Source organism: the organism of the source record quoted next, unplaced genomic scaffold, assembly GCF_019419815.1.
Source record: "Pyrus x bretschneideri cultivar Hongxiangsu unplaced genomic scaffold, Pyrus_bretschneideri_v1 Contig85, whole genome shotgun sequence".
NCBI classification, from domain to species: domain Eukaryota; kingdom Viridiplantae; phylum Streptophyta; class Magnoliopsida; order Rosales; family Rosaceae; genus Pyrus; species Pyrus x bretschneideri.
This window is the reverse complement of record NW_025999826.1, coordinates 244,988-386,736: the sequence shown is the minus strand read 5'-3', so window position 1 is coordinate 386,736 and position 141,749 is coordinate 244,988. Positions and strand designations below refer to the sequence as shown.

Genomic DNA, 141,749 nt, shown 5'->3' with positions numbered 1-141,749 from the left:
AGCCTATTCATTTTTAACACGTGTTTGGGCGGTTCAGTTTAAGATCGTCGGTTATGTCAAAATATTAAAAGCAGCCAACTCAAACATTTTGTCAGAAGAAAAAAACGTGGGAGAAAGATCCTAGCTGACGGAATGTTTCAGCTTTCGTCGAGTAAATCCAAAATTTGGAGGGACGTTTGATTTTCCTGAGAAAAAAATGAGGGGAGTTTTTAAATGTTTACCCAACGAACCAAAGAGTTTGAACGAGGAACAATATTAGGTTTGGTCGACGATAGGACCTTCCATCGGATAAAACATTTGAATTAGGATATCCAATTTTTGTAAATTAAGATAATCAATTTTCAAGATTAGGGGTAACGGAAGTGTTTTTCAACCCTCAAATAGCATAATTTGTAAAAATAACTTAAATCATGAGTAATATAGCCGTTCAATCGTGATGCTAAGTTCGTAACCGTCCAACATTTTCAACCGATCCCTAGTCCATCCAAGTGTATTTGTCATGATTGTTGATGTATACGATCTCGTGCTATGTTCAAACAAGTTTGACGGTTGGATCGTCGAAAACATGTTTGCGGAGTTTGACTCCCGACAATGCAAGTGATTCAACCAACACTTAGTGTTTCCATCCATAACACTATTAGGTGAAACTATGATTGGGCCTGTTCACAACACTTAGTGATTCAACCAACACTTTGTGTTTCCATCCATAACACTTAGTGTTTCTAATCCCTATTGTAAGTATTTTTATTTCATGATTGGGGCCGTTCATTGTATTATTCTGGAGTCAGTTATTGTTTTGGTAAAAAATGGGAAGGTTTAGAGATAAAGTGACCGTTGAAAATTACATTTAAGTTTGTAACCGTTGAATAATTTTGTCATGTTATCTAACTTCAAAATATTTTTTGTGTAATTTTTGGTGTATACGATCTCATAGTTTATATGAATAATACTGACGGTTGGATTGTCAAAATAATTATATAGAGTCCAACAATCGTATATGGATTTGGATATGTGCAATAAGGCCATGAACTTAAAAGACGGAGCCTCCGTCGGGTAAACGTAAAATATGTGCCTGAAAAACACCTTAAACCCTAATTTATGCTTGGAAAAGACCTTAATAAATTACTCGACAAACTGTCTATCGTGTAATATATAGCGTAATGTTACTTAAGGGACGGAGATTCGTCGCATAAGAGTGCACATGAATTTCCAATTTTCATTTTATCCTTTGATTTTCCCTCGATAGGTAGAGTCTAAAGAGACACATCATCCCCAGTCAACTCAGATCCAAGTCATCAGTACAGTCAGCAATTACTTAGTGTAGAAGTTTTGTTTGTTATAACTGCATTGTAACTAATCATAATTTAAGGTTAATTAGTTACATAGTTAATATCGAATCTTTATTAGCTGACTTGTATAAATACCATCATGTAAAATCAGTTTTAATCAATGAGAAACATATTTCCAAATAGAGCCGTACCCAACACATTGTCACATACATTCTTCTCAATATGCATGAGATCCGTAATGTGTCTAATTTTCAATTTTGACCAATATTCTAAGTCAAAGAATATACTTTTTTGGTCCAATTAAGATGTTCCATTGCTCTCGAACCTTCATCAAATTGGAGCGTATTCAACTTGGCGAATATTTCATCTCCAGATAATTCTCGTGGTCTAGTTCGATACTCTATTTTCCCATCAAAAGCTTATGGCTTCGCACACCACTCATGATTCCAGTGAAGCCACCTACGGTGATCCAAGTAGCATACCCTTTCATCGTGCCAAAAGAACGATGTGTCATCGCCGCATGTTGGGCATGCCATATACCCTTCAGTAATGAAGCCGGACAACATACCATAAGCAAAGAAATCATTAATTGTCCACATTACTGCAACTCACAAAGTGAACATTTCCCTTGTTGACTTGTCATACATTCGTACACCATTTTCCCATAATTTTATCAACTTATCTATCAATGGCTGCAAATATACATCAATGGAATCGCTCAGAGATTTTGGCCCTCGTATTAAAAGACCCATGATCGTAAATTCTTTCTTCATGCATCTCCAAGAGGGAAAATTATAAGAAAGAATGACCACCGGCCAATTGCTATGCTCAGTGAAAATTTTTCCAAACGAATTGAAATCGTAAAAAACAAGTCCTGGTCTTACATTCCTTGGCTTTACAACAAAATTAGGGTGGATTTTATCAAATTCTTTCCACGCATCACCGCCAGCTGAATGCCGCCACACTTCATCGTCAACCCGTTCCTCCTTATGCCACCTCATACCACATGCAGTATGGTTCGACATGTACATTCTCTGTAATCTTGGTGTGAGGGAAAAATAACGCACCTTATTTGGAATCTTGTTAATTTGATATTGAGGCTCATTTCACTTGGGAATTTGTCTAAATTCTCAAAGACGGTAGAAAAATATACAATTGTTCTTCCATGCATGGATCTTGTCATATCCTAAAACCGAGATCTTTCAAGATCTTTTTCGACCTAGAATGATTTAAAGGTGCATTTGGTTTTGGAAGCATATGTTTGAGAATATCCATCATCATATCGAAGTTTCAATTGGTAATAATACATTGGACTTTCATGTGCATCAACTCTACAACAGCTATGAGGACAGAAAAATATTCATAACCATGGTACAATTCTTGCTTAGCTTCCTTCAACAATTTATCGTACTTATCAAGGTCAGTGACAGCACCTCCTCTTCCATATTCAGTGCAACATTTGGAAAAGCATCCTTCAAAATGTCCATCACTTGGTCATCATCAACATGACCAGATATAGAAAGTTCATGAAAAATTATCCCACTACCGAGACGCAGGCATTGTAATGGGCGATTCCCCATGATAAGTCTAGTTGCTTTAATTGTGTATCATCCCATTCAAATACAAATGATATTGGGCTTCATCCATTATCATCCACACACAATTATTACATTTCACACATAGACGCCAAATACGGTTCTGAGCACTAACTTGGTTCCTTGCAAATTTAATAAAATCGTCAATCCCATTCATATATTGCACAAAACTTCGATTTTGTAAATTAATCCACTCCTTGTCCATCGCTCTTGTAGAAAATTTGTATGCCTTCTTGCAGTAATTACATCTCCATTGTTTTGTCTTACCCGATGTCTCAAAAATGACTTCACTTACTAATAGGGGTTTCACCCTTGCTTTAGCATTTTCGGGTAGTGAAGTTCGTTGCGGAGTCCGCCTTGATGATTGAGGTTGATTCGGTATATTCCTTGATTGTTCAATTTCTGTGCAATGATCTTCTTCATTCTCGTTGGATGAGAATGAGTTGATATCATGTTGGGGTATTTCTGGTTCCTCTATTCTTCTCTTGCCGAAAACCTCTAAACAACAATTGTGCATAAATTTATACTCATATTTGTTTATTAGGTTAAATGTATTTTGTAAGACATATACCCAAGGACCTTAACCATTCGATGCATGTACCATATTTATTTTCAATGCATTTATGCAGTCATGTTCTTTGTTTTTATTTTGATGCATGTACAAACCTTGTTTGTTTTTATTGCGATCCATGTACCCAACCATGTTCTTTGTTTTTATTTTGAGGCATGTACCAATCATGTTTGTTTTTATTGCGATTCATGTATCCAACCATGTTACAAATCATTCCTTACAAATAATTGCTTACAAATCATCAATGCTACAAAGTAAAAATGATTGCTCATAATAAGTAATACTATAAAATATAATTATAAAAGTATTATTATCAATATTTTTATACACAAACTAATGAATTTAAAAGGAATCGAACTGAAAACCGTACTATCTATGTGTGCTCTCTGGCGAATTATACCTTAAGTTCACTAACCGAATCGAACTGCGAACTCAAACCGTACTCTATATCTGGCAACTATGATTTAGATCATGGATTATTTATTTATTTATAGCATTCAAACTTTCTAAGATTTCAGTCTATATTTGGTGGTTTTGTGATTCATGGTTGTATTTCGATTTTTGAATTTTTCTTCTTTCTCTCTTTAATACTTTTCATGTGTATTCACTTGGGAAAATTAATTAAGTCTTAATGATTTTAATGCTGCAGGATATATTTTCTTCTGGAGTCATAAAATCTGCAACAATTTTCCAAGTATACAAGGAGATTGCTTGCCTTTCAGGGCTTGACCTTGCTTACAAAGACAACACTGCAGCATACAAAGGTTTTTTATTTCCCATTTCCCCCTTTTTTTTTATATACTGTTACCTTTATGTTTTTGTTCTCTTGACAAGTGCACAAAAAATGCAATATTTAATGAAAAGACGTATGAATAAGGTACATGTATAACAAAGGTGGGCATAATGGATTGTACAGTACATTGCATAGCTTTAACATGTGTTTGCATTTTCATGATGTAGTTTAGATTTCTGTTCCATATTAATTTCATATTTCATATTAAAGAATGTAGAGTTAATTAAAATAGAGAAAATCATTTGGTGCTCTAGCGGTTCTGATGATGGTGTTCTGGATGTTTGAGGAGATTTGATTCAAATTTATGGATTTGGGTAAGAAACTAAGAACCCCTAATCTTTTCTTTCAGTTTTAAGAGCTGAAATTGACATGCCTGTGCTTCTCTTTGTGAGATATAAGAGATTGAGAAATTTTTTGTTTACTGTTCTGTGGTGGGAGGGTACTGTCAGGTACAACGGATTGAGGAATTTTAATCAATTTGATAAATTAAAAATTGACAGTTGGCAATCTACACCAAAAATTGGTAACTAAATTGGCTAATTGGTTTTCAATTCCATGTTATTATTTTCTATGATGATTTTTTCTTTTGCCTTTTTTTGGACATTTTTTTTGTTTCTGTGTATGGTTTAAGAAAATTGTACGTGGTTTCTTAGTCGTTTGACATACTACTGTTTTTATTTTTATTTTTTAGTTTTTCCTGTAGCGAAAGGATTGTTTTGTTGCAAAGAGCAATGCAGTTCTCCAATATGTTTGGGGCTTGGAGCTAGTTCTTTCAAGTTTGGGTGCTGCGAGTTTTAATTCCATAAGCAAAAGTACCCTTAACTGGCTGCGTTTGGACTCTCAAGCTGTATATTGCCCTGTTATTGTTCACGAATATTCGGATAAGCGTTCTAATTTCATAGGGACAGCTGTTAGGCAGCATCTTCAATGTTTGTGGTGGAAAATGGAATCTGCAACCGATAAGGCCAGGTATAGACACTGGTACCATGTTTGGTTGGTTTATTCTGCTTTTTTGTTCTTCTGAATTCTTCTCTTCTCTGAACTTATGAAAGAATTCCTGATGATGTAACAATGTTTTACACATCATTAAACTCGGAATGCCAATAAAGACCACCGTACAGCTACTGTCTTGGAGGAGGCACTAAATGGCGTGGTCACTACCCGTCCACTTCCGTTGGGGCAGAAAAAGGAAAGTTTTATTCTTTTAATTATAGTATTCTATATATTCATTTATTTCCTGTCTTTTAACAGGTTGAAAAGCAATGTGGTCACTTCTATTCCGTCACAATAACCGAAGCGGAAGCAAGAGCTGAATTTGTCTGCCAAGGGCTGTTGTGTAAATTACTTGACACACAAAATTAACCCTATTTGTGACAATTGTAGTAATGAAGTAAGTAGGGATCGTTCTAACCGGGGATTAACTAGGGGTGCTAAAACCTCTAAACTGACTTAGAAACACAAAAAATAAACTTAAAAACGTTTGAAAAGACTCAAGGGACTCAAAACAGATTCACAAGACTCAAAACAAGCTAAAAACTCTCAAAACTATCTAAAAACACAAACTGGGCAGTTTTGACACTAAACTCAACTTTGGACGAAAATTAGGTTTGAGCTTGACTCAAAATACTTCAAAACACAAGATAAGACATATTCTAAGCCTAAGACTTAACAAAATAGGGGGGGGGATTTGTGTTTGGACGAAATTCAATTAAATGGACAGATTGTAAAGAAAACAGATTGTAAAGCAAATTGATGTAAACCAATGGATAATGGAATGGCTAAGGGATTCTTCTCCACACATGAAATATATGCAACTTAAATCAACTTCCAGTTATCGATTCGACAAGTTATGAACCTCGACACTCCAAGTTAATTAGGTCCGCTTAAATTAACCTTAAGATTTCCCTAAGATCATTGAATTGAATGAATATGCATTGCAACCAAATTATTCCTAACAAGTTCTCTATATGAACAGCATGATAAAGATACAAGTTAGAATCATTACGTTCATTGGAAATCATAAGCATCGACAAGGCAATTGTAACTATGAAAAGCATGATACTTTCGCCAGGAATGTACTTAACACGATCATGACTAGTGACCTTCACTACTTGTGGATATAAACTCATAACGATTAGGTGAAACAAATTCATATCCTAGCACCAGATTCAAGCATGCAAATTAAGTGTGCACTCTCAATCAACATACAAGAATAAGTTCTAAATCACATAGTTAAACAGATTGTATTCATGACTTATGCAATGATAACTGGAGTAATCAACTTATTTCACATATATATCCATGGTTTCGAATACACCCTTAGCCAAAAACGAATTTAGCCAATCATACTCAGAGCAAAACAGAGATTACATGAATTAGACATTGAAATATAAGAGAGAATACACCTAAAATCGTTCAACAGCTCAGAATGGAGAACCAAACAATTTTGCGCATCTGTCTCCTTCCTCTTGCTTGCGGCAGATTGGATGGGGATGAATTCTGGGACGTTTTGATGATGTAGAACGGTTTGTGGGATGTTTAGAGACACGGCAAGGGATGTAGGATGGGTGTGGATGAGTGTTTGATGGTTGGGAAGTGGTGGAATGGCTGATTGTATCTCTAGGTTGAAGAATGGTGTTTTGGGGTCAATGGATGCGGCTGGAATAGAATGGACGAATTTTGATGATGAATGAGTGATGTGAAGGGTTTGTGAATTTCTGAATGCCTTTGTGATGCTTGCAGCTGCCTTATTTATAGGGCTAGGAAGGGTTTAGAACTTAGTTGAAACCAAAAGGTTTTGTACTAGAAATTCTATACATGAAACACTTAAAGGATATATGTGTGTAGCTTGGACAAGGTAGGAGACAAGGTAGGACGGCTAGGAGGCAAGCTAGGACGGCTAGGAGACAAGGTAGGACGGCTAATGACAAGCTAGGACGGCTAGGAGACAAGGTAGGACGGCTAGTGACAAGCTAGGACGGCTAGGAGACAAGGTAGGACGGCTAGTGACAAGCTAGGACGGCTAGGAGACAAGGTAGGACGGCTAATGACAAGGTAGGACGGCTAGGAGACAAGGTAGGACGGCTAATGACAAGCTAGAAATTAGGCACCATGTGTGAATAGATAAAGCCTTAAGGTTTTTAGGCCCCCTTGCAGCTCCCTAACTGAATTCAAGCCTTCAAATTCGTCCATCCTCATGCCTCCATGCTTGCACTATCCAATCTTGGCCCAAAAATGCTCTAGAATGCTCCAAATTGCTTCTTTTTGCATACTTTGACACTAAAACCTGAAATTGCACGAAAATGACTTTAAACACTAAACTAACTGTTGTTTAAGCTAATTAAATGCAAGAAAACAAGCTAACTAAGTAGCATAAATATGCTCCTATCAAATTCCCCCACACTTAGCTTTTGCTAGTCCTCAAGCAAAACAAAGATATAAACATAACCTAACCTTCCAACATTTGCTTCAGGGATTTCCAATGATACATAACATGCCAAAGATCATTATTCCCACAGATTTTAGTCATCCCTACTCTTAAGCATATACTTAATCATAGTTACCATTCACTAGCTCACATTTAATCGTTTAAAATAACATTATGGACGTAGTAACATGCCTTAGAGAATCCACTCAATTCCTTACTGGATACACTCTTATTTTTACACAGATTTTCTAACTACACTCCCTATACTAAGCATATGTGAGAAGATTGATGTAAATATGAAAACGAACACTCACACATGTTATAACAAAAGAAGCACTTTCTAGAATGATTAAGCATTTATAGATATGATCTCATGAATGGAATGCTACTACTTAGATGCGAGAACCAGGGACATCATATACTCAAACCAATCCCAAACTCCACATATTGAAATACATAACACTCAAGATAGATGTTAAGGATTGTAACGGGGCTAAGGGGTATTGGCTAACAAAGAAAGGTTAAGGATAAACAAAAGTTCTTAAAGCGATAGCAAACAAGTAATGAACTTGGCACTTAGAATTCACTTTTGCATGCAGAAAATCACTTAGACACACAAGGGGATGAAATACACAATACTTAGGGTCTAATTTAACTTTTTGGACCCTTTCTTCAACAACCAACACTTGTGAGTTCTTTCTCACTTATTTTGACCTCTTGTTCATTCTTTTCACATTTTTTTTTTTTTTCGTGCCCAATTCTTGTTTTTGGCACAAATTCTCACACATAAATCCCTTCCCCAACACTTGTTTTTCTGCACAAGAATAATCAAAAGGAATTCATTCTAAGTCATGTTCACTATGCTTTAAGAACAAAGGCATGGATGGTCCTATTCTAAGCTAGGTAAGGATAACGTGGTTTAACAAAGAACATAGGCTAAACAAGGCTCAACGGGGCTTAAACCTACAAAACAAATGAACATGGGGTACAGCTATTTGGCTCTTGGTTCACAAACAACTTCATCTTGTTATGTGTTATGCTAATCAATTTTATGCTTTGAATGAAACTGGCATGAGTTCTAGTATTTGGAACTAAATGATGAAACGCCTTCTAAGTAGTAACCAAGCAAAGAATAATGAGATCATGCAACGACTTTAGAAGACAACAAATGCACAGATTATTAACTCTCCAAAGAACGTTAAAAGCTCAAGTCTCTCAGGGTTGTAGCGTTAGTTTGAGTTTCTTCCTTCAAGCATGTTACAAAAACTAATTTTTCTTTTGATTACAAGTGAATTCATGAACTATAATTACAACTAAGCATAAACCAAAGAGCATATCAAACTTTCATCCATGTTTGTAACTTACTTCAACAGTTATGCAATTAAAAACCAAATCCTCATCATTGTGTTGGAAGGTACCCTAAGACACAAAATGACTCAAAAACAACTCTTTTTGGTATTTTCAAAACAATTTTTCAAATTTTTATGTGATTTTCGGATTTTTAAGTTAAAACATATTAAAAAGCACCAAAACAGCTTAAAAACACCTTAAAACAGCAAGGAACAAGTCTATAAGTAATGGGTGATAAAATCCCACGAATTTGCATCAAAAACACTTAGTTACCCCCCCCCCCCCCACACTTCAATCAAACATTGTCCTCAATGTTTCAAGCATAAAATCACACAAAACACAAAGAAACGCACAAACAGCAAGTAAAACAACTAAATAGGCAGATTCTAAATAAACAACAAAGGGAAGGGTTTAGGAACGCAAATCTGGAATTGGAGTGAGTCCGAGAGCTTCCTTTGTTGAATTGCATGGGTTGCCTCCCAAGTAGCGCTTTCTTTTACGTCTTGCAGCCGGACGTTGCCACGGTGATCAACCTTCATGGAAACCCACGGCATAGTGGGTTGTCTTCTCAACATCATGTTCTACAAAGCCCTCGTAGTAAGGCTTCAATCTGTGCCCATTCACTTTGAACTCTTGACCTGTTTTGAAGCTACGAACTTGGACTGCACCATGAGGAAAAACGTTAGTAATAACAAAGGGTCCAATCCAACGTGAACGTAACTTACCCGGAAATAGACGAAGACGAGAATTAAACAACAACACTTTCTGTCCAACAGAGAAGGACTTGGTGCGAATCATCTTATCATGAAAGGCCTTCGTCTTTTCCTTGTAAAGGCGAGCATTCTCATAAGCTTCATTCCGTATCTCCTCAAGTTCATTCAATTGAAGCTTACGATGAATTCCCGCTGCATCCACATTCATGTTGAACTTCCTCACGGCCCAATGAGCCTTGTGCTCCAACTCCACAGGTAAGTGACATGGCTTGCCATAAACAAGCCGAAAGGGGGACATTCCTATGGGTGTTTTGTAGGCGGTCCTATAAGCCCACAATGCATCTTCTAGCCTTAAGCTCCAATCTTTTCTTGTTGGACCCACTGTCTTCTCAAGAATCTGTTTTATCTCCCGATTCGACACCTCGGCTTGCCCGCTTGTTTGAGGATGATAGGGTGTGGACACCCTATGTGTAACGTTGTACTTCTTGAGCAAGGCCTCAATTGTACGATTACAGAAATGTGAGCCTCCATCACTTATAAGAACTCGAGGCATTCCGAACCTAGCAAAAATGTTAGACTTCACAAAATCTGCAACTACCTTGGAATCGTTAGTACGGGTGGCTTTTGCTTCCACCCATTTGGAAACATAATCCACCGCCAACAAGATATAGAGAAAACCATGTGATGAAGGAAAAGGACCCATAAAATCAATGCCCCACACATCAAATATTTCAACAGAAAGTATAGGGGTTTGTGGCATTTGATCCTTAGCACTTATATTACCCATTCTTTGACACCGATCACATGTAAGGCAAAACGTCCTAGCATCCCTAAAGATGGTTGGCCAATAAAACCCACATTCTAAGACTTTAAGGGCAGTGCGTTGGATGCCAAAATGTCCCCCACATGCATATGAATGACAAAATGTTAAAATAGATTGAAACTCAGATTCATTCACACAACGTCGGACAATCTGATCGGGACAAAATTTCCAAAGGTATGGGTCATCCCAAACATAAAACCTAGCATCCTTTCTAAGCTTATCACATTGATTCCTATTAAGTGTGCTAGGGGTATGTTTAGACACCAAAAAGTTCACCAAATCTGCGTACCAAGGCTCACTTACCTGGATAGACATTAATTGTTCATCGGGAAAGGTTTCAGAAATTGGCATTGCTTCCTCATGCACCATTCGGCTTAGGTGGTCAGCCACCACATTCTCCACGCCCTTCTTATCCCGAATCTCAATGTCAAACTCTTGTAGAAGCAACATCCATCGAATCAATCTAGGCTTGGCCTCCTTTTTCGTGAGCAAATATTTGAGAGCTGCATGATCAGTAAAAATAACAACTTTAGTACCAAGTAAGTAAGATCGGAACTTATCTAATGCAAAAACCACAGCAAGTAATTCTTTTTCAGAGGTTGAATAATTTAATTGAGCATCATTTAGTGTCCTAGAAGCATAATAGATAACGTGGGGTTGCTTGTTCTTTCGCTGTCCCAAAACAGCACCAATGGCATAGTCAGACGCATCACACATTAACTCGAATGGAAGGCTCCAATCTGGAGGTGTGATAATAGGAGCCGAAGTGAGAGCTTCCTTCAAGTGCTTGAATGCCGTGGAGCATGTTTCATCAAACTCGAAAACCACCTCTTTTTGAAGCAACCGGCATAGTGGCTGTGCAATCTTGGAGAAATCCTTAATGAAACGCCTATAAAAACCTGCGTGGCCAAGAAACGAACGAACCTCTCTAACCGAAGTTGGAGAGGGTAAGTGGCGAACAAGGTCTACCTTAGATTTATCTACTTCAATGCCTTTTTCAGAAATGATATGGCCTAGAACAATACCTTGCTTAACCATGAAGTGGCATTTTTCCCAATTAAGTACAAGATTCGTTTCAACACAACGTTTCAAGATTAAAGTCAGATTATTCAAGCAATGATCAAATGAATTGCCAAACACGCTAAAATCATCCATGAATATCTCAATAATCTTCTCCACATAATCAGAGAATATACTCACCATGCATCGTTGAAACGTCGCCGGAGCATTGCACAAGCCAAATGGCATGCGTCTATATGCAAAAGTGCCAAAGGGGCAAGTAAATGTTGTCTTCTCTTGGTCCTCCGGAGCGATCACAATCTGGTTATATCCGGAATATCCATCAAGAAAGCAATAAAATTCATAACCGGCTAACCTTTCCAACATTTGGTCGAGGAATGGTAATGGAAAGTGATCCTTCCTTGTCATGGCATTTAACTTCCTGTAATCAATACAAACACGCCAACCAGTCACAACACGAGTGGGGACAAGCTCTTGTTCTTCATTCTTCACCACTGTGACGCCAGACTTCTTTGGAACAACCTGCACAGGTGACACCCAACGACTATCAGAAATAGGATATATAACACCACAATCAAGTAATTTTATAACCTCCTTTTTCACTACTTCCAACATAGGTGGATTAAGGCGACGTTGAGCTTCACGAGATGGCTTGGCTTCCTCCTCCAAAAGGATGCGATGCATGCACGTGGTGGGACTAATGCCTTTGATATCCGCCAAAGTCCATCCAATGGCAGATTTGTGCTCTTTTAACACCCTTATCAACTTGTCTTCTTCTTGAGCCGTGAGTAAGCTTGAAATGATGACGGGTAGCGTTTGATCTTGGCCCAAGAACACATACTTCAAGTGACTAGGTAATGACTTTAACTCAAGTATAGGTGGCTGCACAGTTGATGGAAGTAACTTGTTAGTCAAAACCGAATCTAAAAGTGAGATTGGAGACTTACCAGAGTGGGAGGGCAATGACTCGAGGGCAGCGACCATTTCAAGTACTTCATCACAAGAGGGCACGGCAATATGGTCAGATTGCATGCCATGGGTTGCCAAGACTCCCTCACACTTATTTCTTGTTCCTATGTCGTGGACTAAGGCTACCTCAAGTGCATCTTCGTTCATTTGATCTAAATGCACCTGTGCCAAAGAATCAACAATGTCAATAGCAAAACAAGAATGGTCCTCAATTGGATGTTTAATGGTTTCAGAAAGATTAAAATGAATAATGTCCCCATCAAACTCCATGGTCAATGTTCCCGTATACACATCAATCTTTGTTCTTGCTGTTTTCATGAAGGGACGGCCTAGCAAGATTGGCAATGATGGAGCATGGCTTGAATCCTCCATGTCTAAAACATAGAAATCTGCGGGGAAAATAAGGTGATTGACCTGCACTAAAACATCCTCAAGGACTCCCTTGGGATAAGCGTTAGAACGATCGGCCAATTGAATTATAACGCCATCTTGTTTTAACTCACCAAGGTTCATTGATGCATAAATGGAATATGGCATTACATTGATGGATGCACCTAAATCTAACATGCATTGTTCAAATCTAGTGTTTCCAATTATACATGGGATAGTAAAACTCCCTGGATCCTTACACTTTGGAGGTAACTTGCGTTGCAAGACCGCAGACACATTTTCACTTACTTTCACAACTTCTTTGTTTGAAATTCTTTTCCTAGTTGTGCATAACTCTTTTAAAAACTTTGCATACCTGGGCACTTGCTTAATAGCATCAAGTAAAGGAATGTTTACTTGAACTTTGCGAAATGTCTCCAAAATGTCCTTTTCGCCTTCTTCCTTCTTTGATTGTGCAAATCTGCGAGGAAAAGGAACATTGGGCAGATTAGTGTTTGAAATCACAACATTTGGAACAACATTACCTGAGGTGGACGGTTTGGAAGGTGTAGATTGCTGCGGCATGGTTGGTGCCATCTTTGCCGTGGGGTGGGATTGCTACCTCTTCTTCCAATTGTAACTTCTCATCTTCCTTGTTTGGGGCAGATGCATGTGCTTTGCTTCCCACTTCTTTTCCACTTCGTAAAATGATGGCTTTTGCAGATTCAAAACCACCCTTTGGATTGATCTCCGTAGTGCTTGGTAACTTACCACTCTCACGAAATTGTCCCAAAAATTCGGCCATTTGGCCCATTTGCTTCTTGAGCTCATTCACCTCCTTTGCTTGATTCTGCATTCCCTGCGCCATTGTGGTTAATAATTGATACGTTTTATCATCATTCATGGACATACTTGAGTTGGTTTGGGATGCTTGTGCTTGAGGAGGTGGTTGTGGTGCCATTGGCCTCGGGAATAAACCCGGGGGTTGTCGGAATCCACTTTGTTGGGCAGGTTGTTGTGCATCCCTCCATCTGAAATTGGGGTGGTCACGCCATCCCGGATTGTATGTGTTAGAGAAAGGATCACCCCTTGGTTGGTTTGGATTCTCATAACCCACGGCATGGGCAGATTCCCACCCTCCATTTTCAATTAATTGAGGGCATTGATCAGATTGGTGTCCTTGAATGGAACATACACCACAGATTGTAGTTCCTTGCGGTTTGGGGCCTTCAACAAACTGTGACAACATGGACGTAAGGTTAGCCATTTGGGATTGTAATTCAGAAATAGAACTTACCTCATTGACATGATGTGGCCGTGGGGTATCTCTTTGCCCAACTCCTTCATATTGTTGTGCGTTGAGTGCGCGATTAGCAATGAGAATTTTGGCATCCATGGGTGTCTTATCCACTAGAGCTCCTCCCGCGGATGCATCCAACATTTGACGTTCAATTGGTAAGAGCCCTTCGTAGAAATATTGAAGAAGAAGCTCCTCCTTCAATTGGTGCTGTGGACATGAAGCAACAAGGGTTTTAAAACGTTCATAATAAGTTGGGAAAGATTCACCTTGGTTTTGCTGAATTCCACTAATCTTCTTGCGAAGAAGAATGATTCGTGATGTTGGAAAGAACTTCTCTAAGAAAGCTCGCTTCATACTTTCCCATGATGTGACAGTGCCAGGAGCCAACTCGTACAACCAATCCTTGGCCTTTTCCAACAAAGAAAAAGGAAAAGCCTTCATCTTCAATATGTTGCTATCCACGTTCACCGGTGTCATACTTGAGCATACGACTTCAAACTCCTTCAAATGCTTATTAGGGTCCTCCATTGATAACCCATGGAACTTGGGTATATGATGTAGCAAACTGGACTTCAATTCAAATTCATCGGTCTTCTCAGGGGCTGCCCTAGGGTATTGGATGCAAAGAGGGGCTGCATTGTCCAAACCCGAGGCGGAAAGCTCCTTGATGGTTCGGTTGTCTACTGCCATGGTTGGTACTTCTTCTTCACACCTTGCCGTGGGCTCTTCTTTAACCTCCACTTCTTGCTCTTTGATTTCAGGTTCGGAACTAGAAGGATTAGATGCTTGTAGTTTCCTTTCTCTCCTCAAAGTCCTCTCAAAATCGTCGTTAAAGTCGAATATATTCTCACGAACAGGTTGTGAGCTACGAGTCATAAACTAGTACCTGCACACAAGAGCAAACAAGATAAGTAACACACTTAAAAGACTCGGCACAAGTAAGAAAACAATAGGCCTATACACGGCACAAAAACAAACACACACACACGGTGCAAAAATATAAAACAAAACAGAAACTAAACAAATTAAACAAGACTCAAGACAAGGGATTAGCAACTTTGCTAATCCCCGGCAACGGCGCCAAAATTTGTTGTGTAAATTACTTGACACACAAAATTAACCCTATTTGTGACAATTGTAGTAATGAAGTAAGTAGGGATCGTTCTAACCGGGGATTAACTAGGGGTGCTAAAACCTCTAAACTGACTTAGAAACACAAAAAATAAACTTAAAAACGTTTGAAAAGACTCAAGGGACTCAAAACAGATTCACAAGACTCAAAACAAGCTAAAAACTCTCAAAACTGTCTAAAAACACAAACTAGGCAGTTTTGACACTAAACTCAACTTTGGACGAAAATTAGGTTTGAGCTTGACTCAAAATGCTTCAAAACACAAGATAAGACAGATTCTAAGCCTAAGACTTAACAAAATAGGGGGGGGGATTTGTGTTTGGACGAAATTCAATTAAATGGACAGATTGTAAAGAAAACAGATTGTAAAGCAAATTGATGTAAACCAATGGATAATGGAATGGCTAAGGGATTCTTCTCCACACATGAAATATATGCAACTTAAATCAACTTCCAGTTATCGATTCGACAAGTTATGAACCTCGACACTCCAAGTTAATTAGGTCCGCTTAAATTAACCTTAAGATTTCCCTAAGATCATTGAATTGAATGAATATGCATTGCAACCAAATTATTCCTAACAAGTTCTCTATATGAACAGCATGATAAAGATACAAGTTAGAATCATTACGTTCATTGGAAATCATAAGCATCGACAAGGCAATTGTAACTATGAAAAGCATGATACTTTCGTCAGGAATCTACTTAACACGATCATGACTAGTGACCTTCACTACTTGTGGATATAAACTCATAACGATTAGGTGAAACAAATTCATATCCTAGCACCAGATTCAAGCATGCAAATTAAGTGTGCACTCTCAATCAACATACAAGAATAAGTTCTAAATCACATAGTTAAACAGATTGTATTCATGACTTATGCAATGATAACTGGAGTAATCAACTTATTTCACATATATATCCATGGTTTCGAATACACCCTTAGCCAAAAACGAATTTAGCCAATCATACTCAGAGCAAAACAGAGATTACATGAATTAGACATTGAAATATAAGAGAGAATACACCTAAAATCGTTCAACAGCTCAGAATGGAGAACCAAACAATTTTGCGCATCTGTCTCCTTCCTCTTGCTTGCGGCAGATTGGATGGGGATGAATTCTGGGACGTTTTGATGATGTAGAACGGTTTGTGGGATGTTTAGAGACACAGCAAGGGATGTAGGATGGGTGTGGATGAGTGTTTGATGGTTGGGAAGTGGTGGAATGGCTGATTGTATCTCTAGGTTGAAGAATGGTGTTTTGGGGTCAATGGATGCGGCTGGAATAGAATGGACGAATTTTGATGATGAATGAGTGATGTGAAGGGTTTGTGAATTTCTGAATGCCTTTGTGATGCTTGCAGCTGCCTTATTTATAGGGCTAGGAAGGGTTTAGAACTTAGTTGAAACCAAAAGGTTTTGTACTAGAAATTCTATACATGAAACACTTAAAGGATATATGTGTGTAGCTTGGACAAGGTAGGAGACAAGGTAGGACGGCTAGGAGACAAGGTAGGACGGCTAGGAGACAAGCTAGGACGGCTAATGACAAGCTAGGACGGCTAGGAGACAAGGTAGGACGGCTAGTGACAAGCTAGGACGGCTAGGAGACAAGGTAGGACGACTAATGACAAGGTAGGACGGCTAGGAGACAAGGTAGGACGGCTAATGACAAGCTAGAAATTAGGCACCATGTGTGAATAGATAAAGCCTTAAGGTTTTTAGGCCCCCTTGCAGCTCCCTAACTGAATTCAAGCCTTCAAATTCGTCCATCCTCATGCCTCCATGCTTGCACTATCCAATCTTGGCCCAAAAATGCTCTAGAATGCTCCAAATTGCTTCTTTTTGCATACTTTGACACTAAAACCTGAAATTGCACGAAAATGACTTTAAACACTAAACTAACTGTTGTTTAAGCTAATTAAATGCAAGAAAACAAGCTAACTAAGTAGCATAAATATGCTCCTATCAAGGGCAATCGCTTGCAAAGGCAAGTTCAAGGTTAAATCTTATTAGCTCTCTTCGTACACGGTTTAACTGGAAAGTTGTTAGTTTATAAGTGTATATGCTGAAATGTTATAAGAACTTAGAGTAGAACTCAGTTTAAATGTCAGCTCTTGAATCATAGTCCAAATGTGCAACTAAGATGTGATCTTAGAGTAAGTGATAGTTTATATCATGTCTCATTACCTTATAGGGTAAATGAATGAAGAATTAGATTTGAATGATGTAATGAAGGAATATTCTATTGGCTTTCACCACAATTAGGATTAGAAAAAGGGATTTGCTAGCCACACTAGTGAGTTGAGTTCACACCTCGCTAACCACGTCTGTTTTTTTTTAAACGATAGCACTAATGCTTCTTGTGGGTCTGAAAAATCAAAATTCTGTTAGGTCTAATATTACCTTTTCTCCATTTTTATTTTTAGTTTTATTTTTAAAAAATATTATAGATAGATTAAAATCTTCTAATTTCATGCATCTTCTAATTCTAAGAAATATACTTAATTTATTCTAACAAAAAAAAAATACACTAAGACAAACTCATATGCAAAATATATGATCGAACTCAAGTAACAAATACATGAATGTACATTATACCTATAGATATGAAACCTAAATAAAAGGTACAAATTAAAACATAATATATCTACAAGTAAAACACATTAATCTGTGATACGGGTTAATCATAAAAAATAATCTGTCATATAAGTAGATAAATACAATTAACTTGTTGTGGATTATAAAAATTAAAAATAAATTTATGAATGAGGTTTAAAGCAGGAAGAAGAAGAACAAGAAATAACAAAAGGAAAAAAAATAAGAACAAATAATTAAAGAGATAATGAGAAAAAAAAAATTTATAACAAATTTTGTCATTAAATAGAGAATTCTTGATAATAAAATAATCATAAAATGAAGGGATTGAACTAATTTTAATAAAATGAACTATTTCTAATATTAACTTAAAAAAAATTAAACTTATATCAAGTTTTTGGTAATATCCACTTGATTTGGTGACTTTATTTTCTCAGAAAGAAACATATTTTATTTAATTACTTGCAAAAAAAGATTTATAAGATTCATGTAAAGTTAAAACTTAATGAATGGCATCATGGAAATCGTTCAAACAATATCATGAAGGAGCACTCAAGCTGTCCTTAGAATTTCTTCCAAATCATACTTACAAAAGCAAAATATGAAACTAGACAAAACAAGAACAAAACAACCAGTGGTGTGACCTTTTTGTTTTCGTAACCTTCGGCCGCTACAGTAACGTTTCGGGATGTCTACTCTGTCACTTATCACTTAATCTCCGTGCAATTATAATAAAGAGATGGTGGCATAACCGTGCAGCTACAAATGGAGGGTGTGTGTGGACTGTGGACTATTAAGGGGAAAGGGAAGCAAAAGACACGCAGAGAAAGAGAGAGAGATGGGTTTTAAATCCGAGGGTAGAGTACGGAGAGGAAGCAAAAGCAAGAGTGATAATCAATGGTAGTGGAGAGAAAAATGTCATTGCTGGGGTCAAATACACTCACCCATTTTCTCTTAATTCTACTGGAGGAAAAGTAATAATGTCTATGTATTATGGTGCGGGTCTCATCCCCACTGATCACTTTCTCCTTCTAACATTTAACAATTTAACTCACTAACGCTATCTTATGTCTCAAATACTTTTTTAATACTAACAATATATTTACACACTAAAAGGAAGAGAATACATTGATTATGAACTCATCACACTCAAAATTCGAACCTAAAACTGCTTGTAAGAGAAATATTACTAAACAATATCACTAATAAGTGGCAAACATTTGTTCCTTACCGCCATGTCTTATATTTAAGAAATCAGACCAACATAGTCCACAACTTATGAAGTCTAGAGTGATTATTAGTGGAGGTAAAATTGACATTGTTTGGTACTACTACACTAATTGCACTCACTTTTTCTCCGCTACTACTTCTAGTCCTTTTAAAATACAAAATCATTCTTTTCAGTTTACCTTAAGAGTTATATATGTGTGTATTATATATGTTTGTACCATACTTGATCAATCCTAAAACTACTAAACACCAGTCAACAGTATACCGTCAAGGACCCACAAGACTTTTCCTCCAACTAGGAGGCCAATCACAACGCGACATGTGTCGGTATCAGAGACCAATCACAACACAACATGTGTCAATGTCAGAACAAAGCTAGAAACTCTCTCCTATACAAGGGGATCATTCTCCCACAATAATCCCTAATGTCATTTGTACAAAACTATTCACTAGAACTCACTAAAAGAGAGCTTGAACCTATGTATTTGTGTAAACCTTTCACAACTAATGAGAACTCCTCTACTACGTGGACGTAGCCAATCTAGGTGAACCACGTACATCCTGTGTTGTTTGCTTCCCTATCTCTATTCATTTACATACTTATCCATACTAATGACCAGAGCAATCTAGTGAAGGTCACAAACTTAACACTTTCTACTGTACCAAAATCCTCGCCGATTTTGTACATCAACAATATATATATATATATATATATGTAGAAAAATGGCACATAGTTAAAGTCTTAAAGTCCACTAACTATCCATTAAATTCATGTTGGAGTTTTTTTTTTTTTTCTCTGGCCAAACTATTGTAATACTTTAGGTAGGGGCAAGTGGAAAACTCGTGGCATTTGAGATAAGGTAACACCTTAGAATTATGAGATTGGTTTATTGATTGACTTGTTGACTAGAAGTCTTCCCTGCACAATGTGGAAGTAAGCAGGTGACAACGGGTCACATTCAAAGCCCACTAGAGTTTGGAATTTGAAAAATAAGAAAAGGAATAAGAGTCCTGCCTGCCAAAGAGAAGCACTTAAATTTGGAATAGAAAATGTCACTATGTATATTATCTAAAATAATAAGATTTTTTTTTTTTAAATGTCACACAAATTTATACACCTTTTTTAAATTTGTCATATGAACTAAAATTTCAAATGATTTGTCATGTTAAGTTTTGAAAATCATTAATTTGTCATCTCATCCTAACTTCGTAAGGTTTTCCATCCAAGGTTACTTTGGATATTTCAAAGTTATTTCAGATATTTCAACTACCCACGCGATCACCTTCAAGATTATTTTGGACATTTTAAGGTTATTTTTGACATTTTAACACTTTGTTTTAATGGACATTATTTATCCACACTAGGACGTACAATAAATAATAATTTTGTGTATTTTAATTTTAGGTAAATTTTTTCTTGTGGATTGTGGATTTGCAAACCGTCACCAATTTTTAGATCTGTTTCGAGGTGTTCAATATCGTCTCCAAGATTTTACTGGTAACGATCGTGACCCCATAAATGCCAATGAGTTGTTCAACCTTCGACATGCTTCCTTGAGAAACGTAGTGGAGATGATATTTGGTGTATTTAAATCTCGATTCACAATTTTTAAGTCTGAGCCTCCTTTTCCAATTAAAACACATGCAGAGTTAGTGTTAGCTTGTGTAGGGTTGCACAACTTTCTTCGCAAGGAGTGTCGTTTTGATGAATTTCCAATTGAACAAGAAGATGATGAAACTAAAGATGAAGAAAATGATGATGAACTGGGTAATCAAAACTCAAGATCAACAACGTCAGATTTCTAATGCATGGAGAGCTAGTATTGTGGATGCAAATTTCTTCCTCCTTGATCTTGGACAAAATTGTACCTACAAAACAAATAACACCTTAGGTTAAAGCCAAGAGCCTCACGCGCCCACGATGAATTTGGGGGAGGGGGGCTTTGGACCAAGAACCTCTGATACCAAAGTGAAGGCCACGGAAGCAGGCTGGGTTGCTCAGCGAGAGCAGGTTGGGCCACGGGAGTGGGCTGCTCGGCTCGACAACGCATTGGGGTTGTGTTGGATTTGGGCAGCATAGGCTAATTTGCCTTAAGCTTGGAGTGACACGGTTTGGATCGTGGCCTTGGCGCCGTGGGCTTTAGATGGCATGGCAAGCTTGGATGACACGACTTAGGCTGTGGTGGTGGTGCCATGGACCTCGCCGTGGGTGGTTACCGTGGTGGCCACCAAGATGGTATTGCCATGGTGGTGCCGCACCACTTATTGTCACGTTTAGCCTCGTGGATCGCCGTGGTCCCATCTCCTGAATATTGGAATTTTCTTTTGTTGAAGTTTCCAAATTTCTAACCATTTTACTTTTCTTTTACGTTTTACCAAAGAATTTTTGCAAATAAAAAATTCTAAAAATAAGAACGTACGAAAAATCTACAAATGGACAAGAAAATAGAAAACCTTGGATGTGAGAGTCTTCTTCGAGTGTGGGACTCAACTCTCAATGAAAGCACCAATTTGTGGATGTAAATTTCTTCCTCCTTGATCTTGGACAAAATTGCACCTACAAAACAAATAACACCTTAAGTCAAGGCTAAGAACTTCATGCCCCCACAATGATCTTAACACCTTGATCTTGACATTTTATGCTTTTGGCTGGCCAAAAAATATCTATCTTTGCTGGAATATGCAAATAAAATGCAAATTGACAAAAACATTGAAAGAAGCAAAGCAAATTACAAAACCTTAAACCAAATGACAACTTGGAAATGGAAGCAAATGTGAACTGTTTTTAATCATTTAGGTTCAAATGATTGGCAGGAGAAAGGGCCATTCTTTGAATCAACATGATAAAAAACAGAACATGATTTAGGTGTTCAAATCACCGAAACTGAGAAAAACAAATTACGAAAAAATTTGAGAAAAACAATTAAATTGAAATGCACAGAACAAAACAAATTGAGAAAAACACTTATTAAATTGAGAAAAACACTTAAATTGAGAAAACACTTAAATTTCTTTATTCACAGAAGCAAAAGCCAAGCACAAAACCTTAAACCAAATCACAGCCTGGAAATGTCAGAGCTTCAAAGCATAGACATACTCTAAATCAAATATAATTAAAGCTAATCAAACGTAATTAAAGCTTATTAAAACAAATAAGAACTTGGAAATAGAAAAGCAGCATAACAAAAAAACGAAGAAGCAAAGATTGAAGATGGAAAAGGAACCTGCAATTAGGTTCTCGAGACGCAAAGAGACCAAGAGAGCGACAAAAAAATACAATGCAAGAAACCCTAATTTCTTAGCAAAAATCATGAACAGTTAAAACCTAGGTTTATTCGAACAGTAACTTAGGAATTGAAAGAAAGCTTACCCTTTGAATCGAAGGGAAACCAGCAACAAAAGGCTTCAATCACTACCTTTGCATGTTCGATTGATCAGTAAAATACACAGAATAAGAGTTACATCACATAGCAATAAATTAGAGAGAATTCGAAGACAAAAGGAGATTTGAAATGTGTAAACCTCACAAACGTCACAAACCCTAGAATTCTTGCCAACCAAAATCACAATTTCGAATCTGAAGCTGCATGATATGAATAGAGTCTGGAAACCTAATCCTAAAGCACAAAAGATTTGAAACAACCCTAGGTAGAGCTTTCGAAACCAACCCCTTTCTCTCCCTCGAATCGTACACCCCCTGTGACTGTCTGCCTGCAAGCCGCATGCCTTCCTCTCACCAAATCCCTATCTCTCTCCCTCCCTGTCTCTCTTCTCTCTCTGCTCGCTCGCTCGCTTGCTCTCTCTCTCCCGACGGCATGCTCTCACCTGAGTCCCACTGCAGCTCAGAAAGAAAGGAAATGAAAGTCTCTACACACCCAACCCGTTCGAAACCCTACATATTAAAATGACCATCGCACCCTTGCCTTTCCACGATCATCAACACGCTGCATGAAGATCAGCGGCAGAGACAGTCAGTGGCAGCCTCGTAAATAAAGTCAAATTCGAGTCGAACGACTGTTCGTTTGTACAGTGCAATTGAAAAGTCTTCTTTAGATTAAAGTAATATTTTAAGTCATGAAATTTAGGTCTTGAGTAACATTCACTGTTTATAGACTTAAATTTTGTTTTTTAGTAAACTTAAATATTTGAGTTTGGGGCCTCAGTACTATGATCTAATATTCCTTTTCACTTGAAAGTGAGAGGTCTTAAGTTCGAATTTCGTGGATGGTGAATTCGATACCAAATTAGGTTGCTCATTATGTGGCATAGCCGAACTCCCCCTCCCCCTAGTGTAAAATATCAATGTACTAAAAAAAATTTGAATTTGGATCCAAAAACTGAGGTTGGTCTTACGAAGAATTTACACGTGAAAAGCCGTAATAAATTATCTATACTAAAGCTCAATAAGGAAAATAAACACAGTTTCTAAGTACAGTGAAGGACAAAAAAGCCCCTGTTTCACTATCATTTTTCAGTGCTATTTTTTTTAGCTACATTGTAAGATGGCCAAAAAGGCCATGCCTCTTCAACTTGTCGAGAAATTTTCCGTTGTTCAGAACACAAGTAGTACAATAAATGTTATTATATAAGCGATGAAAATTTTATTTTTTATATTATTAATTTTTTAATACAAAAATCTTACTATTTATATAAAAACATATAACGACTCACATCGTGTGTTCTGGGCATGTTAAAAAATCTTTCCAATTTGTAAACCCACCGTTTCTCTAGATACTTCCTAGTTCCCACATTGTTTTTCTCACCGCTAAAACGCTCACCGCGCTGCTTGCCTCTACTCTCCCCGTTTTCCTCCTCGCCTCATCTGCTAAAATCTCTTCGATTCTACCAACCGCCGCAACCGTTCAGACTTTCCCAAAGGTAAATTCTTTTCTCATCCTTACAAAATTTGATATTGATTTTGAAAATAGTGAAAACCCCGTAAAACAAACTGACTTTCTCAACCGAAGATTATGATATATGTTTCGCATTTGATTATTTAGGATAATTACATGTGTGAGGATTATTAAATGATATATTTGATAAATACGTCTAATTTTAAGGTAGGAGCCTTTAGATTACAACTCACTTTATGGTTTTGCATTAGAAGACAGATCTGTACTCAACTTCTTAAGCAAGTCTGGAGGAAATCTGCTGTTAGTTGATGCTCTGTCTCCGTCTCTTTTTGCTTGCTTTAATATGCTTTCTTATGATCTCTAACTTTATAAAGTTTTTATTTTTGTTTTATTAATTTGATTCGGAAGATTTTAAGAGAATAGCTTCAATTGAGTTAGGTTTTGTTCAATTTATTCTCATTAGTTTCATTCCAATTCAATGATTTTGTGTAGCGCTGAGTTTTCTGTTGGAGAATAAATTGTCTTCATAGTTCATTCAATTTTGTTTTATTTTCTGATTTGGATTTTGAAATGTTACCAGGATGGGAAAGGGATCGCCAATTTGAAATCAGCTCTTCAGGTATGCATTCATTCCAGATTTAAAACATCACTTCTGTTTAGTATGTTGTTTATCATTTTTTATCATAAGACCGTCATGCAGTGTTACTGTCACTCCTTGTAGTTGTTAAAATCTGCTTTTCTGAGTTGTATATAGAACTCTTAACGTAGAATTAGTAAAATGCAGGTGCAGAATGAACGACTAATCAATGTGGGAAACTTTTGGAAATGTATATAACTGTAACTTAGAAATCTCCCATTTGGATTGCACTTATGCTTTGAATGCAAAGTAAATAAAATGTAATGTAACTTAAAGAGTTATTTTAGAAATGAATGGGTTGATTTGTGATTTTATGGAATTTTCAGAAGTATCTATTATGTGTATAGTGATGTATGTGATTATGAATGCAGTTAAGCTGTTGGTAGCTTTTGAGTATCAATTGCTTATTATGTACTTGTTATTCAAACTTTCTCTTTATTAGGGAAATGATTCATATTTGCTATAAACTACGAATTTAAAACCCACAGCAGAGCACGATACTTTTGCTAGTTTTGACCTAGAAGCAAATGGAAACAGGAAACGTAATTCCAACTACTTAGTTGATAACACTGAATTTGATCAAGTAGAAATATTATACAAAGCAAACTTATGGAACCCCATTATTGTACTATAACATAACAACATATGCTGAAGCACCAGAAATCATAAAAAACATGACATTGGCCTTGAAGGCCCAAACATTTCTCTAGTCGATAGACACATCAAGCTAAGGTCGGCATCTCCTCGTCGCCCTTGCGGTTGTTGGCTTTCTCCTCCTGCTGAATGTCTCCACAAACCATTCATGCTTCTTGTCTGCCAATGTGTTTCCAGTAACCACTCCCACTATTAGTCCGCTAACAACTCCTGGCAAGACTACATACCAGTCAAACTCAAATGGAAATCCAGCCTCTTCATCTTCTTCAAAGCTTGATCGTGGCGGTCGCCTCGAGCTCTCAGAAGGCTCGCATTTCTTGGACAAAAGCTCTCCACACAGACCTGAGTTTCCTTGGTATGAATCTTCTAGGAATGTACCAAATTGTTGGCCAAGTGGTATAGGCCCCCAAAGATGGTTATACGACACGTTGAAGTACCCAAGGAAAGTGAGTTGTGCCAAACTACCAGGGATCATTCCTGAGAGCTTGTTTTGAGAGAGATCCAACGATTCAAGAGCAGTCAAGCTCGCCAGAGATGAGGGGATTTGACCAGAGAGAGTGTTGTTGGAGAGGTTTAGCAACTGAAGTGCTCTTAAACTCCCAATGATACTTGCTGGAATCTCTCCTTCAAATCTATTACTTGAGAAATCTATGAGTCTCAGATCATAGGGGGTCTGATCATATGTCAACTTAACACCTTTTACATGAATTATCATCTCGTATGAAAATTGAAGGTAATATCCATATTTATTTGTGTTGTCGTTCGATGAGACTTCAAAGTACCGGCTTCCCTCGTTTGCAACAACATATTTCATGAAATTCCAGTTCTCCATGTACTTAGAAGGCAACATTCCTGAAAATAGATTGTTGGATAAATCAATGATGCATAAGTTTGGGAACTCATGACCAGTTGAAGGCTTCCCAATTATCCCATGAAATGCGTTCGACCCAAAAATGAGACCCCTCAATACTGGAAGTACCCCTAACCAAGAAGGGAAGATGTCACTGATCTGATTGTTGCCAATGTGAAGAAACTCTAACTGAATGCAATCGGCCATTGATCTTGGTAGCATCCCCTATAACTGATTGTAACCCAACCCAACAAATTTCAAACTATTTTTGTTAGCACAAAATGGAGGAATATCACCGTGGAAAGAATTAAACATCAAATGCAGTATTTCCAAGCTACTGGACTTCCCCAAACACTGTGGAAGCATGCCACTCAGGTTGTTGTTGCTCAAATCAAGAACTTGAAGATAATTTAAGTTGCAGAACAATGGTGAAACTTCTCCACTATAATTATTGTCGTTAACCAGGTAAATTGTGATAGATTGTGATGGAATTGGCAATGACCCTTGTAACTGATTATTAGAAAGATGAAACAGTTGTAGATTTTTCCATGGAAGAGTGATTGGATTCTCCTCAAAGCCTGTTAAGAAGTTAGAGCCGAGGTTGAGATTGACCAAAGTTTCTCTAGTTGCATTCCAAAGCCATTTTGGTATTTGGCCATGAATGTTGTTACTATAAAGGCTTAGGGCTCCCAATTCATATTGATTTTTCAAAAATTCTGGAAACTCTGTCAAGTTGTATTCAGCCAACTTTAGAATTTCGAACTTTGGAAGAGTAGCACTCGAACCAGATTTGACACGCACAGATAACCTGTTGCCTGATAAACCAAGTGCCTTCAACTTTTTGAGGTTGGAAAACTCATCAAACTCAACTACTCCACTCAAATTATTACCGGAAAGGCCAAGAAGTTCAAGATTTCTGAGGTGGAAAAGCGACTTAGGAAATTCTCCTTGCAAATCGTTGGAGGCGAGGTTCAGACGTTCAAGATTTCTGAGGTGGAAAAGCGATTTAGGGATTTCACCAGTTAATGAATTGTTAGACAAATATAGGAACGCGAGTTGGGTCAGGTTAGCCACAAAACGTGGGAAATTTCCCTGCAAGTTATTATCCGAAAGACCCAAGTAGTTGAGCTTGGTTAATTTTCCAAAACACGACAAGGAATCAGGGACTAAGAATTGGCCTGCGGAAACAGTCATGAAATGAAGTCATCTCAAGGAAACTAAGCTGGGTAAGGTTTTCAAAAGAAAATGGAACATGGGAATCAAAACCACAGTTTGAGATATCAAAGTAATTTAAGGAATGAAGGTTTCCGATAGAACTAGGAAGTTCACCGGAGAAATTTGTCCTTGAAACATCCAATGTTTTGAGGGAATTGGTTCTGTTAAAAGTGGGAAAATAACCATTTAGCTTTGTGTTCGAGTATAAACTAAGCTTCTCTAGGTTTGGTAGGTGGAAAATGCCTACTGGGAATTCCCCATACAACCCACAGTAGCTTAGATGGAGAGATGTGAGAGAAGATGCATTGACCCAGATATCAGGCACAGTGGAGTATATCCCTACATCACTAAGATGAAGTTGTTTTATGTTGGTCAAGTTTTGGACTAGGATTCTCATGTTGGACTTCCTAAGCTCCAAACCATTATTTTGAGATAGATCAAGGGTAGACAGTTTGGATAGCTTTGAAATTTCAGATGGAATTTGGCCAGAAAATGCAGACAGTGAAAGGTTGAGATAGGATAGACTCGAAAGGTCATGGCCCAATCTCGATGGTATTTCAGATGAATTGAAGTTGTTATCTGAGAGGTCAAGCATCTGCAAGTGAACAAGTCGGAAGAGGGTGCTGTTGGAATTGATAGAACCATAGAGACAGCTGCTCTTGAGGTCAAGGCCAATGACACGGCCAGACTCTGCATGGCACTTAACACCATCCCACGAACAACAGTTACTCTGATTTTGATCTCCTTCTCGAGCCCAAGATGCTACCTTCGGATAAGCAAAAGGAGATCCAGAAGCTGACTTGTCTATCGTAAAGCTTTCCTTGAATTGTAACAAGAAGGAATGCTCGTCAGAATGGCAAAGTGTCTGTGCCTGAGTCTGCACATATGAAAAACAGTGAGTAGCATTGAGTAATAGCAAAAGAAGACAATGCAAACAGGTAAATTTGGACAACAAAGATTCCATTTTCATGGTAGTGTGTTTCTGGTTATAGGAAATATAGTTTTATGGCTCTCATATAATTAAGAGTAGAGAAGTTAACTCCTTTTATAGACACAACTCATGCAAAGCATAAATAAATAAAAAAGCATGAGTCGATTCATTAGTGGGTGATGAATTGATGTCTCAATCAATTGAAGACTTGGAAGTCATGAATTGATTAGTCGATTGATTAGTGATGAATTGATGAATTGCAACGGCTCTAGCTAGCCTAGCTACTATAGGAAAGCTTTGCGTATTTATTAGGCAACCTCAATTGAAGTCAAGCGATTAAGGACAAGGGTATTAAAAATTCGACAAATTTATTTTCTAACTTTTGAAAATCGTTATAAGCGTTAAAAAAAGTATCATTTTGCACTCTTTTTTCTTTATTTTTCACTAAAGCCTCTTTGTCTAGGATCGAATTGGAACATGTAACTCTTGAAGGTAGAATATAGATTACTCATTAAAGAAACTTATCAAATGCAATCAATCCGCTCAAAAAATTGGAGAATTAGTGCCACGCCCTGATCTTGAGAATCCACTAGAAACATGCTAACATTTGGAACATCAAAACATGATGGGAAAATCAATAAACAAGACACCACAAAGTCCACATTAGATAATCAGCGGAAAGATAGTTTCTGATAAATACTAGTTCACTGTTGAAAGCTGAAAACAATTACCAATTAAATTTCCTTTATTCAGTCCTTCAAAAGAAATCTGAAAATTGAAAACTAAAAATCAAAGAGAATGTTGTAAACACTCTAGTTTTCTAACTGTACACACATCTGTTTAATCCTAGTTGTTGTTTTTGTTTCATCTGTTCAATGCACTGATTAGATATAATGACGTGTGTGTAATAGGAGAGACAAGTGTGTGCTTATTTCCCAAAAGGATAGGGCAATAAATTGGTATGAATTTGTTATTTACCAAATTCGAGTATAAAATCTCTCATTTACAATTAAAGAGTAATATCACTAAATCGCAGTACTAAATGACTTCATTTCTCAAAATTAAAAACTAAAAATTTAGGTCATCAAAAGGACTCTTATTTTTTCAGATTATGATGTATGTTTTTGTTTTTATTTATTTTTATGTCCGGATTAAATATGCTTAGGATCTCACATAATTAAAGGTGGAGAAATCGACGTCCCATTTTTTGTAGACAGTATATACAAAGTTGTTTCTTTCAATGAGCTACGGGAGCTATGGACTACAAAAGAATCCAAAAGAATAGTGATCCTAAACATACAAGAAGTCAAGACGGTGGAGAAATGGGTGGTGATCGTGAATATAACAATTTGCTCAGACCATCGCTTCAAGACTTGAAGTCAAGTCATCGTTTGATAAAATCAGCCCATCCCCATCACTTGAAGACTAGAAGTCATTCATCGTTTGCATGTAATAATTTACAAACTTGATCATTTAGTTTAATATGTATGTTTGTTTGATCTTAAAGAATGTGAACATAATACTTTGAGCAGATAAAATCACTTGAAGACTTGCAGTCAAGTCGTCGTTTGCATATGTGACTCATCTCAATGCTTATTTATCTTTTTAATACAGGTTCTAATTCTGTGTATATATACTCCATACCTCAATTTATTTATCGTTATACTTACTTATCTCATGTTAATTACATCAGTTGAAGTTCTTCCATGTAGTAGGATTTACAATATATACACACAATTTATTCAATAGTACGTGAATATTAATTAATTTAGCCTTCAATTTAGGTTTAGTATTTTATTTTCTCGAGCTTTGCACGCATAAGAATCAATTAATTGTCACTCCTACTAATAAAAATGTCACTGAGGCTCCTATCTCTTTCATAAACAAAGTAACTTTTGTTCCACTAATCACGGGATGAGGTCTCGTGAACCAGATTATAAGCCACTGATCATCAACATAAACGTTCTTGTCGAGCTAACCATGCATTCAAAGTGACAGGCCAACAAATCGATGGAAGTCTTTCGAAGTCAGCTAATATCCTATTCAGCACTTACACATATTTTTGGGTGCTCACAATATTAATTATATATTGCAGGATTTAACATGATTAATTTTATAGATAAAATTTTTAAAAAGGAACACTTTGGATGCGGTTCCTAGCAATATTTTTTGATTGAAACCTTGTGTGTTTTTAGTTTTTTATCGAAGTTCTTGACATTAATGTAATAGTGTAAGTTACTATATTTTTTTAATTAAAATTTTAAATTTGTATTTGTTTATATTAATGAGATTTTAAATAAAATTTATAATTTGTGGAATTAAAAATAATAAAATATAAATTATACTCTCTCTCTCTTATATATTGTGTGTGTGTGTGTGCGCGTGTGTGTATGGGTACATTTATCAAAATTAATAACAAAAAACTTATTGTACCAAAACATGAGTACATTCTTCAAAATATAGAAAGAAGAAGATATTAGGCTTAATAACATTAGTACATTTCTTCGATTAAACTTGACATGGATATATTCTCAAATCAACGAAAAAGAATGTACCCATATAAGTTTAAAAATGGATTAAAAAATTTTGAATAGATATTAAAAAATTGGGTACATTTTATATAAAAAATTTTGTACATTTTATATTAAAAAAGGGTGCATTTTACATATAACAAATTGGTATATTTAAGAATGGGTACATTTAAGATTAAAAAATTGTTGGCATAAGAGTCATCTCCAACGAAAATTTTAATTTTATAGCTTAGGGTCTAATGTTTTTATTTTTCTTTAAAGATCAACATTATTTGTAACCACTCACCTAGCTTTAAGCTTATCGAAAGAAAGCAATGAGGAGTTGTGCCTATGAATGGAGTTCAGTTCCTCTTCCTTTTATTACACGGGAGCGAAAAACAATTTAATCATCAAGAAAAAAAAAAGTCATGGAATCTTTGTGATTTAACTTGTTTTCTATACTTTGTATTGTTTGTTTTTTCCTCGACAACGTCATTCATTGTTCTTCATTTGCACATACACTTTTTCTCACGCCCCAATCTTAAGATACGTTCAAAATTAATACATATTTTTTGGTGCACACAATATTATATATGGTTGCAGAATTTAACATGATTAATTTTAATGTTGTAAGATTATTGATTACTATGTTGTAGTGCCGATAAGGAAATAGCATATCAAAGGGAAGAAGAGAATTTGTTTCACGTTGAATAATTTGTCTAGAGGAATGATTTCCTTTTATAGATTTCATCATACATTTTCGAAAGAGTTGTGAGACTTCTATGAATGGTCTTATCCATTCATGATAAGACATATAGAAGGGTATAACACTTATGATAAGCCATACCTCTTATCATACCCTTAGGTTTAAGTGTATATTAGTACTTCTCCATACGGCTTTTTGTACGTTTCCCACAAACGGTGCGAACTATTGGAGCGAAAAATTTCGTCTCCTCCAACAATAATATTGTAGCCTTGTTGAGAATCTTAGACACTATGGTATCGTTTGGAATGCAGACGGGACAGGACGGAACGGAACGGAGCGGGAGCAAAGATGTCCTCAGATGGAAACAAGGAGGAAGAAGACGGAAAGGTTATAATTTTGTGTTCCACGGATGTGGAACGAGTCGTTCCAGGGGGTGAGGTGGAACGAAAATTCACCCAAAACTCGTCCCGTGGAACAGCTCGTTCCACCGGTTTTAGGCGCACCAAACGTGGGGAGGAACGCCTTGTCCCACTCTGTTCCGTCCCGTCCCACGTACCAAATGGTACCTAGCTTCACTTGTCATCAATGAGAGTAGAGGGACTTGCAAGAAAACACTCCGAAACTCGAGTTGATGTTTGTTCAATATGTTTGTAAAACATAGAACGATCTCATACCTCCTTTTTTCCCTCATTCTAGTGGGATTCTAGGTCCTTTATAGGCATAAAATTCTTGGGCTCCAAGTCCCAGTTTCCTTGTATTTCTCCATGTTCCATGGAGTGGGTATTATACTGCTTGATTGTAACTCCACTCCTCATGTTTCGCATGCTAATGGCTTGTTTAGTGGAGAAGTAATTTTTGGTTCCCACAAGAATATAGGTAATTTCCCAACCTTAAAACAAGGCAAACAATATTTTTATTATAACTTTAATACGGGGCTTTGCACTTGGCTTTGCCCTTATACCAATATTCACCAAAGTGCAGTTTGTTGCAGGTTTTACAAGCCTCTTTTTGTGCCTTCCCTGTTACCATTGTGTTTCACAATTCACCAAATTGTCACTAGTCTTAAAACTACATTTCTTATCATAGTTCTTCCAAAACTTCATCTGCTTAGAATTACTAGCTTTTGAGCTTTCTCTAGACTGTAATTTTAGGATAGAAAATGCACTTTTGGTCATTCCTCCTTCAGCATGCTTAATCAGTCTTAGCCCAAAACCCTTGAGTGTTGCAACAACCTCAGGAGCTCATACAAATTTTTAGTCCACTCAAGCACAAACACTATATTATCATAGGTCCTAGTGAGATTGCCCTTCTTACTTTGAAAATCTTTCTTTCACTTAAAAAAGATTACATGTTCGACTAACATGAATGACGTTGATTTCTCTACAATTATGGGAGAGCCATAGACTTCCCTTTAATTATAAACCAAATTGCCTTGATAATGGAGTGGCGGTGATAGAAGTTTTTATTTATTTATTTGGCACATTATTTAATGGTTTATTTTTAGTTACAACTCTGGAACTCGATTTCATCTCACTTTGCTTCATATAATTCAAAAGCGGCAACTTTATTCCCTGAAATTCAAAAGTCACTCCACTTTGGCCCCCTCGAACTCGATTTTGATTCCATTTTACCTCCTGAAACTTGAAAGTCGTTTCCATAAAACTCAAAATTCGCTCCACGTTGTCTTGGATCTGTTAATTTCTTATGTGGTTGATTTGTGTGCACCAGGCTAATCAATTTCATTTTTATATTTTTCATCTCTTTAATTTCTTTTAAACATAATATTGTCTGATTGTTGAATATATGTTAACGTATAGTGGAAATTTATAATCAAATTTATTGCACATGTGGCATAGACTTATTGGGTGTTGGGTCCCACATATGTTTTAGAAGGCATCCTATAAGTTTAAAAGGAAGAAATAGTCCACAAGTCAAAGTGGAACAAATTCTGAGTTTCAAATAGTAAAGTGCAAGTTTTTAGTTACAATGGGCAAAACGAGATCAAAATAAAGTTTTAGGAGGCATAGTTAAAAATAAGCTTATTTAAATTTGCTATTTCTCGATGTTACTCAATTGTTTTTTCTTTGTATAGATACAGACACTTTGCCACGATGACGAAAAAAGTTATTATTTTTCAAATTTCATCATTCATCGAGTTGAGCAAAAAATGGTTCAAGAGTATAAGTCTTAATTAATAGTGAGACAAACACTAATCCTTTGACGAGAATGTTTGTGATGATAGTCAAAGGCGTGTAATTTGGTTCAAGCCTTAAAACTGGTGCAAAACAAAGGTAAATAATTATTAATGTTATTGAGGAGAATGTTTGTGGTGACAGTCAAAGACTCAAAGGTGTGTAATTTGGTTCCAACAAAGACTTTAAGCCTGAAAAGTGGGAGAAACCAAAGGTAGATGGATTAGCATTTTAGCGATATGAATTAATGGAACAGTATGAGTGGAACATGAGTTCAGCTTGATAAATACCAAAGAAATTAATGGAAGAGTCCATGCATTATGCATACGACTAGAAGGGAGATGCAAGAGGAGGGGAAATCAAATATACTTTCAACAAATTTTGTTCAATATAGATCGCCTATTTGGTTAATAAGATCCAAATGGTTTATACATCCCTTCCAAGGAGCACAGATCGATAGATTGCCTTTCTTACTTCAAAAATCTTTCTTCACTTGTAAAATATTTTAAGTTCGACTAACATGAATGACGTTGATTCTCCACAATTATGGGAGGAAAATGCTAAGGAGACTCTCTCAAAAATGGGACTTTTAATAAACTCTCTGTCACCTCACAGTTTAATCAATTCTCGTGCCAACATTATAAAACATTGTGCTAAAAATATAAGGTGGCAGACAGTTCATGAAGAGCCATCGACTTCCCTTAGCATTTCTCTTATGTGAGAGCCATAGACTTCCCTTTAAACATAAAACAAAATTGCCATGGTAATGGAGTGGCAGTGGTCAAAATTTACTTTTTGTATATTGTTTAATTTTCCTGTTACTCGATGCTACTCAATTATTTTTCCCTTGTATGGACTCAGAAACTTCCCCACGATGACGAAAAAAGTTGTCATTTTTCAAAATTTCATCATTCATCGAGAAAATATGATTCAAGACTATAAGACTTAATTAATCAGTAGGACTAACACTCTCAAGGGATTAGTGTTTGTCGTTATAGTCAAGGGCGTATAATTTGGTTCAAGACTTTACCAAAGGTAGGTAGATTAGCATTTTAGCAATATGAATTAGTGGAAAAGTATTAGTGGAACATGAGTTCAGCCTAGCGTCAGAAGGGAGATGGTATGGAAGAGGTGGGGAAAGGAACCGACTCCGATGAGAGCTCCAACTACCGTTTTCATTTTTTTTATTTTTATTTTTTTACAACTTTAAAATGGAAACTTCATCATTCATCAGAGTAACTGTTGTTCGTGTGATGGTGTTGAGTGCGATAAAGAGTCTGGCCATGTCATTGGCCTTGAACTCGGCAGTAGCTGTCTCTATGGTTTTATCAACTACAACGTAGCCTCTTCCGACTCGTGCACTTGCAGAGGCTTGATCTCTCAGATAACCACTTCAGTTTGTCTCAAATACCATCAAGATTAGGCCGTGACCTTACGAGCCTAACCTATCTCAACCTTTCACATTCCTTATTTTCTGGCCAAGTTCCATCTGAAATTTCGAAGCTATCAAAGCTATCTTCCCTTGATTTGTCATTCAATGATAAATTAAGAAGCCTAGTCCAAAACACGACCAACTTAAAACAACTTCATCTTGGTTGGGTAGAAATATTCTCCACTTTTCCTGATAACTTTGTCAATGCGTCATCCCTCACATCTCTCTTTCTTGCCAACTGTAGGTTCTATTGGGAGTTCCCTGTTGGTGTTTTCCACCTCCCAAACTTAGAGGTTCTTTATGTTTACAAGAACTTAGAGCTAACATGTTATTTTCCTAACTTTAACAGGACCAATTCCTTCAAGAAATTGGACATTGGGGAAACTAGTTTCTCCGGTCCAATGCCTATGTCCATCGGAAATCTTCGTTTCTTAACCATATTTGGCATCTACTATTGTAATTTTGATCCCAATATTTGGCATCGTTTCTTAACCATATTTGGCATCGGATATGCTGTTTTTTGAAATGACGTCCAACTTGTTACAAGGTTCACTGCCAATTCCACCCCAATCAATCATGACTTATGATGTTGCAAACAATGATTATAATGGAGAGATCTCACCACTATTCTGCAGCACGAATCTACAAGTTCTTGATTTGGCTAACAGCCACCTAAGTGGTATGCTTCCACAGTGTTTGGGGAACTCCAGTTCTTTGAAAGTACTCAACTTGCCGAACAATTCTTTTGACGGAGATACTCCTCAACTATGTCCAAATAAAAATAGTTTGAGGATGGTAGATTTTTGGCCCGTTGCACTCAGTTGGAGGAATTACCAGCGTTCAAGGCTCTCATTTTGGGTCATAATGAATTTCATGAAATAATTGGGAAGCTTGCAACTAACCATGAGTTCCCAAACTTGTGCATCATTGATCTATCTCACAATGCTTTTTCCGGTGTGTTGCCCTCTAACTACTTGGAGAACTGGAATTTCATGAAATTTGTTAATGAAACCAATCAAACTTATTTTGAAGTCTCTTCGACCAACGCAACTAATGCCACTTATATCTATCAATACAAGATCACAATTCTTGCCAAAGGGGTTGAGTTGAAATATTTGAAGACCCCTTATCTTCTGAGACTTATAGATCTATTATCACATCCTGATCCCGACATACGTCTAAGATTGACACATGACATCACCACATTCCTATTTATCTATCACGTCTCGCCTCCGAGACAAGACCACAACAAAATCAACGATTTAACCGCGCAATCATTTTCTTTTATTTTATGGCTGCATCTAACTTTAGCGTTAGACTGCCTACGTACCCTAAGAAGGGATCAAGCCATTCGTAGTTCACCAGTTCAATAAACTCCTATGACTACTGCAAGACATTACTACATACATGTAATCAGAATAACTATTAAAAACTATATGTTTTCTTTGTATAGCTTGTCTAGGCAAATGAGACATATATACATATAGCTTCAGAACGTGAATCATCAACTTGATTTTGGTTTCAGTATAGGCATGCGTATAGATATTTATGTTTAATGGGACATCATTCTACCATTTAAGCAAACAACATGATACGTGTAAAGGTGAAGAACTTAATCGAATAGTAATCACACCACATTGGATCTGTCGACTATTGATATCTATACCAGCCATGACATTACTAACCAATATACTTTAGATAAATTGTAATCAACTACTATAAGCATACCCCTTTCAAATTGTATACCAAAATACAAACCCAATAGTACATATAAAAGCAATAATATAACTATAATCTAATAATAACTAGCTGGACTAGTTATAGCAAATAAAATGGTTCGTTAGAACTAATCCAATTGGAGTATATAATGAAATTGAGTGAGGAAGATACGTATAATTTGATATATAGGCAGATAAAACTAGCTGCCTACATTTTCTCTGTATAAGTAGTTATGTATTTAGCATATAATAGTTTGAAAACAACCACCTCACATAGAATCCAGTATATTTATAACTTCACTAAATTTGATAACATTTATTTGCACTAGTTAATCAAATAAGCATGCCAAACAAACCACAAGAACTTGACCCGCCATATTAAATTGGTCTTGAATTCAGAACATAGTCATATTCAACTAGAGAATAGGTATAATGTTTGATATCAAGGAACTAGTTCTCAGCCCATAGAATAACATGCAATCCCTAAACGATAACATTTGAATAATTATTCGTAACTAGTACACCAGCCAAACCATATCAATGATTCTTAATAATTAACATAGAAAACCAAACTGTTTATCCAAGTGCCTCAAAATAAAATATAAATTCCTAGCAGTCTTAAGCTCTTCATCCGCTGAAAGAATGAAATAAAGAACCACCAATAAATCAATGACCAAAACCAAGAGTCATATACTGCTCTAGTAATAGCATTGTCCAATCAAGTATTTAGCATCAGCATCTGACAATGCCATGGAAAAATATAGAACCACTCAGTAGTTTTAGAACTCTAATTATCTACACAAACCTAGGCTACAACACATACAAATTCAGCAATGTTCTTCAAGGGTAGGACAAATAAGGCGCACAAAATATTCAAATAAATCTGGCCTCCATTGTGGAATAACATTAATACTTATAAAACAAACCCAACTCTTGCATTTCTAAAGAGAACCAAATTGAGGTTAGGATTTCAAGGTCTTCCCTAAATATGCAACCAATTCTTATTGCCCAGTTCCGATTCAACTCCAAAACAATACAACGAGTATCATCGCAAATATTCATACAGAATACCAAATTAAAATTCGAAATCAAGAACTGATCCCAAAACTGAAAGTTAACACCTTGGGAAAAACTTACGCTAGAGGAGAGCCCACGGGAAAGAATCATTATTTTCACTTGGGTCGAGGCCAGGTTCCAGCGGGGTTGGCCGAAATCGGAGGAAAGTTGCCGGAAAACGTCAATATGTTTGGGCCTCGTTTTCTTTGTACACCGGTTTTCAAAGGGTGGGTATGGTATCAGATTGAAGACAGCTTTGCTACGAAAGCATAGCTTCTGGCCTAGTGTGAATTCATTATCGTATGAGGAAGTTATGTTGAAAATAGTTTGCAAGGGGTGAAGTGAGTAAAGGAGGAAGAAGAAGAAAATGGCCTCTCCCTCTCTTTTTTCCCACGCCAAATTCCCCTTCTCCCTTTTTCCCTTCTTTCTTTTCTCGATGGTTCTCCACCCTTCCCTCTTTCTTATTTTATTATTATTTTATTCTATTATTAATATTTTATATCTAGTGATATTATCTTTTTCCTCACTTTGAATAAAATGATTGATACTCGTTTTGTAAAATTTTCCTGGTTCCAAGTTTCATTTTTGGCTATGTCTGTACTCAGTTGTTTGTAATGACGAGTACTATAAGAATATACTAATTAATATCTTGCACGTGTGCTGACTACTAAGTTAATGAAAGTTGACACATACCCTCTAAGGGCATATTGATCATTTAACATTTTTCAATAAATATATATATATATAGTAAAATTATAGATGGGTTGTAACATCTATCGAGCAATAGATTTGAAGGAGAGATTCTAGCAGATATCATTGGGAAACTAAGAGGCCTTGATTTGTTGAACCTCAACGACACTCTTAGTGGTCTCATATCCTCATCTCTTGGGAACTTGACAGCACTTGAATCATTGGATCTCTCTGGAAACCAGCTCTCAGATAGTATCCCCAATAATTTGGCGTACCTCAATTTCCTTGCGTATTTCAACGTATCCCATAACCATCTTTGGGGGTCTATACCACTTGGCTAGCAATTTAATAAGGGGTGTGATATTCACACACCCTATTTTACTTTTCACGCACTTTTGTAGTTTTTGGTTGTCAAATCGGATGAATTGAAGAAAATCAACGGATAGAAATTAACAAGGGATGTGTAAGAAGTAAAATGCGGTGTGTGGATAGCACACCCTTTAATAAATTTCAGAAGGATTCATACCAAGGAAACTCGGATTTGTGTGGAAAACCTTTGTCAAAGAAATGCAAGGATTCGGAGAGCTCAACACCGCCATCACCTTCGGTCTTTGAAGAAGATGAAGACCCTGAAATTGCATTTAAGTTTGATTGGTATGTGGTTCTTCCAGGAGTTTTTTGTGGTCTAATTGTTGGATTCGTTTGCAGACAAGAAGCATGAATGGTTTGTAGAGACATTTAGCAAGAGAATGAGGCAGTCAATAGCCAAAAGAGGGAGGAGGGGGCAGAGGACTTGGTCCTTATCGTAATTCATGTTGCAGTTGTTGGTAGTGTCTGCTGTACGATTATGTGTGGTCTAGTTCGTGCTGGTATTTTACATTAAGTGAGTTAGTATAAGTTTGTTTAACTTGCTTGGTTTAGACCTTTTTGGTTTGGTTTTGAAGGGATTAGGTTTCATGTCCCATCCTTTTTTACTTGTATCTTTTGTGTTTTTGTTTCTGGAAGGATAATGTTTATGTCCCCCCCCCTTCTTTTTCATGTTCTTTTTCTCATTTTCTTTGTATTATGAGGGGTAAGGTTTATGTCTTCCTGACTAGGTGTAAATTCTTTTTTCGTTGCAAATAGAATTTCTCTCGTACCATCAAGGTTTTTATTTTTTTTTTATTTTTTTTTAAACTTGCTTGGATTTTTAGAGTCTCCTAATTCTTTTTTTTTTTTTTTTTTTTTTTTTTTTGGAAATCAAAATGAACTTTTTAACAAATTTTGTTCAATACAGATCGCCTGTTTGGTTAAAGAGATCCAAATGGTTTATGCATATGTGACAGATTGATAGATGGCCCTTTTTTTTCTTGATAACATAGATGGCCCTTCCTACTTTGAAAATCTTTTTTCATTCATAAAATTAAACAATGTGTGAAATCCCGTTCCCGGATTTAACTGTTATAATCTACATATTTGTATTATTGAGATTTTATATTATTTTTCGAGAATTTATATTGATTTATTTGAAATTAGATTTCAATTTAACTAGTTACGAAGAGTGAAGTTTGGAAAATTATTATTTACTCAACCTTTCGAGGTCACAAGTAACGCTTTCGAATAGGTTTCTAAGCTACGAGCGTATAGGCGAAAGCCGTTTACTAGTCCAGATTATAACGGTATAATTATAGACGATTGAAGTTGTGAAACTTTAGATTGTGAAAATTATTTAATTTCCACTAGAGGGTAAAAGGCCCAATTATTTAGTGGGGTTAAGGAACCGGCTATTTTTGTGTTTTTGGGGGGAGGGGGGGGATTTTTTCCCTTCCATTTCGTCAACCGGTGCACCCACCAAACCCGATTTCAACCTGGCCGAATTCCGGCCAATCTCCACTATTTTTCAGGCCATTCTCACCCCTCCTTCACCTGCAACTTATTCCACAACCTCTCATATACCATATTTGCTCAAATTCAAGGGTTTTTAAGGCCAATTTCGAGAAGAACCATACCGGAGAACTCGGAGGTTCTCGACGGCAATTCGCCGTTCTGGTGAGTATCACCATGCACCATCACCCTTAATCAACTCCCCTTGGACCCAGGAACAAGACCCATCAGGTTGTAGGGGCGTTGAAACACCGAGGAAGTCGAATTGAAGAACACCCACCTTAGGGTTTCGGCAGTTCGTGGCCAGTTTGGGGTGTTTTCCTGCCAAATTGGCCTTGGCTGCAGATATAAAGTTTACTCTACTTGTTGAGATCTTCATTCTTGTGAAATTTGAGAATTTTTGGAAAAAGTCGAATTTTCCGATATGTAACATTTGATTTATGAAATGCTGTTGGTTGAGTATATTTTCGATAATGTCCATCACTTGAATATTCTAACAATTGACGATCTTACCATTGAATTGACACCAAATGTTAGTATACTATTGTAGTTATTGTTTACGGACCTTAGGGAATTACTAGTGAAAATCTAGTGGGCCTATATTGGTTTGTTAGCGACTTGAATATATGAAATATGATTATTATCTTAATTTCTTTTATTAGTAGCAATTGTGAATATGAATTGGTCTTATAAATATGATTTCTATTGAAATGTGATTTTTATATATTTAGCCATAGACCTATGCTTATTAAATAGGATTTGGCTTGTGTACTAATGATGTTTGTGATATATATGTGTTTAATTATCTTTTTAATAATGTGATTGATAATTATGATGAATGTTATGACAATTATGGGATCTAAATATTGTTTGATAATTATTTGGATATGCTTGCCAACTGAATACCTATTTGAACTTGGCACAACTACCTAGCATGAGATGGAGACAGAAGTCAGGAGATGAGTTAGGTACTTTATTAGATTTTTTTAGTAGAAATAGTAATTAAGGGAATTCCTTGTGTTGTGCTCCATATGACTAGATGCTGGTTGATATGTGGAATCGATAGAATGTATGCGTATAATTATGTTTAATGTGTGATGATGAGATTGCACCACGTAGTAGAGGTACATGGATGGTCCTGCTTGGTGTATCCGTGATGGGGGACCATACGCATTCTAGATGTGATGATAATTGGTTGTACTTGGTACATTTTATAGGCGATCATATTTGGTTTGGTTCCGTTGAATGGTTTGGAACCCGAGTTGTTGAATTTCGTGGAGTGGCCTAAAATCCCATTATTTGGAGAAGTAGACTTGGCCTAACTGTGTCACTCTAGCCTTAGTTATATATATATTTTTGGGTCAATGGTTTCGAGAGTCTTGTGATTTGAGTTAGAAAAGATGTTGGACGTCTGAATGACTCCTTCGGGATTTTCCATGATTCGATTATGATTTCATAAGGTATGAATTTAGAAGATATGGGAATGATTGTTATTACTTTGATCAAATTAATTAATTAATGCAGCTAGAGAATGGTTTTGTGTTTCGTCGGTTCTTAAATAAGATGTATGTTGTGAATTGCGACATCATGATGAGACATAATGATTTATATGTTGGATAGGAGAGAAATCATGTTTTCATGGGGGTTGGTTGTGTAGCCTGAGTCCAGGAATTACATGTCAGGTTATAATAAATGATTGAGGAATGCTTTGCTTTTCTGCTTGAACTTGGTGGAATAAACGTCTAATTTTGTGATAATTGAACTACTAATGGCTTGATCCCTATTTAGGGTACGTAGGCAGTCTAACGAAGATGTTAGATGCAGCCATAAAGTCTACGAAGAATTATTGCGCAGTTGGATCTTAAGTTATGTTTTGCCTTTTTCCGGAGGTGGGGTATGTTTGAGACGAGTATTTGGTGACGTCACGTGTCGATCCTGGACGTATGTCAGGATCGGGGCGTGACACAATGTACAAAAAATAAACTTCGACCACTGCCACTCTATTAGATTGCTTTAATCTAACGTAGTGTTCCAAAATGGCACTATTCATCTTGCTTATGAAAATGTGCTTTGATGTTGACTAAAGTGCTATTGTGTGTGTGCGCGCTGTGCTTCAGTAGGGTTGGAGCTTTATTTATTGGCTGACATAGTCCATTGAAAAGGTTCAAGCCCTGAAAGATCAAATGTTGTTCTTGCCCTCTTTACATTCCAAATCCAACGGATAGATTGGAAAATGACATCGGTCTTTGGTCATTCATGATTGGGGGTGTTTTGGTTCGATGGGATTGAAGGAGTGGGTGAGGATTGTGGTGGTGTTGTAGAGGGTGAGGACCTATTGATGGTATAGCCTTGCACAGGTTCAAGGACAAAACAACGAGAGAGAGAGAGAGAGAGAGAGCTTGTTGTTCGGGCTAGAATGTCGCTCGCATAACTCCCCTTGTCTCGCCTATCAAGCAAGGTTTGTTGCTTGTTTTTCTGCATCATGAGTTTGGAGTTAGTTTGAAAGGTGCCTTTGTAGGACTTTTAGTAGGCCTTCAGGATCACAATCAAAACTAAGGGAGATCTGAGCGTGCCATTGTTATCTTTGTTTAACATATTGTCTTTTTAGTCTTTAGATAAGTTGATTACTTGCACCACAATTTACTTAGATTTCTTAGTTCAAAAGGATTGTGTTACAGATGGGTTAAGTCCATAAAAAGTTTTTTCTATGCCTTGTAAACAAGGACTTTTGATCATGTATCATATACCAATTTATAGGAAGATTTTGTTCATTAAGATTGTCAACTTTCTCAAGACCAACTTTAATCAGCAATAAGGTAAGCAAAAGCATTTAGTTCCACACCATTAAGCATGTAAAGCTCTGAAATAAGCATTGAAAATTATCATAGAGATCAAAGAAAACACATAAAAGCCAGATCTACCACACATAAATGTAAATAATAGAGGTTCGGGCAATGTTTGTTGCCTGGTTGAGCACTTCTTCTTTTGTTTACAATGTAAGCACTTTCTTTAAGGGAAATGGTATTGAATATTTACAAAGGGAATCGATACTACACAAGAACATGTAGCAGAGCTTCTAAAAATTACAAAGAATAGCTTTGTTGCAAAAGGAATGTAAAGGAAATGATAGAAATAATAGAGCCTTTTGGGAAGTCTTGCTGTTTTGTTTAGTGTTGTTTTCACTTGCTTTTCTTGTTGCTTTTATAGACTTCTTAGCCTGAGTGTCCAAGTTTTCCCTTTCTAGCAAAATTTCAATCCTGCGTGATTGTCTTTAGCAAGGGGTGAATCACTTTAGATCCTTCATTATTTATCAATTTTTCCATTGAAAATGTGCCTTTCTGCTAAGGCCTTACTGCCCCATACCTCTTGTCAGCCTAAGTGTAGGGTTGCTGCCTATTAGCTGCCCCAACAGGATACTCTCCGGATCCTTTTGGTGAGGATTCTAGGGATTCGTGAATCGTGTCTGTTCATCGTACATTGTGCAGTTAGTTTTTGTCAGATACTATTTCTGTTTAATTTTAAATAAAAATATTTAAAATGATTTCTGATTGCACGATGTACAATAAACGGACACGATTAACGGATCCTCGAGATCAAAGAGGATCCGGATTCTTAGCTGCCCAAAACAAATGCTTTGCACAACTAGGCTTTCTTTGAAGTAAGCCCAAGATTAATTATCAACCCAAACACTTGCCAGAGAGAAGGACACAGAAGGAGAGGAAGAGAGAGAGAGAGAGAGCACGAAGATACAGGAAGGCCAGAAATTGAGAAAGAAGGCCATGCTTGCAAAGAGTGACTGAGATTTGAAACCCATGCCTGCCTCAGCTGATTAAAAAGGTGAGAAGTTGTTTTCAAATCTTTGTACTTTAGGGTTGTGTTTACAAACTATTTATTTCATAGAGCTTCAGATTCGAAATTGTAATTGTGGTCAGCAAGAATTTGAAAAATACTTGAGCGGTGCAGATGTCTAAGAAGTAGCCATGGATGCAGATGCATATGGCCTTTTCATAGCTGCTGCTGTAGGCTTCTCTCCAATTTTTTACAGAGCAATCAAACATGCAAGGGTAGTGATTGAAGGTTTAAGAAGTAAAGGTGTTTCAGGATTAGTGTTGTAGGCTTCTGTTGGGCGGTGAGTTCATTTTCCTATGTCAAGGACCATTGTTTTTTGTTGGGATTCCTCTGGTTGCAGAAAGTTGATGTTAGTTTTTCGCTGAATCTGTCTTCTTGCTCATTTTTTTTCCTGAATGATTGTTATTTTTTATTTCTATGTTTGCTTGAAAAGAGTCATAATCTAACCATATGTATTGTGTGTACATCAATCAATTAATGGATAATAATCTATCTTCTAAGTTTCTTAAACATTGCCTCGGAAATTTACATTCGCTTCCACGTTTAATGTGGTTATATGGGATACATTGGCTCCATCTACAACCTCACGAGCTTCTATTCTTTCTCGCTCCCTCTCTCATATGCCCGCCGTAGTTATTAACTTTCTTGCTTACAACTAAATTGTCAAATGCTCTGAAATCGTACTATATCTCAGAGCCTTAAACTCCATAGATCAAAATTCCAACATCAGAAAAAAAAATCACACATAAAGATGGAGGAAGGCAAAGAGAGGACAGACGGGGGTTTGGGCCACAAAATGGATCTTTATATTTCCGCAAAAATATTTTGTCCTTTTTAGCTATAGATTATGTGTTTTCATGAATGTTTATGCTTTAATATAGCTGTTATAGGAGGAGTTTTCGACTTACAAATTCGTCTCATCTTCTTGATATATGTTTTATTTTTCTTTTAGTTTTTGGTGTTTTGCAAGCTATTACCTATTACAGAATCTTTATTGTTTGGATAGGTTTGTGTTCCTCATTCTTTATTTGTACTTTTTTTCTCTTTTACGAGGAGTAAAGTTTATGTATATTCCGACTAAGTGATTTGGTATGTGCCTTACCCTACTATAATGTTGCATCTCTTTAGGAAATCATTCTTATCTTCAATAATGATTTTGGTATATGCCTTACCCTACTGTAACTTTTTATACATACTGCATACACTTACCTTTTTTGATGTGCACACACACACACACATTGCATACGCCCTTGTTTGCACGGCTTTTCACCAACAGTGTAAGGTGAGTGGACCCCTTCTAAAATGCATAATTTACTAGCATAAATGCATACATGAAAATCATGATTTAATGACTATGTTTTACGAAACGTTTTTATGAGTAAATTAGATTTTTTTTATTATGAGATATCATGCTTTACTGATAATATTTTGGAATACCATGCTTTATCGATTTCATGTTATTTGTAGTATATATGATGGATGACTAGATACTATGAAGATGTTTTATGATATGATGTTTGAGCTACTGAGCTCCGTGGAGATATATGTACTTATGTTCGGAAATATTATATTCAATGGTTTTTTGTGCTTATCTAGCGGTCACTGTTCTACCTACGGGTGAAGATATTTATATTGGCTTTGGCCGGGGGTTGTAGTGCCTACGGACGGAAGATATTTATATGGCTTTAGGTGGGAGATATATAATTTGGCTTCGGCTCGGCATAGGTTGGTGGTTGCGGTCAGAAGATGCTTATATATTGACTTCGGTCGGGAGATGATACTGCCTTCGGACGAATGAAGTTATTTATATATATATATATATGCCTTATATATGTCACTATTATATGTTTCACGAAGGTTTTATGGCATGCTAGGGTTTTTGGAAAAACCTATTACATATTATACTATTGAGTTTTCATAAAACTTTGGGGGTTAGTACTTGATGATTAACTGTTTGAGTGTTACTTATATATTAACTTGGTCCACTCATGTTTTGTTTTGCGCCCCCTTAAGACTTAGAATCTAGGCTTACAATCTCAGCGTCAAGGCACTCCCGCATGGGCTTCTTCGAGTCCTCTCGGTGTAAGACCAATTCCTTTGTTCATTCAATTTTATATTATTTCTTTTTTGTGTTCTAGATTTGTATGCTCTAAACACGTTCGTTAAATGCATATCCATCATATTTAAATTTCATTTATTTTATTCATATTCATTGTTCTCATGCATGTTAGTATGGCTTCGTCGCCTTCGGGTGTCGGCTAGCACGTGCCTACCCTGGTGTTTGGAGAATATTAGGGTCGGGCTTGTCAATTTGGTATCAGAGCATGGTTTATTCAGAGCATACTTAGGATCTTCTATTACTATAGTATTGTGTCGGTTATGACATCATTTAAATGTTACAACTGCTGAATTTGGTGCCATTCGGCACGGTTGTGCAACCTTCATTCTGCATGAATAGTCACATTCTAGTGAAGAATAAGAAATTTTGTGTCGGGATTGTGCCTCCTCAGGTGACGAAATGGATTGTTGGACGAGTTTCAACATTGGACCGATACTCTGCAGCATGCGTTCCCTAGGAATTGCGGGCAGAGTCGGATCTACATATAAGTGTTTGGAAAATGAAGGATTTTAATGGTATGAGTTGGTTAAGACCAACCAGAGACTCGGAATTGGTGATGTTACTCAATGACATGCGTTCCTAGGAATGGTGGGTAGAGTCATACCCATATGTAGGAATGGTGGGCAGAGTCATACCCATGTGGAAATTGTTCAAGACATTCGAAGTTTGTGTTGGAGAAAGCGAGTAAGCGCTAGATGTTGTGAAGTTTAGTAAGTGTTAGTTTGGTGGGATCGAATAAATGTCCTCTGGCTTGTTCTCGCTGAGAAAACTCATGTGGATCCTTAGAACAATTCTTGGCAATTGTTTTATCAATAACCTTCTTGCTTACTCCAACCACGAAGTTAGGTTCACTAAATATCAATTGCCAACTGTACTTCAAATTCTTTGAACGTTGTTTTCATCTAGAGTAGATACTTTTCTTGGGAGTTTATTTGGTAGCAGAAGTTATTCTTACCAAATCCAAGGTTGTAACAGTTGGAAATCAAGAATCTTCTCGAGTGTTGTGAATTACAAAATGTCATTGGTCTTGTCGATTTCTATCGACAGTCGCTAACGATTTTTCGACCATAACCCAAACCCTCATTTTCGACTAGGGAATAAATCAGTTTTGTTTGAGATGTTGTCTCACCCTACCATTGTTCATATACTCCTTGATGACACCAATAAATTTTGAATCTATCGGAGATGTTTTACTGAAGGTGTCGTTGTGCACTGAGGCAGCATATTGGGTGACGCTTTTACTTTTTGAACATTAGGGACCACCTGATGCGAACTGTCCTATTTCCGACCTAAAGTCTACAGTTATTGTCCTGACTTGAAAATCTAAGGACACCATCACTATGGTGAAATGCGTAAGATCTTTATCAACCTTGCAAAACTTCTTAGTTAGATTCTCAGTCGAAATGAGCTAAGTCTTTAGCGACGGTGATTGAAGTATATAAATGTCTACGACTGCACCATCGTGTACCACCTTGATTGTACAAGCTTAGTGGTTGGACACCTCAGTAGAAAGACAATGATACCCTAATATTCTTCAATAGTTATATTTCCCCCTTGTACGGAACTTTTGGATATTTTGCGACATAACTATGGATCATCAGGAAACCGAGTTAGCTAATTTTTTAGGTTCGACCATTTTGAGTTGTTACTACCCAATCAAGCTAGGTACTTATGTGAACTCAAGCATCAAAGTTGTATATTCAAATCCAGATATCTTGTACTCTAAATTTAATGGACTTTTTTTAACCCTCAAATCCTAGAGTGTTCTTTTAGCCTTCTCGACATGGTTTCATGCTCAACCAGTGAGGAACTCACGATAGATCAACTCGGCGGATGCGTGCGCCTAGTTTCATGTTGATGCTAGCAGGAATATTTGGAGCATAACCTTCTCACGAGCCCACTAGACTTATCAGGAAGAGTTTCATGTGGCTTTGAGGTTTGAGCTGTCTTTTAGTATGGGATTGGTAAAGGTTGTACTATGAGTGGTCAGCAGATTGCATCACTAATCACTATCTTCATGCAGGAATGAATAACCACCTCATATTATCTTGCTACAATTCATAGACAACATATCGTACTCTAGTAGTCTTTTCCCAACAATATATATATATATATATATATATATATATATTGGTTCATTTGCCCAAATATTTTAAGGGTATCTTCCACCCAACCCTAACACACATTTTATATACATATACTGAGATTAAATTCCATCCTGGGTTCCGAGTCTGGTAATTTTGAGCCAGTTTCTATGAATGATGTGAAGTGGCAATTGTTATTTGAAAGAAGTAGTCCGAGTGATTGTTCTTCTAATATAGGTTTCGAACCTTGTACTCCTTGGCCAGGAGAGCGATGATCGCAGTTAGTCACGAAAGACATGTTTACGATATGTGTTCGCCTCTACGCGTCGTGAAGGTCTTGAGTACTAAGTTGTATGTCATGTATCGCATTTTTATTTGCAAACTGTTGGACAGTCTTGAACGAACTATATAGGTCTTGAAAGAAGTGTTGCGTTTTTTGATTTGTGGTTTTGGAATGATTAGATTTTGCACCGATCTCTTTTGGAGTAGTTACGACGATAGTTTTATTTTTAGTTTGTGTATTGCTCTATTTGATACGTGGTATGATAGATTCTATTAACAGCACTGGTTGGACAGTGGAGTTCTACGAATTGGTTTTTGGATGTTTGATTTCTTTTCGTTGTGGGAAACTGTGTGCTTATGTTGTTGACTTGAGTTTGGACAAATTAGTATGTTTACACCCTTAAGAAATTACTACTTTCTTATTGAGACAACAATGTTTTGTCGATATCACGGGCGGCCGACTGTAATATTGATGGCATATTCGTTGGGTTCGTTAAGCAAGTGGGCAGGTAGACCCATCTTCGATAGTTGTTACTATTTAGTTATTGTTAGGGCTCAACCCAAAGACACACATCTGTTCTTGGAGTACGTGACGTTGCGAATGCTTGGGCGAGACGCACTTTCATTTTCAATTTTGATTTTCAGTACAAGTATTTTGTTTTACCTAATATTAGTTTATATATATATATATATATTGTATTTTGACGTTATTGTATTATATGTACATAGTGTTGACTATACGTTATTATACAATTTTCGACTTTATATCTTTATAAAGTATGTTTTTACTTTATTATTGATGGGGGATGAAAGTAGGAGTTTGGAGGCATGAAAGAGGATTTGGCAAACAGCTCACGACGGCGTGGCATATTATCTTTAATGCAACCACTTTGACTTGATTTCTTCTTTATACATATATTCTTTCCTATCTTCGACTATTTGAGTGTAGGATGTTATTTTCAAATTTAGGGACGAAAGTTTCTTAATGAGGGTAGATTGTAACAACCCGACTCGATATTTATTTTACAAATTTTTGGAACGAGAGCTTTTTCGTAATTTCATTGGTTTTGGGCTAGATATTTTGGATTGGTTGCTTTTGACCTTATTTGGTGTGCCCAAGGGGGCCCACCCTCTGATTTCTTGTCCCCAACCCATGTTCCCTCTTCTTCTCTTTCTCCTTTCTCTCGTAGCACTCCCTCTCGGACCTCACTCTCTCCATCTCTCTCATTCGCTTATTCCTTTCCCCCGAGCACCACACACTCACCCACTCCACCTACATGATAACAAACTACCACCACCAGTCACCACCGCGAGCGAGAAGCCTAGCTTGAGACCTTAAACCTTGCTGCAAGGGTGGTGCTATTCATCTTTATCCCAAGCGAACTCCGGCGAGTTTTTTGACCTCTGACATGGGTAAGCCTCGAAAACACTCTAAACATTTTCCTTTGGTCCTCATAATTAGTTTCTGATAGTATTTGTGTGTTTTGAACGTCAAAACAACGAAGAAACCACCTTGGAGAACTAAACTCAAATTCTGGTGGGAACCGTCACCTTCCAGGCCATATTCTGGCCAACTCCGGCTATGGCGGGACAAAATTTTGGTATGGTTCTCTTCTCCTTCTCTGTAGCTTTAAATCCATTTATCGCATGACTTGTATTAGTCAAATTTTGGAGTTGATCGGAGCTGGGAATGCTCCGGCCTTCTTCTCTTCAAAACCCAGCCAACCCTACCTGGAAATGGGTCGAACCCAATCCAAACCCTCAAACCCATTTTAGTTAACTGGTCCAAACCTTTGAGCCAGGCTACCAGGCCCAAACCTAAAACCCTTTGGGCCTATTGAACCCTCGGCCTAAACCCACTTGTGTAACCCACTAAACCCAGGCCCAGTCCCAGTTGCCCTGGCCCAACCTTGCAGCCCAGACCCTGTGAAACCCTTGGCCCAAAATCCTCGACCCAACTAAGAGGACCCAAGCCCAACCCAGGACCCGGATCTAGCCCAAATCCACTCGGATCCTAGAAATCAGGCCTTGCGTGGGCCTGCACGTGGGTGCACGTGAGGGCTCGGGGAGAGGGAAAAAATAGAGAGAAAAAGAGAAAGTGATAGGGGATAGAGAGAGTGTGTTATTATTATATAATAATACAAAAGAATAGAAAATATCCCAAAAGGGAAAGGGGCAAATTCGGGTAAAGTGAGAAGATAAGGAACAATAATCCCATGTGGGTTCCATGGTTCGTAATCAAAGAACATATAGGATGAAACATAAAAAATATCTGAAAACGTTCGACGTTCGACGTTCTAACGTAGAAACTTCGTTATAAATCCGAATTCGAATATGTTTGCACCTACGCATTCGTGGCGATAAGTACGGTAAGAGTAAATTAATTAAATTAAAACTACGCATTTCGATGAGACGGTCAAACAAAGTTAACTCAAGGGCAAAATGGTAATTTCATAAGTCTGTTAATATGGAAATACACTAAATTTGGGACGGGATTTCACATCATCAATCTTTAATCATTGTATCGTCTAAATTTAACGTTTAATCAATTTATAATAATTGAAATTTTATTTATGAGAATTTTAGCCATTTTTATCAAGCCTCATGTGGAATTAAGGGTACTTTTGGAAGGGAAACATCCTCATTAAGGTTGCCAAAAACCTTCTGGTGGGATTAGGGTGCATGCGCAGTAAAACTTTCTAGTGATAAGGACTTGGAAACAATGATTATATTGGCTTCGGCTAAGGGCTGTGGTGCCTACGGGCGGAAGATATTTATATTGGCTTTGGTCGGGGGTTGTAGTGCCTACGGACGGAAGATATTATATGGCTTCGACCGGGCGTAGGGTGGCTTCAACCGGAAGATACTGCCTTCGGGCGAATGAAGTTATTTATATAGATAAGCCTTATATATGTCACTACTAAGCACACTATATGATATATATGTTTCACGAAGGTTTTATGGCATGCTGGGGTTTTCGAAAAAACCTATTACATATTATACTATTGAGTTTTCATAAAACTTTGGGGGTTGGTACTTGATGATTAACTATTTGAGTATTACTTATTTATCAATTTGGTCCACTTATGTTTTGTTTTGCGCCTCCTTAGGACTTAGAATCGAGCCGTACAACCCCGACGTCAAGACATTCCCGCATGGGCTTCTTCGAGTTCTCTCGGTGTAGGACTTATTGCTTTGTTCATTCAATTTTATGTTATTTCTTTTTAGTGTTTTAGATTAGTTGTATGCTTTGAACAAGTTCCTTAAATGCATATTCATCATATTTAAATTTCATTTCTTATATTCATATTCGTTGTTCTCATGCATGTTAGTATGACTTCGTCACTTTCAGGTGTTGGCCAGTACGTGCCTATCCTGGTGTTTGGAAAATATTAGGGTTGCGCATGTCATCATTCACCCGTAGGCAGGACTTTCGCCCATAGGCAGATCGTTTGCTCGTAGGCAGTATCATTTGCCCATAGGCTGGACATTCGCCTGTAAGCAGTATCATTCACCCGTAAACAGGACATTCGCCTGTAAGCAGATCATATGAGTAACTACTAAATAAGCACATAAAAACATTAACATTATATTTCTAATATATATATATATATATATTTATATCTAACTGAAATGGAGCTCAGTGGCTAAAACGCCATATTGAAAACCACGTTCACAAGTATGTATATAGTCATTAATCATATATACCACAAGGAACATAAAGTCGATAAAGCATAATAATTCATAAAGTGTGAAACTAATTTATGCATAAACGTTTCATAAAACATAGCCATTAGATCATGCTTTTCATGTATGCATTCTAATAGTAAACTATGCATTTTAGAAGGGGTCCACTCACAGATACTTCGCTGTTGAAGAGTTGAGCAAACTAGATGGGATAGAAATGCCATAAACAATTGCACCTAAGCACACAAAGGTACCAATTAATAAAACTATACTCAAATGATTGAATTTAGAAAAACGGAGCGCGAATTTGGAACTAGGATGTCGAAATTAGTCTAGAAGGGGTCCGGGTCGAAATCCAAAAAAGTCAACGGCCAACATTCTAAAAGTTAACGAATCAAAGTCAATGGTCAACGGTCAAAAGTCAATGGGTCAAAGTCAAAGGTCAATGGGCTTAGGTTAATGGGCTGGGTAATTGGGTTTGGGCTTGGTAGCCCGGCCTAAAGGTTTAGGCTGGTTTCTAGGATGGGTTTGGATCCAGGTCTTAGGATCTCGGGTCGGGTCGACCCATTTTTAGGCCATGGTTTGGCCAGTTTATGGGCATAACTTCAAATGCCCATAATTTCTTCAATACTCAACCAAATTGAGTGATTCAAAAATCAAAGTTGTAGTACTCAATGAGATGAAGAGAATGGTACCTTGCATGACAGCTAAATCACCATGGTTTGGCCGTAAAACACCTAAAAAATGGTGGTGCTCTCCGGAAAACTGAGAAAAGCTACCCCAAGCTATTTTCTGCATTTAACACGTATGTACAACTTAAAACAATCTTCAATCTAACCTTAAAACACATCCCAAGGGTTTCTAGAAGCTTACCAACGTCAGAAAATTTACGAAACACGTCGGAGTTCGTCAGATGAGGGTGCACCGTGACTGTCACGTTGGAGCACCAACTTTGCCTGAGGTTTTTGAGGTTGCACGTCCAGATGGTGGTGGTAGTTTGTTGTGTGCGTGAGTTTCAAAGGGGAGAGGGGAAGAGATAGAGAGAAAAAGAGAAAGTGATGGGGGATAGAGAAAGTGTGTTATTACTATATAATAATACAAAAGAATAGAAAATATCCCAAAAGGGAAAGAGGCAAATCCGGGTAGGGTGAGGAGATAAGGGACAAGAATCCCATGTGGGTCCCACGGTTCGCAATCTAAGGACATATAGGATGAAACATAAAAAATATCTGAAAACGTTCGACGTTCGAACGTAGAACCTTCGTTATAAATCCGAATTCGAATATGTTCACGCTTACGCATTCGTGGCGATAAATACGATAAGAGTAAATTAATTAAATTAAAACTACGCGTTTCGACGAGACAGTCAAACAATGTCAACTCAAGGGCAAAATGGTAATTTCATAAGTCCGTTAATATGAAAATACACTAAATTTGGGACGGGATTTCACATCATCAATCTTCAATCGTTGTATCATCTAAATTTAACGTTTAATCAGTTTATAATAATTGAAATTTTATTTATGAGAATTTTAGCCATTTTTATCAAGCCTCATGTGGAATTAAGGGTACTTTTGGAAGGGAAACTTCCTCATTAAGGTTGCCAAAAACCTTCTGGTGGGATTAGGGTGCATGCGCAGTAAAGTTTTAGATTAAAATTCGTTTGTTTTGGTATTTTTTTATTTTTATTTTGATCTAATGGTCCATATTTTTATTTTGATATAAGCTTTTGTTAAATTTCAAACCCAAATATAAGTTTCAATATAATACAGAAGTTATATTGTGGAGTACCAATGTAACAACGAAATATAAATTTTTCCTTCTACAATGCAGGGTTTGAACTTAAAATTCAAACTTAAGTGTACAAATTGGAGGAGAAAATGTGAAAACTCAATCATTTTTCGATCCACATGTGAGAATATAGGTACGCGTGAATACAAATTTTAGGATTAATCTGTAGGAGTATACATCCATGTGTTTTATAACCATTTCTCTTTTTAATATAATATTTGCTTGAGGTTAGGATTAGGAAAGTCAAGAAGAATAAAGTGAACATTTCTTTGCCCAAACGCATAGTGATAAGGACTTGGAAACAATGTGATCCAAACAAACAACCAACCGAGAAAAGGCAAACAGAAAAAGACTTGAAAAACAAACAATTAATTTACAGCCATGTTTGTAAAATCTGTGCAATATATGACATATATGGCCTATTGCTCTCTTAGCTAGAAGTGAACCATTGCGGAATTTGTGGTCTGATGTAGGCTGGGAAACTAAGCAACAAATGCTTGGTAGGTTTTCTCTATGGCATTATAAAATTATCAATTTTCATCTTATCGCTATGTCATCAATCTTCAATCGTTGTGTCGTCTAAATTTAACGTTTAATCAGTTTATAATAATTGAAATTTTATTTATGAGAATTTTAGCCATTTTTATCAAGCCTCACGTAGAATTAAGGGTACTTTTGGAAAGGAAACTTCCTCATTAAGGTTGCGAAAAACCTTCTGGCGGGATTAGGGTGCATGCGCGGTAAAATTTTAGATTAAAATTCATTTTTTTTGGCATTTTTATTTTTATTTTGATCTAATGGTCCATATTTTTTAATTTTTCATATCCAATGATATAGAATAAAGATCCAACGGATGAAATTTAAATTCAACGTCAAAATAATAAAATAAAAATTTAAGACAGTCCACTTTAAAAAATTATTTTTCAATCCCACACCAGAACAAGGCGAATACTTTTGGAAATGTATATAACTGTAACGTAGAAATCTCCCTATTTGGATTGCACATATGCTCTCAATGCAAAGTACATAAATGTAATGTAACTTAAAGACTTATTTTACCATGTTGATTTGGCAGTTCTGTTAATTTTTGAAATATTTAGAAATGAATGGGTTGATTTGTGATTTTATGGATTTTTCTGAAGTGTCTATTATGTGTATAGTGATATACTAGAACTCTTGCCGCGGGAATGTCAGATAGGTTATAAAAACACTGCGTTAATGGATGCCCACTAAAGCCTCAGAATTTTAAAACCGTATGATACAAAAGATATATAACTTCTGTATTAATTGTTTTTACGGATTGGAGTATGCAATTTGTGTTTGAAAAACTTTGATAGCTTGTTTATTTTGTAAGCCTTAACATTCAAGATTTTGGATGCCAATGTTTAATTTCAATTTGATAGCTAGTTGAAAACATAGCATGTGAACTTGGTATTGCGATTTGATATTAGTAGGATGAAACTGATTTTGGCTTGTAAAGGGAAGGAAATTGTTGATCAAATTCTCTGAAATTCTCTAAGCCTAGGTAATTTTTTTTTTCCTCTCAAACTCTTGCAAATTCTATGGATTTAAATTCCCTGGAACTAATGATGGTTGTATGAGGAAATGAAATAAACCATTTTTCAACACAGTAATAACTGGAAATTTAGAAAATTAGTCAAAATTTGGATCATGAATAGACTTTTAACTAATTATTTTAACTTCTCATAATTCTAACCAAAACTTGACATGAAAATACTACAATGTCATTTCTTAACTAAAATAATTACAAAACTATATATTCTCCATGGACATTTATCAATAACTAGCCAAAAATTAGCTCTTAATTTCAAAAATGTGATTTTTTTATTAAAAAAAAAATCAATTCTATCCAAAATCCCACTTAAATAGTCAGAAATACCCTCAATTTATACGAATAACCAGTTGTTGATTAAAATATTCTTTGTACTATAAGTTGTGATGGACTATACCTGCGTATTCGCATATATATATATATATATATATATATATATATATATCACTAGAACAAAAGAAGAACTGAAATAAAAATTAAAAAAAAAAAAAAAAACTACGAAGCAATTTGCAAATAATGATTTGTAGGAGAAGTGGATATTGATTCAATCAGAACTACTACAACTGCTGCATAATTACAAAGGCAATTTGTTTCAAAACTACAGAAGCAATTATGTTAAGCTACGGAAGCAAAATATTTGATTTAATATTGCACAGATTATTTATACAATTAATTGACAATTCCCAAACCAAGATGAGAAGAATAAAAACACACAGAAAGAAAAATTGGCATTTCAAACAGTAGCAGTCACTGATGTTCCGGTTGAATATGGGACCACGCATTATATTGTCCGGATAATACATGTGTCAAAAGGTGATTATGTTGGAACTTTAAATAAATAAGAAATCAAGGTGACAATTTTATCACACTCTAATTTTTCTCCATCTGCATTTTGTCTGTCTTTGTCTTTTTGTACCTAGACCAATTGCCACAATTACAGAGACAGATACATATGGAACTCCAAACTGATAGCAAAGAACCAAAAATCAGTGTAACCACATTTAAGTACTATCTATTTCTCCAGCCTTCCTAAAAATCGCGAAACCAAAGAAGAAGAAGAAGAAAAAAAAAAAAAAAAGCAAATATTGACTGAAACATGGAAAGAAATTAAAAAGAAAAAAAAAATATAGATGAGGAAAAATAAAAATTAACCATCTACACTCATTGTTGTTTAGGGTTGCACAAGCTTCCACCAGTTGCCGATGCCTTCATTATTTCGCCACCACTTTTTAGGTTTTGATGTTAGAAATTCTTCATCTAAAAGGGTTTTGGTTTTTTAGTTTATTTGGTTTTAAAGTCTTAGGGTATTTGTGTCAACTTTAGTGGGATTTTAGATATATTTCAAAGCTTTTTAAAAATTGACATTTTTGAAATTAAAGGCTAATATTTGGCTATATTTGATAAATACTCATTGTCCATTGTGCAGTCTTTCTCTCTCAATTTTTCATACTTTGCTTTGCGCACGAGACCTTGAGTCCCGCGGGTTCCAAGTATGGATACTATATAAAGAATGTAATCTCTTTTCGATGGTGTGGATTTTTCATTTTCATTCTTGCTAAAATTTCCTTTGTTTTGGGTCTTTGATACTGCCGGCTGCTATGTTCTTGCTCTTCTTGTTCAACGCTTGGCAGGGAAGACTCAAAAGCTGCGACCATAAATTCAAATATCAGTACACAAACAATGCCGACTGAAAAAAAATGTAAATCAGTAACTAACTATGAAGGTTGGTCGCTGGTGTTTGCAGTCTCTTACATTGCATTGATTTTGAACCTTTACCTTTTCAGGTGGAAGAGATCCTAAATCATTTCAAATACACCTATCTCAGGAGAACGAGGTATCAAATTCCCCTTTTGCGTCAACAGCTGATCCACGGCATAGAAGCCGGTCAATAGTTTGTCACAAAGAGACCCACATCACAAGTGAGGTGAGTTTTAAGAGAAAGACGGGAGAGGAATTTGGTGTTGTAGTAGTTTCCAATTATTTTAGTTAATAAAGGGTATTGTAGTATTTTCATGTCAAATTTTGGTTAAAATTCTGTTCATATTCTAAAATTTGGCTAGTTTTCCAAATTTCCTATTAATTACCTAATTTTAAGTGATAATGAAATCCACTTGGCAAGCAATGAATGGGAAAGGAAAATTGGAGAAGGCATGAGGGGAAGGTAGCTAGCATTCCTCACTTGGAAATATGATTCATATAATGTTGAAACTTAACAAAACAAGCAGTAGTCATCTTTTTGTTTTCGTATCCTTTGGCCGCTACGAAAATGTTTTGGGTGCCTAATCTGTCACTAAACGCTTTAGTCACCTACTTGTCACGATTAATTACATGCGGAAAAATGATTGAGAAATTTTGAAGGAGAAGAAAAGGCCTTGAAAGACAAAAGCTATAAATGGAGGGTGTGAGTGTACTGTGGACAAGAACGCAAAAGAATATGCCGAGAGATATAGAGTTTAAATGTGAGGGCAGAGTAAGGAGAACAAGCAAAAGCAAGAGTGTAATCAATGGTAATAAGTGGAAAGAAAAATGTCATAGTTGGGGTCAGATGCACTTATATTTTCTCTTAATTTGAGTGGTGGAAAGCAATAATTATATGTCATGATGCGGGTCAATCCCCATTGATCTCCCTATTCTTCTAATTATCATTTCTTAAAAAAATAAAAAATAAAAAACTAAAGAAGAAAAAAATAAATTGATTGTGAACTCATCACTCCGGAAATTCGATTGTAAGAGAAATAAATTGGTTTATGAATTGACTTGTTGACTGGAAGTCTTCACTGTACATTGTGGAAGAAAGCAGATGACAACGGTCACATTCTCACCCCACTGGATTTGGGAATTTGAAAATAACAAAATGGGAAGAGTGCTGCCTGTCAAAGATAAGCATTTAGGCCCGTTTGCGATTTATCTTTTCAATCCAAAACAGCTCCACTTTAAAGTTAAGCAAAAATAAAAATGTTTGGTAAAAATAAAATATTCTGCATATAATTTTTTTTTAATTAACGATATTATCTACCTTAAGGGGGTAGAGGAGTGGAGTAAACTTTACAATAGGTTAGCAATAATATGATTCAAATTCGCTTTTGACTAGAACCAAACCTAAGATCTCTCACTTATAAGTGAAGATGAATACTACTAGACCATAGTACTAAGTGGCATATTCTGCTTACTTTTAAAGTAATGACTTTCAGGCAGTAGCTTTTACAAACAACATGAAAGTTACTTTTAAAAACTACTTTTGTAAAAAGTGGAGTTGAGCCTTCAATGAATAATTTTAATTCATGTAATAACTTCATTAATTTTTTACAATGAAATTATTTATCATTATATATATACATCTTCTCTCTTGAAGTACAAAGTGACCACCACCACTTACCACTACAATCACTAACCTTACATCACCACTGCCACCACAATCGTCGCCACCGCCACCACCTCCGGAATTGCCATTACCGCCACCATCATTGCATCATCGTCATCATAATCGTCACCACCGCCACCATCACCACCACCACCACCATTACCACAACCACAACCGCCACCACTGCAATCACAACTGCCACCTTCGTTGTCATCGCCTCTACCACCATTGTAAGCTTTGCACCCCAACCACCACACCCCACTATTCGCACCACCATTATACCCTTACAATTGTAGTTTCCATCAACATCACCACCATCACCCCACCACCACTGCCACTGCTACTACCATCATCGTCACCACCACCTACGATTGCAACCACCAGCCTTACACCATGTTGCCATCACCACCACTGTTGTTGTCTTATCCACTATCAACAAAGCTGCAATTGCCACCATACTTATGCCACCACTACTACTTTACACCCCAACCACCACACACCACCACACCACCCCCACCATTGTTGTCATCACCACTACTACCACCATTGTAAGCTTTGCACCCCAACCACCACACCCCACTATTCAAACCACCATTATACCATTGCAATTGTTGTTGCAATCACCATCACCACCTTTGACCTCACCGCCACTGCCATTGCTACTACCACCATTGTTGCCACCACCTACAATTGCAACCACCAGCCTTACACCATGTTGCCATCACCACCATCAACAACGCTACAAATGCCACCACTGCTACCTCTACTTACCCCAACCACCAGACTTATTGGAATAATATTGGCATCACCATACCACTCCCACCATTAATGCTGCCATCACCACCACTACCCTGCCACCACTATTGTTGTCTCCGCTCGCACTACTATGTTTGCTTTTGTCATTATATACAATTATATCACTTTTACATTAAATTTATCAAACGTTTTGACACTACTTTTTATACTCACAACATTTAGAAAAATAAATCAAACGCTCAACAGTTTTATTTTACAGCCAATTATTCTAAAGGACAACAACAATTTTTTTTTTTTTTTTATAAAACAATATATTTACACACTAAAAGGAAGAGAATAAATTAGTTGCAAACTCGTCACTCTCGAAATTTGTACCTAAGACCGCTTGTAAGAGAAATATTACTAAACAGTATTACTAAGTGGCAAACAAGGATGAAGCTAGTGTATGCATTTCCAAAAAAAAAAAATTATGGTTTGCATTCCACTTCTCAATGATGAGAAATTTTTCTTTGTGATGGGAATACGGATGGTACACCACGTGTTTTTATAGAAGTGGTGGAAAATTTTATTTTTTAAGTTATTAACTTTTTAACACACATATCTCGTCATTTGTATAGTGACACGTGGTGTACCGGTCATATTGAAAAATCTTTCATCAATGACTAGCCCTAATTAAACTACAATTAAAAAGAAAAGAAAAAATTAATGAAAAGAGCTTTAAAACTTTGAGTTTTAACCAAAAACCACCCATTAACTTTATTTAATGACAAGGACAAGAGAAAGAAAAAAAATACCTAACAAAAGTGCGTGCTAGCCCTGCACCTCTGTCAATACGTGATCCCCTGACTCTTTCTTATTTTCCCGCCATGGAAGCCATGGCAATCGATTCGGAGAAGAACCTCCACAGAAAGCATTCCGCCTACAACTTGCTGGTTCGTACTCTCTCTCTCTCAACAAAATTTTACTTCTTGCATCAACTTGTTTGTTTGCCGAGAAAACACATGAGAAAGTATAAATATTTTCATGCTCAATCGGAAAGTTCAGTTCTTTTCCTAGGGTTTTTTCAGCAACCGTTCCCAAATTACGAGCCATAACTGACATGAGCACAACAACGCACATGAAAGAAGTCCTTTATATACTTGATGCATTCACAAATCTTTATATACTTGATGCATTCACAAATCTTTATCACTGAAGAATCAATTTCTTTAAGTTCATCTTGAACTATCAAATTCAAGACATGAGCACAATAACGCACATGAAAGAAGTCACCATTCATCACGAGAAGACTTCTAAGATTCAATTGATTCTTCAAAATGCTAACAAAAGAAATATTTGAAGAAGCATTATCCAAAGTAAAATAAAATAACTTCTTCTCAATCCCCCACTCAATCACTAATGCATTAATTTTCTCAGATAATGCAACACCAGTATGAGGAGGAGGCATGTAACAAAAACTTAAAATTCTCTTATGCAATTTCCAATCTTTGTGTACAAAGTGAGCAGTAAGAGCAAGATACCCATCATTGCATTGCGAGGTCCATAAGTCTGATGTCAAACAAATTCTACATTCAACTGAGCCTAACAAATTATAAAGCCTTTGTTTTTCATTTTTGAACATCCTTAACACACATGCTTTAATTGTATTTCTACACGGTAACTTAATATCAGGAGATATATATATATATATATATATGCAAACAAAGCCCTAATTCCCTCATATTCAAAAAAACTAAAAAGGAAGATTATGCTTGATGATGGCCTCTACCAATAAGCCACGGAATACCACAACATCAAAGTTTTGGGAACAGAATTCAGACACCAACGACAATAATCCACCAGTCTGTCCAGGGCATGTTTTCAAATGTCTATTCATATTACCCATCCTATGATGACTATCATCTATTACCAGTTTCTTACAATCTTTACATTGAGCATGACTTTTACCATCTTCAAAAATAGTAGTCAATTTGTTGAAATTTTTCCAAACAGGAGACCTAAGTGTTCGCTTACCTAATTTGATCACTCTAGCGTTTTTCTTTGCCGGACCTGCATTCGTATCTTCTATATTTTCACTTCCATGATCAAGTTGTATTCCCATTGCTCTACAACATCCGTTGCTTCAAGAAAGAAAAACAAAACTATAAAATCTTGCTCATACCAATTTCATACCATATCCATTTCAAATTCACATATCCATCTCAATTTCAAATAGATCAGCATATATCAGCAAATAGATCAGCATTTCATTTCAATTCAATTTCAATTTCAAATTCACACATCCATTGCTTCAGCTTAATCCATATGGCACAACGCCAAAGTAAATAAGTAAACAAGTTGTATGTTACACACACACATGCACGCGAGTGCACACACACACACACACACACACACACACACACACACACATATATATATATATATTGAACAACAAGCTGTATGTTACTCTCAACCAATCCAAATTATATTTGTAAAGTAAAACATGCAAGCCTATTTCTCTCCAATAATTCAACCAATTCAAAAACCCTCACCAAGCCTACTATAAAAAAATGATGAATAGCTAGCCACTGTGAAAACACGCAACTATAAGATAACGATTAGGGTTATCCCCATCAACACAACACCTCTCCATTTCTCTCCAATAATTCATCCAATTCAGAAACCCTCCTCACCAACCCTTCTATACAAAAAATGAATAGTTAACCATTGCGAAAACATGCAGTTATCAGATAACAATACGGGTGTTGGACAAAGGCCATGAACTTCAAAGCTTTCCCCATCATAGCCTCATTTAGATGTGTTTGATATATATATATGGTTCAGTCTTTTTAACACACATTTAGAAACCTTAATTTTAGAAATTCCTAATTCGTGTGATTATTATTTATAGCAATTAGCAAATACCAAATAGATCAGCAGTTTCAACACAACAAACTGAGCAAAGAAATCATGAAGCAAATTAACCTTCTCCAAAAGCCCTATTTTAGAAACCCTAATTTCAAAAATTCCTAATTCCAAAAGCCCTAATTCAAAAACCCTTGAGTTTATTGCAGGAATTTTTTACCTTGTGCAATAAGAAGTATGGACTGAGACCGAGAGCTCGATTCAGAAGCCAGATTTGGGTGGTATTGGTATGGAGTATGGAGTCTGGACAGTGGGTGAACCGGTGAAGTTGCGATTTAGGTGAGGAGTGAGGACTGACAGAGTGACTGAGTAAGGGGTGACAGTCTGGGTGTGGTCGAGGACAACAAGGAGGGTGAGCCAGTGAGGTCACTGAGATTGAGGTGAAGGTGACTCGGTGAGGCGCCGCATGAGGTCAATCAAGAGAGACAGAGAGAATGATTTGAGTTTTTGATTTGAGAGAGAAGAGAATGATAGCTACAATGGACAGCTGAGATTAAATCTCAGCCGATCCAATGGTCATCAATTTTTTAACTTTAATTTAATAGATATATAATTATATTATATAATTATTATAGTTTTTAGGGGTATAAAATTTTTAAATTAATATATATATATATAATTATTATAGTTTATTTGTACTTTCATTAAGTATAACATAAGATTTTGTGGTATCCACTAGTGTAAATATTTTAAATTGAAGATCGAATTCATTCATTGTATTCATATAGGGTCAAGGAGTGTAGTTGTAAAATATCATCAAATTCGGAGTTAAAATAACCATTAAATCGTGATTTTTCGTTTATAACCGTCGAAAAGTTTTGTCCCGTTACTTGATCTTTGAATATTTGTTTTTTGCAATTTTTGGCATATGCGATCTTGAAGCATATACAAACAAGTTTGACGGTTAGATCATTGAAACTAGTTTCATAGAATGCGTATCCCATCAAAACAATATATTCACTAACACTTAAGAGTTTATTCATACTTTCATTAAGTATAACATAAAATTTTGTGGTATCCACTAGTGTAAATATTTTAAATTGAAGATTGAATTCATTCATTGTATTCATATAGGGTCAAGGAGTGTAGCTGTAAAAAATCATCAAAATCGGAGTTAAAATAATCGTTAAATCGTGATTTTTCGTTTATAACCGTCGAAAAGTTTTGTCCCGTTACTTGATCTCAGAATTGTGACAGCCCATCCTGAAATATTTCTATCGATGGTGTGGAATGATGATTTTGCCCTTGGATGTTAGTAGGTGTAGTGGGTGATTTGTTTTTGGTTGGTTGTTTTGTTGCCAACTAAGACCACACACACACACACACCCAAACAAACCCGTGGACTCTCTCTCTCTCCTCCCTCTCGGATTTTTCTGCATTTCCGTACAACCTGTACGGACAAACCTCAATCACCATTTCAGGCACGGATCGAGATCATTGTTAGTGTTTTTGAGTTCCTTGCAAGCTCAGGAACCCTTTGATACCTTTGGTTGGATGTGAGGCCTTCGTTTTCCCGAGAAACCAATAATCCCTATTTGGTGCACTATTCATGCAATCGTGATCGCGAAGTTTTTAGAAGTTTTTAAGCTTCTAGGGAGCTTTAGAATGTCTTCACGAAGCTCGGAGAAGAAAAACGAAGTGTTTTGGATGTCGGGAAGTTGAGTTTGGCGAGTTTCAAGTTTGGCCGGATTATCGTGGGTTTTTCCAGTGAGATTCCGTTGGATTTAAGTTCCAAAAGTGGTAAGGTTTTATTCTACTCGTTGTAAGCTTCATTTTGGTACAAATTTCATGGAATTTGGTTAAGAATTGAAGAAGATATGAAGTTTTGAAGTTTTTCCAGAAACCAGCGAAAATTCAAGTTACAGACGGCGGCGCTAATAACAGCGGACGGTGGAGACCGGCAAGACTCACCAGAGAATACGAAGAATATTCCATCAATTTTGATGGAATATACTAACGGCGTTACTAATGGCATCAGGTATATATAACGGTATATTTCATTTTTGGACAGGAATATTCCTTAACGCCGTTAGGGTTTCCGTACGTGTGCCAAGCACATGCCTGCGCGTGGCAGGCGCGTTTGGCTGTGCCTTGGCCAGCGCGTGGGTGGTCGAAAAATTATTTTTAAAATATGGGGATGTTCGTGGTGTTGAGTAGATCACGTTGGTATATTCAAACACTCCATTTGAGCACTGTATGAGAAGTTATTACCTAGTTTTGGTTATGTACTTTAAATTAACGTTTATATAGTTGTTTCGCATATAGGTGAGACCTATCCTGAGGACAAGCGCAGTCACTCAAGGCTCGGGGCTACGACCCTTCCACATATCAGTGAGTGGGCTTTTGGTTTTCCGTATATACCTATATACTTGAGATTTTTCCCAGAAAATGAAATTGAATGATTATATGTTTTAAAACGCCATGCAAAGTATCTGCCTATTTTACTTATGCATTAGTAGTTGCATATATTTATGATTGGTCACAGGTAAGTGCCAGGTAAGTTCATAAATTAAATATATGAGATTGCTTTAGTTAAGTGAGATACGATGGGAGATATATTGAGAGCTCATAAACCTGCATCCCAGTGTTAATGCTCCCGCCCAGAGTTAGGGCATAGTCCTTCACGTGATGTTCACCTCCCGCACCATACGCTCACCTTGGATCCAAGTTAGGTGCACAGTCCTGTCGTACAGACCACTATAGGTGGTTCCGACTCGTAGGTGACCCGCGATTATTCGCACAGTCTTCACGTGATCGTAGCACTTGAGCATATTTATTTACACCCAGTCCTGTCGTACAGACCACTTTAGGTGGTTCTAACTCGTGTGCAGGTATAGTTGTTGAGATGTGGATTTGAGCTCTAGATTCAGCTGTACAGGTCACGTTAGGTGACTCCGGTTGACATATCATTTGCATTGGCTTATATCACTTGGCTTACTTATATTTTATGCTAAGATATTCGATATGGTATATTTGTGAATGTTGCTATTCTGAGCATGGTTATGGTGTGTGTCTTTATATATATATATATATATATATATATATATAAGTTCTAACCCATCTCTGTAAAACCTGTATAATTTCCCAGAAAATAGAATATATATATATATATATATTCTATTTTCTGGGAAATTATACAGGTTTTACAGAGAGGGGTTAGAACTTTTGAGAATGAAATGATTTTGAAAAGCTTTGTTTTTGCCCACTCACACTTTCTGTTTTGCGCCCCTCCAGGTTTTAGGTAGAAGTGCTTTGGTGGCTCACGAGGATCTTGACGGTGGTTCTGACAGAACAACACAAATGTAGGATCACCTTTGGATGTTGTATAATTATTATTCGTCCTGCTGAACTGCACTTATGCTACTTATTCTCTGGTTGTGAATTCACACTTAATCTTGCACTTGTTCTTAGCTAGTACTGCTAGTAGTTTGGTTTTTATTTATTTACATTTCTATTATTATTTATGCTTCCGCACTGTGCACATGGCTACGTCACCCTCACGTGACGGCTAGCACGCCTCGATTTCAATCGGGGTGTGTCATGAATGTTTGTTTTTTGCAATTTTGTGCGTATGCGATCTCAAAGTATATACAAACAAGTTTGATGGTTGGATCGTTGAAACTAGTTTTGCAAAATGTATATCCCATCAAAACAATAGATTCACTAACACTTAAGAGTTTATTCATATTTTCATTAAGTATAACATAAGATTTTGTGGTATCCACTAGTGTAAATATTTTAAATTGAAGATCGAATTCATTCATTGTATTCATATAGGGTCAAGGAGTGTAAGTGTAAAAATCATCAAAATCATGATTTTTCGTTTTATAATCGTCGAAAAGTTTTGTCCCGTTACTTGATCTCTGAATGTTTGTTTTTTGCAATTTTTGGTATATGTGATCTCGAAGTATATGCAAACATGTTTGACGGTTGGATCGTTGAAACTAGTTTCGTAGAATGCGTATCCCATCAAAACAATAGATTCACTAACACTTAAAAGTTTATTCATACTTTCATTAAGTATAACTAGTATAACTATTTTAAATTGAAGATCAAATTCATTCATTATATTCATATAGGGTCAAGGAGTGTACTTGTAAAAAATCATTAAAATTGAAGTTAAAATAACCGTTAAATCATGATTTTTTGTTTATAACTGTCGAAAAGTTTTGTCCCGTTACTTGATCTTTGAATGTTTTTTTTTTGTAATTTTTTGCTGATGCGATCTCGAAGCATATACAAACAAGTTTGACGGTTGGATCGTTGAAATTAGTTTCATATAATTCGTATCCCATCAAGTTCAATGGTACATATATATATATATATTAGTTTCGTATAATTCGTATCCCATCAAGTTCAATGGTGTGTGTGTGTGTGTGTGTATATATATATATATATATATTAAGTAGATTTAAATCTATTTATTTTGTATGTCTAATTATTATAGTTTTTAGGGGTATAAAATTTAATTTAAAATTTAATATATATATATATAATTATTATAGTTTTTTTTTAAGGTTATAAATTATTAAATTAATATTTTGCTTATCGTGTTACCCACGTGTATATCCGAACAAACCCGTTAGCTTAACAGGTGCTTATCGGGTTACCCGATAACTACCCGATTCGTTATCATGTTGACCCAAACACCTGTTAATTTTGTGTCGTGTCGTGTCGGGTTATGGGATCGTGTCAGGAATTGTCAGGCCTACCTATTACTATCCACAAATGGAAGTATATTCCCGGCAATGTGAAGCACGACCTAATGGAACAACTGTCAGTAATTGTTTTATTTTTTCATATAATATTTTTATTAAATTTAATTATATATATATATATTTAGCAATTTATTGTTTTTTTTTTATAACTAACGCTTGTTTGTTTTTCTTTCTATTTTAGACCGAGTTCGATATTGGTTATGGTGAACCGCAAACGTTTGACTATATTTATGGGCTGCGGACGGCACAGTTCAAAGAGTGGATGTTCAAGCTACGCGACTACTATGCTGATCAAGAAAGTCATCAACAAGCTCTGAACAATCCGCCCAATGAATTTCAGAATTGGAGGGAGCAGTGGACGTGGCTATGTGAATTTTTTGACTTTTTTTTTTGGTTATTTTTCAAAGGACAGTTACTTGTTTTTTTTTTAATTTGCGATGGACAATTACTTTAATTAAATAATTGTGTTTAATATTTTAATATTAAATAAGTTAATTTTTTTTAAAAAAAATTAATTAATCAAACGTTAATAATGTTTGATTAATTAATTTGTTAAAAATTTATTACGTTTGTCGGACGAATCATTCCATCGGTTTACTTCAACTAAACCCATATAACCTCTTATTCAAGGGAAATTTTATTTGAACCCATATAACCTCACTCTATACCAAACTTAAATTTTAAACGTGAATTGTCTTTTTTATCCTATTAAATAATTACCATCAAGTACAAGATGAAATTAATAATAAACTTAAATTTATCAATAAATCCACATTCAATAATCAAACTCTATCATCACTCAATCTTTATCACACGTTCATTCTGACCGACAGATGATGATTTTGAAGTTTCAAATCCTTCAACTAATATGATATAAACCAATTATGCAAGGTTTTTTTTCTTTTGATTTTAATTTTTTAAGAGTTTAAAAGTAGAATGCTTGCAAAGAAGGTCTTTATTAGCCCGTGAGTAAATTTCTCTATAGGACTCATAACTCTTCCAAAAGGCATTGAGAATTCAATACTGCCACCAACTGAAACATAAAAATAATGAAGCTAAAACACTAGTAAATAGTTTGGCATATACATAACAAAAACAGAGAGGGTAAAAACAACTGAAGTGAAGAAATGTATTTTTTGAAGTTCTTGAAAGCAGCAATGTCGTCCATCAACCAATGCGAAAGGATTCATCTCCATAAAAGTGAAGTCCAAATCCGGAACGTAATGATAATTAGCAAAATTGTTCTTACTTCTAACAACTTCAAATACAGAAAACACGGCTTTGATAAAGTCCTCAGGTTCTGCTTTAATATATATTCAAGAATAATAATTGTCAATGATTTCCATAAACCAATGAACAAGAACACAACATATACCATATTATTGACGCATTAAGCAAATATGGTTTTTCCGTGGCACTAAAACAGAAGAAGGTTGGGACATTGATGATAATGAATATCATCCGTCCTATACATACGAGAACAATGTATATCAATGTGCCTATATTTTCGACTCTAGCGAGAAAAAAGAGAAGAGCATCATCTTCCTGCATGGGCACTTTTCTCATGAGAAATATTGGAGTAGCAAGTTCGCACATTTAAGAATCAAATATGAAAATAGTTTTAGAAACAGAGTTGTCTCCAACTGATTTTGGGTTTATTTTCTATATGGGTGTAAAGTTCACTTATTGAATTGAGTTTGTGAGGGTAGATTAGATAGTAAATTTGAGTTTAAAGAGATATTGATAGTTAAATTGAAAACAATATGGGTGTAGAGAGTAAGTTGGGTGTAAAAAGAGGTTATATGGGTTTAAATAAAATTTCCCCTAGTTTTATTAATAGTTAGAGGTGGATCCACTAAAAGACCAAGGTCAGGCCCCCTCCAAATACCAGAGAAAATGCATGGAACGGTCCTCTTGTGGACCCTCCTATTGCCTTGTACAAGCCCTTTGATTGTCTAGTACAAAGTCTAGGGGGTGCCCACCAAGCGTTCAATGAAATGGCCACTAGACGGAATTTAGAGATAATTGACGCTTTTTGCTCAATTTAACCTCACATAGTCTTTATTTATTTATTTTGGCTAGTAATTTTCGACACTCCTCTCATAGCCTCATGTACTCCACATGCAAGTGCAAAATAAAGAAAAAGAATACCAAAAGCCGTAGCCATATTTTTCTTGGTTTGTAAGCTACCGAGACACCCAAGGGCAAGATGATCACATCACAGTCTAAACTTTTGAGGAAAGGGAGTGAGTAGGCCCAAAGACTATTGTAACCAGGAACCTAATCTTTTGGGGATACAAATGTCACTGGGACCGAACATTCCTTCAACTTTGCCTGAATAATTAGAGAGAGAGAGAGAGAGAGAGAGAGAGAGAGGACTGCCAAGATGTAATAGATGCTTTGCACAGTCGCTGGCACACCAACGGCGGGAGTCACCCGCTCCAGTGGCTGCTAAGAATCCTCAATTTAGAAATAGTTCAAACAGTTGTCTGACTAGGCATTCATTCTTTACCACCACCTTTGCGGAGTTCATTCATTGAATACAAATGTTTCTAAGATAGGCAAAAATGTGGCTAATCCAGCACCACCATTGACCCGATTTTAAGGCTATGGTGCTCAACAAAAAGGTTTCCAGCCTTGAAAACACTATTTGTTATTTATGTAGCTCATTCATGTACATACAAAATAAGTACAACTAAATACAACAGAAACAAGCAAAGGGAATCAAGTCAAGGGTGCCAGACTAAACTAACCAAATTAAGCGGAAACATGCTCTTCAAAGTTCAACTGATGGCTACGATGCTATAAAACCCCATCACCTTAAATATGCCCACTTACATCACAGTGACGATGGAATTGCTTTTTGTATATAAGAAGCAATTACGGTGATGAAGCAGAATCTATTTTGGTGTCATTTTCATGGCGGAGACTGTTCTCTCTACTGTAAGCAGCTTTTGCACCCTGAAAAATAATGAAAATTTGAGATTGTAGAACTTTCATTCGTCAAGAACAATTACTCAGTTCAAAATTCAGGCAAAAAGAAAATTCTGGGTCCTGGAATGATATACTTCTACAATTCAAGGAAAATAAACGCTTACTTGGAAGATTGTTCCTAACTTTTTCAATGCTTGAGCCCGAACCCTCAAAACATCCCTGGACACAGTGGGGTCTTTAAGTACCTGAAAGAAAAAAACAATTCTTAATGATTTCAAATTTTACTTGATGCCATTTTCAATTATATTTACCCAATACAGCAAAGTAATAGCTTGCCGGAAGAATTACTATTATTAGACTTAAGAAAGGAAATACTGGAACTCACTGCTTGGCAGACATGTGACAAGGTTGACTCAATATCAACGACGTTAATCTGCCATAGGGAATTAAGCACTAGATCCTTCTTATCTTCAATGGCTTTTATTAAGGTCTCTTCCTTGTTTTCAACTTGGTTCAACTTCTTTAGATCTTCCTGTAGTTGAATTAAAGCTACAGCACCTGCACAGATCACGATAATCATGAGTTTCCCGGACCATAACAAATTTTTACATTGAAGGATAGTACCGGCAGTCACCAAACAGAACCCCTTAATAGCAGAAAGTGTACCTGAAGCTGCTGCTACCTGTGACTTTATCTGATGTCCTTTATCTCGCACCCATTCTGCTAAAAATGGTACCTTCATGTATCGTTTGTCCTTTCCAATTTCTCTTGCAGCTTTCCTCGTGTAAATATAACCAATCGTATGCAGCATAGCCTCACCGAAGGCTAATAAAAAAAATCAATTACAGTTTGCAGCAAGCACGACGCAAAAATAAGGTTTCATATAGTTAGCATTGAAAAGTTTTGAAGTGTAAATCAAAAATATAATTGGTGAGAATGCAATATTTTTCCAGTTTATTATTTATTTATTTATGTTTGGAACAAAGCATGCCATTTGGTGAGTTTTGTTAGAAGTGAGAATTAAGCTTCATTTTCCTTAGGCATTTTCTTATCGAAAGTTAAAATTGAGCTTTATCTTCAGTAGCTACTAATGAGTCAATTTTTTGTTACAAGAAAATGACCAGGTACAAAGTCATAACAACAGATTTTTAAATCTTTTGGTAATAAAATATAGTCCTTTTGGGGAAGACAAAGAAAGGGGTATACCAGCTGATGAGAGGCGTCGTGCTTCTGAATTTGCCCATTTTACAAAATCATCTGTACAACCATCAACAAATGGTTGAAGGCGATCTTTCAGAATAGTTATGAGCTTTGCTTCCCTTTCCTTCTGCAAGGCCTACATAATTAAAAAATAACATAAAAAATAGGCAGAGGATTTAATTATGCATACTGAAAAACCAATATATTGTTAACACCAGTGTAAAATACATACCCTCATTTTCTCCGTGACTTTCTGCCTACGGACTTCAGGGTCCTGTGTCTCTTCTTCAATTTCAACAGATGACAAAGAAGCCAAAGAAAGTTGACCTACATAATCTTCAAAGAATTCGCTTCCAAAAAGCATTCCAAACACAGCTGCAGGGTCTACCATGGAATCCCTGAAAGATAAAACAGAATTGCAGACATAGGTATTTTCCACCATGTTTCCCTTGAACATCCTCTCTTACAAAAATCATTTCAACACTATACTTGTAGATACAACTGAAGAAAAAACATCTACAATTTAGAAAAAATTCGTTTAGGCACAACTTAATATCATGAAGACTAATTGGAGGAAATGTTTAGAAATGCATAACAACTCTTTCCAGGAAATTACAAAATCGCATAATATCTTAAAGGATTGTTTTTCAATGACAAAATATTTAAATGATCCTTATACAGAATTGTTATTGGCACTCCAAAATTATCATGGTGCACTCCAAACTTTCTATATTTAGAAAGAAAAATAAACTTGTGAGGAATGCACAATGAGATTTTTGGAGTGGCAATAACAGTTCCCTTATTATATTCCCTAGTTTGTAAAAACTTACTGTTGTATGCCTGCCTTTCCATGCTTGTCATATGCTTCACGCTTCTCTGGATCACTTAGAACCTGATAAGCCTCGCCAAGTGCCTTTATGAAAATACAATAACCAGGAAATTAAGACACAATATGACAAGAAAACTTAAATAAAAAGCAGCATTTAGATGCGAATGAAACATTTTCCTGTACTTTCCCACAACTCTTCAACAAACCAACCAGCCAAATATACAACTGGCCTGGGGAGGAAATGTACATGTATGTTCAGGGTGGGGTAGCACATATACAAGGCATATTGCCCAATTCAAGTTCCCATCAAATTACAACATACTTCTCAGAGACTTGAGTATTTGTTTTACAATGTTGCATCTTGGGAGTTTCCAAAAAAAAAACACATCGATTTTATAAGCTCAACAAGATGAACACAAGTATAGTGATGGTTATCCATATGAAATTTCAATCACAAGATTTGCTTGTCTATAGACAATGAAGTTTAATGGCACAGATTTGTGGTTAGCTTACCTGGAAATTGTCGGCAGCCTTTGGATCTCCAGGATTTTTATCAGGGTGAACACGCCTTGCCTAGAAACAACACATAAATCCCATATTATAGTTGAGTAGATGTCTCTATCCTAAACATAAATAAAATCTGGGCATAGAAATATAACAAGAAGAAATTCCAAATATTTTAAACTTGAGAAAGAAATCAAGAAAACATACAGCAAAGCACAGTGCATAATGATGCGGACCATAACTAATAAACGGATCAATGCGGCATAAGGATCAGTTCTGTGATGTGCTTAAAGCTTTGGACAAACAGTATTCTTGAGGCCTTCGAAGCCCGATAGTTCCAGGAAATGGCAATATTTCGTAGAGAACAAGAATAAAATAAAAAGAGAGTACATGTTCCAAGCCAGATACCTATTAAAGTTGTGTGAACTGTACGGAACCATGCTACTGAATTCAAACAGTGCACTAACTTAAATGGGCAGCTATAAGTAATAAAAAAGAACTACGAACTTTTGAAACTCCTGATTGGGGAAAACAAAATTGTTCTTGTTAACAGTTAAAATGCTTCCAAAAGCGAAAACAATGAAGAAATTGGGAGAGGGAGAATTTCTAACTACCTTGAGATAGTAAGCCTTTTTTATCTCAGCATGAGAGGCGTCGACATTGACACCCAATACTTCATAGTAGGCAGTGTCCTTCACCATAATTCTCAGATCACAACCCTATCAGACCAACATTACAGAAACAAATCAGTCCATAAATTGGAAAAAGAAAAGAAAAATAGTATTAAAAAAAAAATAAAAAATTATAGAAATAATAGGCTAAATTAGATTCCAAATTAAAACTCCCAGGAAACCAGAAAAAAGATTGAAAGTGAGTATAGCCAGATCTGAGGAGGAGAAAGAAACCCAATTGAAAGTAAGTAGCAATGCAAATATACAACACCTCAAAATTAGGACACTGTTATTATATTCCAGTTTAATTAAAGCAGGCAAAATGGAACAAAAAGAAAAACCCCAACAAGGGAAAACTTTGAATCGAGCAACTTACGGTTTCAAGGGCTCAGGCAATGAAATTTGGACAAGCAAAATATGGATTGTGTTTCAGAGTCTAATCCCAACCACTCATTGAATCGAACGACTATAACTACAGCTTGCATCAGTCCACAAGAGATAAAGACAAGGTTTGAATTAGAGCTATCAAAAATGGAACTGTGATTGTTTTAATAGGCAAGTTTGTTTTTTTTTTTTTTTTTTGGGCAAAAGTTTTAATAGGCAAGTTGGTGCCAAATAGTTGTGTCAAAAATGAAATGTCCATATTAACCTTTAATATAATGTCTATTTGACAGAATGGATAAAAATGAGGTGAGTTAAGACTAAATGGGACCAAATGACAATTTCAGACGGTAAAGTGAGACAATACTAGTTTCAGTGGATAAAATGAGACTAAATGACAATTCATAGGACAAAGCAATTAGTAAATTTTTTTTTCTTTAGCTATGCTCCACATTTATTTATTTATTTCTTTGAAAGTGCTTATACATTACATTTTATTCTGTCTTACTTTATTCTTCTACTCACTCTTCAACTTTGGTGTTTCATATTACCTCATTTTATCAAGAGGGGCCTTGAGATAGCGCCTCGTTTTTGAATTTTTTAGATTAAACATCTGCTTTTTTTATGAATTTCATTAAATATTCTTGCTAAATCTTCTAAAATATAGTAGATAAGTTTTAAAAATCTTAAAACACATCAAACTTGATCTAGTTATGCTTCTAACATACATTGTCTTCCTAACTCCACACCGCACAAATAAGACCATCTCCAAAGGCGATGTCAAATCTTAGGTGGAATTCCATATAATCAATTTTGAAAGTAAGAGTGAGCTCCAACCGATATGTCAATCCTATGTGGATTGACATATGAGTTTTCATATGTCAAATTTGACATATAAGAAAAGGTGATGTCAATTTTTTTTAATTATTTTATTATGTGTGTCCTATTAATGCACAAATTATAGATCTTGAAAAATGTATTTTAATTGATTTCTTTTTAAAATGAGTCATACAAATATCATTTATAACAAATAAACATATAAGTTGGAAAAAGAGAAAATCTCACATTGCCACATCAACCATCAAATTAACATTTGACATTTATCTTTTGACATCTCCTTTGAAGATGATCTAATATGATATCTTCTTAAATTTTTTAATCTATCGTCTACTCTAACAAAGTCAATTGTTTGCTAAAAAAAAAAAAAAAATCTTCAAAAATGTAGTAGACAAGTTTAAAATTAGAAGTCTGAATGGGATAAGACTGAGACAGCAAAATCTACTAGAAGGGAGCTGCCATGCACAAGTGGAGCAGCATTTCTGATTCTCCCTCAAAGAAATGGAGATCACCACCATGTCTGAAGCCATCCAACTCCACGCCCAAATTCTCAAAACAGGCAGCACCCACCCTAACCAGAACCAGAACCTCTCGAAGCTTTTCACCTTCTCTGCTCTCTCCCCCTCCGGCAACCTCGCCTACGCCCGTCTCATACTAGACTCCTTCCCTACCCCCAACTCTTACCACTACAACACCATGATCCGAGCCTACTCTCAAAGCTCCGACCCCATTCAGGCCCTCCATCTCTTTCTACCCATGGTTGCCGAACCGACCCGCCGTGCGCCCCGCCCCGACAAGTTCACCTACCCCTTCCTCCTCAAGTCATGTGCCCGTTTGAGACTGACCCATGAAGGAAAACAGCTTCATGGGTTGATGGTGAAGTCGGGTCTCGGGTTGGACCGGTATATCCAGCACTCGTTGATTCATATGTACTCTTTGGGTGGGGAGTCGGGTCTTGCTTATAAGGTGTTCGAGAGAATGTCTGACAGAGATGTGGTGTCCTGGACTTCAATGATTGATGGGTTTGTTGACGATGGGAGGCCCGTGGAGGCGATAAGGTTGTTTGAGAAGATGGTGGATGATGGGGTTGAGGTGAATGATGCAACGGTGGTGTCAGTTTTGAGAGCGTGTGCGGAGACAGGGGCGTTGGGCGTAGGGAGGAGAGTGCATGGGGTTGCTGAGGATAGAGGGATTGGTTTGAAGCCTAACGTTAGTACTGCCCTTATTGATATGTTTGCAAAATGTGGTTGTATGCAGAGTGCAAGGCGGGTTTTCGATGACGTTGTGGATAAAGACGTTTTTGCATGGACGGCTATGATATCCGGCCTTGCAAGCCATGGCCATTGTCAAGATGCTATTGAATTGTTCAGTAAAATGCAAGATTTTGGTGTGAAACCTGATGGGAGGACTATGACTGCAGTTTTATCGGCATGTAGGAATGCAGGTCGGGTTGAGGAAGGTTACGCGTACATGACAAGTATGCAGAAGGATTATGGAGTTAGGCCTACAATTCAACACTATGGATGCATGGTAGACCTCCTTGCTAGAGCGGGTCATTTGAAAGATGCTGAAGAGTTCATCAGGAAAATGCCCATGGAACCTGATGCAGTTTTGTTCAGAAACATGATATGGGCATGCAAAGTGCATAACGATACCAATCGAGCGGAACGCTTGATAAAATATCTTCAACAGCTAAAGACGAATTCAAATGATAGCGGAAGTTTTGTACTTATTGGCAATGTGTATGCATCAGCAGGCAAATGGCACGACAAAGCAAAGGTTAGAGATTTGATGAAGCAAAAAGGACTAGTAAAGCCACCAGGGTTTAGTAGGATTGAGGTTGATGGGGAAATCCACGAATTTGCTGTCGGAGATTCAGGACACCCTGAAGCCGAAACAATTTACAGAAAGTTGGAAGAAATAGAAGATTATTTGAGAAAAGAAGGGTACAGTCCCAAACTTTCAGAGGTTTTGCTTGAAATCGACGATGAGGAGAAAGCTTTTCAATTGAGTCACCACAGTGAGAAGCTTGCTCTTGCCTTTGGTCTGATTAGAACACGTCCAGGGTCTGAAATTCGGATCGTGAAGAACTTACGGTCTTGTGAGAACTGCCATGCTGTTATGAAACTAATTTCAAAGGTGTACCGACGAGAGATAATAATGAGGGATCGAATACGATTCCACCATTTCAAGAACGGAGATTGCTCTTGCAAGGATTACTGGTAAGCGTCCAATATTAATAGAAAGATTCATTTTGAGTGATCAATTCTTTTACATCTTCCATTTGAAAAGCCTGAAGAAAGCTTTGCTTATCATTGGATATATAAGCATCATAAGAAAAACGAAGTACAACAGATTGTAACACATCACGAGAACCAAACAGCCCCATAAAATCGGGAACAAAAAAGCCTGAAGAAGTTTCATCTTCTTCCAGTAATCCTTAACAGAGGAGAAACTATACCCTATCTCTTAGAACGACTGTTGTATCTGAATTTCCTCCTCAATGGACCGTTTAAGGTTTCGAATATGGCCCTCAAAGCATCAGAAACCCTAATCTCGTCAGCCCTCATCTCAACAACCTCTTTTGTCAACCCATCAAGAACCCTGAGTAGCTCGGCACACTCAAAGCGCTTATGCAAGAACATCAGCAGCAATCCCAGCTCCTCCAAATCCAAATTCAACACCCATTTCGGCAGTTTAGTCCGAATAAGTGGTGGTGATGATACCGACATGGCATTCTCAGATTCTTGCTGCGCAAGAAAGAGACCAGAGCCTGCTTGTGCCTACATTTCTTTAACAGCTTGTCATGCTCAGCCAATTTCACTTATTTTTGGCCTCATTACCAAGTAGTCCTGCTCCGACGGCTTCTCATCTATACTAATTAATATACATGTATTATAGCATAAATGAACTGTTATCCGGTGTACGGCCATTTGGCTTGGCTCGATTAGATTTTCTGTGAAAAATAAATTTGTAGAGACGCCATCCGAAACTTGTAGAGCATCAAGGACATAAAAAAAATGAATTAACACCCAAATAGAAGGGTTCATTGCGTTTTCCCCTTTCTCTCTTGTGTTTGGCCAATGTGTATCTATATATATCTATATATATAAAGGGAGAAGGCTAAATAGGTGAAGCATTTCAAAATTATATATATATATAAAGGGAGAATATATATAAAGGGAGAAGGCTAAATAGGTGAAGCATTTCAAAATGCCAATAAAGTCCCTTTGTTTTCTTCGCAACCGAACCCAAAAAAATTCAAAAAATAAGGATAAACTGGTAAAAAAACAATAACCGCACAGAAATATGTACTGAAAAACCACCACGTTCAGGACGGTCAGATTTCTACGTAGCAGTTTCCGTTCAATTTTCAAACCCCCCCCCCCACCCCCCACAACCTTTTATCATAACTTCTTCGCTTCATTTGTTCAATTACAAAATTCTGATCTCCATAGATCGATCAACCTCCTTCCCAATTCGAGCACTGCTTTTCTCTTCTTTCTAATACTTCATCTTCGTTTCATATCAGCTTGCTCTGACTCAGCCATTCCTGTCGGTTTGGAATCGCCATCACCACTGCGTACCAGAAAGACGGAGGAGATACGTTTTTCATCGAAGAAAGCATTTCATGGACGTCCCTCGGTGTGTTCGATAAGGTTTCTCAAGCTCTCTCTATATATATAAAGGGAGAAGGCTAAATAGGTGAAGCATTTCAAAATGCCAATAAAGTCCCTTTGTTTTCTTCGCAACCGAACCCAAAAAAATTCAAAAAATAAGGATAAACTGGTAAAAAAACAATAACCGCACAGAAATATGTACTGAAAAACCACCAGGTTCAGGACCGAGAGATTTCTACGTAGCAGTTTCCGTTCAATTTTCAAACCCCCCCCCCCCCCACAACCTTTTATCATAACTTCTTCGCTTCATTTGTTCAGTTACAAAATTCTGATCTCCATAGATCGATCAACCTCTTTCCCAATTCGAGCACTGCTTTTCTCTTCTTTCTAATACTTCATCTTCGTTTCATATCAGCTTGCTCTGACTCAGCCATTCCTGTCGGTTTGGAATCGCCATCACCACTGCGTACCAGAAAGACGGAGGAGATACGTTTTTCATCGAAGAAAGCATTTCATGGACGTCCCTCGGTGTGTTCGATAAGGTTTCTCAAGCTCTCTAAAATGCCGGCCTCAGCCAACCGTCTCTGGTTCAAGTGCCAAGTTCAGTCCTAACCCTAATTTTTTCTTTCATTCCTCAATTTTTTTCCATCCGAGCAATGAAAAATTGAACTGGGTTTTCAGATTGTTGATCCCAATTTGTGAAATCGCTTCAAAGTTTGAATTTTTTTTATTACTGTGTTTTGCGTTTTTGGAATTTTTGGCTGCTAGCATACTGTCTATACTTTCAAGGAAGGTTGTTGCTGCCAAAACTGAATCACCACGTTTAGGATGGATGTTGTTTTGATCAAGGATTCCCCTGATTAGGTTTTCATTGCAATTTGGTTTTATAGTAAATGCAATTCCGGTTCCTAAAGCTGAAAGAGAAGGTTGGCAAAGGTATGTTTACAGCTATATATGTTGTGTTGCCTTCAAGTATGTGATTGGGCTTTTGTCTTTCTTCCATTTCAGTCGTCTATTTTCCTTTCAATTTTCATGAAAAATAGATTTAGATGTTAAATTTTTCAGTGCACAGGTTCATATTTAATCCCTTCTATCTATAATGGAAGTTTATAGGGTTTATGCTTTGGTTTATAGTGATGGAAATAAAGTTGTTGCGATGAAGACCTCCCTCACTCTCTGAAGCCCAGAACGGAGTGAAACGGTAATTCTCCACGCCTTCTCCTTTTCCATTGAAGAGTTTGAATACTTACTTTTCTTACGTTTTTCTCATTGAATTTTCTTTTCAGTGTATTTATTTAAATGGGTTTGACACATTTACCAGACATATGAAATTAGAAAACTAAACTTTGGGACTTTGTTGCACAATAGCCAGTAGACAAAAGGGAATAGATTGGAATAGTTGGACTCATTTTTTACTGCCTCACTGCAGAGATCATCACTTCCCTCCCCAATTTTTTTACTAATCTCTGTCCACTTCATCTAATTATTTAAATGCCTTAATCTCTTGATGCTTCTTCTTTGCTTTTTCATCCATTTTCAGTTTTCAACACATTTTGTAATTGTGAAACAGGTATTAGATTGATTTTAGCAAGTGGGTTTTTTTGTTAACGTTGATCAGATTCGGACCTTTGTGTCGATCGAAGTCATTGTTGGTGGGTTAGCTGAGGTATGATTGCTAGCTTTCTCTCTTGGTGCAATTCAAAATGTTTTGAGTTGTTATATGAACTTAAGATTTAGTAAGTACTTGCTGAAAGTCATGGGATTCCGAAATATACATTCCGTGTAAAAATGAATAAAACCGTGAGAATGTAGTATATTTCGTTGATTTTGATTGTGTTGTTTTTGGACTACACCAGAGACCATGTGGCACATTAGATAAAAATTTGACAATGTTTCGAAGAACACATACAGATCTAAAGGCTTTCCATCTATAAATATTTATTGGTAATTAGTGTTTGTAGATTGCCTCTTCAACTAACCATGTATGTTTCCTGTAATCCCCTTAATATCTCCCTAACCATCTTTGTTTCTTATTTTTTGAATGATATCTATAAATTATAGGGAATGCCCCGTCTGTACCAATTCCATGTATCCAACCTATCAAGTCCTTTTTCTCTAACCTTCTCCAAATTTGAATTTCACTGAAGTGAGGTTTTGTTTGAGTATTGGTAATTTCTATTGGTAATTCATTGTTTGATTGGTTTTGTTGCTTTCCTCCGCGTTTGAACTCATATTCGTTAATCTACCAATTTTATTTGGGCGCTAAATTGCCTCTATTACTCAAGGCTATCGTACTTTTAGTTAGATTGTTCTGTAATTTTCATTGAGATGCTTTCAATTCTCCTCTCATCTTAATTAAGTTATATAGTTTGAATTTATGCATTTTAAATCTTCCCTTTTATCTGGACTATTGTTAATAGTTATTTATAATTTATCCATTTCTTCTTGCAGGAAAGAACAAAAGTGGGTGCTTACTTTTACTGCATTGCACACACATGAATATGACTGCAAAATTAGTCACTACCAAGGTAAAAGACCATCAATGTTTCTTTATTCCTGTACCGTACACACGCATGCATATTCCTGGGCTTATTTTCACTCACTTTCTAGGCCACAAAAGGACCCTCCTCATGTTTATGTTTTCTTTATGCAGACTACTCTTCAGAGATAAATAGATTCAATGCCTCATTATAATTCTACTAATCCCACACATGCCCAAAGATCACTGAACAGTCATTTCTGATTTCTTTCAGGTTTGATCTCTCTTTCATGCTTTCGTTTCCCGAGCAAGTATATAAAAAACTGTTAACGTTCAGATTTTTGTTTCTTTCATAGCTTTTTATATTTTTTATTTTATTACACAGGTTCACATACTGTTTCAAGTTCTATGAGAATATGCTACACCGATATTGTCAGTTTCATCACACCAGAGATTGGCGGCTTCAACTTCATTGTCGCTAAGACTGGTGCCCCATTGGTGTTGGGTACAGTTTATTGATACGTAGGAGTTTTACAGTTAGCTTGGTTTTTGTATACCTCTGTGTCAAAAGAAATATGTGTATGTTGTTTGCTGCAAATGAATTGATTTCATTGCATTTCAGGCTTCATGACTTGAAGCAACTTGGTGAGTTTTATGCTGTTTGTTCGATTATAGTATATTCTTTTACAATGACTTTAAGTATTTACATAGATAGTTTTGCAATTTGATTTTTTTTATTTTTTTATTTTTTGCAGTTTTTTCTAAAAATGCACGATTCAATTTGGATGTGGCCTTACAATTTGTTTCATTACAATATAATATGTTTTAAATGTTCTCTTATTGAGTAAAGTTTTGGATGGTTTGGCAGTGTGTAATTGAAGTTCTGTTTGTCATTGTATCGATGTTGCAGTTTGCTTACTTGCCAAAGCTTTTAACATGTTTCGGGAGTGATACACATGGAGAATACCAGTGGCTACACATTCCAGGTTTGAGCATTCGCTTGCTGTCTATTTGCCATACAAATATTCAAGTCATGTTCGCTGATTAGGAATGGATTAGTCTTAGGTTAAGTAGAATTTGATTGAAGAGGCTAACATTAAGTATTTGTGGATTAATTTTTGGAATCGGAGCTCTCTCGCCAGTGATTCGATCGGGTATTGATCATATCCCTTTTCCATTTTTACCATCACCAAATTGGATGTGTGTTTTCTCTTCATTTCAGTTCTGGGTTCTATCCATTTTGCACTCCTATAATTTCCCAAATCATTTGCATACAAACTAACGTAAATTAAAAAAATAAGGACAGACGATTATGGAGTGCATGCTGATGTTTATTTAATTGAATTTTTTTGTTTTTATTTTCATATAAAAGTGTGCTTTTACCAATTGGTTTGCAACCCTGTTATATTTGCAGAACAGTGCCTCATGTTTATTACAATCATCTTAATTAGTTAGACTTTCAATTTAATGTCATATAACTATTCTTACTCTTCAGCTTAATATTAAGATGTGCTATTACTTGGAGAAATACTACTATGTTTGACACTATTTGACCAATTAGTTAGACTTTCAAAAATCTTGGTTTTACAGAACATGTTTATCATTTCAATTAAATTATATGGACATTTGTGACATAGCCATTTCTTATTTAACAGAAAACATAGTCATTTCTTATTTAACAAAAAAAGATGTACTGAATTAAGCTAAACTGTTTTATGATGAAATATTTATAGCGTCGTCAGGAATAACCTCAATTATTTCAGTTGGCTTAGCTTGGTCTTCTCTTGGCCGATTCTTTATCAACTCCTCTTGCTTAACCTCAATTATTTCAGTTGGCATTGGTTGCAGACCCATTTGTTGAGGTTCGAAGAAAAAGGAAGGGGGGAAAGTGTATTCTTGCCATAGATTTTCTGTTGGGAGTGAGCATTGAAGAAAAGGGAAGGTGATAACAGCGGAAGAGGTGGCTTTTTGCTTTTGGCCTTTTGTTTTCTTCATTTTGCTTAATGTTGAGACTTGAGAAAAGAACTAATGTTGAACCCCAATTCGAGAAGATAATGTGAAGAAAACAAATATTCGTAATTGTTATTATGTCCAAGATCAAACCAATTATGAACAATTGCTGTCCTCTAACAAAAAATTTTTTGACCCATGTTTAGTTATTCATAATCTTCTTCGTAATCTCAAATATCCACGTAGTCCAAAATCATCCCTAAACACCAGCGGGGTTCGAGAAGGATTTTGAATATCATAACAGTTATTCATAATTATGATTTTGTTAAGGAACCTTGCGTACATGCATTGTTTTTTTTTTTTTTTTAATCCATTTGAACCAAATCATCCCATCCCCATTTGCACCCCAACGACCAACAAAGCACCCCAAAATTTCTTAAGATGTGTTGATCACAAATTCTTGAAGATCATATCCTTAAACTAATGAACCAAAATTACTAATAAACATAATACCTAAGAAACCAAAATTACTAAAATTTTAAGGATATCATAACATTTTAGAGCTTATATGTGCATTGTTGAGTTATTAGAGCAAACTAATAAATATAATGAACCTACATTGAATACAAATTCTTCTTTGTCATGTGGTAGTTTTTTAGCCTCTTACTATGGGTTACACATTTCTAAAAACTTTTTATATTATGTCCAGCCCACATCCGTCATGTATTAAAAAAGTTTAAAATTCTACTCATCCAGTTGACATAAAAATTAAAACTCTATAACAGAATTCAATTCAAACATTACCCAAGTCTTGGCAGGACAAAAATCAATAAAATACATAGACTAATGAAGAAAGAATCGGAGAATTTTCAAACTACTAACCCTACAATGTCTCACCCACACAACACCAGCTCACATTTATCTCCACCGCCAACACCTAATGGAAAAAGCACGATTAATCGGAAAATGGATTATTATAAACAAAAATTCCCTAAAGCCAAAAAAAAAAAAATCCATTCAAATAAAAATCTACAAAAATAAATTTGCAAAAGGGATGGCAAAAAAAAAAATATTGATGAGGGACTGAATGTAGATGAGACCTCTCCTTTAACTCTTGAAGATCAGTGTTATCAACGTGGGTGTCAAGAAGAGGAAGAGAGCAGTTTCATTCCCTGTAAAAAACGAAGAAACAGAGCATTAACAAACAAACGCGCGAATCTCAGAGGAAATTGGTAAGAAATAATCCCAATTGAGAAAATCAGAAACCATGGATGAAAGTTCCGAAACTCAACAATGATTCCGAACAGAACCTTGAGTACCCACATTGTTTTTTTAGCCAATTCAACCGAATCTGTAACCGAAAGAAAGAAAGCAGAGAACCCAGTTGAGGAAAAGCCTTATAAACATGCTATAATTTGTGTTATATTATGATGATAAACATGCTATAATTTGTCTGAATCAAAATTCCATTTGAAATCAATGCAACAAACAAAATTAATACATAATTCAAAAGGTGGTGTACCTGATTTTGAAAAGCCCCTTGCATAGAAACTGGATGAGTGCAAGGGAACGGGAGATGTTAGAGCGCAAGGGATCGTGAAATTGGAATGGGAGACTACTACGACAACTGCTTCAAATACAGTTTCTTTCTCTAGTGTTGAACCTCCCAACTCAGATTGTGGAATTCTATGGGGGAGAAAACTGCCCACTACCGCTTAGCAGTTGAGAGGCTTAAGCACATCTACTTGTTTTTCTTTTTTTTTTTCAATTTTCCGTTTTCTTTTCCAATACTTTTTGAATTTAGTTTTTTATTTATTTATTTATATTTTCTTTCTACTGTAACCTTCTTTGTGACATATTGTTACATATATGGTAAAGATAGTTTTTTTTTTTTTTTTTTAATTTGTGTTTTTGAACTGCCCACTACTGCTTAGCAGTTTATAGCTTTTTATGAGGGTTAACTGTTAAGCACGTCCATTTATAGATTTTTTTTATTTTATTTGTTTTCTATTCAGTAATGGTTGTTTACGAATTTGTCCTCATTTTCGAAACTTTTGTGGTTTTTTATTGTGAAGGAAACAAAGGGCAATATTGGGTTTATCAAATGCTTCACCAAAGTGGGGCTCTCCCTTTATATATATAGATTATCAATTTTTATGTTATTTAATTCATAAAATTTAATCTTCACAATACTAGAAATAAATATAAAAGAGACGGGACGTGTAAGGTGGTGAGGAAAGAAAGGACTTCACCCCATATCCACAGCCGTCCAGAATCTCCAGATCTAGCTGGGAACAAACAATCTCGTGTTGTTTGTTTTTGTTATGGTGAAGTCTTTCTGTCTTTTTTTATTTCTTTTTTATTTATTTAATTTTTGGGTAAACGATGTCTTTCTTTTATACTTGTGTCCTATTTTGGTTTGGAGATTCTTTTTTTTTTTAAGCGAATATAACATGATGGTGTGTTATAATATGAATTAATTATAAAGTGGTTACAAATAAATTTCAAATTACGTTCCATACAAACTGAGAAGAATGATAGCTATTTTCTCTTTGAACCTTTTTATTGTTTTTGAGAGCTTACAATGTTATTTGATGGTCGAAATCATTTATTTTGTAGACTACTCTATAAATATGAACTTTGCAAAAAATAAACAAAGAGTAAATTGTAGCAATGGTTCCTTAACTTTAACTCAATTAGAGCAATGATCCTTCAACTAAAAATTCATTACCATTGATCCCTCAACTCATCAAAATGTGCAGCCATGGTCCCTCAACTTTAACCCAATTGTAGCAATGGTCCTTTCAATATAACTCGTTTTGACAAAATTCTAATAAAGTTGACGAAAATGATCATAGCTACACGTTTTGATGAATTAAGGAATCCTAATTGTAGCAATGATCATTCCAACATAACTCAATTTGACAAAATTTTGACAAAGTTGATGAAAATGACCATAGCTACACATTTTGATAAGTTGAGAGACCAATGGTAATGGATTTTTAGTTGAGAGATCATTGCTCCAATTTAATTAAAGTTGTGAGGGTGTGGGTTTAAACTTCATCAGTGATTAATCTAATTTCTAATCTAACAAAAGATATTGTTTGACAAAAAACACAAAAATAAAAAGATTAAGTTATGTTTGACTATAAAAATGAAGTAGTTTAATTGTCTAAAAAGAGCAGACGTGATATATGGACACGGAACACCATGTCGGTAACAAAGTCGTACAATCGTGGCAAGTACTACTGCATCTCCTCCAATATAATGTGAAAATTGCACTTTTGCTGCTGTTTTCACCGGCTTCCGTGCCATATGCAGTGGAAATTCAACTGCACCGGTTGTGTTTTAAGCTAAAATAAAAAACTACTATTGTTGGGGTACAATATTCCAAGGCCGAATTAAGATAATCACAAAATTGAGAAATGATTTAATTCGACAAACATTTGAGGCTTATATGGGAATGAAGATGTTATTATGGGTGATATGGTAAAACTACCTGAATGCATGGTGATATCATGGGAGAGTGAGCATTCCATTAATCAATTAATTGCCAAAATCTTCTCTGACTTAGAGAATCATATAAATGATGCAACCTACATGGTGAAAAGAGCAGTGGTAACTCCTACAAATGAAGACGTTGATATGTTGAATGAAAAGATAATCAATATGTTTCCGGGTTTAGAAGAGACAATGTATTCATTTGATTCAGTTGAGGATGACGCAAGGAATTTGTATCAGCCAGAGTTCTTGAATTCAATCTCACTTGGTGGTTTGCCTCCGCACAAGTTAACTCTGAAAAGAGGTCCTCCAATCATGCTTTTAAGAAATATTGATCCGAAATTGGGATTGTGTAATGGTACAAGATTATTGTGTCGTGGTTCTTACCGAAATCTTATTGATGCTGAAATTCTAACTGGACAATTTGCCGGATCCAGAGTTTTCTTACCAAGAATCCCTCTCAAAAGTACTGATACTGCTGGGCTTCCATTTGCACTTACAAGAAAGCAATTTCCAGTGAAACTAAGTTTCTCTATCACTATAAACAAATCTCAAGGTCAGACAATACCACATGTAGGCGTTTACCTTCCAGATCATGTCTTCAGCCATGGACAATTATATGTGGCTTTATCGAGGGGGGTCTCAAAGTCAACCACAACCGTGTTAGTAAAAAGTGGCTCCATAGTAGGCCAACAAGGTGTATTTACACGGAATGTAGTATACAAAGAAGTCTTGCTTCATTCCAGCTAATTATGGTGATTCTTAATAGGTAACAGCTTTATTAACGATAACCTTTCAGTATGCATTTCTCACTTATCAATTAACTTTTTTTATTTGATTTTTAATTTTCTCACTATCGTTTGTAGATTGGCAATGAAAATTTGAAGCATCAATCATGAACAAATGGGTGGAAATTGCAGCATTGAAGTCAATATGTAAACTTTTTTTTCAAAAGAAACAGTGACATATACACTCTATGAGTATTGTGAATAATGTACATATTGTTATGTAGGATTTATATTTTGACATTTAAATTGTTTTGTATTTTGCTACGAGTACTTACTGCTTTCATCTACTATTTTTTATTTATTTACATACACTTGCTATCGTTCATAGGCTTTAGGTAGGAACTTGCATCTAAAATCGTATGTTGTTTGATAAGTGCATGAATAACATTTAAATCATTACTTTACACAAAGTAAAAACAAAAAACATGATAACTTTTTAGGACGTGCATGATAAAAAAAAAAGTTCCTCTTTGCACAATACATTTAAAGTATATCTTGACAATTACAATGGGAAAAACTAACACAATACACTTTTAGGGGCGCGTAGCGCCCGTGATGCAAAAATGCCTCTCGCACGCACGCAGTACGTGCAGAGAGGCTAGTTGTTGTTGATGTGTGCGCTTCCAATCCGCATCAGTCTACCTCCAGTGTATGATCGTTGTTTGGGTGCTTGTGAAATTTGTGTGATTGCCATTTGGGATGTGTAACAATTGAAAGTGGATTTTGTTGAAATAACTCACATATTTATGAGAAAAGAAGAGTTCAAACATCCCAACTCTGCTCTAACTAATATCAAGACCTTTTGTGATAAAATCTCACACCTGTTGGACTGTGAAAGTGGCAATTAGTTAGGGACAATATCGGTGTTATTGCAAGTGGACTTTTAACCCGTCATTTTGATAGTTTGACATATTATTAGAGCCATGGAGCTGGTCCTTACTGCCACGTGATGGGTGGGTCCCATTGACCCTGCGCGATGATAATGGGTCCCTTAACCCTCTGCGTAGGGTGAGTCCCCTTGGCTCCAAATGGTTTCCGATGTATATAGCTTTCACATGTGACCCACTAATTGAGTCTCGCGTGAGAGGGTGTGTTGAACTATCCTACATCAACCATATCTCTGATAAAAAAATAGTATAAATAACTTGACCTTACTCCAACTAACAATGACGCCTTTTGTGATAAAACCTTACACTTGACAGACTATGTAGGAGGTAAGTATCAAGTTAGGCACAATTTTGGTGTTGTTGAAAGTGGGTCTTTGGCCCGTCTCTCTAATAATTTGACATTGTATCAAAGTTAGGGAGCGGTCTCGTACTACCACCTGATGGTGGGTCCCCTTGGTTGGCCCTGTGCAATGATGGTGGGGTCTCTTAGCCCCATGTGTAGGGTGAGTCCCCATGGCTCCACGTAGTTGCCATGTGTAGATCTCCCACGTGTGAACCACTAACTGGATCCCACGTGAGGGGGTGTGTTGAAATATCCCACATGAGCAATATGAAGGAGAAAGAAGAGTTTAAATATTCTAAATCCACTCCAACTAGTACCAAGGCTTTTTGTGGTAAAACTTCACACCTGATAACTTGTGCATGTGGTAATTACTAAGTTAGGTACAATTTCGACGTTGTTAGAAGTAGATATTTAACCTATCTCTATGATAATTTGACAAATTTGATAAAGGTCATGACTCATCAACTGATGCAGATGTGGAAGTGCACGCATCAACAACAACCGCATATTGGAAAATCACAGTAGAAAAGGATGAAAGGCAACGAACCGTTGTTGCTCATATAGTATAGTGCATAATTTCTCTACTTTGCATGATTATAGTTGCTGATTGAAGCATTTCCTCCAGATCAATAGTAAAATAAAACATATAGATTCTCCCCCAAAAGAAAGAGTACAAAAAAAAAAAAAAAAAAAAAAAAAAGTAAATCTATTAAATTTAGTCCCAAAAAGTTGTGCTTCCCGCAAGTGCACAAGCACAACCGCCAAGTTCATGCTTGTGCTCTTTTATTCCTACATATATATTCGAGATCATCTTAGAAACTATTAGCATATTTGCTGACTAACATGACACAAGACTGCATTGAATTTCATATGAACTTGTAGTTTGGTTGTGCTTGAGAAAGCAAAAGATATGATACTTGATAACAAATTCAATTACTAAATGAAGAGTACATGACAACAATATCAGTTAGTTGCTTCTTTCTTTAAATCCAACATCTCCATATATCACAAGACAAGAAGAATTACAAGTTGAGTGTTTCTAGAGAAAAACATATATATTCTTAATTTAAGAGCTGTTTTGGAAGTGTTTTTAAAATAACTAAAAACGTTTTTTGATCATCAAAAGGGCTTCTGACTATGTTTAATTAGCAGAAAAGTTAGAAGTGCTTTTAGGTTTAAAAGGGCGATTGAATTGTTTTATGGAAAAAGCTACTATTGTGTGCTTTTTTGGAGAAACATTTCAAATGCTTTTTTAGGGAGCACTTGCATTTTTATTAAAAATTCCAATACGCTTCTAATAGAAGTGATTCTACTGAAACTGCTTTTAAATTTTTGAAGGAGCAGTTCCAAACGAATTCTTTAACTTTCTTTGTTTATCCTTCTTTATTATTTCACTAATTTATATGATCGATGAAGACACACAGTATATTGGTGGCAGTCAATTGTTAAGAATAACATCAATATGATTAATAAATCATTATGTCTTAAGTTACAGCCTATCTAACATGCTCAGCATAACTTTAATTAATTTAAACTTCCAAATAAAAACTAAAATCTGGCACTAAAAATGACAAAGAATTGGGACACCTTTTGGTCCTTTTTTCCCCAATCCATGTGAGCCATTCAAAGAGCATGGCTGGCCTCTGGCTTTCACTATTCATTTAGTAATGCCTTTAAGGACACTTATTTACCATCATGCAATCAAAATCCAAACATTAGTGAGATTGGCAAGTGGTTGTATCATCCTTGTTCTCTCTTTTAGATGATGGGTCTTATTTGTAATGCATACAAGTAGTATATACTTCCTTTTCTTTTGGACTTACTAAAACCTAAATTCACGGGCACGTGGTGAATTGTGTTGGCAGGGTTTTTCTTTTCAACCTACTACGAGTTGAAACCTTCTTCCCTTTCTAGTGTAGCTCAGGGTATGTTTACTTAACGGAATGGAAACGAATATGTTTCACTGGTCTGATGCAATTCCATAAGCAAAGCCACTGTGAAATTAATAGATCAAACATTAACTAGAATGTAATAACTGCAGAACATTAGCTAATTTGACTATAATAAAATGAAAACTGCAATGCAGAGTTTGTATCTGCATAACTGCATAACACAACTGCAATGCAATGTACGTTTGGACCTTCAAGAAAGTGGTACATCGAGAAATTATTATGCAGTGCATGTATAGCAAAGAACCCATTTCTTAGCTTGACATTTCAGACACTGAAACACCAAACCAGAAGAACACAAATATCTATTAATATTCATGAATGCCTTCATTGTTAGAAACTTAGAAGGGCAACCAGTGTATTCCGAAATAAGCATGCACAAAGAACTTGTATGCAATAGCATAGAATTGTTGAACTTCAACAACTTTAGGTGACATTAGCATTAGTATCCCCACCTATCTCTCTCTCTCTCTCTCTTCATTGCTGGTGTTGACTATTGACAACCTTCACCCCAGTTGTGTACGAGAAATTAGGCTTTTTAGGCCATCTCCAGCCGAGGGTTGGCCAGAGGGTTGGTTTTAGCCCTCTCGCCCGCCAAGATATTAATATTTTAATGAACGGTACATAGCCATATTTGCCTCCATCTCCAACCGAGGGCCACAGGGCCATAGGGCTCATTTTAGCCATGTCACAAAAAACAGTCTTCAACCGAGGGCCAAACATAATTTATTATTTAAATTTAAAAACTACAACAACTTAAATTTAAAAACAGCAACTTATATTTAAAAACTACAACTTAAATTTTAAAACGACAAATTAAATTTAAAAACTACAACTTGAAGGATAGATTTTTGAAAGAGGAAAGAAAATATGAGAATTGAAATGGTGTAGGAATGGTGAAAATTTTGTGAGAAATGGTGAATGAATGGTTTAGGTATTTATAGGAAAAAAAAATAGAATTTTTAAGAATTAAAAAAAAAAAAAAAAAAAGGCCCAAAAAACCAAAAAAAAAAAAAAAAATTGCCCCAAAAATTTGAATCCAATGGTAACCGACGTCAGCTAGCCGTTAAATTTAATTGCTGGAACTTCTGGCTAGCCCTTTGGCCCTTTCAAATTCCATGGGTCCCATGAGCCATCTGGCTTAGCCTTTGGTTGGAGACGGTTTTTGGGCTATTTTCAACCCTCTGAACCCTTCAGTAGGAGATAGCCTTAAACAAAATGGTCCTTGAGATTTGCATATCACATCACTTTGGTCCCTGAGATTGAAAATCAATAGAAATGGTCCCTGAGATTGTTCACCATCCATTATTTTGGTCATTCCGTTAAAAACTTCGTTAAGTGTCCTGGAACTCTTGGCTGAAAGTTTGAGCAATTTTCAAAACTTCGTAACTCAATCGTTTCTTAACCAAATTCGACCCATAATATATCAAAACGAAGATAGGAAGGTGTAAAACAAGATTATACCTATTTTGAAGCCCAATAATTGCTAGAGATGCCTGGAAAATAGCCCAAAAGGTGATTGGTCTGCCGAAAAACTGAAAAACTCATCGGAAACTAGGTAAACCATGGCGAATTAGCCATCGAGAAAGGTACCATTCTCTTCGTGTCATTGAGAAGTATGATTTTTGTTTTTGAACCACTTGATTTCGTTGAGTATTGAAAAAGTTATTAACGTTAAAAATTTACCCAGTTTCCGACAAGTTTTTTAGTTTTCCCGTGGACCAGTCACCTTTCAGGCTATTTTCCGGCCATCTCCAGCAACCATTAGGCTTCCAAATAGGTATAATCTTTTTCTCCACTGTCCTATCTTCATTTTGATATATTATGGGTCGAATTTGATTAAGAAACGATTGAGTTGCAAAGTTTTGAAAGTTGCCCAAACTTCCGGCGAAGAGCTCCAGAACACTTAATGGAGTTTTTAATGGAATGACCAAAATAATGGATGATGGACAATCTCAGGAATCATTTCTATTGATTTTCAATCTTAGAGACCAAAGTGATGTGTTATGCAAATCTCATGGATCTAAAAAGCCGAGAATTATTAAGTGGTATTAGAACCAATACTTGGACAACTAGCTTATACTACAAGATCTAGTATTAAGAACTTTATACATATTGCCAGAGGCTTATAGCTCAAGTCTACATTTGATTTGAGATCTTGTTTCCATTCTTCCCTTGCTCATATTGAAATTTGTATGTAAAAAAATAAGTTATAACTTGAGTAAATTGATGATACCACGAGACAGGGTACAGATCTAACCAAAAAATTATTTGCACTAACTGGAATGCAAAGAAGATGGAAGAAAATGGAAGTTCACTTCATTTCTACTCCCGCCCATTTGTCTAGACAGTGCACTTGAATCAATCATGTGTCGACTGAATTGGTTATTTTGGTATGCCTACATATGATCGATAGCAAAATACCCTTGCACTTTCAATCGCTTTCAAATTTCGTGCCCACAGCTCGCCCCTTCTTTTTCTTTGCAATGAAGGCACTGACCACTAAAGCCAAGGTGCAATCCTAAGTCTTTGAGAGACTATCAAAAGCACATTGATACATTGTACTCGACTAGGAAACAAAGTTTGACGTTTTTACCATACTATGCGAGACTAGTGTTGAGAAAAGGGTAATAATGCTAGCTAGGGAGACCAAACTTTTAAACCGAATTTACAAACTAAACGATGTGTTACCAATAAGAAAAAAGCATGTTAATAAATACTTGAGTAATAATGCAATCATCAACAACCACATCATTTGGTTTACAAAATTTAGTTTAAAAATTTGGTCTCCTTAAGCATTGCCGGTTGAGAAAACGATGACCATTGCATAATTGATTTTGCTAGCATCAATTGCATTCACACATATGTTCACATACAATCATTAATAGCGAACAAAGGGTTTGTCTTCAATAGTTCAGTTTTATATCCATTAAATTGGTAAGTAAGATAACGTTGTGCAATGTTAGGTCCAAAATATGAGGCATGGGAGTTTGGAATAACCAAATCCAGACTAGCTAGCTAGGTCAAAATATTTATAGAATAATACTTGCATTCTCTCCTTGCAGGATGAGCTCATTTCCTCACTTTCATATAATTTCCCTAACCTTATCACCAAGGTAACATTTAATAAGTTTTAACCAGGCAACACAATGGGACTTCATCAGAGATGACAATTTTCACATATCTTTGCCATCCCATTCAAGGACTAGCTTAATAAAACAGTTTAATAAATAAGGCCATCTCCAATGGAGAGGACTGAAGGTCTAAAAGCGAAAAAAAAATAGTCTGATTTGCCAAAAAACTCGTCTCTAACTGATAGCTGAACTATAATTCTATAAAGCCCACCAAACTATTATTTGGCAAAAATGGCATCAAGCTAGTCAAATGTAACCATCAACTTAGCCTTTTTTTTGGGGCAATCTCATCAATTGCAATAATTCATTCAAATTCAATAACTAGATTTAACAACATTAAACGGTAGTTTAATTAAACTAACCAATAAATTTAAAGTATAAACTTAAATCTAATAAAATATTGAGGGACTATGTTTAACCCTTTCTATTGGAGATAGTATATGAGTATAGCCTAACACTGTTCATTTAAAAATAATATGTTACAGAGTTATAATTTTGAATGGGACTATATTTAGCCCTTTGGGTTGGAGATGGCCTCAGGTGTAGTTTGATGACCACTTAATGTTCAAATTTCAATTTTTTTTCCTTCAAATAAAAACAAATTGTGAAATCTTATTTAGTAACTACCTTTAGATTTAAAAATAAAAAATAAAAACAAAAAAAAAAGTGAAAATGACCAAATTTTAAAAACTTAAGAAAGTAGTTATTGGTTTTTAGTTTTTTATTTTGTTTTTATTTCTTAAAATTGAAAGTGTGGAGCCTAAAACAATTCCAAAAATCCCAAAGGCGATATGTCGACTTTTGCTCAAGAAAGACAAGATTGCCTTTATTAAATGGGTAGGCTTCTCAAATGCTCTCATGCGCAACTCAAAACCCCTGAAGGTTCAAACAGTTGAATACGACTACTCAAGGCAAAGGCATTAAAGATAGGGATTAAATACCAAATCCCATTTTTAATAAGTTAACAATTGAAGATTGACTTCATCAAGTAAGTAATCCATATTTTAATCAATTAGGGACATGCATACTATTGGCCAAGGTGCGTGGAATAATATTCCAAGATATTAAATAGGAAATAATATCTTGAGATAATGGTGAAATCCTAACACCATGGTTGGCCTACTTCCCTATATATACCTCCATCTTTACCAAATTAAGATAAGCTTTTGCTACCCCTAAAATCTTTAAACACATACTCTTTTAAGAGAAATTAACTTAGGCATCAAAGGTTATAGTGGCATAACCCCTCCCCCACCTCATGGGCGCGTGAGGCTTAGGCCAAATTGGTTCTTTCATTGAGAGCTTAATTCAAATACTCAAAAAAGACTGGCAATTGGTTTTTGGAATTTTCTGTTATGTTGAATTTCTCACACGCGTCATTTAATTTTTCCTAGAAAAGTTTCTTGATCAGTCCCTGGAGAAAGGATACAATGGTAGGAAATTCTAAAATCACAACGAACGGAACCCTATGCATTCAAGGATTTAGCCCGGAAAGTGGAGACAAGGACGTGGCCCCCAACGACAATCCTCAAGGCTCAAAGTGATGGCAGGAGAAGCCCCACCACCGAGGGGCTACACCACCACCACTGCCACAACCTAGTAGCCATGGCAGGGCCACCGGCCACGACCCAAGCAGTTGTGCTGTAGCCTTTGCAATGCACCAACCCTCAAAACCCTGGGTAAGAGGCCCAAGTCCATGCAATGGCCCATGCGTAGGAGGCCTAGGTCCTCTAAGTTGCAGGCCGAGCTAGGGAGGCTTAAGCTACAACAGTTGGAGTTGCCAGCCATACAGCCGAAGCCGCAGTGGCCTAAGCCTAACTTGCTGCATATACAGCCCGAACCCTGCGAGAGCAATGCTGGCCCAAAGGTAAGTGGCCCACGTATGAACCCAATGCATTGCCTATCCAGTCAAGTAGGATGACCTTCCCCACGATCTGTTCTGGCAGTCCGTCTCGTGGCCCAGATTGGTCCAAGACCACTTCATGCTGTTCGAATTTCGATGGCTAGATCGAGAATGGACTAGGGATATTTTCACCCTATTTTTTTTTTTTTTGCAAGTATGCATATTATGGGCCCGAGTTTTGCACTTACGGCTCATTAGTCTTCCACCACAAATTAAGACACCCATCATCTATACTCTTCTACCCAATTGGCGAATATCACTTGTCCTGATAGGTCGTCGACCTAACTAGCCCTCACGTAGCAGACAACCTTGGTGAATCAGTTCATTGAGCACATTAAGACACAAAGTGCCCTAGATGAGGTGTTCAGAAGTAAAACAATAGTAGACGATCGTGACTCTTTCCAGCGACGTCCCGGCAAGGAGCCGCTCAATCTGCCACGAACAGAGCTTTTTCAGGCAGTATGCACTCTCAGCTTGGCCCTTAGGAAAACGTCTTATTCTACCTCAGAGCGTAGAGAAGCGTTCATTTTCTACTTGGTACACTGAGTCAAGGTGCATTCGAGGTTGGGTTCACACTCCGACGAGCACTACAGGCATTCATGGTGAAGCGTCGCCTGCAAGGAGATCTTCATATGAGGCATCGAAGTAAGCAGCAACACGATAGACAAAAGGAAGCAAGAGAACGGGTAAACCCAACTAGTAGCCCACACCAAGCGCAACGGCTAGCAAGCCGCTTACTAGCTAGAAATGAACAACATACATCGCAATCGTGACACAGACAAGTAGGACAAGCGGAAGAACAGTACATGCCAGTAGTCAGCACCGGGATTAGCCAGAGGTTCCTTGCCCCCATCAAAGGCAAATCCAGGAGAAAGTACAAAGGCTTATAATAGAGCAGTTGCGCGGATTTGAGCGCATTGAAACCATCAATGATGCCCTTTAGGGATATATGGCCCAACATGAGCAAGTCACCATTCACAGACGAGGTTGAGCAAACGAAGCCACCACAGAAGTTTAGCCCACCATATTTCACCCTTTTCAAGGGAGACGAAAATCTAGAGAAGCATTTGATGCACTACTAAAGTGATATGATCCTTTACAGCAATAATGACGATCTAATGTTCAAGAATTTCGCCACAACATCGCAAGGCAAGGCGTAAGATTGGTTTCACACCTTACCACCACGTTGGATTGGGTCACGTTTGAGCCCGAAGAAGAAAGAGGAACTCATAGCTATTTGTCGATAATGATGAGCATATATCACAAGCAAAAGGAAGATAAGTAAACTAGTAAAGCGATAAATTGCACGGGATGTTTTTGGCCTGAAAAACCCACCTCTACGTTAAAAAATCGAGGACTCTCCACTGAGTCCAATCCATTAGTGAAATCAAGATTCTTACAAAGTAACCACACAATGAATTCCTAGATCCTAATCTATGGAGCAGTTTGTACCTTTGTGCAACCTTACTTCATGAAATGGACTCCTTCGATCTTCACGAAGTGGCAGCTCCTCCTGAGCTCTTCACTCGTGGCACCGAAATCCAATCAACTTATGCGAATGATGTTATGATGAAGTTGATGCAAATCTGGATTCGATGAACAAACCTTTGATGAGAAATTAAGCTCTTAAAGTGATATTTCCAGTAGCATGATTCCAAAAGTAGCAATTTAACTTTAAATCTAACTAGAGCATGTGTAGTACAATTTACAATATTTGATAAGAAAAGCCAAATAACAAAACTAAACTTCACAGAATGGCTCAACAAAATCGTAAAATTATGAATAAGCACATGATTCGAATGACGAACATAATACTTTCCCATATAAGCCTCAAATGTTTGTCGAATTAAATCATTTCTCAATTTTGTGATTATCTTAATTCGGCCTTGGAATATTGTACCCCAACAATAGTAGTTTTTTATTTTAGCTTAAAACACAACCGGTGCAGTTGAATTTCCACTGCATATGGCACGGAAGCCGGTGAAAACAGCAGCAAAAGTGCAATTTTCACATTATATTGGAGGAGATGCAGTAGTACTTGCCACGATTGTACGACTTTGTTACCGACATGGTGTTCCGTGTCCATATATCACGTCTGCTCTTTTTAGACAATTAAACTACTTCATTTTTATAGTCAAACATAACTTAATCTTTTTATTTTTGTTTTTTTTGTCAAACAATAGCTTTTGTTAGATTAGAAATTAGATTAATCACTGATGAAGTTCAAACTCACACCTTCACAACTTTAATTAAATTGGAGCAATGATCTCTCAACTAAAAATCCATTACTATTGGTCTCTCAACTTATCAAAATGTGTAGCTATGGTCATTTTCATCAACTTTATCAAAATTTTGTCAAATTGAGTTATGTTGGAATTATCATTGCTACAATTAGGATTCCTTAATTCATCAAAACGTGTAGCTATGATCATTTTCGTCAACTTTATTAGAATTTTGTCAAAACGAGTTATATTGAAAGGACCATTGCTACAATTGGGTTAAAGTTGAGGGACTATTGCTTAAATTGGTTTAAAGTTGAGGACCATTTCTCCAGTTGAATTAAGGTTGAGGGACCAATGGTAAATGATTTTTAGTTAAGGGACCATGGCTGCACATTTTGATGAGTTGAGGGACCAATGTTAATGGATTTTTAGTTGAGGGATCATTGCTCTAATTGAGTTAAAGTTAAAGAATCATTGTTACAATTTACTCTTTGTTTATTTTTTGCAAAGTTCATATTTATAGAGTAGTCTACAAAATAAACGATTTCAACCATCAAATAACATTGTAAGCTCTTAGAAACAATAAAAAGGTTCAAAGAGAAAATAGCTATCATTCTTCCCAGTTTGTATGGAACGTAATTTGAAATTTATTTGTAACCAGTTTATAATTAATTCATATCATAACACACCATCACGTTAAATTCGCTTAAAAAAGAAAAGAATCTCCAAACTAAATAGGACACAAGTATAAAAGCAAGACTTCGTTTACCCAAAAATTAAATAAATAAAAAAGAAATAAAAAAAGAAAGAAAGACTTCACCATAACAAAAACAAACAACACGAGATTGTTCGTTCCCAGCTAGATCTGGAGATTCTGGACGGCTGCGGATATGGGGTGAAGTCCTTTCCTTCCTCACCACCTTACACGTCCCGTCTCTTTTATATTTATGTCTAGTATTATGAAGATTAAATTTTATGAATTAAATAACATAGAAGCTGATAATTTCATTATTACTTAAAAGTTGATTAACGTGCTTATTTTTTATTGATAACACATTATTTAGTTTGTAAATTTAATTTATAAATTTAGTCTACCTAACATTATACTGTATTTAATATTAGGCTAGTGCTAGAGAAACTAAATGCGTATGTTAAATTTTGTAAACTAAATGACATGAGAGTTGATCATTGAATTATTACTTAAGTGTTAGTTAACATGTTTATTTTTTATTGGTGACACATAATTTAGTTTATAAATTTAGTCTTCTTATCAAAATCTTTAATATTAATATCATATTCCAAACTTCGTTTAGGATAACAAAACTTTATAAACTAAATAACATGAAAATTAATCATTAGAATATTATTAGTATCATATCATTTAATTTATAAATTTAATTTCCTAAAATTACCCTCCTTTTAATATTTTCTTTTTCCAAGTTTTCTTTTTTTGTTCACCTTTTATCATCAACCATTTGGTTCCTCCTTTTAATATTTTCTTTTTCCAATTTTTCTTTTTTTATTCACCTTTTATCATCAACCATTTGGTTCCTTTTTTCCTATAAATTCCATCTTTAAACCCCTCATAGTCCTCCTCTCTTCCCCCTTTTGCCTTGATATTCCTCTTTCCTTCTGATTTTTTTTGATCCTGCAACCCATTTCATCCCTCTGGGTTTTCATCTCTCTTAGTTTTTCTCCCATTTGCTATTAAATTTGGGATTTTGGGTTCAAAATCCACAAACCCATCTCCAAAAAAACCCAAATTCTCTGAAAATCTCAAACTTTATGCTTCCCGGGAGCTTCTGAGATTGTTTCAGAAATACCCAAATCGTTGTTCTTTTTAGAAGCTTGTATCTTAAATTCTGAACATTTAGGTCTTGATGTTTGAGATTGATGATTCCAGTTCTGAGTGAAACCCTTCTCTCCGAGTGCATGATAAATTCCACATACAGGCGCAGGGACCATTTAGTTCAATCCTTCTCTGTCGTCTTCCTTTACTGGCTTTATTACGTTTCATGACTTCACCTCCCATCAAACCCTACAATAGTAATAGTAATTATAACTAATATTTCTACTAGTTTCTGCAGTTTTTGAGTTTTTGTTTTTGGGTCCTGCAATAATCTCTCCCTCAGTTAATTTCTGTGAAAATCTGCGAAGTTTTTCTGTGGTTTTTATCAATGGCTTCGTCCAGTGGGACATCTTCAGGCTCCTCCCCCATGATTCATCGAAACTCAGGCTCTGAGGAAGACTTGATGGCTCTGATGCACCAGAGGAAGAGGAAGAGAATGATTTCGAACCGCGAATCGGCGAGGCGGTCTAGGATGAGGAAGCAGAAGCACTTGGATGATCTGACGGGCCAGATCAACCAGCTGAAGAAGGAGAACCATCAGATCATCTCCAGCCTCAACATCACAAGCCAGCATTACATGAACATTGAGGCAGAGAACTCTGTTCTCAGAGCCCAAGCTGACGAGCTCAGCGGCAGATTGCAGTCCCTCGATGAGATTGCCAGTTTCTTGAATGCAAACAATGGTGGGCTCCATGCAGCTGCTGCAGATTCAAGCTGCTTCAATGAGCCTAATAACAGTTTCTTCGACCCCTTGAATCTGTCACATCTTAATCAGCCTATTATGGCCTCTACAGATATGTTTCACTACTGATCGTGATCGTGGTCTTGTTCGTGTTCAGGTTTATTCATTTATATCTGTGTCGTGTTTGTGCGGACTTACTGATACGATGCATATGAGCTTCTTTGGAATTTGGATCGATTAATAAAAACTAGAGAGAGAGGTGTGTAGTTTTATTTTACTAAGGAATAATTTTATGTGTTAGATGTAAAACAAAAGGGCTATCATGTTGGCGTTGGTCTGTAAATGAGCGCTATGGAATTTTCTTATTAGCTATTAATGTAGTTGTTTTCCTATTTCTTTTTATTATAATATTGACGAAGTTCTCTTCAATTTGTCTTTCTCTAGAATGTATGTGTAGGAAATTTGTGCAGCCCAATGACATCACCTCTTTATGTTTGACACAAACTCGTACTAAGGGTTTAGTCAAATTAAGTACGAGTTTGAGTTAAATTGAGAAGAGTAACGTATTTCGTTGGTATTCCGCATTTAAGTTTAAATTGTTTTATTATAATTTAGATAAATTTCATTTAGGAAATTTTTATTAGAATTTTAAAAATTTCATTTTGCTCTCTAAATTTTCTATAATTAGAAAGAGAATACACTTATGAGAAGTGTAGATTGAGATTTTTAAAGTACTAATAACAGTTCTCATACGATATATATATATTATCATTTTAAGAAGAAAAATAAGTGGTCAGAGAGATTAAATATTGACTTGTGAATTTCAAACATTTTTATAATGTCTTGATCCAATTAAACATGCAAGCTTTTTTTTTTTATTTTTTTTTTATCAGTAATGCACAATTCTGCCCACGCATCTTCAAGATTTTTTCTAAATTTTTGCTAAATTAGCTAATAAATAGTGTCAATAGCCAGAAAAATTAACTCAGCTCCAATAACACTCTATTTTAAGATAACATTAATATTTTATTACTTTTTCAAGAGAGCTATAAGAGGAAAGAAAGAATTGAATAGTTGGAGAGTTTTAATTATTTCTAATTGTTCAATGTTAAATTCTCTCTCCTCTTTTATAAATTTATAGAGTGACTATTCACTTTGTTAGTTTGAAGATTCAGTTTAAAGTGTCTCTTGGAGCAAGATTTGTTGGCTTTTTGCTAAAATAGTTTACAAATGTTGTTTTATAGTCATTTTAGGGCAACTCAAACACAGCCTTCACAAATATAACTTTTCAAATATAAGTTTGTAACTTATGTGACAATTTGAAGAGTAAAATTTGTTACTTCACAATCTTGTTTTCGAACAGACTTTATAAGTTTAATATTGCATTATATACTATCTAAATAAGAAACAAGTTGTCCCACATATTTTGTTATATTGAATTAATTGTGCGTGGGTAAAGGAGTTTGGATGAGGAGGGTATGGATAGGTGGCATGGGATTTCGCTGGGATTTTTAAAGGAGTGCCGGGGGGGGGGGATTTTTCATGTGAGTTTTAATGGCAGAGGCAACAAGCGGTGTGGGTGGTGTTGTTGGCTTGTGTTGATATGGAATTTGATGTGGTTCAGATTGAATCAGATTCTAAGTGTCTTGTGGATATTGGGGGGGGGGGTGAATTTTTCATGTGAGTTTTAATGGCAGAGGCAAAAAGCGGTGCGGGCAGCGTTGTTGGCTTGTGTTGATATGGAATTTGATGTGGTTTAGATTGAATCAGATTATAAGTATCTTGTGGATATGATTAATGGCAAGGGGGGGGGGGAATTTTTCATGTGAGTTTTAATGGCAGAGGCAAAAAGCGGTGCGGGCAGCGTTGTTGGCTTGTGTTGATATGGAATTCGATGTGGTTTAGATTGAATCAGATTATAAGTATCTTGTGGATATGATTAATGGCAAGGTTCAACCAAATGTTGTAACTGAAGCGCTTCTTCTTTATATTCAATATGTGAAGCAGCGACTGGGGTCAGTGGATTTTATTAGTGGTTGTTTAATACTTTGACTTTTAATGTAAACCCTTCAATTCGAATATAATGAAATTCTTACCTTCCAAAAAAAAAAAAAAAAATTAAAGGTAACGGTGAGAAAGGAAATTCTATGTTGCTCTACATATTTCTAAAAAATGTGAATTTAGCAATTCTCTTGGAGATGCCTTTATGCTTTTATCTCTAAGGTTAGCAAATTGGAACCAATTGTTGGATTGGAAGTTTGAAAAGTAGACATTTTCTTTAACACAATCAAGATTGGAAGTTTGAAAAGTAGACATTTTCTTTAACAAAATCAAGGTACTTATCCTTCTTTTTTCCTTTCAAAATTTAGGAATAATGCTCGAACCGGCTTCAAGTAATTAAAATTCTTAAAGTCTCACTTTGGCTAAAAGTCTAACAAATCTCAAAATTTAGCATGCCCTTATTGGATAGGGTGGTTATTATCATTGTAATCTATAATTTTTCTTACATAATCCACTTTAGACAAGGTGAAATCAAGAAAAATTAGGCCCCCTCAGATTCTCAAAGATAAGATCAGTATCAAAATCATCAATCGTATTCATGTGTGAAAGTTTCCAATCATCTTAGGCAAGAGGTGGTGATTGATCTTTCTTGATCACCAACCTAGATCTCCTTCTCTTTTGCAGAACTTGTTATATGGAGCTTTCATAGCCAACTTTTTCTGAGTTGTACCTGCATAGTTTTCATTGGTGAAAAAGATATTTTGCCTTGTGTAAAGAATCCTACTCCAAATTTTAATGGGTTAGGAAAAAACTCTTTGTTGTGCACTTGATTCCATTGCAGCTTTTGGACCACAAAGGTACGGAAATTAGAGTTTTGCATTTTAATCTTGATATTAATTTATTACACACTGGGTCAAAATAAGGGAAAATTCTACTCTGTTTTAGTGTGTGATATGCACCGAATGAATACAGAGTTAAATGTTTGGCTAAGAGTCTAATAACCAATGATCCAACGATCAAGAATTCTAGTATATAATATACACCATTGCATACTAGAAAAAAGTGCCACAACTAATGCTTTTCTCCTCATGGAAGCTCAATTATAGGTCAAGTAGTACTTCATATTATGATAGCCCACACATGTCCTATGATGTGAGGCTCTCCATGTTCTCTTTTCTAGGACTTTTTTGCAATGTAAATTTGAAAGTGATGAGAATGCATTTATTGATCTGCAATATATCGTTATTGTTATCTATGTGAGTTAAATGTGAGGCATCTCTAATCAAGTGGAGACATATATCATTAAAACAAAAACTATTTAAAACTGTTAGATCGATGAATTCTTCATTCTCTGTCCCAGTCTATATTAGTGACAGTTCGTTGTATTACGTTATAATTTTTTAGCAAAAGAAAGAGTATGTCAATACAAACAATATGGAGCAAAATATTTAATTTAGGCCATATTTGCTTATATGTTATTCTCACAAGATTTTAGACTTGATAATTTACTTTTCTTTGCAAGGGTAAAAGTAAAACCAACTATTGTAAATCTGAGAGAAAGGCAAAATGATGAATGAAATATTAAAAAGAATAACGAAAGGTAAAGGGTAATAAAACCAAGTTAAAGTTAATAAAACCTTATGATTGAATTACGGTTTAAGTCACCAAGTGGGTGCATGAAAAGCTCTAAAAAATTATAAATAAAAAAAAAAAAAATTATAAAGTCACCAAGTGGGTGAAGGGAACGGACAAGGATTGTCTGCCCTCCCACTTCCGGTGTCCTCCCATGCCCTTTTATTTGTGTGGTCACGGTTAACCCACATCAACATTTTATATTACTATTTATTTTTATCTTATTATCTCTATAAAAAAAACAATATAAAATGTTGACGTGACTTAACAGTGATCACATAAAACAAGAAGGTAGACAATCCTTGTCCGAAGGGAACAATTTTAGCACTGCAACTTCTGAAAGACATGTACACGATGAACTGAAGGAATCAGAAATAATGAAGTTATCGTTACAATATTAATTAATTTAATTAATTATACAAGATATACCTGCTAAACCGGCACAATTATCAAAATTAATGATAATCGGACAGTAAGCTTGTGCTTAGATGCTGCTTACATTACAATTAGCTTTTACGTGCATGTGTTTGTCATATTCATTCAGCATTTTGGAAACAAAACAATGATTAATCACATAATATTTGACATGAAAAGGAGGCACACTTTCATTAATTTACTCTGATTTAATTAGGAAGAGATGTTTAAAAAAAATATAAATTACGTATATTCAATTTTCTTTTTCTTTTTTATACAATGATATTTTACTCTAAGGAGATGGAAGATTGAGTTAGGCCACACAATAGATCATCTACGAAGTAAATATCAAACTCAATATATGTCATCGTTATTTATGCGAGTCAAATCTGAGACGTCTCACTTACTTAAATGTTCTGGAATCGGAATAGAAATGACACTTATTCCATAAAACTGTTTACTAATTCAGCAGAATCGGACTATAAACCAGTATGATTACTAAAATGCCCTTGTCCCAAATCAAGTATTTTATATACTTTTTTTTTGATAAAATTTGATATAATATATAATAGTAAGAAAAAAAATTAAATTGCTTTTTTATTTCATAGACACACTAAAATGCTTTTGTTTATTTATTTTTTATTTTTATAAATTTAAGTATTTACTTTAATATTTAAATTTTCTAGCTCAAGTTGTAGTTTCTTCTCTTCGGCATATGCATGAAGTTGTGCATAATGTGAATGAGCATGGAAATAAAAAAAAGTAAGGACTTATTATTATTATTTTTTTTTTTTGCAACGGATCGTAGCATAAACAAGGCCAGAACGGAAAGCCGACAACCAGCAAGCAAAGGTACACAACCATGAGGACAGAGAAAACAAACGACACCACCACAAGAAGCAAAAGTGTCACCCTATCCTCACACAAAATAAACTAAGCCGGGGAGCAAGGTAAACCATCTTTGTTTATAATTCTTACAAATGAAGATGGGGGCCTAATTACCCAGACAGAATCGTGCATCTTCGGAACCTGGTGCGATGCAACAAAATCTACCACTTTATTTCCCGATCTTGGAATCCAAGACCATTTGCATGTATGCAGTGAGGCACCAATGTCAACCACACGGGTCAGCACGGGGAAAACCTCCTAAGTCGATTTGTTAATAGATTCCTTCAATCAAGTGATGATAGGCAAAGAATCGGATTCCACAACAACTTGGTTCAAATTCTCCTACCGAGCGAGAAGACAACCCTCAAGCACAGCGAGAGCCTCAACAGCCGTCACACTTGACGCAGATACCTCTCTCCTCTTGACTGCAAGACATCGTCTAGAGGAGTCCCGAATCATCACTCCAACCCTTGACTCCCCTTGCCTCCAACACACATCAACATTAATTTTTTCCATGCGGGAAGGTGGGGGAGATGTGCATAATTAAACAAGGGTTAATGGGTTTATAAAGGATAGTCTTGGAAGTAAAAAAAGTAAGTGAGGGTATAATAGGAAGAGCAAATGCATTCCCGATTCCCTCACCCTCCCGGAATTCAATTACCACATCCATAGAGGGAGTCCAATTCCTCTAATCCCAGGATTTGAATTCCATTTTGTGTGTGGGTCCCACACATTTTTTATTCCTTCAAATTTTAGTAAACACATGTATAATCCGTAATCGAAATCAAATTCCTTATTCTTATTCTGATTACGGGTTAGTAAACACGCCATAAGTTTCGAATATCCATCCTTTGTGTTGGTGTAAAAATAAAATAAAATCGAACTACTTTAGATTAGAACATACATGGGAAAAGAAATAAAAAGAAGAAGAAAAAGGCAAAGGAAGATGCCGATTGGAAAATGGACTCCAATGCCTCCAACTTTATATTTTTTATTGGAGTATTTGAAAACAGAGTTTCTCGTTTTCTTAAAGAAACAAACAAAAGTAGATAATTACCTTTTATTCTTTGCTTAAAGTCGAATCACCCAATTTGTCCTTTTAATCGACATGAGTTCCACAGGCACTCATGCAACCCCCCCTTGGGTTTGTTTTAGGGTCCTTTTCAACAATATTGAAGCGCTTTTCAACAATATTGAAAAACGTTAGTGACAATATTTGACAATAAAAAAAATTAGAAGTAATTTAGTATAAAAACCATATGAAATTGTATTTCACGAAGAGTATTTTCTTTTATTTACACCACTAAGTTCTGTCGACAACTCCAAAGACCTGTTGAGATTTGTCTGAACCGAACCACAATTACCCTTTACTGCTAGGAAAAGAAATCACAAGCTCTGAAACAACAACATCCAATCCCACATATTCGGCTCAAAATATACGAAGGGAATATGAACTCAATGTAAAGAGGAACACACAACGGAATTTCAATTAAATATAAAGGCGAACAACGAAGAATTAGTTGTATACCGTCAAAATTATGATTGAACCATTTCGGTCAACACATGGTACATACAACAATTAAGCACTATATTTGTAGACCGTAGAAGATTCAGATCCGAGCAGTCGGATCAATAAACGGGCACCAACTAAAGGCCGTTACCTTTCTTTTCCTCTCAATTGCAATAAAGTCTAATCACCAAGTCTGCGCCGCTAGTGAATAACCATGGCTGCCTTGGATGGAACTTACAGTACAATACACCTGCATACCAGTCAGGGAAAACAAGGATTTAGCTTTTATATAGAAGTTTGGATGACACTACGATACGGAGTTGACTATGCATTTGGCCTGCAAGTATGCATGTTTTTCTCCTAACCCCTTAGCATTTTATCTTATCAGCATTCTTGAGAAGAACCTTGAACACATAATACATTCTAAAAACATTCAAAGCCCATGGATATATGTTTACGAAGGTAATCTGATGCTCAGCTTCAATAATCTTTCCGCACATGCACTAGCAGCATTCTATTATCTTTGTTAAACCACCCAACAGGACATAAAATAAAGAAAGCTATAGGTCGCACCTCTCCCATTTGAGCTTGTTTGACCTCGGGTATTTCCAATGGAACAATAAGAGGGTTCTGGTTAAGATCTGAATAAACCATTCCATGAAAAACATATGCAGTGCAGTCATCAGAGCATGTTGCAAACAGCGGGTACCAACGATGGAAAGATACATTGTTGATGTCCTTCTGATGCAACCTGATAAGTTTCGAAATGTCAGAAAAATATATGCATCCCCTGTAACAAGGCAAATGCTGTATAAAGTTAGTTTGGTGTTTGTCAAATAGTTAATGACTGATCATATAGTATTAGACCTATCATACAAGCAACATCATCCAAAAACCTATGCACTCTGCGGGGTATATCAGAGTCTGTAACACTGGAAGTGAAGTAAAGCCAGCAGTTTGCACGAAAGTATTATCCCCCTTCCTAAAAAGTACAAATCATCATATAGTTTGCATCATCTACAAAATAAATGTGAAACATACTTGAGAGTTTTGTAAGGTTTAGATGAAAGGTCCATGTCGAACCACATAATTTTCCTTCTCTGCTTTCCACAATTATATGATCACCTGCACTAACAGTAAAATCTAAATATATCAGAGTACAATTCGAATACGACTGTAAAGAAGACGAGACAGGCCAATTGAGTTGTACATGGTGCATAGAAATAGAGAAACTTAATGAATGAATAATTAAAAGTCTACAAGAAGGATGAACTTCAGTAGAGGAGACTTCACGAAGTCCAGTCTCAAGCTTTTTGACAAGTTTTCCATCCTTCACCTGATCATAAACACGAATAATCTTTTTTGTTGAAATGAGGAAGAAAGACCGTGTAGGATGGAAAACTGAAGTAACTGCAGCCCTATGCAACTTGAATGAAAGTGTCTGGTTAAACTTCTTAGAGAGCTTGTGTATAAATTATTAACTTAATTGCAAATGATAATATAAAGAGATAGCATCATGCAAAAAGGATACCTGCTGGCATCACTGTTGAAAGGTAGTCTCCTTTACGATGCCACTCTCCCGAAGCCACGGTCTACAGGACCAAACAAGGAAAACAGTTAAAAATCTTCATAGAAGACCATCCTTCCAATCTTGACTTACAGTTAAGACACTCATATACTCGAACCACCACAAATAAATTGATGAAGGAAAAGGCCAATGTACCTTGGAATGCGTTAATCTGATTCCCTCAAGTTTATCATCATGAAGCCAGCTTACACTGGATGCTGTTGTGCCCAGTATAAGCAATATGTTTTGCAAAGGTTAGATGCCATTCATTTGATAAATGATATTCAAAGCACTAACAATCTCACACTGACCAGAGTCGTCGGGCATAGGCATCTCAACAGAGAGAAGTTCTTTAGTTCTTTTCTGTACTTCTTCAGTCCCACAACCAGTGTTCAAAAGAAGTAAGTCTGGTCCCCTAAAAAGATTGCGATAGTCATTTTACACATTCAAGTAACAAGATCCCCAGTGAAATAAATGTAAAGCAAAAATGAAACCAAAATATATTGATTGCATCCTTACGCCGAGACAGCCACTATAGAATGCTCAGGATTAGGATTTCAAGCCACATATTTGACGGCTTCACCAATATCGCAGATTTTGACACATCTACCAGTTTCAAACTCCCAAATACGCAAAGTTCCATCCAATGAACCTGTAAGAACCACAACAGATGATGAGATTTACATCCAATTTCAATTACCTAACTGAAAGTAACAGAGAATTAAGCATGACATTGATACCTGATGCAATCCACTGCCCTGAAGCTTCTACAGAAACAGATGTAACTGCATCCTCGTGGCCTGTATATTCAAGATAACATGCTACAGGGTAAGGCTTAAGTTCAGTTCAGCTCGGTAGCTTAGGCTTGAGAGATTCAGAGTCTATATTAAGCTGAAACATCATATGACTAGAAGACCAGAATTAGATTATACATTTTGAAAGATCTTGCAAAACTATCAAAACCTGACCGATTAATCACTAGGGAATCTTTCCCTCAAACAGGATTTTTCACTTACACGTTTCTTTTGGACTCTGGGGCACAAATATAGATCCAAACATCTCTCAAAGCATTCCTTCACAGCATTCTCATATGCAGGGATGCTTCTCATATTTGCAAACCTAACCAATATGATAATGGGGTGCGTGTTAGAAGCTGAACAATCATGGAGAGTAACAAATTAACATTAGTCCAAATTTCAGTTCACATTCCATATTACCTTTTAGGTATAAATTTAGGACGGTCTTCTTCATACATTAACTGGTAAGAGTTGATCTCTTCTTGTGTTGGGATGTATTCCAGAGATGGATTGAAGGACTCTTCATGGCCTAAAAGAAAATTTAAATTTTAAGATTTCCATCAAGTCTCAAGATATTTCACGCAAGCAAAAAGTGTTAAGAATTAAGCTGCACACTAGCTTAATATCGAGCTGCAGATGACAATCCTGTAGAAAGGAGTTGATGAGAATGCAGAGATTAAGAGATGAAGAACTTACTATTTTTAGAAGTAGCCGTTAGATTTAAATTACAACGGCTAGATTAGTTTCTAATTTAGGAAACCTGAACAGCTGTTATTCCTATTTGTTTAGGATTGTACTATGTCATTCGATCCTTTCCTAAGTGGAAGGATCACAGCCTCTGATGGCCTCAATGGCTGGAGATGTGTCCTTGATCCCTGAAAAATAGGATTTGGCATTTGACTGTGCTGATGATATATTCTCTGTGCATTCTTCTTCGATTCCAATTTAAGAAAATACAAGAACATTCTCCATTCTCTGCACTTAACCTTTCTCAAAATTCTGCAAAGTTTTCACCTTTTACTTGTTAATCAACCTAGTAGCTATGTTTGATACCATTTGAACATGGTATTAGAGCTCTAGGTTTGATTCCAGAAAGGGATGTAAACTGAGAGGAGGTTCTTCCTGAGAAAAATTCCCAAAAGGGATAAAGGTGGTTGCTTTGTTGGTTGGTTCACTGATACTCACTAAGAAATGGTGGGATCGAGTTCTTCCAGTGGAGATTTATGAACTTCATAGTTTGATGGAGCAAATTACGATTTTTGGGCTGTCAAAATGGAGACTATCCTTATATCATATGATCTATGAGATGTGGTAGAACTCGGAATACAACCTTAGCTGATTCCCAAGGAGGAAGAAGGCTCTGGAGATGAAGAAAGTGAGGCTGAGCAAGTTCCAGTGGATGCACCCATCATCTCCAGAGAAGACAAAATCAAAAACACCAAGGCGCCGAGTCTCATTCAGGAGCAATAACAGATGAACTCTTCCCTCGCATCAGAAATAAGAAGAATGTGAAAGGGCTTGGGACATTCTAAGAAGAGAGTTTAGATGAGATAAAAAGGTAAGAGCTGTAAAACTTCAAGCAGATAAGGCTGATTTTGAGTATATTAAGAATGACAGAGGTGAAACCCTAGATGATTATTTGGCTAGGTTTTTTATTGTGAATAATCTCAAGTCACTTGGTGAAGATGTGCTTGAGAAAATGATTGTGCAAAAACTATTGATGAGTCTAAGTAGGAGGTATAAGTCCATTGTGTCCATTATAGAGGAAACTCGAGATTTGGATGCCATTAGAGTTAAAGAAGTCATTGCATATGTCAAAGTCTATGATAAAAGAGAAGATATGCATAATGAAAGGGATAAGGTGACAAGAACTGAGAGAGCCTTTAGTAGTCTCAGAGTTGAAACAATCAAGTTACTGGAACTTACAAAGGTTCATAGAATAAGCAAAACCAGAAGTGGCAGGGGGCAATACAAGAAGGGAAAGAATTGGTCTTAAAGTGGAAACTAAAACAATACCAATGGTTCAAGTCAGAACAACAACCTTGGAGGAAACTGGAATAATAAATTCAATTCACAGAACAAGCAAGGGATTAGTAGTCAAAGTGGTGTAAAAACACAGTGCCAAGTCTGTGAGAAATACCATTTTGGTGTGTGCAGATACAAAGGAAAAGCCAAGTGTGGAAAGTGCAACCACTTTGGTCATATTGTAAAGGACTGTGATAGTCACAAGCAAGTAGCCAACTATGCTTAGGAAGAAGAAGTAACCACATCAACCATGTTCTATGCTTGTCACTCAACTTCAATTGCACAAGATAGAACTGTATGGTTTGTGGACAGTGCCTATAATAATCATATGACCTCTTAAGAGTCTATGTTAATAAACATTGATAGATTTGTGACATGTAAGGTAAAATGGGCATTGGAGACCTTGTACAAGCTACTGGGAAAGACACTTTAGTTATTGAAACTCAACGTGGGAAAAGGTATATAAATGAAGTGTTGGTGGTTCTAAGTTTGGATGAAAACTTACTGAGTGTAGGTTAGATGATGGAGCATGGATACTATGTTCTATTTGGAGGGAATATGGCAATAATCTTTGATGACATCAGCCTAAATAATGTTGTAGCAAGAGTGACAATGGTTGGTAATAGATGTTTTCCTCTTTTACTAGAATCTATAACCCCTGCAGCAAGATGTTGATGCACAAAATCGATGAGGACTTTGGTACAACAGAAAGTGTCAAGTTTGTGACCATCGCTAGATTGCTTCGGTCACTAGTGTGGATAAGTATGTAAATGGACAAAGACAAGGAAGCAAACACAAGGAAGCAAGTACAGGAGTTCTCATTAATTGTGAAGGGTTTACAGAAATACATAGTTTCAAGCTCTCCTTTAATGAGTTCTAGTGAATGATTTAGTACAAATGACATTAAGGATTATTGTGAGAGAATGATCTCCTTTTATAGAAGAGAGTTTCTAGCTTTATTCTGACTTTGACACGTGTTGTGCTGTGATTGGTCTTTGATGTTGATACGTGTCACACTATGATTGGCCTCTTAGTTAGGGGGAAACTCTTGTGGGTCCTTGACGGTATAACGTTGACTATTGCTCAGTAGTTTCAGGATTGGTCAAGTATGGTACAAACACAAGAAAAGCATCTGTGACTGAAGATTCATGGATTTGGCATAGGAAGTTGGTTCATTTGAGCTTTGGAAGTATGAAGAAGATGCAGCAAAAGGAAATGGTGCTTGGATTACCTGATCTAGCAAAATGAAGGGTGTGTGTGAACGCTGTGTATCAGGGAAACATCACAGAGAACCATTTGACAAGGAAAAAGTGTGGAGAGCAAGCTATCCACTTGAGTTGGTACACACTGATGTGTCTAGACCAATGCAAAATGAGTCTATTGGTGGAAATATGTACTTCATCACATTCATTGATGATTTCTCAAGAATGTGTTGGGTATACTTTCTCATAAATAAATCTGATACCTTCAATGTGTTTAAGAAATTCAAAGCCTTTGTTGAGCTGCAAACTGGTTTCAGTTTAAAAAAACTAAGAAGTGACATAGGTGGTGAATACACCTCTCATGAGTTTCTGGACTACTGTGCAAGCATGGGAATGGAGAGGCAACTGACTATTGCTTACTCTCCTCAGCAAAATGGAGTTGCTGAGAAAAAAAATAGAACGATTGGTGAAATGGCAAGATCCATGATGGCTGAGAAAGGAATTTCTGTGATTTTTTGGGCAGAAGCTGTGAGCACAGCTGTGTATTTACAAAATAAATGCTTTACAACATCTGTGTTGGATAAAACACCTTTTGAAGCCTTCACAGATAAGAAGCTTGGAATTAAACATCTAAAAGTATTTGGTTGTATTTGCTATACTCATGTTCTATCACCACTGAGACATAAATTTGATGAGATAACCAAACAAGGAGTATTCATGGGATATGGAAGCTGTGAAAAGGGCTATAGAGTGTATGATCTGCAAACTAAGAAGATTGTACTCTCAAGGAGTGTGATTTTCAGTGAAAACCAGTCATGGAATTGGGAAAGTAAACAAGTGCAGTCTCTCTCAATACCCTTCAATCTTAAAGGGAATGATGCAGAAAATGAAACTAGAGAAGAATCAATAGATGCAACTTAGTTCAACAATGCTGAATGTTCTCACTCAAACATAAGTATTGATGAGTTAGTTGAGAACAATGGTGGAAGTCAAAGTTAAGGCTCCATACCTAGCTCCATTCTAGTGAAGTTAAGAACTCTGGAAGATATCTATGCAAGACGTCAATTGTGCATTATAGAACCAGAGAACTATCAAGAAACAGCAAGTGATATAGCTTGGCAAGAGGCTATGAATGTAGAGTTGGAAATGATTGAAAACATTAACACTTGGAAGCTTGTTGATAGGCCTGCAGACAAACCTATTCTAGGTGTAAAATGGGTGTTTAAGACTAAGCTCAACTTGGATGGGATAGTTTAAAAGCACAAGGCCAGGCTTGAACCTGGGATAGACTACAATAAAACCTTTGCACCAGTGGCAAGGTTGGACACAATTCGAACTTTCATTGCACAAGGCTAGGCTGGAAACTATTTCAATTGGATGTCAAATCGGCTTTTTTAAATGGTGTGCTTGATGAAGAAGTGTATGTTTAGTAGCCTGAAGGGTTTGAAGTGAAAGATGTAGGTCACAAGGTTTAGAAGTTAAGGAAGGCTCTATATGGACTTAAACAGGTACCTAGAGCTTGGTATAGTGAGATTGATGCATATCTCTCCCTGTGTAAATTAAAAAAAAGCACAAGTGAAGCCATATTGTATGCAAGGTCTGATAATGAAAGAGGGTTGATAATTGTCTCAATATATGTTGATGATATTGTCTACACTGGAAGTAGTGAAAAGATGCTTAGTGAGTTCAAAAGAGAAATGATGCAAAGATATAAATGTCAGATTTTGGATTTCTACATCATTTCTTAGGCATAGGGATACTACAAACTGATCAAGGAGTGTTCATACACCAAAGTAAGTATGCCAAGTCTCTACTTGTGAAATTTGGACTTGACGATTGCAAACTAGTATCTATTCCTTTGCCCACTGGTGAAAAACATAAGAAAGTGGATGAGAGTGAATTGGCTGATGGAGGACTTTACAAGAAAATTGTGGGAAGCCTATTGTATTTAACAACAACTAGACTTGATCTGATGTATGCTGCAAGTTTATTATCCAGGTTTATGAACAGTTCTACAAACAAGCATCTGGGAGTTGCAAGAAGGGTACTAAGATATGTGCAAGGGACTCTCAATTATGGCATTGAATATGTGAATGACAAGTATGCAATTCTTATTGGATTTTGTGATCCAAATTAGGCAGGTAGCAAGGATGATAGTAGGAGCACCTCTAAGTATGCTTTTAACTTTGGCAGTGGGGTATTTTCCTGGGCTTCTGTGAAAGAAAACACAGTTGCACTATCAACTGCTGAAGTTGAGTATGTCTCAGCATTTGAGGTAAAAACACAGTCCATTTGGTTGAGAATTGTCCTTGATGACTTTGGAGAAATGCAAACTAAGGCAACCCCTTATTTTGTGATAATATGTCAGCCATTTCCATGGTCAAAAATCCAATCTTTCATAAGAAGACTAGGCGCATAAACAGAAAGTATCACTTCATAAGAGAAGCTCTACAAGAAGGTGTGATTGATTTAAGGTTCTGTAGAAGTGCAGAGCAACTTGCAGATATATTTACAAAGGCACTGCCAAAGGTGAGGTTCAATCAGTTGAGATTGAGACTTGGAGTAAAGCCAGTAAGCAGCTTAGGAGAGGCTGTTGAGAATTATACTGCATACTAGCTTAATATCGAGCTGCAGACGACAATGCTGTAGAAAGAAGTTGAAGAGAATGTAGAGATTGAAGAGATGAAGAACTTTCTATTTTTAGAAGTAGTCATTATATTTAAATTACAACGAGTAGATTAGTTTCTAATTTAGGAAACCTGCACAGTTGTTATTCCTCTATGTTTAGGATTGTACTATGTCATTCGATCATCTCCCAAGTGGAAGAATCCCAGCCTCCGATGGCCTCAATGGATGGAGATGTGTCCTTGATCCCTGAAAAATAGGATCTGGCATTTGACTGTGTTGATGATATATTCTTTGTGTATTCTTCTTCGATTCCAATTTAAGAAAATACAAGAACATTCTCCATTCTCTGTACTTTACCTTTCTCAAAATTCTATGCTGCAAAGTTTTCACCTTTTACATGTTAATCAACCTAAAAGCTATGTCTGATACCATTTGAACAAAAAGGAATTGCTCTCTATCTGATTTTTTACAATCCTGAGAATGTGGATGAAAACAAGTACCTGACAACTTCAGCACTGGTGCAGGAATGTAAGTTAGATGGTTATTCTTTTCTGTTGAATTAGAGTCATCTTCCCACAATCGGTAAACACTTCCTTCTTCTTCTTCTTCTTTTTCTTCTTCTTCTTCTTCTTCTTCTTCTTCCTCCTCTTTAGACTTTTTAGGCTTAATTAAACCCTTACAAATGGCCAACTTAATCTTATTAACCTATAGAGTCATCAGAAAAAGCTCAGAGTATGGAACAGGAAGCCATCTTAAACTAGAAAAGATGACAATAATAATTTCTCCAACCCAAACACTAGAAGGAAAAAAAAAAAACAGAAAAACAGAAGTATGCTGCACTTGTCTATTTTTCACAAGCTACATTGAAAATAAAATAAAACTAAGGGTAAGGAAAAAGAAAGAAAGCACACAATAGGCGCAATACATTTAACATGCCTTACCAATTTACTTTTAGATTTTGAAGGAATGAATCGTCTTTTGGGTTCAGGTGCATTTGATAGTGGATGCTTGGAGTCATCCCATTTAAACCAATCAGCATATGGCTGCACTTGAAACATGGAGAATTTTACTTCAACTTTAATAAGGAATTTGATAGGATTTTGACTACCTACAAAAGTAGGGATAAAAACACTTAAAAATACTTACAAGAGAACAAGATTGTCGTAGTGTAGCAGCTCAAACAAGGTCGTTTTCCATAGGGATTGAATGAATAATTTGTGTTTAAAATCAACTCTTAATTAATTATTTAAAACAAAGTTTGGAAAATGTTGATTTTAGAATTTAATAAAAAAAAAACGAATTTTAAAATAAAACAATTAATAACTAGAGAACAATTTAAAGAAAATCAATTTGTAAAAGCCTAGGGTTCCGCCATCACCATAACAGTCTTATACAATTTTACCAATTAGTTGTGAATTTCTAGATATATGCTTTGAAGGTTAGGTTTTCCTAATACATATTTTCCTCGTGATGTTCAAGTGAAAACGTATATCTAACATGCAATCCATCTGTGATGTTCAGATTAAATATAAACATGCAAGACTCATTAATCTTTGTGAAAATCCTTTGAAAAACCATGCAACCCTTAAGAGCGTAATGTTCGGCTTAAGTGAACTTACAATTACTAATCACTAGAAGCCTTTTTCAATTTCAGGGTGATGTTCCAACAGATTTTGCATTAAATTACTTGTCTAAAAACCCCTAATGGTCGCGAATCACTAAGACAATTAGATAGTTTAATTGCTGTGATTAATAATTCAAAGCAAACATGCATCCATTCATAAGCAAATTAATAAAACTACATATTCATGTTAAGGCTTGTGGCGTCGCCCTAGCAAAAGAACTTAGTTACAAACAATCATAAAACAAAATTGGGTACATTACATAAAACTATCTCAACTATTGGGTCATTAACAGCTTCATACCTCGTCTTTAAAAAGTTTCAATGTCATACCTTATCTTTGAATTTGTTGCAATGTCATACCTTCCGTTAGTTGTCTATCAATTTTTCTGTCAAATGCTGACGTGGCTTGAGACGGGGTCCACTTTCTATTAAAATATTAATAAAATAATACATTACCCTAAAAAAAAAAAAATCCCAATCATCTTCCCCGACCATCCTTTTTCCCTCTGCCTTTCTCCCCTTCCCTTCTCCCTCCCTCCCTCCCTCCCTTCCTTTCCTTTCTTCCCCTCCCGTTTTCCCCAAACCCCAGTTCGTCTTCCCCCTAACCCGAGCCCAACCTGCAACCCAAAAAAAAAAAAAAAAAAAACACATCTTCATCTTCCCCCTTTCCTTGCAACCATACTCCTCTTCCTCCTCCGCACCCACCCTCGCACTCACTTCCTGCAACCCAAAAAAAAAAAAAAAAAAAAAAAACCATCTTCATCTTCCCTGACGCCTCTTTCCCTGCAACCCAGATCCCGTCTTCCCCAAACCCACCATTTTCTTCCCCCAAATCCAACATGAACGTCTACGCCGCAACCCAGAAAAAAACCCATATCCCGTCTATGCGGCCATCGCTGGGTTCGTGAGGTGGAATTGGGAAACCCTCTTCTCCAAGCCGATTCCGCGAGGGGAGAAATTAGGCATGGAGAAAATGGGGGGAATGGGTGTGGATTTAAGGAGTGAGGTGTGTAGAGGAGGGAAGAGGATAGGTGCGGAGGAGGAGGTGGAGGATGGGTGCGCAGTGGGTTTGGGGAAGACGGGAAGAGGGAAGAAAGGGGTGGGTTGCAGGGAAGGGGGGTCGGGGAAGATGAATATGTTTTTTATTTTTTTATTTTTTATTTTATATTTTTTTTTCAGGGTTGTAGGTTGGGCTCGGGTAGGGGGGGTGGGGTGAGTGAATGATGGATGTGCAGAGGAGGGAGGGAGGGATAAGGGAGGGGGGGAGAAAGGCAGAGGAAAAAGGGATGGTCGGGGAAGATGATTGGGAAATTTTTTTTTTACGGTAATTTATTATTTTATTAATATTTTAATAGAAAGTGGACCCCATCTCAAGCCACGTCAGCATTTAACATAAAAATTGACAGACAACTGACGGAAGATATGACATTGCAACAAAGTCGAAGATAAGGTATGACATTGAAAGTTTTTAAAGATGAGGTATGAAACTGTTAATGACTCAATAGTTGAGGTAGTTTTATGTAATTTACCCAACAAAATATTATTAAGAACATGGAAAGAAAACACCTTTAAAATAAACTTCCACAGCTCTCTAATGTAGTGCGCGTGTTCTCCCAATATTGCCTCGGGAACCGTAATGGCTAACAAGCCTTATTTATACTACTACAAAATAAAACCCTAAAAGGTCTTAGAATAAAACTAGGAAACATAATAAAATAATAAACTAGAAAATAAAAGGTTTCCTATTTAAACAGAAATTCGGACTTCTAAAATAATCAGTCTTTTTACCTACCAAATCAACTCTGTTTTGGTCCTAAAATGTCTCTTTTTAAATCTTGAGACGTCTTTAACAAATCCTCAAAAGGAATTTTCCTCAAAAAATGTCATCTTGACCTTCAAAATACCCAAAACGTCCATAAACGTAAATCTGGGAAAGCTGCGCGCTGGGCCTTTATTTCATTGCCACGGTCAAACGGCTAAGTGAAAGACTCATGAACATCCTCCAATTGGAATCACTCCAAAATTCATCCGTTTGATCATGTTTTTCTCCAGAGGAAGTCGAATGTCTTACATTGGAAATATAATTCGAAGTATCAAAATTCTACCAAAATAACCAATAAACTATAACTAAGAAGAAGGTAAAATATATGGTATAATATGGACTCATCAGAATTCATTTGTATCAATAGAAATAGCATATTAATTAGAACTGGATAAGTAGGATTTACAGAGCGCATATGGATCAAGGTCACCATGTTGAGCCTTTCCTTTGAGTAGTCTACTAATCGATTTGATATCTTCTTTCGTCTGTTCTACTTCCTCATCATTATATTCATCATAGATTTTGTGCCTGAAGAGTAACAAAGCATACTAGAGTCACACATAAAAAAACATTCAAACATTCTGTTCGAGCGAAGATTTCTCCAGAGAGAGCTTCTTGGCTCTCAGCACAGCTCCCCAAGGGATTGGCACTTTGGATGTGTAGTCGGGCTCTTGCTTGCTGATGTACTGCAAGAAGAGGATGGAGTTAGTTTTGAAAGGTACCTTTGTAGGGCCTTGAGGCTCGCAATCAAAACTAACTGAGTGCTAGGCGTGCCACTGCTATCTCAGTATAGCAGATGTAGAGCAAGTGTGTTTTAGTCAATTACTTGCGCCCCAAGTTACTCGGACTTCTTGTTATTAAAGGATTGTCGTGGATGGGTTAAGTCCACATTAAGTTCTTTTTGTTGCCTTGTGATCAAGGACTTTTAGTTCATAGTCTTGTATGTTTGAATAAGGGGAGTCCAGATCCTCTTCAGTCATCTACTCGACTCTTGATTGGTTTTAAATGAAGGCGTATTCATTAAAGTGACCAAATCCAGGTACAAATGAGACTCTTAAGGTAGGAAAACAGATGGATATGACTTGAATACATGCTGGAGAATACTTAAGTAGTAGATCTATTAACTTATAAAACAAACAAAGAGCTTTGAGCTAGATTTCACCTTGTCGGGCATGGTTGAACTTCTTGCAATCACTTCTCTTTTGAGTTTACAGGGTTTATGTGCTAAGAAGGGATGGATGGTAAACAAGTTTACACGAGGGAATCGATACTACGCTACTAGGGGTGATAGCAGAGCTTCTAAACTAGACAAAAGATGGCTTTTGTAGGGAATGATCCTGAAAATGATTGAGATTTGGGCTGGTTATAGCTTTTAGATGCAAATATGGCTTGAGAGCAGAGTTTGTATGTTTGTTTGTTTGATTGGTTGAGTGTCCTTATCTCTAGGGCCTTTTCCTTCTTTTATAGGTAGTTTAGCCTAACTACCATAGCTTTGCTCTTGCCCGAAAGCAATTGAAGGGTAGTGAGTCATCAGTTTTTTACTTGTATTGCCACTGAAAAGTGCTTTTTGGCTGATTGTGAGTTAGTTCCCATCACTTGTTATTTAAATCATAGGCACATAGCCTATGCATTAATGGGAAGGCGCCAATTTGTCTCTGGGCTTGATGCTAGGCTTCAGGCAAGTCTTCCTTTAATTGTCCTTTTTGGGCTTCCACACGCTTGCAGCCCAAAGTTCAAATATTAACCCGAACACATTCAAAACAAGAAAAGGTAACAAAATAGATAATCAAACAATATACAAGACAGATGATTGAAAAACCATTTACTGCTTTAAGCCATCTCTCATGATTTGGAAGGCTGAAGTGCCTCCAAGGTATAAGTCTTAGTCTGGATAACTTCTCGTGCTATGTTGGGGAAATATAGATTGATCGCTGTGTTTTAGTCCATGTCGTGAGAATTCAGTATGAGGATGCTGAGATGGTGGATTTTTTTTGCCATAGAGTATGTTTCTGGGCATCTTTATGGGCTTGGGTCTTTATAGAGTTCCAGGGAATTACTGCTTATACAACAATCATCAAAGAGGCTATCTTAATTATTAAATATGAGTTATGATAGCGTGCCATTACTAATTGGTTATTACTGCTTATAATATTTTTTCGTGTTTTGACATTTACAAATTAACGTGCTGTAATATCTATGAGATATATGTTGAATACTTGCAAATTATTACTTTTATATCTTCTAACCGGTTGGGGTGGAGAGCCCCTTCACTAAAAAGGTTTTTTTTGCAGATGGTGACATACTAGAAAAATGTGGGGGTACATCTCAGTATAAGGTATTGGAAAAGTTATATTCTTGGTACAAAACATATAAGAGGTAGTTTTGATTAACGAATGATGTGTGACATGTAGGTTGAATAGTTAAGGCTAATTAAGTGGCCTGGACCTGTTTGAGACTTTCTATTTTTTATGGAAAAGACCATTTTGTATCTCCCTTTACAGAAGAGGTCAGGTTTATCTAAAGTCTTTGTGTGCTGATAGCCTAGCTATGATAGCTTAAACTAAATATAAATTTATTTAGCATATGCATATACACTTGATATAATTAATTTGAATCTTCCTTCTTTCTTATTTTCTAGTAATGGGGCTAAAAGAATAAGACATGTTACATTTTAAATTGATTAATTCGCATTTCCTCATTGTCTTTATTGTAACATCTCACATCGTCCAGGAGAGTGGATCCTGTAAGCCTTATACGTATATTCTCATCTCTACCTAGCATGAGGCCTTTTGGAAGCTCACTGGTTTCGGGTTCCGTAGGAACTCCGAAGTTAAGCGAGTAGTGCGCAAGAGCAATCCCATGATGGGTGACCTACTAGGAAGTTCTCGTGTGAGCTTCCAGAAACAAAATCGTGAGGGCGTGGTCGGGGCTGAAAGCAGACAATATCGTGCTATAGTGGAGTCGAGCCTGGAATGTGGTGGGAGCCCGGACCGAGATGTGACATTTATGGCTGCTATATTGGTTTTCCACGGTGTCAATACAATTTGATTAAGAGACAATATTGACATATCAATTTTATAGCATCTTTAAACTGTAAGGGTATCTCTCCATCTCAATTTTGCTTGGAGGAATTAATTAGATGCTTTGACCGTGTGATTATGAATATTATAAATGAGCTTTGCTATACATCTTTTAGATGTAATCACTAATGAGTTTGTTTGAGTAAATTTCAGGACATCATTTAAAATTGTGGGAATTGGAGGAGAGCCCGGTATATTGGATAAATTTTGACATACTTGAAATTTTGTTCATATGCATGTCATTAGATTTATCTTGAATACGTTAGGAACTAATTTTGTTCTCACCAATTTTGGTATGAAAATTAAGTGTGGCCACTATGATACTAACACTCAGTTGGTGCGATGTAAAGGATTTAGGCAGGTGTACCGAAAAGTTCCATCGACCATTGCAGAGGCACATTCTGAATGCTAAATATTTTGAGGTACTATACAGTTTATATTAATTAGAAATGGATGGTAATTTTTTATTAAACAACTTATGGTAATGTTATATGTGTAAATGCCATATTATGTTGAGATGTCATGCTTGGGAGAGATATCTTAAATGGATATGTAGATCACTTTGGATTGGAACATGAGTTGACACTTGTTGGAAAAGATATTTCTTTGAGGCTTAACAACCTCTTTGTTATATCCCATTCTATATGGAAGAGACCAACTTTGTTTGAGTCTATTATTGTGATATCCCTTTGTGGAATAGACCAATTTATTTGGTTTGAGATATCCCACTATTTGTGGAAGAGATAAACCAGTTCATCATCTGTGATATCATAGCTATAAGAGCATAAGCTAAATGACTTATACATATGTATTTGATATAATTATTTTGAGGTCAGAATTGGATCTAGGATATCCTCTGACAAATCCACTAAGCTAAATGCTAGTGATGATTGTTAAATTGAAGGGGATGAGACTTGTGCCTATAACATCGATCAAGAGTGATGGTAACCCAACCTATGTGAATGGAGATCCCATGAAGTAGGTTCATATGGGTAAGAACAAGTCACTCGTTGATTGGGCGTGCATTATCAATTTATGTCAATAACATTATTGAGAATCTATCCCTATGGTGTAGATAGTGCAACTATTGCAGCATGTGAGGTTAAACTTGTGTTCTTAATGAATACCATAGCCGATATATAGGTGGTGTGCTTGACTGCAATGCACACTTGATGGTTTTACCAATTTGAGTGTTGGAGTGGGGCCACTTCCTATGAGAGCTTAGGCAGGTTTTCTAGAGCACTTATGAGCACCAACCCGAGGATGCAATGTGGGTTGTTAGTCCTATGATTCACACAAAGAAATCTTGGTTCATAGAAAATTTAATTTTCCTAAATTTCTATGAGTTACGGCTAACTCGTCCTAAGGCTAGTTCATAGTCTAAAAGACACCAGTTCTGATGTGTTGGATTCTCACTTTCCTTTGGTACTTCCTTGTCCTCCCATTATACTTGTGTTTCTCTAATTCCCTTCTTCTTGTGAGTCGATTTGTATTTTGAAATATGTGGGGGGTTGTTAGAATTTTAATTGGGTATTTCAAAATACAATTCTTTATTGGTCACTTTAATACTGTTCAATTTGTTTTAAATTCCTAATTTCAGTTTTGATTTGTAAAACTGAAAAATGATGCATTATAGCGTTGAGGTATAATGAATGCTTTTGAATTACAATTGATGGACTTTGAATTACAATCATCACTTTAATCCTCCAATGTCCTTTTGTAATTTGTTATATATATGTAGATTCTTCTTGTTTTTATTTTTTTTATTGTTTATCTTTTGAATGGATTTTGGCTATTGAACTTCAAATTCTTTCTTTCTGACAAATTCCACTAGTTGAAAAGAATCCCATCATCTTATCTTCTCTTAATCTCATGTATTCTCTCAAATGCTATTATAATTTCCACCTCTTATATGCCAAAGGAAAGAATCGAGTTGTTCACTCAATCTATGTATTGCGAGTGTACGCTTACAAGGATCATAGGTTGTTGTATCCTAGAGGGTAGGGCACCATAACTTGCTACACTGAAACATTGTCTTAGAGGGGCAAAATCTACTCTTAAGGATAATGACTACACACCTCAACCTAAAATCGTGTTCTAATCAAGTATCGACGAAGAATGGCTTCTACCATATAAAAGACAAGTATTTTGTTGTTATTACACCATTTTATATAACTTACCATGTCAACATAAATGATCATTTACTAATATTTATCTTTTGTGATTTGTTGTGGGTGAAGTAGCATCCATGTCATCAAAATTTCCAACATAAATGACTTCTGAGGCATGAAAGCCTGGAAGTGAAGATAGATAAAGAGACAATACCTTCATTGGTAACTACTTCTTAAGTACGATGAATGAGTAATTGATAGCATTAAAAAGCAACCACAATGTGAGGGAATTGTGGGGGTGGCATAGCTATTTTTTGAGAAATGTTATATACATAAAAAAAATGTAAAAGTAATTTGCTTCTAGAAAGAAATTACGACTATTTCTTAAAATTGAAGTTTTAAGGTATCAAAAGATTGGAGATCTTCTAGCAAATACCTTAAATGTGGAGGAGTTTACTCAAGTGTTAGCAAATTACTTATCAAGTCCGAATGCATGTTTGGAGGAATTATGTTGGAAAACAACTACTATTGAATAAAATATAATTTCATAAATGAAAGTGTGCACCATAAGAGATAGTCATCAACCTAGTGGATCCAATTAATTAAAGGTTTGACTAGAAAGTAAGTTGTATCATTGAGGGGAATGAGTTAAAAGCCTACGTTTTTAAGAATCGCCATAATGGCAACCCAACCTAGCTGACTAGAGATCCCAAGATCTAGGTTTAAGGGGACAACCGAATTGTGGATGATTCAATGGGAGCACTGCGGAGATAATCTCCAATCCATGTCCTATGATGAAACAATGCTATTTGTAGTGTATTTAGGATAAGCTTTGCTTTTAATGATTCGCATACTTGGAAATAACAAGTGGGGTATTGCAGGATACTCTTAATGGGAAGTCATCTATCTTGAGTGAAGAATGGGGCCATTCCTGTGAGAATTTTTGAAGGGCTTAGTACTCTAAAAGCACTCATGAGAAATCAAGAATTATTCAGAGGCAAAATGAACACAATCGAGCAACCACTGGGTGTTTGGAAGGGTATTGTGTGATTACTATTGTCTTAGTTCACGCCGAGCAATTCAAGACATCACATTCACTGATTAGCCAAGTAAATCTGATAGTAATTCACTACGGAAGGTTCAAAGCCAAAAGCCACCTATCTCGATGCGGTACTTTTCCTACTGAATTCTCTCTTTAGTGTCTGCATTGTCATTTGCATGGTATTGAGTCAATTGCCATTCATGTGGGGGATTGTTGGAAAATTTAATAATAATATTATTACATTAAATTTATTAATTGAATGGAAATTCGAAGTGGAGCCTTTTGGTAGAAAGATATGTCCACTTAAATAAAGTGTTGCAACTTTTGACTCTTCATGAATAGTCACATGCTTTCCAAAGACATATGACACACCCCAACCGAAATCAAGGCGTGATGGCCATCACGTGAGGGTGACGTAGCCATGTGCACAGTGCGGAAGCAAAAATAATAATAAAAGTACGAATAAATAAAAACCAAACTATTAAAGAAGCTAGTTAAAGTAATACGCAAGTGTAAGAATAAGTGTGATAAACAATAATCAGAGCACAGAAAGCCTAAGTGCAGTCCAGAAGAACAAATACTAATTACACAACACCCAAAGGTGATCCTACATTTGTGATGTTCTGTCAAAACCACTGTCAAGTCCTCGTGAGACACCAAAGCACTTCTAAGTAGAACCTGGAGGGGCACAAAACAGAAAGTGTGAGTGGGCAAAAACAAAGCTTTTCAAAATCATTTCAATCTCAAAAGTTCTAACCCCTCTCCGTAAAACCCGTATAATTTCCCAAAAAATAGAATATATAAATATATCACAACCATGCTCAGAGTAGCAACATTCACAATATGTATGTATGTAAGCCATGTCAACTAACTCAGCATATGATGTAAGTAACCCAAGTAATGTTAATCAATGCAGAATATATGTCAGCCAGAGTCACCTAACGTGACCTGTACAGCTGAATCTAGAGCTTAAATCCACAACTCAATCACTACACCTGCACATGAGTCAGAACCACCTAAAGTGGTCTGTACGACAGGACTGGGTGTAAATAAATACACTCAAGTGCTATGATCATGTGAAGACTGTGTGAATAATCGCGGGTCACCTACGAGTCGGAACCACATAAAGTGGTATGTACGACAGAACTGTGCACTTAACTTAGATCCAAGATAAGCGTGTGGTACAAGAGGTGAACATCACATGAAAGACTGTGCCCTACTCTGGGCGGGAGCACTAACACCGGGTTGTAGGTTTATGAGCTCTCAATGCATCTCACATAACTACTAATTCACAACCATAAACTATAAACTTACCTGGCACTTACCTGTGCGTCCGTAACACCAAACATACCTATATGCAACTACTAATGCATAAATAAAATAGGCAAAAACTATGCATGGCATTTAAAACATATAAACATTCAATTTCATTTTCTGGGAAAAACCACAAGTATATAGGTATATACGGAAAACCAAAAGCCCACTCACTGGTATGTGGAAGAGTCGTAACCCCCGAGCCTTGAGTGATTGCGCTCGTCCTCAGGATAGGTCTCATACAATGCTCAAATGGGGTGTTTGGATATACCAATGTGATCTACTCAACCTCACGAACATCCCCATATTTTTAAAATAATTTTTCGACCTCCCACGCATCAGCCAAGGCACGGCCAGATGCGCCGGCCACGCGCGGGCACGTGCATGGCACACGTATGGTAACCCTAACGGCGTTAGGGAATATTCCATCCAAAAATGGAATATACCGTTATATATACCTGATGCCGTTAGTATATTCCGTCAAAGTTGATGGAATATTCCTTGTCTTTTCCGGTGAGTCTCACCGGTTGCCATCGTCAGCGCCGCTGTCTGCAACTCAAATTCTCGTCGGAATTGGAAAATTTTCAAAACTTCATATCTTCTTCATTTCTCAACCAAAATCCATGAAATTTGTACCAAAATGAAGCTTACAATGAGTAGAACAAAACACTACAACTTTCAAGTCCCGAAATTCATGGAATCTCGCCGGAGAAACCATAAAATTCCGGCCAAACCTGCAACTCGCCACTCCTGGCCTTCCTGATGTCCAATTTCTTCCAAAATGCTTCTCCGAGCTTCGTGAAAGTATTCTAAGGCTTCCTATGACCTTAGCAACTTCTAAAAACCCCACGATCATGTGTGCATGAACAGTGCACCAAATCGGGGTTCCCTGGTTCTCAGGTTTTCGAGGGTTTCAAGTCCAAAAATTGGTATGGATGAGTTCCTGAGCTTGCTAGGAGTCCAAAACCCACTTTCAAATCTTCGATCCGTGCGTGGATAGTTGTCTTCGAAATGGTCCGTACACTTTGTAAAGAAAATGGAAGAAGTCCGAGAGAGAAGAGAGAGAGAAAGGTCCCGGGTGTGTATGGTATGGGTGTGTGTGTGTGTTCTGTAGAGTCAACCACCAAAAACAACAAAACAACATCCCAAAATGGCAAATAACCACCAAGGGAAAAATCGTCATTTCACACCTATGGGACGAATAATTCGGGACGGGCAATCACATGTATCTCACATTCCATAAATAGGGAAGCCCCCTATAATCACAAACATAACTTTTTATTGTTTACATAATCATACATAGAGTGCACTAAATATTAGAGAGTCTCATTGAGTCTGTATGAGAGGGTTTTCAACACAATCATGGTTCATGGAGCCTTGTGATTTGGAGTGCTACTATTACTAGGACATGGTCGTTGTATCTTGGGAGACATGCGCCGATCAACCATGAGCGCTGTAGTGGGATGTAAACTTGTCTTAAGGACAAAGTGTCCAACACTTGCCTCGACCATATTTTCTAGCTTTTTCTAATCCATTATATCATGTTCATATAACATTGGTTACTCATGTGCATGCATGATTGTGATATATAATTTCATGAATTATTTCTTGATTTTTTATGTGATTTATTATAGCAATTAGACTCAATGTTTCCAACATTTTTTTATATTGAATTAATTAATGTTGAGTGGGTAAAGGAATTTGGATGGGTGGCATGGGATTTCGCAAGGATTTTTAAGGAGCGGAGGGAGTGGGGAATTTTCCATGTGAGTCTAGTTTAAGGGCGGAGGCAGAAGCGGTGCGGGCTGCATTGTTGGCTTGTGTTGATATGGAATTTGATGTGGTTCAGATTGAATCAGATTCTAAGGGTCTTGTGGATATGAATAATGGCAAGGTTCAACTGAATGTTGTAACTGAAGCTCTTCTTCTTTATATTCAATATGTGAAGCAACGGTTGAGGTCAGTAGATTTTATTTTTTCTCCTCGTATTTGTAATACGGAGTAGCCTTTTTCGCCTTACAGGAGGCGGCTTTTATGTCTAGGACTAATTTGGGTTATAATGGTTGTTTAATACTTTGACTTTTAATGTAAAACCCTTCAATTCAAATATAATGAAATACTTACCTTCGAAAAAAAATAATTAATGGTAATGGTGAGAAAGGAAATTCTATGTTGCTCTACATATTTCTTAAAAAAGGTGAATTTAGCAATTCTCTTGAAGATGCTTTTATGCTTTTATGCTTTTATCTCTAAGGTTAGCAAATTGGAACCAATTGTTGGATTGAAAGTTTGAAAAGTAGACATTTTCTTTAACACAATCAAGATATTTATCCTTCCCTTTCCCCTTCAAGATTTAGAAATATCATCACTTGAAGAATGCTCAAACCGGCTTCAAGTAATTAAAATTCTTAAAGTCTCACTTGGGCTAAAAGTCTAACAAATTTCAAATTTTAGCATGCCTTTATTCGATAGGGTGGTTATTTTCATTGTAATGTATAATTTTTCTTACGTAATCCACTTTATGCAAGGTGAAATCAAGAAAAAATAGGCTCCCCCAGATTCTGAAATATAAGATCAGTATCAAAATTATCAATCATATGTGAAAGTTTCCAACCATCTTAGGCAAAGTGATGGTGATTGATCTTTCTTGAAAAAAGTACCACAATTAATGCTTTGCTCCTCATGGAAGCTCAATTATAGGTCAAGTACGTCATATTATGATAACCCACACATGTCATATGATGTGAGTCTCTCCTTGTTCTGCTTTTTAGGACTTTTTGGCAATGTAAATTTGCAAAGTGATGAGAATGCATTTTTCGATCTGCAATATATAGTCATTGTTATCTATGTGAGTTAAATGTGAGGCATCTCTAATCAAGTAGAAACAGATATCATTAAAACAAAAACTATTTAAAACTGTTAGATCGATGAATTCTTCATTCTTTGTCGCAGTCTTTATTAGTCGTGGTTCATTGTATTATGTTACAACTTTTTAGCAAAAGAAATGAGCATGTCAATACAAACAATTCGACGCAAAATATTAAATTTAGGCCATATTTGCTTATATGTTTTTCTCACAAGATTTTAGACCTGATAATTTAGTTTCCCTTGCAAGGTTAAAAGTAAAACCAACGATTGTGAATCTGAGAAAAAGGCAAAATGATGAATGAAATATAAAAAGAATAACGAAAGGTAAAGGGTAATAAAACCAACTAAGTTAAAGTTAATAAAAACTTAAAGATTGAATTATGGTTTAAGTCACCAAGCGGGTCCATGAAAAGCTCTAAAAAATTATAAATAAAAATTAAAAAATTATAAAGTCACCAAGTGGGTGCAGGGAACAATTTTAGCACTGTAACTTCTAATAGACATGTACACGATGAACTGAAGGCATCAGAAATAATGAAGTTATAGCTACAATATTAATTAATTTAATTAATTATACGAGATCTACCTGCTAAACCTGCACAATTATCAAAATTAATGATAATCGGACAGTAAGCTTGTGCTAAGGTGCTGCTTACATTACAATTAGCTTTTACGTGCATGTGTTTGTCATATTCATTCAGTATTTTGGCAACAAAACACTAATTAATCACATAATAATTGAGATCAAAAGGAGGCACACTTTCATCAATATACTCTGATTTAATTAGGAAGAGAAGTTAAAAAAAATATATAAATAAAGTATATTCAATTTTCTTTTTTCTTTTTTATACAATGACATTTTACTTTTTAAGGAGATGGAAGATTGAGCTCGGCCACACAATAGGTCATCTATTAAGGAAGTATTGAACTCAATATACGTCATTGTCATTCGTATGAGTTAAACCTGAGATGTCTCACTTACAACTGAAAAGGTATTTTACTAAATCGCAGTACTAGTTGGTAAGTAGTAGTTGCATTTCTTTAGATAAAATTTTCTCTTAATTGAAAAATAGTGGATTGACTTAGGATTCAACATATCTTGACTTAGGATTCAACTTTATATTTTTTTATTGGAATATTTGAAAATTAGAGTCTCTCTCGTTTTCTTAAAGAAACAAACAAAAGAAGGTAATTACGTTTTAATTCTTTGCTTAAAGTCGAATCACCCAATTTGTCCTTTTAATCGACATGAATTCCACAGGCACTCATGTATCTCCCCCTTTGGGTTTGTTTAGGGTGCTTGAAAAACGCTTCTAACAATATTTGACAACAAAAAAATTAGACGTAATTTAGGAAAAGAAATAGTCTTCATATTTTAAAAAAGTGGCATTATAACTTCATGAAGCATTTTGTCAAGCACCAAGCGGGAACCTGCTAAGTTCTGTCGACAACTACAAGGACCTGTTGAGGTTTGTCTGAACCTAACCACAATTACCCTTCACTGCTAGGAAAAGAAATCACAAGCTCTGAAACAATAACATCCAATCCCACATATTCGGCTCAAAATATACGAAAGGAATATGAACTCAATGTAAAGAAAGAGGAACACACAACGGAATTTCAGTTAAATATAAAGGCGAACAACGAAGAATTAGTTGTATACTGTCAAAATTATGATTGAACCATTTCGATCAACACATGGTACATACAACAATTAAGCAATATATTTGTAGACCGTAGAAGATTCAGATCCGAGCAGTCGGATCCATAAACGGGCACCAACTAAAGGCCGTTACCTTTCTTTTCCTCTCAATTGCAATATAGTCTAATCACCGAGTCTGCACCGCTAGTGAATAACCATGGCTGCCTTGGATGGAACTTACAGTCCAATACACCTGCATACCAGTCAGGGAAAACAAAGATTTAGCTTTTATATAAAAGTTTGAATGACGCTATGATACTGAGTTCACAATGCATTTGGCCTGCAACTATGCATTTTTTTCTCCTAACCCCTTAGCATTTTATCATATCTGCATTCTTGAGAAGGAACCTTGAACACATAATACATTCTAAAAACATTCAAATCCCATGGAAATATGTTTACGAAGGTAATCTGATGCCCAGCTTCACTAATCATTCCGCACATGCACTAGCAGCATTCTATTATCTTTGTCAAACCACCCAACAGGACATAAAATAAAGAAAGCTATAGGTCGCACCTCTCCCATTTGAGCTTGTATGACCTCGGACTATTTCCAATGGAACAATAAGAGGGTTCTGGTTAAGATCTGAATAAACCATTCGTTGAAAAACATATGCAGTGCAGTCATGAGAGCATGTTGCAAACAGTGGGTACCAACGATGGAAAGATACATTGTTGATGTCCTTCTGAAGCAACCTGATAAGTTTCGAAATGTCAGAAAAATATATGCATCCACAGTAACAAGGCAAATGCTGTATAAAGTTAGTTTGGTGTTTGTCAAATAGTTAATGACTGGTCATTTAGTATTAGACCTATCAAACAAATAACATCTTCCAAAAACCTATGCACTCTGCGGGGTATATCAGAGTCCGTAACACTGGAAGTGAAATAAGCCAGCAGTTTGCACGAAAGTATTATCCCCCTTCCTAAACAGTACAAATCATCATAATAGTTTGCATCATCTACAAAATAAATGTGAAACATACTTGAGAGTTTTGTAAGGTTTAGATGAAAGTTCCATGTCGAACCAACATAATTTTCCTTCTCTGCTTCCCACAATTATATGATCACCTGCATTAACAGTAAAATCGAGATATATCAGAGTACAATTCGAGTACGACTGTAAAGAAAACGAGACAAACCAATTGAGTTGTAAATAATGCATAGAAATAGAGAAACTTAATGAATGAATAATTAAAAATCTACCAGAAGGATGAACTGCAGTAGAGGAGACTTCACGAAGTCCAGTCTCAAGCTTTTTGACAAGTTTTCCATCCTTCACCAGATTATAAACACTGATAATCTTTTTTGTTGAAATGAAGAAGAAAGACCGTGTAGGATGGAAAACTGAAGTAACTGCAACCCCATGCAACTTGAATGAAAGTGTCTGGTTAAACTTTTTAGAGAGCTTGTATATAAATATAGCTCTTGATTCACGTAAAGCCTGTTGGTATTCTCCGGAGTTTGCTTACTCAATACCAAAATATGTGGGTGATAAGTTTACAAACTCTATCACACCTCTCACTTTGCACTCTCAATAAAATTGGACAAAGAAAGAAATAGAGAAAGGAGGGAAGCAACAAGCTTTGGCAAAACACTTGGACTTTGATATATGACAAAAGGTTTACAAACTGATGGAATAAGAAAGCTTACAAGCTTCTTCACAATTGGAAGTGGGATTCGGATGGGATGATTCTAAAGCCTAGCAAGGAGGCTTATTTATACAAGCAGAAAATGAATAAACAATAAGACAACACATGCAAACAGATCATGTGAACTTTGGACAGCTTGCACACAGCAGCTCACATCTCTGCTGTCTTTCAACACACTTTCAGCTAGCACATGGAGGAAACTTTAGTCTTTGTAGTTGCAGCATGTGTGGATACAACCTGTAAAGAAACTACCAGCTAGCAGCAACCTTTTACAGCCTGTTTTTATTTGAATTTCCAACACGCCTCCTCAAATCAAAACGCCTTCATGCCTAGCATTTCACGCAATAATCGGAATGATTCAACTGGTAGTGGCTTAGTGAAGATGTCAGCCACTTGTTCCTTTGTGTGACAATAGACAAGCTCAATTGTCTTTTGCTTCACATGGTCCCTTAGAAAATGGAACCTGGTATCAATGTGCTTGCTCCTTCCATGTTGAACAGGATTCTTTGCAAGTTTGATTGCAGACACGTTATCCACATGAATCACAGTCGATTCCACTTGTGGATGACACACTGACTTCAACAGATTTCTTAACCAAATTGCCTCACACACGGTTGAGGCTACAGCAACATACTCGGCTTCACATGATGACAAAGCAACAATTGATTGCTTCTTTGAAGTCCAATGAGAAAGCTGTTGATCCTAGAAAAAACACATAGCCAGTTGTGCTTTTCCTTTCATCTTGGTCACCTCCCCAATCACTATCTGAATAACCAAATAATTTTGCATCTTCACCAAAATTATAAAATAGACCATAGTTTAGAGTACCTCTTATGTACCTCAAAATTCTCTTAGCGGCCAGCCAATGAGACTCCCTTGGTGTTTCCATGTATCGACTCACGAGTCCAACACCATAAACTATATCAGGTCTTGTGATTGTAAGGTACCTTAGGCTTCCAACCAAGCTTTTGTACATGGTTGAGTTTACAAACTCACCTTCTCCTTCCTTGGACAGCTTCAATCCAGTTGCAACTGGAGTGTTAACAATATTGCACTTGTCCATATTGAATTTCTCCAATATATCTCTCATGTACTTTTGTTGAGAGATGTAGATACCGTCACTTCCTTGCTTCACTTCTATGCCAAGAAAGTATGACATTAATCCATTGTCAGTCATCTCGAATTCACTGAACATGGATTGCTTGAACTCATAGAACATTGCTTCATTGTTTCCTGTAAACAACAAGTCATCTACATAGAGACAAATAATTAAGAACTCCCCTTTTGCACCATTCTTCATGTAAACTGAATGCTCGTATGGACATTTCTGAAATCCATTTTGGTGAAGGTAGTTATCAATCCTTGAGTTCCAAGCTCGTGGTGCTTGCTTGAGGCCATACAAAGCCTTCTTCAAACGATACACCTTTTCTTCTTCTCCTTGTACTTGGAAGCCTTCCGGTTGTTCCACGTACACTTCTTCCTCAAGAACTCCATTAAGGAAGGCTAACTTGACATCTAATTGATAAATTTTCCATTTATGCTGAGCGGCAAGAGAGATTAGTAATCTTACCGTGTCAAGTCTTGCAACTGGAGCATAGACTTCATCATAGTCCACTCCATACTTCTGTTTGTAGCCCTTTGCTACAAGCCTTGATTTGTACCGATCTACACTCCCATCTGCAGTGCGTTTGATCTTGTGCACCCACTTAACACCAATGGCCTTCTGATTTGGTGGGAGCTTTGTTAACTCCCAAGTGTCATTCTTCTCAATGGCATGGATCTCTTCTTCCATGGCTTTTTTCCAACAATTTTCTTCCACAGCTTCATTGAATGAGAGAGGCTCGTGGTCTGCATAGAAGCAGAAAAAATTGGTTTCTTCTTCTTCTTGTCCATAAATCTCTGTGAGACTCATTAACCTCACTAGAGTTGAGGAGCTGCTTTCCTCACTAGATGTAGGACCACTCCTTGCAATTCTGTGCACTGGAGTTGTTGTGATTGTTTGAGCAGGTTGTTGCTCAATAGGTGGTACAACTTCTGGTTCTTCAAAATCAGTGGAGACGATCTTCTCTTTACTGACTTCTTTGTTGTTCCACTTCCATGTCTCTTCCTCACTGAAGATGACATCTCTACTAACCACTAGTTTGCCAGTTAGTGGGTTGTAGAGCTTGTACGCCTTGGACTCTTCACTATAGCCCACAAACACACACTTCTCACCTCTATCATCAAGTTTCCTCCTCTTGGCTTCTGGAACTTGAGCATATGCAACACACCCAAAAAATCTTAGGTGTGTAACATTCGGCTTGTATCCACTCCAAGCCTCTTGTGGTGTCATCCTCTTGACACTCTTTGTTGGACATCGATTCAACAAATAAATCGAACAAGCTACAGCTTCTGCCCATAACTCTTTTGGCAAATTCTTCTCTTTAAGCATGGACCTTGTCATGTCAAGGATGGTTCGATTCTTTCTTTCGGCTATCCCATTTTGCTGTGGGGTATAGGCAGCAGTAAGTTGATGCCTAATTCCTTGCTCCTTGCAGTATGCTTGGAAAGCATTGGAGGTGTACTCTCCACCTCTATCTGATCTCACAGCCACAAGCTTGTGGTTGCTTTCAGCCTCTTTGAGTGCCTTGAACTCCTTGAAGATTCTTAGGGCAGCCGACTTCTCCTTGAGAAAGTAAACTCAAGTCTTCCTACTAAAATCATCAATGAAAGTAATAAAATACCTATTACCTCCATAAAACATGGGATCCAATAGACCACATATATCTGTGTGTACCAACTGCAGTGGTGCCTTTGCTCTCTATGTATCACCAACAGGGAACGATAGTCGTGCTTGCTTGCCAAGCACACAACCTTCACATACTTGGCGTGTGGCTTCAATTTGGGGTAGACCACAAACCATTCCTCCACTTGACAGCAACTTTAGGCCATTGAAATGAAGATGGCCAAATCGAAGGTGCCATTTCCATGACTCATCTTCCATTACACCGATGTTGCAACTCCCAATCTTTGTGTTCAACTTCAACGGGAACATTCGGTTCTTTGACATTTGAACACGTGCAATAAGTTTTCTCCTTGCATTTCTGAGAGTGAGAAACATATTCTCCATATGTATAATGTACCATTTCTGGAGCAGTTGACCAATGCTTAGAATGTTGCTCTTCATACCTGGTATGTAGTAGGTATCGGAGATGTATTCTTCTTTACCATCCTTCTGGATGATCTTGATCTTCCCTTTGCCTTCAACTGGCAACTTTGAGGAGTCACCAAGACTTACAGATCCATAGGCCCCATCTTTTAGTTCGGCAAAAAACTTCTTATTTCCACACATGTGGTTGCTTGCACCAGAGTCTAAATACCAGACATCTTGTTGGCTACTGATATCATGGTGTGCTAGTAAGACTGTAAGTTCTTCACCAGCATTTCCACTTGATTCTGCCATGTTGACATGCTCACCATTTTTATATGAACATTCATTTGCATAATGTCCATACTACTTGCAACTGTGACACTGGATATGCGCCTTTCCTCGAGTAGATCTCCACTCCTGAGATTGACCTCGATTTTGTGCATAGCCTCGACCTCTTCCTCGAGCTCGTCCTCGGCTACGGTTAGATGAACTCCCACGACGTGAGTTCCACTGCCCACGACCTCCATTTGGTTTGTCAATATTCAACTTTGACTCCAAAGCTTGCTCTAGCGTTGTGGGGTTTGCATTCTTCTGAATGCGTTGCTCGTGAACTAGGAGGGATCCTAGTAGCTCCTCTGCGCTCATCACCTCCAAATCCTTGGATTCCTCAATGGCAGTCACCACATGCTCAAACTTAGATGTGAGTGACCGGAGTATCTTCTCCACAACTCGTACTTCATCGAGTCTCTCGCCATTTCTCCTCATCTGATTTACTATCACAATGAGCCTTGAGTGATAGTCGGAGATGCTCTCCCTTTCATTCATGTGAGCAGTTTCAAAATCTGCTCGAAGTGACTGTAACCTCACTTTCTTGACTCGATCTACTCCTTTGTAGATTGTACTGAGTGTATCCCATACTTGCTTGCTTGTTGTTGCTTCTGCAACCTTCTCGAACGTTGAATATTCCAAACCCTGGTATAGAAGATACAGCGCCTTTTGGTCCTTATTTCGTAAGTCCTTAAGAGTGTTCCTTTGATCCGCAGTATATACGGCTTCTTGCTCGGCAGTGGGTACAACATACCCACTACTGACAACTTCCCATAGCTCCTGTGATCCAAACAATGCTTTGAATTGGATGCACCATCTTTCATAATTTTCTTTCTTCAATGTGGGAACTTGGAGTTGCACTAAATTGGACGCCATAGCTACTGCACTTGCCATAATGGTATTCTGGCTTTGATACCAATTGTTGGTATTCACCGGAGTTTGCTTACTCAATACCAAAATATGTGGGTGATAAGTTTACAAACTCTATCACACCTCTCACTTTGCACTCTCAATAAAATTGGACAAAGAAAGAAATAGAGAAAGAAGGGAAGCAACAAGCTTTGGCAAAACACTTGGACTTTGATATATGACAAAAGGTTTACAAACTGATGGAATAAGAAAGCTTACAAGCTTCTTCACAATTGGAAGTGGGATTCGGATGGGATGATTCTAAAGCCTAGCAAGGAGGCTTATTTATACAAGCAGAAAATGAATAAACAATAAGACAACACATGCAAACAGATCATGTGAACTTTGGACAGCTTGCACACAGCAGCTCACATCTCTGCTGTCTTTCAACACACTTTCAGCTAGCACATGGAGGAAACTTTAGTCTTTGTAGTTGCAGCATGTGTGGATACAACCTGTAAAGAAACTACCAGCTAGCAGCAACCTTTTACAGCCTGTTTTTATTTGAATTTCTAACAAAGCCAAAGTCAAGAAAATCCAAGGAGATGATAACTAATTTGGTATATCTTCATCTCTTTTTGTATAAGAATAAATTATTAACTTAATTGCAAATGATAATATAAAGAGATAGCATCATGCAAAAGGATATCTGCTGGCATCACTGTTGAAAGGTAGTCTCCTTTACGATGCCACTCTACTGAAGCCACGGTCTACCGGACCAAACAAGAAAACAGTTAAGAATCTTCGTAGAAGACCATCCTTCCAATCTTGACTTACAGTTAAGACATTCATATACTCGAACCACCACAAATAAATTGATGAAGGAAAAGGCCAATGTACCTTGGAATGCCTTAATCTGATTCCCTCAAGTTTATCATCATGAAGCCAGCTTACACTGGATGCTGTTGTGCCCGTATAAGCAATATGTTTTGCAAAGGTTAGATGCCATTCATTTAATAAATGATATTCAAAGCACTAACAATCTCACACTGACCAGAGTCGTCAGGCATAAGCATCTCAACAGAGAGAAGTTCTTTAGTTCTTTTCTGTACTTCTTCAGTCCCACAACCAGTGTTCAAAAGAAGTACGTCTTGTCCCCTAAAAAGATTGCGATAGTCATTTTACACATTCAAGTAACAAGATCCCCAGTGAAATAAATGTAAAGCAAAAATGAAACCAAAATATATTGAATGCATAGTTACACGAGACAGCCACTATAGAATGCTCAGGATAAGGATTCCAAGCCACATATTTGACGGCTTCATCAATATCGCAGATTTTGACACATCAACCAATTTCAACCACCCAAATACGCAAAGTTCCATCCAATGAACCTGTAAGAACCACAACAGATGATGAGATTTACCGCAGATTTTGACACATCAACCAATTTCAACCACCCAAATACGCAAAGTTCCATCCAATGAACCTGTAAGAACCACAACAGATGATGAGATTTACGTCCAATTTCAATTACCTAACTGAAAGTAACAGACAATTAAGCATGACGTTGATACCTTATGCAATCCACTGCCCTGAAGCTTCTACAGAAACTGATGTAACTGTATCCTTGTGGCCTCTATACTCAAGATAACATGCTACAGGGTAAGGCTTAAGTTCCGTTTGGCTCGGTAGCTTGGGCTTGAGAGATTCAGGGTCTATTTTAAGCTGAAACATATAAATGATTCATTGTGAATAAATTTGATCATTGCCCTCATATGCAGCGATGCTTCTCATATTTGCAAACCTAACCAGTATGATAATAGAGTGTGTGTTAGAAGCTGAACAATCATGGAGAGTAACAAATTAACATTAGTTCAAATTTCAATTCACATTCTATATTACCTTTTAGGTATAAATTTAGGACGGTCTTCTTCATACATTAACTGGTAAGAGTTGATCTCTTCTTGTGCTGGGATGTATTCCGGAGATGGATAAAGGACTCCTCATGGCCTAAAAGAAAATTTAAATTTTAAGATTTCCATCAAGTCTCAGGATATTTCACGCAAGCAAAAAGTGTTGAGAGTTGAGAATTAAGCTGCATACTAGCTTAATATCGAGCTACAGATGACAATCCTGCAAAAAGGAGTTTAAGAGAATGCAAAGATTGAAGAGATGAAGAACTTACTATTTTTAGAAGTAGCCGTTAGATTTAAATTACAACGGCTAGATAAGTTTCTAATTTAGGAAACATGCACAGCTGTTATGCCTATCTGTTTAGGATTGTACTATGTCATTTGATCCTCTCCTAAGTGGAAGGATCATAGCCTCCGATGGCCTCAATGGCTGGAGATGTGTCCTTGATCCCTGAAAAATAGGATTTGGCATTTGACTGTGCTAATGATATATTCTCTGTGTATTCTTCTTTGATTATAATTTAAGAAATACAAGAACATTATCCATTCTCTGCACTTAACCTTTCTCAAAATTTTGTGCTGCAAAGTTTTCACCTTTTACTTGTTAATCAACCTAAAAGCTATGTCTAATACCATTTGAACATCGTATCAGAGCTCTAGGTCTGATACCAAAAAGGGGTGTCAACTGTGAGGAGGTTCTTCCTAAGAAAAATTCCCAAAAGGGATAAAGGTGGTTTCTTTGTTGGTTGGTTCACTAATACTCACTAAGAAATGATGGGATCAAATTCTTCCAGTGGAAATTTAAGAACACCATAGTTCGATGGTTCAAATTACAATTTTTGGGCTATCAAAATGGAGACTGTCCTCATAGCACATGATCTATGGGATGTGGTAGAACTCGGAGTACATCCGCAGCTAATTCCCGAGGAGGAAGAAGGCTCTAGAGATGAAGAAAGTGAGGTTAAGCAAGTTCCTGTGGAAGCACCCACCATCTCCAGAGAAGACAGAATCAAAAACGCCAAGGCGCTGAGTCTCATTCAGGGAGCAATAAAAGATGAGCTCTTCCCTCGCATCATAAATGAGAAGACTACGAAAGGGGCTTGGGACATTCTAAGAAGAGAGTTCAGATGAGATAAAAAGGTAAGAGCTGTAAAACTTCAAGCAGTTAAGGCTGATTTTAAGTATTTGAGAATGGCAGAAGGTGAAACCCTAGATGATTATTTGGCTAGGTTTTTTTATTGTGAATAATCAAAGTCACTTAGTGAAAATGTGCTTGAGAAAAGGATTGTGCAAAACCTATTGATGAGTCTAAGCAGGAGGTATAAGTCCATTGTGTCCATTATAGAGGAAACTCTAGATCTAGATGCCATTAGAGTTGAAGAAGTCATTGCATTTGTCAAAGTCTATGATAAAAGAGAAGATTTGTATGATGAAAGGGATAAGGTGACAGGAACTGAGAGAGCCTTTAGTAGTCTCAGAGTTGGAAACAATCAAGCTACTGGAACTTATAAAGGTTCACAAAATAAGCAAAACCAGAAGTGGCAGGGGCAATACAAGAAGGGAAAGAATTGGTCTCAAAGGTGGAAACTGCAACAATACCAATGGTTCAAGTTGGAACAACAACCTTGGAGGAAACTGGAATAATAAATTTAATTCACAAAACAAACAAGGGATTAGTAGTCAAAGTGGTGTAAAACCACAGTGCCAAGTTTGTGAGAAATACCATTTTGGTGTGTGCAGATACAAAGGAAAAGCCAAGTGTGGAAAGTGCAACTGCTTTGGTCATATTGCAAAGGACTGTGATAGTCACAAACAAGTAGCCAACTATACTAAGAAAGAAGAAGTAACCACAGGAACCATGTTCTATGCTTGTCACTCAATGATCAATTGCACAAGATAGAACTGTATGGTTTGTGGACAGTCCCTGCAACAATCATATGACCTCTCAAGAGTCTGTGTTGATAAAAATTGACAAATCTTTGACATGTAAGGTTAAAATGGGCACTGGAGACCTTGTACAAGCTATTGGGAAAGACACTTTAGTTGTTGAAACTTAGCGTGGGAAAAGTTATATAAATGAAGTGTTGATGGTTCCAGGTTTGGATGAAAACTTACTGAGTGTAGGTTAGATGAGGGAGCATGGATACTATGTTCTATTTGGAAGGAATATGGCAATAATCTTTGATCACAACAGCCTAAATAATGTTGTAGCAAGAGTGACAATGGCTAGAAATAAATGTTTTCCTCTCTCACTAGAATCTATAACCCCTGCAGCAAGAAAAACATATGTGACTGAAGATTCATGGATTTGGGATAGAAGGTTGGGTCATTTGGGCTTTAGAAGTATGAAGAAGATACAGCAAAAGGAAATAGTACTTGGATTAACTGATCTAGCAAAAATGAAGGGTGTGTATCAGGGAAACATCACAGATAACCATTTGACACAGAAAAGGCGTGGAGAGCAAGCTATCCACTTGAGTTGGTACACACTGATGTGTGTGGACCAATGCAAAATGAGTCCATTGAGAATATGTTGGGTATACTTTGTCAGAAATAAATTTGATACCTTTAATGTGTTTAAGAAGTTCAAAGCCTTCGTTGAATTGCAAAGTGGTTTTAGTTAAAAAAAAAAAAAAAAAAAAAAAAAAAACTAAGAAGTGACAGAGGTGGTGAATACACCTCTCATCAATTTCTGGACTACTGTGCAAGCATGGGAATGGAGAGGCAACTGACTATTGCTTACTCTTCTTAGCAAAATAGAGTTGCTGAGAGAAGAAATAGAACGATTGGTGAAATGGCAAGTTCCATGATGGTTGAGAAAGGAATTCTAGTGATTTTTTGGGTAGAAGCTGTGAGCACAATTGTGTATCTGCAAGATAGATACTTTACAACATCTGTGTTGGATAAAACACCTTTTGAAGCCTTCACAGGTAGGAAGCATGGAATTAAACATCTAAAAGTAGTTGGTTGTATTTGCTATATTCATGTTCCATCACCACTGAGACATAAATTTGATGAGATAACCAAAAAAGAAGTATTCATGGGATATGATAGCTATGAAAAGGGCTATAGAGTGTATGATCTGTAAACTAAGAAGATCGTACTCTCAAGGAGTGTGATTTTCAATGAAAGCCAGTCATGGAATTGGGAAAGTAACCAAGTGCAGTCTATCTCAATACCCTTCAATCTTGAAGGGAATGATGTAGAAAATGAAACTAGAGAAGAATCAATGGATGCATCTCAGTTCAACAATGCTGGAAGTTCTCACTTAAACATAAGTATTGATGAGTTAGTTGACAACAATGGTGGAAGTCCTAGTCAAGGCTCCATACCTAGCTCCACTCCAGTGAACTTAAGAACTTTGGAAGATA

At 36.5% G+C, this 141,749-nt stretch overlaps 6 protein-coding genes, 3 long non-coding RNA genes and 2 pseudogenes across 13 annotated transcripts; 4 read left to right on the top strand and 7 right to left on the bottom strand.

Annotated features, from left to right (window-relative positions):
* The first annotated feature begins 23,910 nt into the window (after positions 1-23,910).
* Positions 23,911-24,987, top strand: LOC103944658. Its single transcript, XR_666875.3, has 3 exons — positions 23,911-24,061; positions 24,617-24,655; positions 24,821-24,987. It is a non-coding gene; the product is annotated as an uncharacterized LOC103944658 (long non-coding RNA).
* Positions 24,988-25,400: 413 nt separating this feature from the next.
* LOC103944776 (receptor-like protein 12) lies at positions 25,401-26,384 on the bottom strand. The gene has a single exon (XM_048576124.1). The coding sequence runs from the start codon at positions 26,382-26,384 to the stop codon at positions 25,401-25,403; it is 984 nt and encodes a 327-aa protein (XP_048432081.1).
* Positions 26,385-26,402: 18 nt separating this feature from the next.
* On the bottom strand, positions 26,403-28,356 carry LOC103944778 (receptor-like protein 7). The gene is made up of 2 exons (XM_048576123.1): positions 27,576-28,356; positions 26,403-27,355 (listed from the first exon to the last, which is right to left on the bottom strand). The coding sequence occupies exons 1-2, from the start codon at positions 28,354-28,356 to the stop codon at positions 26,403-26,405; spliced, it is 1,734 nt and encodes a 577-aa protein (XP_048432080.1).
* Positions 28,357-37,246: 8,890 nt separating this feature from the next.
* Positions 37,247-38,385, bottom strand: LOC125473389. Its single transcript, XR_007255288.1, has 2 exons — positions 38,019-38,385; positions 37,247-37,515 (listed from the first exon to the last, which is right to left on the bottom strand). It is a non-coding gene; the product is annotated as an uncharacterized LOC125473389 (long non-coding RNA).
* A 20,883-nt stretch (positions 38,386-59,268) lies between these two features.
* Positions 59,269-62,093, bottom strand: LOC103944779 (loricrin-like). Its single transcript, XM_009355250.2, has 3 exons — positions 62,006-62,093; positions 59,837-59,920; positions 59,269-59,519 (listed from the first exon to the last, which is right to left on the bottom strand). The coding sequence occupies exons 1-3, from the start codon at positions 62,091-62,093 to the stop codon at positions 59,269-59,271; spliced, it is 423 nt and encodes a 140-aa protein (XP_009353525.2).
* An 8,149-nt stretch (positions 62,094-70,242) lies between these two features.
* LOC103944662 (chaperone protein dnaJ 10) lies at positions 70,243-74,276 on the bottom strand. 2 transcript variants are annotated; one of them, XM_009355122.3, is made up of 10 exons: positions 74,129-74,276; positions 73,696-73,800; positions 73,091-73,150; positions 72,579-72,661; positions 71,981-72,146; positions 71,755-71,884; positions 71,215-71,373; positions 70,934-71,106; positions 70,713-70,793; positions 70,243-70,575 (listed from the first exon to the last, which is right to left on the bottom strand). In XM_009355122.3, exons 2-10 carry the CDS (start codon positions 73,780-73,782, stop codon positions 70,495-70,497), a joined length of 1,020 nt encoding a protein of 339 aa, XP_009353397.2. In that variant the 5' UTR covers positions 73,783-73,800; positions 74,129-74,276; the 3' UTR covers positions 70,243-70,494. The 2 variants fall into 2 exon arrangements, with proteins under 2 accessions (XP_009353397.2, XP_048432126.1); XM_048576169.1 differs by lacking the exon at positions 74,129-74,276 and adding an exon at positions 74,024-74,117.
* Positions 74,277-75,332: 1,056 nt separating this feature from the next.
* On the top strand, positions 75,333-80,257 carry LOC103939083 (pentatricopeptide repeat-containing protein At4g21065-like). Of its 3 annotated transcripts, none has more exons than XM_048576168.1 (3): positions 75,333-77,192; positions 79,725-79,791; positions 80,209-80,257. In XM_048576168.1, the coding sequence occupies exons 1-2, from the start codon at positions 75,472-75,474 to the stop codon at positions 79,768-79,770; spliced, it is 1,767 nt and encodes a 588-aa protein (XP_048432125.1). In that variant the 5' UTR covers positions 75,333-75,471; the 3' UTR covers positions 79,771-79,791; positions 80,209-80,257. The 3 variants fall into 3 exon arrangements, with proteins under 3 accessions (XP_048432125.1, XP_048432124.1, XP_009353398.2); XM_048576167.1 differs by having other exon boundaries at positions 80,161-80,257; XM_009355123.3 differs by lacking the exons at positions 79,725-79,791; positions 80,209-80,257 and having other exon boundaries at positions 75,333-78,036.
* Positions 80,258-80,931: 674 nt separating this feature from the next.
* LOC103930414 lies at positions 80,932-83,100 on the top strand. 2 transcript variants are annotated; one of them, XR_007255318.1, is made up of 4 exons: positions 80,932-81,118; positions 81,244-81,343; positions 81,455-82,055; positions 82,902-83,100. It is a non-coding gene; the product is annotated as an uncharacterized LOC103930414 (long non-coding RNA). The 2 variants fall into 2 exon arrangements; XR_007255317.1 differs by having other exon boundaries at positions 80,936-81,118; positions 82,918-83,100.
* Positions 83,101-99,566: 16,466 nt separating this feature from the next.
* LOC103944664 (bZIP transcription factor 11-like) lies at positions 99,567-100,706 on the top strand. Its single transcript, XM_009355124.3, has one exon. It carries the CDS (start codon positions 99,924-99,926, stop codon positions 100,404-100,406), a length of 483 nt encoding a protein of 160 aa, XP_009353399.1. The 5' UTR covers positions 99,567-99,923; the 3' UTR covers positions 100,407-100,706.
* A 5,929-nt stretch (positions 100,707-106,635) lies between these two features.
* Positions 106,636-119,367, bottom strand: LOC103944780 (annotated as a pseudogene).
* An 11,032-nt stretch (positions 119,368-130,399) lies between these two features.
* Positions 130,400-141,749, bottom strand: part of LOC103944781 — a 16,721-nt pseudogene continuing 5,371 nt past the window's right edge.

What these genes read in the sequence shown, in the direction of transcription:
- LOC103944776 (XM_048576124.1), bottom strand. Translation starts at nt 26,384, where the DNA reads ATGGCCGATTGCATTCAGTTAGAGTTTCTTCACATTGGCAACAATCAG.
- LOC103944778 (XM_048576123.1), bottom strand. Translation starts at nt 28,356, where the DNA reads ATGGAATCTTTGTTGTCCAAATTTACCTGTTTGCATTGTCTTCTTTTG. An exon ending in CTCGAACACAAAGCTAAATG is followed by an intron (nt 27,356 to 27,575) that starts GTTATTTTCCCA and finishes CTGTTTCCGCAG; the next exon opens with GCCAATTCTTAGTCCCTGAT.
- LOC103944779 (XM_009355250.2), bottom strand. Translation starts at nt 62,093, where the DNA reads ATGGGAATACAACTTGATCATGGAAGTGAAAATATAGAAGATACGAAT. An exon ending in CGCTAGAGTGATCAAATTAG is followed by an intron (nt 59,921 to 62,005) that starts GTAAGCGAACAC and finishes TTGCAATTGTAG; the next exon opens with GTGGTGGCAACAATGGTGGT. An exon ending in TTGCAACAACAATTGCAATG is followed by an intron (nt 59,520 to 59,836) that starts GTATAATGGTGG and finishes TACAATTGTAAG; the next exon opens with GGTATAATGGTGGTGCGAAT.
- LOC103944662 (XM_009355122.3), bottom strand. Translation starts at nt 73,782, where the DNA reads ATGGTGAAGGACACTGCCTACTATGAAGTATTGGGTGTCAATGTCGAC. An exon ending in AAAAGGCTTACTATCTCAAG is followed by an intron (nt 73,151 to 73,695) that starts GTAGTTAGAAAT and finishes TGTTGTTTCTAG; the next exon opens with GCAAGGCGTGTTCACCCTGA. An exon ending in ACAGGTAGCAGCAGCTTCAG is followed by an intron (nt 71,107 to 71,214) that starts GTACACTTTCTG and finishes TGATCTGTGCAG; the next exon opens with GTGCTGTAGCTTTAATTCAA.
- LOC103939083 (XM_048576168.1), top strand. Translation starts at nt 75,472, where the DNA reads ATGGAGATCACCACCATGTCTGAAGCCATCCAACTCCACGCCCAAATT. An exon ending in TGCTCTTGCAAGGATTACTG is followed by an intron (nt 77,193 to 79,724) that starts GTAAGCGTCCAA and finishes TTTGGTTTATAG; the next exon opens with TGATGGAAATAAAGTTGTTG.
- LOC103944664 (XM_009355124.3), top strand. Translation starts at nt 99,924, where the DNA reads ATGGCTTCGTCCAGTGGGACATCTTCAGGCTCCTCCCCCATGATTCAT.